The sequence below is a fragment of the Cupressus sempervirens genome, chromosome 1 (genome assembly GCF_028749045.1).
Source record: "Cupressus sempervirens isolate cs-2001-9-10 chromosome 1, ASM2874904v1, whole genome shotgun sequence".
NCBI lineage: Eukaryota > Viridiplantae > Streptophyta > Pinopsida > Cupressales > Cupressaceae > Cupressus > Cupressus sempervirens.
In genome coordinates this window covers 822,465,186-822,609,364 of record NC_143118.1, presented here as the reverse complement: position 1 = coordinate 822,609,364, position 144,179 = coordinate 822,465,186, and positions in this window count along the sequence as shown.

Below are 144,179 nucleotides of genomic sequence, written 5' to 3'. Positions count from 1 at the left end.
AGTCAAAGGGGATCATAGGGTGACTTATGACCCCCTTTGACCCATTAAATGATGACATATGTCTCTAGGGGTCCTATAACCCTTAGGGACATATTCAAATCGTTCATATGGGTCAAAGGGGGTCATAGGGTGACCTATGACACCCTTTGACCCATTAAACGATGACATATGTCCCTAGGGGTACTAGGACCCCTAGGGATATATTCGAATCGTTCATATATGTCAAATGGGGTCATAGGGTACCTATGACCCCCTTTGACCCATTAAACAATGACATATGTTGCTTGAGGTCCTCGGACCCCTAGGAACATATTCGAATGGGTCATATGGGTCAAAGGGGGTCATAGGGTGACCTATGACCCCTTTTGACCCATTAAACGATGACATATGTCTCTAGGGATCCTATAACCCCTAGGGACATATTCAAATTGTTCATATGGGTCAAAGGCGGTCATAGGGTGACTTCTGACCCCATTTGACCCATTAAACGATGACATATGTTCCTAGGGGTCCTATGACCCCTATGGATATATTTGAATTGTTCATATGGGTCAAAGGGGGTCATAGGGTGACTTATGACTTGCTTTGACCCATTAAACAATGACATGTGCCGCTAGAGGTCCTCGGACCCCTAAGAACATATTCGAATAGATCATATGGGTCAAAGGGGGTCATAGGGTGACCTATGACCCCTTTTGACCAATTAAACGACGACATATGTCGCTAGGGGTCCTATAAAACCTAGGGACATATTCAAATTGTTCATATGGGTCAAAGGGGATCATAGGGTGACCTATGACCCCCTTTGACCCATTAAATGATGACATATGTCTCTAGAGGTCCTATAACCCCTAAGGACATATTCAAATCATTCATATGGGTCAAACGGGGTCATAGGGTGACCTATAACACCCTTTGACCCATTAAATGATGACATATGTCCTTAGCGGTCCTAGCATACTTAGGGACATATTCGAATCGTTCATATCGGTGAAAGGGGGTCATAGAGTGACTTATGACACCCTTTGGCCCATTAAACGACAGCATGTCTCTAGGGGTTCTATTACTCCTTGAGACATATTCAAATTGTTCATATGAGTCAAAGGGGGTTATAGGGTGACCTATGACACCCTTTGACCCATTAAACGATGACATATGTCCTTAGCGGTCCTAGGTCCCCTAAGGACATATTCAAATTGTTCATATGGGTCAAAGGGGGTCATAGGATGCCCTATGATCTCTTTTGACCCATTAAACAATGACATATGTCCCTAAGGGTCGTAAGGACATATTCAAATGGGCCATATGGGTCAAAGGGGGTCATAGGGTGACATATGACCTCCTTTGATCCATTAAACAACGACATATGTCCCTAGGGGTCCTAAGACCCCTAAGGACATATTCAAATCGTTCATATGGGTCAAAGGGGGTGAAAAGGTTCCTTATGACACCCTTTGACCCATTAAATGATGACATATATCCCTAGGGGTCGTAGGACCCATAGGAACATATTTGAATCATTCATATAGGTCAAAAGGGGTCATAGGGTGACCTATGATCGCCTTTGACCGATTAAATGACAACATATGTCCGTAGGGGTTCTAAGACCCTTAGAGACATATTTCAATGGGTAATATGGGTCAAAGGGGGTCATAGGATGACCTATGACTCTCTTTGAGCTATTAAATGACAACATATGTCACTAGGGGTCCTAGAACGCCTAGGGACATATTTGAATGGGTAATATGGGTCAAAGGGACCTATGAACCTCTTTGATCCATTAAACGACAACATATATCGTTAGGGGTCCTCGGACCCTTAAGAACATATTTGAATAGGTTATATATGTGAAAGGGGGTCATAGGGTGACCCATGACTCCCTTTGACCCATTAAACGATGACATATGTCTCTAAAATTTTTAGAACTTATAAGGACATATTTGAATTGTTCATATAGGTCAAAGGGAGTCATAGAGTGACCTGTGACACTCAATGACTCAATAAACGATGACATATGTCGCTAGGGGTTCTTGCACCCATAAGAACATATTCTTATGGATCATATGGGTTAAAAGAGGTTAGAGGGTGACCTATGACCCCCTTTGAGCCATTAAACAATGACATATGTCTCTTAGGGTCCTAGAACCTCTAAGGACATATTCGAATTGTTCATATAGGTCAAAGGGGGTCATAGGGTGAGTTATGACACCCTTTGATCCATTAAACAATGACATATGTCACTAGGGGTCTTATAACCCTTAGAAACATATTCGAATCATTCATATGGGTCAAAGGGGGTCATAGGGTGACCTATGACAACCTTTGACCCATTAAAAGATGACATATGTCCTTAGGGGTTATAGGACCCCTATGGATATATTTGAATTATTCATATGGGTCAAAGGGGGTCATAGAGTGACCTATCACCTCCTTTGACCCATTAAACGACGACATATGACGCTAGAGGTCCTCGAACCCTTAGGAACATATTCGAATGGGTGATATGGGTCAAAGGGGGTCATAGGGTGACATATGACCCCCTTTGACCTATTAAAAGACAACATATCTCTCTAGGGGTCCTATAACCCCTAAGAACATATTCAAATTGTTCATATGAGTTAAAGGAGGTCATAGGGTGACGTATGACCCCCTTTGACCCATTAAATGATGACATATGTCTCTAGGGGTCCTAGGACCCCTAAGGATATATTCGAATCGTTCATTCACTCTATGACCCCCTTTGACCCATTAAATGACGACATATGTTGCTAGAGGTCTTCGAACCCCTAAAAACATATTCGATCGGGTCATATGGGTCAAAGGGGGCCATAGGGTGACGTATGACCCCCTTTGACCCATTAAATGATGATATATGTCTATAGGGGTCATAAGACTAGTAAGGATATATTCGAATCGTTCATATGGGTCAAAGGGGGTCATAGGTCACCCTATGACCCTTTTTGACCCATTAAATGATGACATATGTCGATAGAGGTCATTGGACCCCTAAGAACATATTCGAATGGGTAATATGGGTCAAACGGGGTCATAGGGTGACCTATGACCCCCTTTGACCCATTAAACAATGACATATGTCGCTAGGAGTCCTAGAACACCTAGGGACATATTTGAATTGTTCATATTGGTCAAAGGGAGTCAGAGGGTGACCTGTGACCATCTTTGACCTATTAAATGATGACATATGTCGCTAGGGGTCCTCAGACCACTAGGAACATATTCAAATGGGTAATATGGATCAAAAGGGGTCATAGGGTGACCTATGACTGCTTTTGACCCATTAAATGATGACATATGTCTCTAGGGGTCTTAAAACCTCTAGGGACATATTCAAAATTTTCATATGGGTGAAAGGGGGTCATAGGGTGACTTATGACCCCCTTTGACCCATTAAATGACAACATATGACGCTAGGGGTCCTATAACCCCTAGGGACATATTCGAATCGTTCATATGGGTCAAAGGGGGTCATAGGGTGACCTATGACACCCTTTGACCCATTTAAAGATGACATATGTCCCTAGGGGTCCTAGGACCCATAGGGATATATTCGAATCATTCATATGGGTCAAAGGGGGTCATAGGGTGACCTATGACCCCCTTTGACTCATTAAATGATGACAAATGTCACTAGAGGTCCTTGAACCCTTAGGAACATATTTGAATAGGTCAAAGGGGGTCATAGGGTGACCTATGACCCCTTTTGACCAATTAAACAATGACATATGTCTCTAGGGGTCCTATAACCCCTAGAGATATATTCAAATTGTTCATATGGGTCAAAGGGGGTCATAGGGTTACGTATGACCCCCTTTGAACCATTAAACAATGACATATGTCCTTAGGGATCTTAGGACCCATAAGGATATATTCAAATTAGTTATATGGGTCAAAGGGGGTCATAGGTCATAGGGTGACCTATGACCCCCTTTGAACTATTAAACGATGACATATGTCGCTAGAAGTTCTTGAACCTCTAGGAACGTATTCGAATGAGTCTTATGGGTCAAAAGGGGTCATAAGGTGACCTATGATCCCTTTTGACCCATTAAACGATGACATATATCTCCAAGGGTACTAGAACACCTAAGGACATATTCAAATTGTTCATATAGGTCAAAGGGGATTATAGGGTGATCTGTGACCCTCTTTGACCCATTAAATGATGACATAAGTCGCTAGGGGTCCTTCGACTACTAGGAACATATTCGAATGGATCATATGGATCAATGGGGGTTATAGGGTGACCTATGACCCCTTTTGACCCATTAAATGACGACATATGTCTCTAGGGGTCCTAGAACCTCTAGGGACATATTCAAATTGTTCATATGGGTAAAAGGGGGTCATAGGGTGACTTATGACCCCCTTTGACCTATTAAATGATAGCATATGTCACTAGGGGTCGTATAACTCCTAGGAATATATTTGAATCGTTCATATGGGTCAAAAGGAGTCATAAGGTGACCTATGACACCCTTTGACCCATTAAAATATGTCCTTACGAGTCTTTGGACCCATAGGGATATATTCAAATCGTTCATATGAGTCAAAAGGGGTCATAAGGTGACCTATGACCCTCTTTAACCCATTAAACGATGACATATTTTGCTAAAGGTATTCAGACCCTTGGGAACATATTCGAATGGGTCATATGGGTCAAATGGAGTCATAGGGTGACCTATAACCCCTTTTGATCCATTAAACAATAACATATGTCGCTAGGGGTCCTATAACCTCTAGGGACATATGCAAATCGTTCATATGGGTCAAAGGGGGTCATAAGGTCACCTATGACACCTTTTGATACATTAAAAAATGAAATATGTCCCTAGGGGTCCTAGGATCCCTAGGGATATATTTGAATCATTCATATGAGTCAAAGGGGGTCATAGGGTGACCTATGACCCTCTTTGACCCATTAAACAATGACATATGTCACTAGAGGTCCTCGGACCCCTAGGAACATATTCGAATGGGTCATATGAGTCAAAGGGGGTCATAGGGTGACCTATGACCCCCTTTGACCCATTAAATGACAACATATGTCTCTAGGGGTCCTATAACCCCTAATGACATTTTTGAATTGTTCATATGGGTCAAAAGGGGTCATAGGGTGACGTATGACCCCCTTTGACCTATTAAATGATGACATATGTCCCTAGAGGTCCTAGGACCCCTAGGGATATATTCAAATCATTCATATGGGTCAAAGGGGGTCATAGGGTGACCTATGACCCCTTTTGATCCATTAAACGATGACATATGTCTTTAGGGGTCCTAGAACCCCTAGGGACATATTCAAACTATTCATATGGGTGAAAAGAGGTCATAGGGTGACCTGTGACTCTCTTTGACCCATTAAACGATGACATATGTCGCTAGGGGTCCTCGGACGCCTAAGAACATATTCAAATGGGTCATATAGGTCAAAGGAGGTCATAGGGTCACCTATCACCCCCTTTGACCTATTAAATGACAACATATGTCTCTAGGGGTCCTAGAACGTCTAAGGACATATTCAAATTGTTCATATGGGTCAAAGGGGGTCATAGGGTGACTTATGACCGACTTTGACCCATTAAACAATGACATATGTCGCTAGGTGTCCTATAACCCCTAAGGACATATTCGAATCTTTCGTATGGGTCAAAGGGGGTCATAGGGTAACATATGACACCCTTTAACCCATTAAAAGATGACATATGTCCTTAGGGGTCCTAGGACCCCTAGGGATATATTCAAATCGTTCATATGGGTCAAAGGGGGTCATAGGTCACCCATTAAATGATGACATATGTCGCTAGAGGTCCTTGGACCCCTAGGAACATATTTGAATGGTTCATATGGGTCAAAGGGGGTCATAGGTTGACCTATGAACCTATGACCCCCTTTTGACCCATTAAACGATGACATATGTCTCTAGGGGTTCTATAACCCCTAGGGACATTTGAATTGTTCATATGTGTCAGAGAGGGTCATAGGGTGATGTATGACCCCCTTTGATGCATTAAATGATGACGTATGTCTCTAGGGGTCCTAAGACCCCTAGGGATATATTTGAATCGTTCATATGGGTCAACAAGGGTCATAGGGTGATCGATGACCCCCTTTGACCCATTAAATGATGAAAAATATCACTAGAGGTCCTCGGGCCCCTAAGAACATATTCGAATAGGTCATATGGTTCAAAGGTGGTCATAGGGTGACCTATGATGACCTTTGACTCATTAAATGACGACATATGTCTTTAGGGGTCCTAGAACCTATAGGGACATATTCGAATTGTTCATATGGGTCAAAGGGGGTCATAGGGTGACCTATGACCCCCTTTGACCCATTAGATGATGACGCATGTCGCTAGGGGTCATATAACCTCTAGAGACATATTCAAACTATTCATATGGGTCAAAGGGGGTCATAAAGTTACCTATGACACCGTTCGACCCATTAAACAATGACATATGTCCTTAGGGGTCCTAGGACCCTTAGGGACATATTCGAATCATTCATATGGGTCAAAAGGGGTCATAAGGTGACCTATGACCCCCTTTGACCCATTAAACGATGACATATGTCTCTAGGGGTCCTATAACCCTAAGGACATATTCAAATCATTCATATGGGTCAAAGAGGGTCATAGGGTGACCTTTGACACCCTTTGACCCATTAAACGATGACATATGTCTCTAGAGGTCTTCAGACCCCTAGGAACATAGTCGAATGGGTCATATGGGTCAAAGTGGGTCATAGGGTGACCTATGACCCCCTTTGACCTATTAAACGATGACATATGTCTCTAGGGGTCCTAGAACTCCTAGGGACATATTCGAATTGTTCATATGGGTCAAAGGGTGTCATAGGGTGACCTATGACCCCCTTTGACCCATTAAACGATGACATATGTCTCTAGGAGTCCTATAACCCTTAGGGACATATTCGAATCATTCATATGGGTCAAAGGGGGTCATAGGGTGACCTATGACACTGTTTGACCCATTAAATAATAACATATGTCCCTAGGGGTCCGAGGACCCCTAGGGACATATTCAAATTGTTCATATGGGTCAAAGGAGGTCATAGGGTGACCTATGACTCCTTTTGATCCATTAAACAACGACATATGTCTCTAGTGGTCCTATAACCCCTAGGGACATATTTGAATCGTTCATATGGGTCAAAGGGGTTCATAGGTTGACCTATGAAACCCTTTGACCCATTAAACGAGGACATATGTCCTTAGGGGTCCTAGGACTCCTAAGGACATATTCGAATCATTCATATGGGTCAAAGGGGGTCATACGGTGCCTTATGACCCCCTTTGACCCATTAAACAACGACATATGTCCTTAAGGGTCCTAGAGACATATTCGAATGGGCCATATGGGTCAAAGGGGGTCATAAGGTGACTTACAACCCTCTTTGAGCCATTAAATGATGACATATGTCCCTAGGGGTCCTAGGACCCCTATGGACATATTCAAATCATTCGTATGTATATGGGTTAAAAAATGAAAGGATATATATATAGTATTTATACTATTTTATGATAATAATAATAATAATATAAATAAACATTAAATATTAATATTATCATATTTATAGTAATAACAATAATACTATTATAGCTATAATAATAATATATATATTAATACTATATTGTAGCATAATAGTAATAATAATATAAATAAACACTAAATATTTACACTATTATATCTATAGTAATAATATTAATACTATTATGGGTATAATAATATTGATACTATAGCTATATTAATACTATATATTAATATTACTATATATTAATACTATTATATATTAATACTATTGATACTTTATATTAATACTATTATACTATTAATACTATTATATATTAATACTACTATAGTATTAGCTTAGTAATAAACCAAAGTCAGAAAATTATAGCAAGTTTTGATTTTGATAATATTAATATAATTATGAGAAAAGAGGGAAATTATAGCAAATTTTCCCTCCAAAAATTCACTTTGCAATATCGGATATCCGATTTAGGATCAGATATCTGATTTTACTAGCACCAATTCTCAATAATTCCCTGTCCTTATAGACCCGACAACATCACTTTTCCACTTTTTTTTTCACGAGTTTTGAAAAAAGTCACGTTTTGGGGCCCAATTAATCAAAAAAATTTCAAAAATATAACCTCAGGTGTTCGAATTTGTCATCTGAATGGGGAGCAGCAGTCATTGAAAGGATAAACGTAAAAGGAAGATATCCAATGAAGACATTGCGACATATAGAGAAAGGGACAAAATGGAACACCAAAGAAAAAGACAAGGTATGCTAAATATCAGTCAAGTTGACGATGAATTAATTGAAGGTGAAATCATAGAATCAGATAATGAACATGTACAGTTGGGGAATGAAAATGTACCTATTGAAAATGATAATGCCAAAATTGAAAATTTGGAGAATGAAAATTTTAAAGAAGAAATGCCACCAAGTCATAATCCAAATTGCATAATTGACCATGTCGAAGATGACAATGCACAGGAACCTAATGCACAAGAACCTTACATATCTCCTAATTATAATCGGAATGAAGGTTCTAAAACACCAAAATGGATAATTGAAATTGATGAAACGATTATTGATAATTTGGAAGGAAAAAAATCAGAAAGAACCATTCGGTTATGGGCTTCAAGACTATATCAAATGTTTTTCGGCAACAAGATAGTGGTAGAGCAATGCCAGCTTTTCATGCACTTATTAAAGATGCAAAATATGAGACCTATGCTTTCCAAATTGAAGATTCATGTCAATAAAAAGTTGGAAAGAAATGTCATTATTATGAAGAATCTTTTCAATGCTCTCAATAGCATTTTAAAAAATAGTAGAGAGAAGGATAATAAAGCTGCTTGAAGGGTCATTACAACCTCTTTGGTAAGTCATCATTTGAGAAAGGGTAGATATATGAGACAAACTTGTATTGATTTGAATCTAAATCATACTACTTTGAGAAGAGCACTTAGTTGACGAGAGAAAATTGATGATCCTCTTCAAAATGAAACATGGGCATTTGGTGGGAGACTTCCACGTTTTGATAAGAAGCTATTTGACGATGTGAAGGAAGAAATTACACAATTTTGGCACTCTAACTCATGAGTATCACCCAATGCTAAAGACGTCTTAAAGTTGAGAATTGGCATCAGAGATTGCACGCCACATCCTAAACACCATTTAGAAGTAAGTCAAACTATGTTGTTCAAACAATTTAGAGAGAGTCATCCAAGTCTTCATATATCACAAAGGGCTTTTGAATCTTTGAAGCCATTTTATTGTGTGCCGCTCAAAATTCGAAATACATGTTGTTACAAATATCATGTTGAGTTTTCTATGCACCATGAACTATTACACTCCATACATTCTACTTTCCATAGTAAAGAAATGTTGGAGGATTGTGGGGCTAGTGGGCTTCCAAAATCATCAAGAGACTTGCTAGATCAACTCTTATGTCATAGAGTTGATGGTTGTTCCTTTTATAGAAATGCTTACTTAAATGAGAAGTGTTCAAAATGTGGTGGCTTATCCAAGTTTGACACATGTTTCAATGAGGGGTGAGAACAAGATCTTGGAAAGACAATACTAAAAAAAAAGGTATATGAAACGGTGAAATACACATTGAACAGTGGGAGTGAGAGCTCTAGATGTGAATTGGTTGAAAAAGATATCAATGTGGCTAATTTTATTTCAAATTTCAAGGCAAATATTTTTTACAAGTATGCAAGACATAGTCACAGGTCTCAGTGGTTGGATCAACAATTTAGAATGTGTAAGGAGACTTTTCCCATTGGCACTATTATATCAGTTGTTGATTTTGCTGAGAACTACACATTGCAACCTCAAAATGAGACATAATCTCAGTATTACAACTCCATTCAGATTGCAATTTTTTTTCACATAACATATAGACATGCCCTTGATAGTGTGGAAGATAATCGAAAGATTATTAGAGAGTATCATTTTTATATAAGTGATGATAGATCTCACTCTCATGAGTTTGTGCAACACTATTTTGAGAATTTTTTTGATTTCTTACATGAGCATGCAATTGCTATGGATAGACATATCATTTGGTCAAATAACTGTATAGGTCAATTCAAGAATGCTCGCATGTTTTATTGGTTGTGCAGGATGCATGTAGAGAGAGGGGTGCCTCATATTTGGAGTTTTTTTTAGTCCGGTCATGGAAAAGGGGAACATGATGGAGTAGGGGCATGTGTGAAGAGGGCTCTAGTTAAGGAGCAACTGACAATTTCAACAACAGAGCTTCTTGATGCTCGTAGCATTGTTGATTGGTGTAGTTTAGCATTATCATAGAGGGGGACTCTTGATTCAGTGGTACACATGTTCTTTTGGTTGGTTGAGGAAGGGTCCATAGGTGATAGATCAGATTGTGCTACAGTGAGAGATAATAAAAAATGCATTCATTTCAAAACTCTAATTCTAGTACATGGACCATTTGGACATGACAATTAGCTTGTTTTTGTCGTACTTATTTTCAGTGTGATTGGGATCAGTGTGAGTCAAGTGAGTGGGTGGACACATGGGCTCCACATTATCTTACTCCATTTTCTATCATACCCTCTATCAAAAATGATGACATGGAAAGTTCACTTGAGCATAACCATCTATCAGATCTACTTTAGCCAGGACAAGTCTTTGCATTGGTTGCACCATAGGAGAATGATGAAAAATCCAATTATTGGTTAGCATGTTGTGTAAGAGGAAAACAAAAACTTGCACAACCGATCACAGATGATGATGGATTCACGTATCCTATGGGTTCAATGGTTGTTTCTGGAACATGGTTGCGGACATACATGCTTAGAAGGAATGAAATTCCTACATTCGAAGACTATCAGAAGCACAAAGTAATTCTCATATATTCGCATCTTATTATAGCAACAAATGTAAAGTTATTGAAGCATAAAGGAAGACCAAAAGTAAAAAAAACTTTTTACTATTGCTAGTGCTGATCATGAAGCCCTGTTGGAGACCCTAACACAAAGAGAGGACCCTATTGAAATACTTGACTAGGTATATATACTTTTTATGTTATTTTCTTCATAATGATTTAATGAATTGATGATTATCTTGTTTAATACAATAAGTTACTATTTTTTTTATGATATTCGAATGTAGGTACATCATGAAGAGTTGGAGGGGGGTGGTATTGGGGAGAATTTCTAAAATTTATGATGTATTATGATGTAAAATGCGTAGTTTTTTGTATATGGTTTTTGTATTTTGGTAGGTTCTTTGTAAGGAATTATAAGAGGAAGATATTGAACAAGTTCTTCCAAATTATATTTGCATGTGATACAAAGCTATAACGACAATTTTAAGAGCATGTATAACTATATGAAAGATAATTGCATGCAGATATCTTATTACAAATTTGGTTTTTTCCTTATTTGACATAAAACTGACATTATGATTATTAAAACTATTTTTATCAAACTAATCAAATAAGAAAAATCTAGAAAGTATCGATGAACAATTAGAATACTTGATTTGTTCCATTTTGCAACCAATCATAGCATTTGAAAGCATAAAGAGTCATAATATTGTATAATGTTTTGAAAGACTTTCATATTGAAAAGTTGTATGAAGCACATTTGGGATAAGCCATAAAATCCATGAAAGAAGATAGCATGTAGGATAATCAATTAAATCCAATAAGCAAGATAGCACATGCATAATGACATGATATGAAGTTGGATATGAAGGCTATGAGTGGATGAGAAAGTGAAATAGGGTACGCATGGTTAGCTTGATTTTTTTTTAGTTGTAGCCCTTGAGGGTACGCATGGTCTATATGGAAAGAATTAGGTTCTTTGTTTGGTGGAGGCATTTTTGAAAGCTTTGACACTTTAGGAGGTTCATTAGTATTATAAGAAGTGAAAGTGTCAAGGAAATCATCACTTGACATAGGTTCATCAGCATGATCTTGTGACACATGAGTCATTAGAGGTATCAACAATCCCATCATAAATGAGATCTTGGATTTTATGTTTCAACACTATGGAATCTTAAGTTTTATGAAATTTTCTTCCATGGAGATTAATTTAAGAATGCCCCATGTGTATGTAAAGGTCTTAAGGGAGATTAATTTAAGAATGCAATATTCTCCTCTAACCTTTTCTCAATTTTAGAATTGATTTCTATCATGTTATTAGAGAGATGAAGGTAACAAAGATTATTTGTCTCTTCTAGCTCTTTGTATTGAACATAAAGAAAGAGAGATGACAAGTGAACAAATTTAAGTGTAGTCAATAGATCAAGGAAACCATTTAGTGAAAGAAATTCTTAGTATGCATATCATAGACCATGAAGTTAGAAAATACCAATAGCTCTAATACCAAAGAGCCATTTTAAGCATGTTCAAGCACTAGAGACATAGAAAATTAAAGTCAATTTATGAAACTCCCCTTAGCAAAAAATGCAAGCAAATATTTGCATTTGACGTTTTGACTTGGTTGAAAAAGTTTGACAATAATTGATAATATTGCAAGCTTGATGTTCAAAAGCAATTTTTTTTCCAAGAAAGATAGTGACACATGGAGTAGTCTTCAAACAATCAAGCAAGGCAGAAAGCAACCTTTCATGATACAAGTCAAAGGGGTCAACCTTTCTTGACAACTTTTCAAAATCTAACTCGTAACGGCTACAAGTCAGTGCCATTAGCTCTAAGTGGGTGGGTGAACCATAGTGACACCCTTGTTCCTACCACATAGACCCTCTAACGTCTGTGGCCACCCTGTACCGAGGAGTCTCTAAGGAGCTCTAAGTGCATTTTGAGGTTGATCTTTCGAGGGTCATAACTCAAAGCTCGTGAGGGCTATCAATGAACTATCGAATGCTATAGGATGGTGATACTGAGGCCTAAAATAACCTATCTCATTTTTGAGAGATCACATTCCATTTGGATTCAGCACAGTGATCTCACTCGATGCCAAAACTCGCAGTGTGCCTCAGTTCATAGGTGCACCACAGCGTAACTTTGAAACTGCTGATCTTGGCATCGAATTGTCAGTGCCATTAGCTTTGAATGGGTGAGTGAACCCTAGTCACACCCTTGTTCTGGCCACGAAGACCATCCATCATTTGCGGCCACCCCGTACCGAGGAGTCTCCAAGGTGCTCTAAGTGCATTTTGAGGTCAATCTTTCGAGGGTCATAACTCAGAGCTCGTGAGGGCTATCAATGAACTATCAAATGCTATAGGATGGTGATACTGAGGCCTACAATAACCTATCTCATTTTTGAGAGATCACATTCCGTTTGGATTCAGCACAATGATCTCGCTTGATGCCAAAACTCGCATTGTACCTCAATTCATAGGTGCACCACAACGTAACTTTGAAATCGTTGATCTTGGCATCAAATCGTTAGTGCAATTAGCTCTAGATGGGCAGGTGAACCCTAGTCACACCCTTGTTCTAGCCATGAAGAACATCCATCATTTGCGGCCACCTCGTACCAAGGAGTCTCCAAGGTGCTCTAAGTGCATTTTGAGGTCGATCTTTTGAGGGTCATAACTCAGAGCTCATGAGGGCTATTGATGAATTGTCAAATGCTATAGGATGATGATACTAATGCCTAAAATAACCTATCTCATTTTTGAGAGATCACATTTCATTTGGATTCAGCATAGCGATCTTGCTTGATGCCAAAACTCGTAGTGTGCCTCAGTTCATAGGTGCACCACAGCGTACCTTTGAAATCGCTGATCTTGGCATCAAATCGTCAATGCCATTAGCTCCAGATGGGTGGGTGAACCCTAGTCACACCCTTTTTCTAGCCACGAAGACCATCCATCATTTGCGGCCACCCCGTACTGAGGAGTCTTCGAGGTGCTCTAAGTGCATTTTGAGGTCGATCCTTCGAGGGTCATAACTCAAAGCTTGTGAGGGCTATCAATGAACCATTAGAGGAGACAAGTTTGTAAGGATAGAGTGGCTTAGTGTTTTTGCTAAAATAAGTTAGTGGGAAGGCTTTATTAGAGGGTCTTGGCCAAACTAGTGGATGTTTGCCCACTCTCTAATTTTAGAGACAGGTAGGTTTTGGAGGGAGATTAGGGGAGCTCTATACAACTATCCTTACCCTAGCTTGGACCAAGGTTGGTATCTCAAACTTGCTTCTTTTCCATTGCTTTCTTTTAGCATGGTTAAGAAAATATGCATGTGTGGAGTTTATCAATGGAGTATGCAATGCATTGCATTGTGGAGTAGCATTCATGTGAGTGCTTGAATGGTGTTCATTCCATGTGGATTAGTGTGACACCATTGTGCATCTTGTTGTATTGTGTGGAGTATTGTGAGTATGAGGTTTGGATTTTGTCTATTTTCTTGTTGTATTATGGGTGTTGATATTGTGTTGTGAAAATGTAATGTGCTCTTGAAAATTTCTTGTTTTATTTCTACTTGGTTTTGTTTTCTTTTTTTGTGCTTGAGTATTGTTATGGGCATGGGACTTACACTCACCCTTGTGGGAAGGGAAGAGAAGTCCAAGGTGAAGGGCTTAAGTTGGGTTCGAAAAATGTATTGAGAACCTTGGAGTATGGGCTCCATTGTATGCCATAACATTTCATATCTTGTTGGGGGTGATAAGGAAAGTATGGTGTAGAAAGGAAGTTTGAGGAGTTACAGCTGATGGTAGTGGGTTTGGAGGAGGAAATGTGGAGGCCCCGAGAGGACATTAAATGGTTCATTTATGATAGCCCCGAGAGGGAATGAAATTTTCTGAATTATGATAGCCCTAAGAGGGCATGAAAATTGTTTATTGCAAATATGGTTTGGTATGGAAAGTCTCCATTTTAGAACACACCTTCACCCTATGTTTATGGTTCCATCTATGAAGCCATTGTGAAATAGTCTTGGGGGGAAATTGTTCAAGTTTGAAATGTAATGTTTATGCATTGAAAGATTGTATGTGTATCCTAGTTTGAGCCTTGTTCCCTAGTGCGGGGGTGGTCTCTTTGAGGCCTATCGTTGGGTGGAAAGCACCCATGGTCCTTGTTATTTTGTTGTGTTGCATATGTAGATTTGTGTCCAAGGGAGCAATGGAAATGGCTTGGAATGATCATCTTGTAGATTGATGTTGGATGAGAAAACTTGACATTGTGCCCTCATTTGTGAAGGAGGATTCACCAGCTTGTTCATGTTCTCAACGATCATGTTGGACAATGTTCATCCTACTCATTGTCCATATCTTTCAATGTCCATGTTCCTTATGATTTTGAAAAGTCCCTTATGTTGCCCCATTGTGATGGAAGGAGATTTTATCATTGTTACCTAATGTACGTGTAGAAGAAATAATTGATAAGGTTTAATATGCATGTTTCATTTGGAGTTTATATTGTTATGAAAGCATTGGTACGAGTCACAGATTTGCTTTGACATTATTGTTATCATTTGAAAATGTGAAAGAAAGTTTTCTCCTTGTGGTATTATAAATGACTAGTTGATAATAACAATCCATAGATGTTATGTGATACCATTGATTGTATAAATTTAAAACTTAGTAGATTGCTTACAATCTTGTTGTGCACTCAATAATTTTAAAGGAAAATTTTAAGTTCATATCACATGCATGGATAACATTGATTTTAATTACCAAGCTTAATGCAATTCTAAGCAAGGAAATCATCAAATTAATTTTATGATATAACAAAATGAAGTTTGTTGTAAGAGAAGACATAATAAAATCTATGAGATACATTTTTGTAGGCATGCATTTTCCTCTCTAGAAAATGTATGGTAAAAGCAAATAAATCCCTTCCTTAATACAAAGCAATAAAATATTAAAGAATATTCCCAAATTCTAGACTGCTATCCAATAAAAATAAAAATAATAATAGCATATAGAGACTAATGAGTGTCCTAGACTAATATATTTTCTAAGTGACAGAATGGTACACATTACAATCTTGTGACCTCTAAGTCACATCCAACACTCAAATAATAAATTAGTAATTAAATAAATAAAGGCATATTAGTGTGCATGTTAGAGAATATGACAAATTTAAATATTTAACTCAAAAATAAAATAAAAGCCAAGATTGATTGGATGTACATATAATAGGTTTAATATGAAGTAAGTTGTCGGGATGATGGGATTGGAGAATCAAGGATAAGGATGGATGGTGGATTAAAATAATAACTCAAATCTAGTTTTATCTAGTCAATAAAGCACATTGATACATTGATACATATATGTCAGAATGACAAGGTATATTATATACAAACCTTATTTATACGCTTGCACCTAATCCTTGCATAAACAATTCATCTAACAAATTTAAATTGACACACTCAATACGATGGTGTAGTAGGATGTGTTTAAATATAGATTGTGAATTATTATTGAGTTAAGTACTTTGAATTGGCCCTTAGACTTACTAAGAGTTCCTCATTTTATGTGCTTACTAATTCGTACTATGAAACTACTTTGAATCTTAACATGTTTTGATAATAATAATATTGATAGTGAGAAAGTGAGCTTATGGTGAATAGTTAGATGTAATAATGTAAAAAAATAAATGTAATAGTATACTAATTATAGTAATTAAAATCGTAAATGTAAAAGCATGACAATGTAGCTAGATTAGTTAGTAGTTGATGATCTAGATAGTTAGTAATTGTCTTTTGTTAGAGTGAGTTTAATTTATGTATTGAAATAGTAATTTTTGTGTTTAGAAAATTGTAGTGAGTGCTAGTTTGGTGAGGAAGCAATGTTGATAGAATGCATAAGGATGACTAAATAGAGTAAAGAGGGAGAAAATGACTCAGTATCGGTCCAATCTTTGAGAGGACTTGTAACTAGTAAAATATGGATGCAAGCACATGATACACATTTGGCACATAAAACAAATTGTTTATTCCATAAGTTGTGTCTAATGTGTTGAATGATGGATACTATCAATGCAAGTGGCCCCTTCTCCATCATGTAGACTTTGAAGCTACCTTTGGGGCATATCTTTTCTAATTTCCAATGGTTAGATCCAATATAGTGTGGTAGATAAGTGCACATTTTCTTATTTGACTAAGGGTGCTCATGTGATGAGTACTAAATCTAAATTCTCTAGATATGTGTGTTTAATCGATTAAGATATACTACACTTCCACACCATATAGTAATTTTCACATTAATATATATTGTAATGATTAATGAATGTGTGTACATTGGTAATGAGGATAATAAGTAATTTTGATCCCCTTCCCTTACATGCTAGAATCATGACCTAGTCCATATGATACAACTGATAGACCCTAATAGAATATTAGTATCAAAGGCTTGTTAGGATATGAATTACCTCACTAATTTATGAGTGTTGTATCTTGAACTTGCTCTTTTGACTCGTGACACTAACTTGAACTAGACTGTCATCCAATCTATTTGAAAACCACCTATGACTAAAATGTTAACACCTTCACACTATCCACGTGAGTCTTGAACTCCTATTCAATGATAACCTTGTTTTATAATATGTAATTTCTTATGCGACTTCATAAGCTACCAAAAAAAAAAAACTGTTGTGTTTTTACTAGTAAAATTTAGGGCATGACACATGATCCACGATAAATTGAACAATAATAGATACTAAATTAATATGTATATCATTGTGCACGTAAATGAAAAAAGTGTATATCAAAATACATGTATCCATAGCAAAGTAGTCAAATATATATATATATATATCAAAATACATAGATCCATATACAAAATGTGGCTGATCCTGCCATCATAATGCATATAATATCAATGTTTCTATATACAATGTGGCATATGCCATCTCAAAATGTCTCATGATGCATCCTATGAAAACTATACTATCCTAGGGTGCTGGTGGATGATCAAAATGCAACCTCTTCGCTGCACTAGGTGGATCGGATGCCTCCTACATAAATAAAAAAGGAAAACCCAAAGTTAGACTACTAAATTTATATGATTCTACGTATCTAACATTGAATTACTCAAATGCATAATGATCTTTTCCATAATGGAGATTAATACTATCAAAATTTAATAATAAATACCTCTCTCGTCAACCTCCTGTGCCGGTCAGGAGTCCTCTCGTATGCCCTCAACAATGCTGGTACCTCTGTGATTGTGGGCTGTATATGTTCAAATACCTTTGTCAGATGAATCTACAATTTAAAATATAACATTATAATTCATAGCATGCTAAATTTATAACATATTTAATCATGAATTCAAACTACAACTTACTATTATAGGCTCCTCCGCAGGAGTGAGTGGTCGCGTCATCAAATCTACATAATTGTCCCATCGAACCTCATGTGCACTAGGAGTCTCCTATGAGATACAAAATAGTAGTTTTTAATGTCATGAAAATTAGTTTTGAATTTATTTATGAAGATAAGTGATGCAGGAGCATCCCATGCTCATCAGGGGAACATTGAAGATCCAAGGCATTATAGAGGTCATGGAACATCTCTTGAAGTCAATTGGGCAATCCTTGCACCAATTATGGCTCATGGAAGCATACAAAGTTATAATGTTGGAATCATATGTGGAAAAAAGTTGTAATTGGGCATGAGATAGGATTTTAAGATTTCATATGGTAGATGAGTCATTTGATAGGTTCATGTAGGTTGTCATGATCATATCTTGTCATTAGACAAGTCAAAACATTCTAGAATTGAGTTTTGGGGTTTGAACAAGCAGGCCCTGATTTTTGAGCCATTTTAAGGAGGGTTTTGAATTTTTGGTGTTTAGGAGTGTGACCAAGACCTATAATCTTGAAAATCCTTAGTGTGTTGGTCCCTTTGTTGAAGCCTTGGCGTGTCTAATTCCTCCTTGTGTGTCCCAGAGTTGAAAGGTACATAAGTGGTGTCCAGAGATTTCTTGGTGAGGAAAGAAAGAGAATCAGTGAGTTGGCCCTTGGGAAGGAAGAAAACATGTTGTGAAAATGCCTCCTAAAAATCAAATGGCTAGAGAACTGGAAGAATTGAGAGAAGAGTTGGCAAAAGAGAAAGGAGAGAGGAGAAAACTTGAAGCATCTAGAGTGAGGGAAGAAAGATAGATGAGAAGAGAGAGGTTGAAGCTTATTGCAAGGATAGAATCCTTAGAAAAGGAAAGGCAAGAACCTAGAGGAGAAGAGGTTAGAGGAAGAAATCATGGAGAGAACCATGAAGAAGAAGAGGTTGGTAATGCAAGGCAAGAGCATGAGACAAAAGATGATCCTGAAGAAAGGAGATTTATGAGAATCATTAAGGTAGTACAAGGTAATGGTGGGAAGAACCATATTGATTTTCCAATATACCAGGGTAAAATGGATAGTGAAGAAGTGGTAGGGTGGATAGAGGCCCTTGAGAACTACTTTGATCTTGAAGACATAGAGGCAGATAAGAAGGTAAAAGTAGCAACAGCAAGACTGAGAGGAACATCACTCACTTGGTGGACTAGTGTTTAGAATGAGAGAGAGGAAAGGTGGTGCAGGGTACCTAACCTATGTGGTAGGGGGGAACAAGTATCTATGTTACTGGACACCTTGCCACTCCATGAAAGTGAGGATTCAAGTAGATTAGGAAGTTGGAATAAAGGTTTGGTCAATATTTTACAAGTTGGTCTATGTCTTGTAATAAAGGCAAATGTAAGGCCCACAAGCATTTTGGTGTGGTTATAAACCAAGTGACTCCATGGGATGAAAAGGCCTTAGAATAGGATATTTAGAGTCTAAACAGTATTAGCAAAAAGTGGTTGTTTGTTTTTTTTATGGTTAGGAATGCCTATATGGTTGTTCCACAGTCATGCTATTAAGGGATACTGGGAGAAAAGTGCAAAGAAGCTAATTGGAAGGCTACAAGGTTTGTACGCTTAGAAGTGCAAAGGTGTGTTGGGAGTTTTGTGGAACCAAACAAATTGATGAGTTTGGGTTGGAATAGTATGTCCATGATTGTCTCCATTTCTAGTGATAGCTGGTGAGGCTTTTGAAGTGGGATTGCCTTGTTTGGCTTGGAGGTTGAGTATACCCGGAGTGGGTAAGAGGACTTGTGAGAAGTCCTAGAATCCTAAGTTGGATTGTGACAGCCATTTATTGGCTTGTGGAAGGTAATTGCTGGAGACTCTACATCAAAAGGGGATTGGATAAGATTTCAAATTAGGAGAGAATGAAGACCATGGTGAGAAATCAATTCTTGCCATTTGATTTAGCAATCCAAATTTAAAGATAAGAAGGAACAATTTGAAATAGAGGGATATGGATGTCATGTCCTATACTGAGAAATTCCATACCCTGAGTATTAGGGGAGGACTGGAAGATGAAAATGAGAAGGTGGCTAGATACATTAATGGCCTCAAGTACAATATTCAAGATGAAATAGGATTGAATGTACTAAGGACACTTGGAGAATTTTTTCAGTTGGCAATCTAGGTAGAGGAGAAGTTGAAAAGAAAGAATGAGAGGCAAGAAAATCAAAGAGGAGGTGGAACAATGAGAGGAAGAGGTGTAAGAAGTCAATTTGACACTTCAAACAATCAAGACAAAGATAAAGGAAAAGAGATTACATCTGAGACAAGAGGAAGTTTCAGGGGAGGAAGATTTGAAAGTGGAAGAGGTAATAGTGTTTTCATAGGTAAATGCTTCACATGTGGAGGAGTAGGCAATCAATCCTACAAGTGCCCTGAGAAAGGTGTAGATTTCAGGAAGGAGGAGAGGATAGTCACCTTGACCCAAGGAGAAGAGGAAGAAAAGAAGTACGATAATGTAGACCCTAAACTTGAAGGAGAATATTTGATGGTGAGAAGAGGACCACAAATGCAGTAGCAAAAGGAGACCAGACCATCCATTTTTAGGACAAATTGCATGAGCCATGGTAGGATTTGTAAGATGATAATAGACTCTAGTTCCTTTGATGATTTAGTGTCTTATGAAATGGTAAATAAACTAGGATTGAAGAAGTATCCTATTGATGGACCATATAGGGTATTTTGGGTCAGTGATGCACAAAATATTGTTGTAAGGGAGCAAGCAATAGTGGATTTCTCTATAGGAGAATATAAAAGATCAAGCTATATGTGATCACATTCTAATGACATGTTGCCATGTAATCCTTGGAAGGCCTTGGAAAGCCTCAAGGAACACTATTCATTTTGGCTCATCAAATGTTTATATAATACACAAAGATGGTGTGAAGTTTAAGCTAAATCCTTTGACTGGTCATGATGAGAAAATAGTTATTTGTTTTGGCAAGAAAGAGTTTGTGGACTTTCAGGAGTAGAGGGAGAGTAAACATGATATGACAGATTTTCCATTGAAGCCATCTCTTTTGGTTATGAAGGATGAGATTGTTCAAGACAAAACTCAGAATTCTGCTTACAAGCAGACAGTGACAGCAAAAGGAGTGATGATAGGAATAGTATGGTGTCCTTTGGTGATGAGAGTGAACAAATAAGTGACCATATCCATGGAGGATAAGAGATAGGGTCAGCATGACCTCAGACAACAAGTTATTCAGCCTTTTTCAAGGATAAAACATGACTGTTCACAATCAGCAGGTAGTAAGGTTACCATGACTGGTAACAAGGATCCAATGCTTTTTGTTTCCAATGATTTGTATGTAGGTGTGCAGGGTAATACATTGTAGGTGCAAAGTTGCAAACATCCCTCTAGAAGGATGGGAGGAAAGAAGATAGTACCCCTTAACTCTTGGGACAAGAGTTGCTTTGAAGGTTGGGTGTTTGGTGCAAGGGCACCTATTAAATCATCGAAGAGAGCCTTGGTACTAGATGAAGATAGAGGATCAAAGACATCATTGATTGTTAATTGCGATATATTAAAACCAATAATAGAATTATGTAATAAAAAATGTACTTTGAAAGACAAAATTCATAAAAGTCCTAGTAAGGACCTAAGGGAAACATGATGTAAAATGGCCAAAAGAGCCATATGGTGTAGTCTTAGGATAGTTTCATACTTAGTTGCATTTAATAAATCCATATGACCAATTTTGAGTCAATGGAATAGTTTAGAAAGTTAGGGAATGCATTAAAACTCTAGTTTGAAATTTGAATTTCAAATTCAAATGGTCATATTAGTTTTGGAGGGAAAGTAGTAATTTGGTATTTGTTTGATTAAATAAACCTTTGTAACCAACTTGGTCAGTTGGACAGGTGCATATAAGCCTATTTAAGTTGTAATGAACATATGCAAGACATGGATCATTATTGGTATGGAAAAAATCATAGAAATTGTATAGAACAACAATCATACTTTCCTCTGCATCAATTAAAAAAATAAAAAATAAATGATACTTATACATACAATGGGGCTCTCTATGCGAACGAAAATCCCTGATGATCTAGGATGCCGAATCTGTACAGGCTCATCGCCAGTAGCCACACCCTATTTACAATAAATAATGTAATTAAATGAGATTACCACAAACATTTTACAAGAATGCATCAATATTTAATCAATTAGAAAACATCTAATTACCTTTCCTTTGTCAATGCATGCTGGCTCACCCCTCGCACTTTTTCGCCTTGGGGCAGGTGGTATCTGCAAGATAAAAGAAAGATTAGCAACCATATATGCTACAATATCAAATAGAAAAAAAAAATGCGAACACAACATAATGTACCGTAGATGTCTCAAGGCCAAATGAAATGGCCAAGAGTGTAGCATCATCTATCTGTCTGAGCTCCTCCTCAGTCATCAACTAAACATGAATGAAGATCACATACATGTAAAAGTCAGTATGGGTTAATAATTAAAATTAATCTATTATAAAAATTAACTTTAAATCACATATGTCATAACAAAAAAATGTATACACATACCGACATTGAACGAGTCCATGCCTTTGCATTCCCCTCCTCTCTCACATTAGGGTCTGTAGCCTCTGCACATGCGTCTAGTGTATCCTCGTCTAATACAAAATGATACTCAAGAAGATCACCTATGGGACCTAGGAAAATATTCTTGCATGTAATGCAAGTGTAAGGCACACAAACGTGTGATGAGCTAGCCGATGATGAACTGGCACCAACATCATCAACACGAGGAGGCAGGACTGACCTAGCTGAGATATCATTAGGCTACTCAGCCTATGAATGGCTCTGATGGTCTGAGAGCTAGCCTCTTCCATAATATCTGGATGCTGCACTCAAGGAGGGGGGGAGATATCAGGGGGGGGTACAAAAGTGCCAAGTTTCTTCTACTGGGAAGAGGGTCTATCCTGAGGAGCTCCTAGTCCTAAGCCCATGTTGGGCTTCATGCTCCAATAGTTCACTTTAAGTTTCAACACAAATTTTGCATATAATTTTCTAAGGAAATAAAATGGTATGTCTAAATTTCCATGTGGAGGGATATCAAAGACCATCCACCAACGGTCCCAAAAATTTGCACGTATGGCATCATTTGTGCACCATTTAATCGATAGTTTGGTTTTTTTTGAGTCAACTAGTATACCCATTTTTGGGTTGGCAAAAAGGCTAGCCAAATCATCTTTGGTTATGTTGAAGGCCGCGACCTCATCATAATCCAAACCATCATCAAACATTTGGCGCATTTCATCATGCCAACGAAGAGCGGCATTTTGTTGGTTTGTAAGAGTTTCAATGTTATCCACTATGGTGTTTAATGTGGATAACATAGGAGCCAGTGCAGGTACATTATTGTATGTTCTATGCAAACCTCTCAACTCAGTGAGATTTTCATTTATCGAATCCTCGATTCGAGGAGGGTTTTGAGGAGGTAGAGGATCATTTGGTGGAGGGTTTTGTGGGGATACTGAATCATTTGGTGGTGGGTTACGAGGAATATTATTCCTTGCCTCAGTGTCATCATTTTGATCAGCCATTCCTATTGAATTGCAAAACGTAATATATATTTAAAAAAAATCTAAATTTTAACCATTTTTGTCAAAAAAAACCCTAGATTCAACTAAAACAAACAAAATCATGTTAAAATCTATTAAATTTAGGTTAAAAATGAGTCGGGGGGGGAACATACCTGATATCTGATATCCGATCCACTATGGCAATACTGGCCCCAAATTCGCGTAAAATGAGGGCCCGCGGGTTTGTGATTTTATTTAATCCAATGTATAGGTATCGGATATCCAATACTATATCAGATATCTGATATTATATCAGATATCCGATATGGCACAATAACATAAAATGAGTACAATATATATATAATATAACATATAATATATAATATATATTGCATTTTATATATTTTTATATTATATTTTATATTTATTATATTAATTTACTATATATTATAATATAAAATATTATATTATATAATATTATTATTATATTATATTATTATAATATAATATGTTATTATAATATAATACATTATAATATTATTATTATAGTATAATATTATACGATTATAATATTATAATAATATTAAATAATAATAATATTATTATTATATAATAGTATGATATATTATTTAATATTAATATTATTATTATTTAATATGATATTATTATTATATCTTATTATTATTTAATAATAATATTATATTAAATAATAATAATATCATTAAGTAATATATAATAATAAGATATAATAATAATAATATCATTAATTAAATATTAATATTAAATAATAATAATATTATTAAATAATATATCATACTATTATATGATTATAATTATTAGTCAGATATTTGATTTAAAATCGGATATCGGATATCTGATGTCAAATCGGATATCTGATATCATATTGGATATTCAATAAGGCTTGGCTTAACCCTCCAGGTTTGGTTCCTAGATAGGTAAAAAAAAGTTAGAGTGGATTTTGAAGTGCTTTTAGGCGTCTTTACTCTCTTTTTTTCACATCGCCACTTTTTGGCACACCATGATCCTGCACATACCTGGGAGTTATAAGAAATAATTTTGGTAACCTATTCAGAAGATGGAAGTTGCTAATAGAGGGAGAGATTTCAATACAAGGAATTATTTTCCTTTTGGTATTGGTATTGTCTTACTATTGTAACCTAGTCAACTTCATTGAAAAAGGTGTTTACCATTTGGTTGATTTGGTTGATTAGTTTGGTTTGCCATCAATGCTAAGGAAATAAATTTTTGAAAATAGATTGAAGAAGCCAATCAATGAGGGAGATTGCAAAGGAAGACTTTTGAGAACATAGAAGTATGCTTCAGTCATTTTTTTGTCACTAATGGCAAACCTACTACTTGCTGATAAGACAACTACTTATGAGATATGAGTACTATCACTTATTTGATTGATGGAGATGATTTGATCAAAGATTTAACAAAAACACCTAGAGGAAAGGTTGATTTATGATTATATAATGAAAGACAATGATATTTTAAGATAGTGACGACTTGATGCATTTATAATCTACTTAAGGTTACAAAGGCTAGTTATACTAAGGAAGTTTAGAAGAATAAAGTATACAAAGTTTTTCTACCAAGCTTGATGAAGTGGATAGTAGGTGCTGAGCAATTTTAGTGTAATTTGAGCAAAAGGTTAGTTGGAGTGAAGTAAAAGTTCATTCTAGTGTATGCTAAGCAGAACAATGAATGTTGAGTACATTTTAGTTGATGTTGAGTACTAGTACACTTTAGTTGATGTCAAGTAATTTCACAATGGATGTGGAGAAACATAGTATGTGATGAGCATCAAAAGGTTGAAAATGTCAATCTACTGCATTATTTAAAAGATCATCGATTTGACTAAAATAAGTAGAAAAGTATGTTTACTTGGAATTTGTGAATTAGGTGGAAGATAAGGATGATGAGATGGTGGCACATAATTGAAGGTAAACCATTTTTAGGTGAATTTTAAGAGGATTCTAGAAGAGAGATGGAATGTAGGGTAGATACATTGTATCCTACTTAATCCATACATACCCTAAATTGGATGATAGAAAATGAGTGGCAAAGTATCTTAATTTACTATTTATAGGAATGGTTGTTCATGAAGCAAGAGAGTTGGATGTGAGAACCTAAGGAAGATAAGAAGTCAAGGACTCTGCTTTATCAAGTGACCTAAGAAGAGACTGCATTGGCATGCTAAGAAAGAAGCCTAAAGGATATGAATTCTTGAAGGGTGAACAAGCTATTAGAACCACAAAATATATGAAGGCCACATAGAATTGAGGACTAAAAAATGATTTGTCATCTACAAATGAAGTTGTAAGTTATATTAGATCAAGCCTTACTATTACTCTCTAACAATTGTATCAGTCTAGGGTAAATACTTTAACTGAGTGACTTACCAAGTGAATGGTCTGAAGTCCTCTAACAAGGCTCACTCCTAATAGGGTGATAAAAATCCTTTAACTAGGTCACATTTAATAGTGTGTATTGTAACCTTTAATAGGGTTGGCCTTTTACAAGGCATCACTTCAAAAGAGTGAAAAGAGTAGCATGTTACTAGTGGTTTTTCCCATATTGGGTTTCCATGTAAATCATTGTGTCAAATATGGTGATGAATCTATTATGTTTCATGTTTTACATTTTTGCAAGTTGATTAGACAATAACCTATAGGTTTTAAGTGATTGCATAATCTTATGGATGCATGCATTGTTAGAATTAAAGATAGAGTAACTAAGGGGGGGGGGGGGGGGGGGGTGAATTAGTTACTATCTAAAATTAATCCACAAATCCCTTAGCTATCTTAAAGATTCAGTAACTACATTCACTTGGTTAAACAACTATTGTAACTGGGTAAATTAAACTATTATAATCATGCATGTAAATAAAGTGAACACAAGAGACACCATATTTAACGTGGAAACCCAATATGGGAAAAACCACCAAGTAACTAGTCACCAATTTTTTACTCTTCTGAAGTGAGCCCTCTTAGGAGCCAACCCTATTAAAGGTTATAATACACAGTGTTAGGTGTGACCCTATTAGAGGATTTAATCACCCTATTAGGAGTGGCCTTGCTAGAGGTCTTTAGAACAATTCAACTAAACTGTCACCTTGTTAGAGGATTTACAAAATGGCTATTACACCAACTCTGTTAAGAGATTTGAAATCACTGCTACAATGGTTAGAAAGCAACAATGAATTGGCCTGAATAAGATGCAACTAAATTTGCTGGATACAGGTCTCTGTTCAGCATTATTAGATTCTCCTAGATCAAATATGGCTCTACTACTTCTCAATGAATTCTAATCATCCTTCGAATCAACTTCCAAAATAATTAGTCTTCACATAACATTTTCTTTTTCATTTTTCACTTACCACACTCTTTAAATTCCCAATTTGACTTCTTACTTATACTATTCAGATTATCAAGTTGGCCTATTTATATGTTTCATTTACCAATAAACCATTCATCAATTGGCTACAAATATTATTCTTAAAAAATAAACATTCTATGCTGGCCGACCCTGCTCGGTAAATACTGCTTCCAAAATTTCAAGAGTTAACCTTCTTGACTCAGTTAACATTACAATATCTTAAAATCCTTTGGCTGCCGAGTTTAATTAGTAAAATAACTACTTTTACCAAATTACCTTTGATGTTCGAGTGAACTCGGTAAAAACTAGATTTTTGTTATATTTCCTTTGATTACCGAGTGATCTCGGTAAGAACTACTTTGTCATGTTTTCTTCGATTATCAAGTGAGCTCGATAAGAGCTAAATTTCTTTGATTACCTTGAAGGCTCGGTAACCAGTTGTCTACTCAGTAGACACTGCAAGCTATCTTTACTAACCTTTTGGGCTCAATAGACATTGTCTATTGCCTTGCTGACCTTCTGAGCTTGGTAGACACTATCCTTTGCTTTTTTGAGTTTCTAAGTTCGGTAGGCACTATCTAATGACTGATATGACATTTGTGTGACATCAAAGATAACACACAATTGGAAAATTGTAACTAACAATCTCCCTCTTTGGAATTGATGGCAACACAACATGTCATAGCAGAATGAAATTTGAAAACAACTCTTTTAATGACAAAACTCCCTCTTAAACAAACCCTCCTTCTTACACAAACTCTTATTATTTGCAAATTTCAGAAAGATATGACAAAATATATTCTCCCTCTTTGACAACACATGCCAAAGATAACTCAAAACAACTGAATAGCATTGTACCTGATGTACTAATTCATATGCAATGTCTTCGTTGGTTTTTTGCATCAACAGATAGATTTCCAGCTCTGTTCATGTTGATGCATTACTAAAACTATATTTTAGTGAGCTTTAGATAGGAGAATGACCCTTAACTCACCTCTTAGATACAAAAATGCATCCTTAGGTAAAAGCTTTGTGAATATGTTAGCAATTTGTTCCTTTGTATGCACATATTCTAATCTTATTTGCTTTGTTTGCACCAATTCTCTAACAAAGTGATACTTTATGGCAATGTGCTTGGTTTTTGAATGCATCACTAGATTTTTAGAAATGTTAATTGCACTTGTGTTATCACAAAACATAACAACAAGTTCTTTGATTTCTTGCTTCATACCTTCTAATAATTGTTTAAACCATACAATGTTTGAGAAATTTACTTCTGCTGCAACATACTCAGTCTCTGTTGTGGATTGAGATGTACAATTCTGCTTTTTGCTTGTCCAAGAAACCAACCTTTTTCCAAGAAAGAAAGCTCCTACACTTGTACTTTTTTTGTCATCAATATTTCCTGCCCAATCTACATCATTAAACACCTTTAAATCCAATTTTCCTCCAAGTTTATACCATAATCCATATTCTTCAGTTCCTTTTAAGTATCTCATGATCCTTTTGATTGCCATCATGTGATTTTCTTTTGGTTTTTCTGAGAATCTTGCTACAATTCCTACTGCAAGCGCAATGTCTAGTCTTGTGTGCACTACATATTGCAACTTTCTAATCATAGATCTATACAGTGTCTGATCCACTTCCTTTGATTCATCATCCTTGGTGAGTTTTAATCCAGTGCTCATAGGAGTCCCAACTAGTTTCAGTCTTCCATACCAAAATTTTTTAGTATCTCCTTGATTTATTTAGATTGAGTGATGTAAATGCCATTCTTGTTCTACCGAATTTGAAGACCAACAAAGAATTTTATCTCACCAAAGATTAACATTTCAAATTCCTTGTTCATCTGTTCTAAATTTTTTTTGCAAAGATCATCATTTCCTGTGAACAAAGTATCATCTACAAATATTTCTACTAGAACAATTTTATTATCTGGCCCTTCCTTCATGTACAAACTGCTATTGTCATTAGTTCTTTGAAAACCAATCTGAATAAGATAGTTATGTAGTCTTTCATACCATGCTCTAGGGGCTTGTTTTAGACCATATAATGCTTTATGCAACTTACAAACCATGTCCTTCTTGTCTGGATAAATAAAACCTTTAGGCTCCTCAATTTAAACCTATTCCTCCAATATGCCATTGAGAAATGCTGACTTGACATCCATCTGATAAACTTTGTATCTTTTGAATTTAGCATATGCAAGTAAAGTTCTGACACCTTCCAATCTTGCAATAGTAGCAAAAGTTTCTCCATAGTCTACACCTTCTTCTTGTGAATATCCTTTGCATACTAGTCTAGCTTTGTTCTTTGATACCTTACCATCTTCATTTAGTTTGTTTTTGAATACCCACTTTGTTCCAATCACATTCTTTTTTTGGGTCTAGGTATAAGAGTCCATGTTTTTTTTTTCTCTATCTATTATATCTCTTCATTCATAGCTTCAATGCAAATTCCATTGTGTAGTGCATCTTTGACTTTCTAGGTTCAAAATCAACAAGTAAACAAGTGCCTTTCAACTTACTTCTTGTCATTGTTCCTTCTGATTTATCACCAATGATCTGATCTGGTGCATAATGCTTTCTGGCATATTTAGCTAATACGATCTCCTTTCCTTTTGAATGACTTGCATTGTTGTCCTTCTATCTTTCAACTTATGGTTCTGATTCAGGTTGCTTGGGCTCGGTAGATGCTAACTTGGTAGCTTTTCTTTGTAACTTGGGTTCTTGCAGCTCGGTAGATGTTGACTCGGTTTGAACTTCTTGTGACTTAGTTAATGAAGACTCTAGAGTTGAGGATTCCTGATTGATAGGTATACTTGGTATTGTGTCAGGTTCAATGTAAATAAATCTTTTGTAGTCTTTAGGTTCCTTTTTTCTTTCTTCTTCTGTTCTTTCTACAAAGTCATCAACTTTCACATGTGCACTTTCTATAACTTTGTGAGTAGATAAGTTCAAACATCTCTATGGTTTGCTTTTGCGAGAGTATCCCAAAAATATTCCTTCATCATTTTTTACATCAAATTTACCTTTCCTAGATACTTTCAAAATGTAACATTTGCTTCCACATACCTTTAGATAACTTACATTGGGTTTGTAGCCATACCATAATTCATAAGGTGTTTTGAATGAGTCCTTCTTCAGTTGTACTCGATTTAATGTATGAATTGCAGTGCTAATGGCTTCCTTCCAATATTTGATAGCAATGCCTTTCTCAAACATTAGGGTTCTAGCACAATCCATGACAGATCTATTCCTTCTTTCTGCTATACCATTTTGTTCAGGAGTTCTAGGTGCTAAAACCTATCTTTTGATTCCTCTTGTAATACAAAAGTTATTGAATTCATGTGAAATGAATTCACCGCCTCTGTTAGACCTTAAGCATTTTAGTCTTTTGCCTGTTTCCTTTTCTACTATGGCCAAATACCATTTAAACTTTTCAAATGCTTCTGATTTCTCTCTAAGGTACATGATAGTCATCATTGTTAAATAATCATCAACAAATAGAATGAAGAATTTTTCACTAGTATAACTTTCAATGCCCATAGGTCGACACAAATCAATATGCACAAGTTCTAGAACTTCTTTAGTCTGATAGTTCTTTCTTTTAAAACTAGTCTTTCCCATTTTACCAATTTGACAATTCTTGCATAGACCAACCTCAGGTTTCTTTATGTTAGGAATACCTCTTACTTTCTTGAATTTACTGATCTTTATTAAGTTGTCAAAGTTTACATGACACAACCTCCTATGCCATAACCAACTTTCTTCAATTTGAGCAATAAAACATAAACATTCACCTAGTTCAAGATAAAATAAGTTGCCTTTTGTTTGAGTGCCAGATCCAATCAGTTTTTCTTTACCATCTAGTAATCTTGCTTTTCCATGCATGAATTCTACCTTGAATCCATTATTGAGTAGCTGTGCCACACTCAAAAAATTGTGCTTTAGTCCTTCTACCCAATATGCATTATCACACATAAGTTCTTTGGTTAGATAGATTCTTCCTATTCGTTTTATACAAAAAGGTTCATTCTTACCAAATCTTACACTACCACCATCATAGTCTTCAAAATTTTCAAACTTAGTTTTATCACTAGTCATGTGATGAGAACAACCACTATCTATTGTCCATGTATCATTTTTGCTCATATGAGAAATTAGTGCCATCTCCTCATCATTATTAGATTCATCTTTTACAGTAATGTAGACAATTTCATCTTCTTCTTCATCATCAAAATCATTGAAATCTTTTTCCATAAAACATGTTATCTTACATTTATCCTTGAAAGGTTTGAAGTCTTTCTTGCCATTGTACTTGTGACATTTTTTTTTCATTTTTGCTTTGCTTATTTGGGCACCTAGCAATAATATGTTCAATTTCTTCACAAGAGAAATAGATTAAAGGAGCTTTACCTTTGTATTTTCCCTTGCCTTTTGAATATTTTCTTGCTAGTAGGGCTTCAACCACTTCAAGATCACTATCTAAACTTTGTTCTGATTCTTCATCACTTTCTGATTGTGGTTCCTTCATCTTGTTCCCTTTTTCTTTGAGTGAAAGCTTAGCTTCAAATGTTGACTCAACATTCTTGGTAGTTGGAACATAGTTGTCATAGTTGTCTAGTTCAAATGCAGTCAATCTTCCAACTATGACTTCTAAATTTATTTTATGATTTGCTTCACATTTCCTTTCTTGAATTGTAGAAACTCTGATTGCATAAATGGGAAGTAGAGTTCTAAGAACTTTACTTATAACTGTCTCCTCACTGATATCTCCTCCAAATTCTTTGATTGCACTAACACATGCTTTAACTCTCTCAACATACTTTGCAATGTTTTCATCCTCTCTCATCCTCATTTGATCAAATTGTCCTCTCAAACTTTCTACTTTGGCTCTTCTCACATTATCATCTCCTCCATAGATTTCTTTTAGCTTGTTCCACATTTCAAAAGTAGTTTTACAATCCTTGATGTCATCAAATTCTTCATAACTCAAAGAAGATGCTATATCTATCATCATGTTGTTGTGAGTCTTCTTTTCAGTAATATCATTGACAGATAATGTACCAGAAGGTTCTGCATATTTTTGATCAAGGTACTTCAGTTCAGTATCTCCAATGGAAGCTAGATGAAGTCTCATCAATTCTTGCCATGTTGAGAAGTTGTCCTTGTTAAGTCTTGGAATTTCCCTTTTGTAAGACTTCCTGATCTTTTGCTTAGATCCTTGAAATCTTTTCCTATAAGCACCAAAAGCTTTGATACCAATTGTTGGAATTAAAGATAGAGTAACTGAAAGCGGGGGGGGGGGGAGGGTTGAATCAGTTACTATCTAAAATTAATCCACAAATCCCTTAGATTTCTTAAAGATTTAGTAACTAAATTTACTTGGTTAAACAACTGCTATAACTAGATAAATTAAACTATTATAATCATGCATGTAAATAAAGTGAACACAAGATACACTAGATTTAACATGGAAACCCAATATGGAGAAAACCACCAAGTAACTAGTCACCAATTTTTCACTCTTCTAAAGTGATCCCTATTAGGAGCCAACCTTGTTAAAGGTTATAATACACACTGTTAGGTGTGACCCTGTTATAGGATTTAATCACCTTGTTAGGAGTGGCCTTACTATAGGTCTTTAGAAAAATTCAACTGAACTGTCACCTTGTTAGAGGATTTACAAAATGGCTATTAAACCAAATCTATTAAGAGATTTGAAATCACTACTACAATGGTTAGAAAGCATCAATGAATTGACCTGAACAAGATGCAACTGAATTTGTTGGATATAGGTCTCTATTCAGCATTATTAGATTCTCCTTGATCAAATATGGCTCTATTGCTTCTCAATGAATTCTAATCATCCTTCGAATCAGCTTCCAAAATAATCAATCTTCACATCACATTTTCTTTGTCATTTTTCACTTACCACACTCTTTAAATTCACAACTTGACTTCTTACTTATACCATTTAGATTATCAAGTTGGCCTATTTACATGTTTCATTTACCAATGAACCATTCATCAGTTGGCTATACATATTATTCTTAAACAAATAAATGTTCTATGCTGGCCGACCCTGCTCAGTAAATATTGCTTCCAAAATTTCCAGAGTTAACCTTCTTGACTCGGTTAACATTACAATATCTTAAAATCCTTTGGCTACTAAGTTTACTTGGTAAAAAAATTTCTTTTACCAAATTACCTTTGATGATTGAGTGAACTCAGTAAGAACTAGATTTCTATTATATTTCCTTTGATTACTGAGTGATCTTGGTAAGAATTGCTTTGTCATGTTTTCTTCGATTACCGAGTGATCTCAGTGAGAGCTAAATTTCTTTGATTACCTTGAAGGCTCAATAACTAGCTATCTACTCGATAGGCACTGCAAGCTATTTTTACTAACCTTTTGGGCTTGGTAGATACTGTCTATTGCCTTGCTAACCTTTTAAGCTCGATAGACACTGTCATTTTCTTTTCTGACTTTATAAGTTCGATAGGACTATCTAATGACTGATATGACATTTGTGTGACATCAAAGACAACACACAATTGGACAATTGTAACCAACATGCATGAGTATGAATTTTTTATGGATTCAGTAAGAAGAGAAAAGTTTTATTTATAAATCTAGACCTTGGATATCTGATTCACCGCTGCTCTCAGTTATTTGAAAGTATTCTAATAGGAAACCTCAATTTCTATGAGAGATCTCAATGCAAATTTTAGTAAACCTTTCAAAATAATTCTTGCTGCAAGTGCACCTATGGCTGATAATAAGAAAACTTTCTACATTAGCTCCATGGAACTTGATCTAGGATACCAGATTAGAAGAGAAAATGTAGCCAAATTTCAAGCTTCTCAAACACTAGCTATGGAGATGGAGGATGACATGATAGCCTCTGGTAAGTGGAAAAGAGAGTTTCAATCTGGAACTATGATTAATACAGCTAGTACTTCCAATACTACAAAAGCCATGCTTCAAAAGTTATCTAATGAGCTCATTTTATTAACATAAAAAATCAATAAACTTTCTTATCAAACTCATTAGGAAGGTTACATAAATACAAATGGAGGTAAATCATTGCAAATAAGACATATTTAATAGAGACTAGCAATTGAACCTACTTTGAAAATGCAAAATATATGTGCTTTTCACCTAAGAGTGGTTCATGATGGAGATACATGTGTTGATATGTGTTGGAAATATTATGAAAGGCTAAGTTACTAAGAGGGGAGGGGTGAATCGGTAACTTTAGAAATTGTATCTTCAATTACCCAATAAATCCTTTGCATATATATTGATTTAATTACATGCATACAATTTTTAAAACATGAAAGCATACACAACACTTTGACATGTAGATTTGGTGACCCAGAAACCTTTCAAATAGAAAGTAAAACTAGGGTGGGGTGATACCCACAAACTTTAGTACTACAAGATAAAGTTGGCCTGTTAAGGCTTATATTGATCACTTTTGATGATCTTCCCTGTTAGGAGCAATAAATACTACTAGGTCCACCTTGTTAAAGGATTTACAAACATACAATGAAGTATGCATTTGGTAAAGAGATTTGCAATAAGACTAGTAGGTATACCTTGTTAAAGGATTTGACTGATCCACCTATTAGTATGAAGCAATTGCTAATCTTTGATCTATAGGTTGGTTTTCTGAATGAGATTTCTTTGTATGTATAAATCATCTTGTTGAGATAGATATATCTTTTCTGCTCCTTATATTATTGTAGCCTTTGTAGTTCACTCTTTTTACTCTTCTCTGATTATATTCGATTACATTGCATTCATCTCACACACTTGGATATGATACAATTCATTACATATATATCAATCCAATTATACAATTACAAAGTCAACCACAATACAAGTTTATACAAATATTAAAAATTCATTTCAAATGTGGACACTAAGGTTTTGAAGATTGACTCGGTGAGGTTCTGATACTCTACATCATCATGCACTTGGTAGAAATAGAAGCTTGTTCCATATTGATCACTTCGAAGTAGTCTTGAACTCAGTCTACATTGGTGACTCAGTGAATATTGTGAAACTCAGCATACAAATTGAATCAATTGATTCACACTATATAACTCAGTCAATGCTTCCACTATGAGCTTGGTATAAACTAAATCACTTGGTTAACACTGAGAAACTAGGTTCACATTGGATTCACTTAATATCAACTATGAACTTGATAAGCACTATATAGCTTGGTTTACACTGGTAAACCCAACATACAATGAGATGGTCAGTTTACATTGTTGATCTTCACAATAGCTGTAACGACTCGGCACACACTGAAAATTTTCTAAAGGAGCTGATAGAAACTGCAGAAACTAGTAACAACTGAAATGCTTGGTTAAAATTATGAACTATACAATAAGCTTGGTAGATGCTTTCAATCTGAATAAGTGTATTTCACTAATAATAAACTTGACTGATATGTCAACACTCCCTCCTTTGGCATTAGCAACAAAAACACTTATCAGCCAAAAATGAGTCCAAAAAGTTCCTAAATACCTTTATCCATCATTTTGTGATTCTAACTCAATAGAGTATACTATTTTTGAGATTTTCAAAATTGGTTTTGTAAGATATATTTTTGTGCAAGATACTATACAACTCCTTGCTATATGCAATATATGTTTACTATACTTTTTGTAAATTCTTCTTTCAATCTCACATCTTTTCCCCCATTTTCTTTACAAATTTACAATACATTTTCTCCCCCGTAAATTTTTACATCTTTCTCCATCTATCTCCCCCTTTTTGACATTATTGTCAAAGATTTATTCTATATATTTACATGGTAATCGGCAAAATGAGATAGGAAGTCTGAATGTACCTTTGATATAAGTGCCAAAATTTTGTCCCAATTGTCCTGCAAGACCTTACATCTATGTAGTGCAATCTACACTTTTGCTAACAACTCAATCATGTGGTTTGAAATGGAGAAATTATTGTCATGGATGAGGGTGTTTGCATGAGCAATGTGATTTTGTAGTGAATCCATGTTAGGGAGAATCATATTGTGTATATCTACCAATGTAGATCTGACTCTAGCTTCTTCTCTAAGTAATTCTACTTGCATATCTATCAAAAGTCTAATCTTATTGAAATAAGCATAACTTGAACTTGGGTCAAGCTACAACTGCTAAGTACTTTCTTTGGGATCTTCATCAATCTTGGACAATTTTTCCTTTATTTCTTTAGTAAAATCTGAAACATCACATAACTTACCAAAAAGTGATGATACATTAGTACAATAGGTTTCCAGAGAGCTCAAAATGGTAGAGAGTTCTATTTGGTAAATGGTAATCTATTGAGCAATGTGCTCTAACACTTTGTTTTCAAACTTCTTCTTTTCTTTCTAAAATAACTTATCCTATCATCTATATGTTCATTATACTTCTAGACTACTTCTACCAATTGATACAAAATTAGTTGAGAGCAATCAAACTTTATACCCATAGCCTTTGCCAACATATTCTTGGCATCCTCAATGATTTTAAATTATTTGTCTCTTAGCTCTCTTAGCCTTTATTACTTGGCTTTCTTTCGGAGAAGTTCACCAAATGTCTACATTTGATCTGGATTGAGCTTGGAAATGTCCCAAGGTCTATTTACTCCTCCTTATCTTTTCCTTTGCCCAAAAATTTTGTGCTCAGTTGAGCCTTGGTCTCAACTATCCTCACACTTATTTCTTGCTTTCTAGGAAAGGAAAAAATAGTAGAAATAGTGGAACTAGCTACAACAACTGATATTGCACTTATTGTAGAAATTCTAGTAGAAATATCTACAATATCTAAAATTGTTTTGTCAAAAATTGTTGAAGAGGGAAGAATCTACAGCTCAATAGATGAAGTACTTGATACTTTAGTGCATGATGTGCTGAGTTGAATTGGTGCAAAGATTAATTAGATGCTTATATCTTGAGTGGTAGTCACAATCAATCTTGCTGAGCCTATCTACATGCTTCATGTTGTCACTAATTTTCTTGGAGAGTGAGGAGCTAAGGCAATAACTATTGTAGCAATATCAACTGGGTTAGTATCCTCATCATCCTATGTTCCTTCCTTAGTAGCCTCTTCCCCTTGTTCCTCTTCATTATCAATAATATCAAAATGTGTTGTTTCTTCATCATTTCCTTCTTCATCCTTTTCTTGATTATCTTCATCATCTTTGTCACTTATGCTAACTGGGAAATCACTCAATTTATGAAGAAGATAAAAAAAATTCTATGTGTTTTTTGCATTCTTCACAACATGCTCAATATCTTTCATCAGTATCGAAAAAGTGTTAATTTTAGGGTTAGCTTTTCTTCATTTTTCTTTAGAGATTTCTTTACCTATGTATCTATTAAGCTCGGTACAAGTCACCTCATGGTTTGCACATAGTCATCTTTTACAGTTTTCATGGAAAATTCCCATCTTGGCTTAATCTTATCCATCAAAATGTTGGGAATCTGAGAGATAAGCTAGTTAGGTGAGTGTTTCCACAGACCCATTTTGTCCATCACCAAATCTTCAATCTGCTTCTATTATTCATCAATCCTAGTTTCATATTTTAATGCTTTAAAATTTCTTATATTGGCCCCTACCTCTAGTTCTTTCAATTTGTCTTGGAAGGTGGGTGGAGGTTTTCTAAATAGTATATCTCCTCCTTCCTTTTCAACTTTCTTCCTTGAGGATCTCCTAGTAAATGCTATAGTGGATGGCTTAGCTAGTTTGGTAATGATTACCTTGCCCTTTATCATCAGTGGTTCATCTTCCTATAATAATTCTTCATCCTTTGCTTCTTCATCTTCACCTTTTCCCTTGGTCAACAAAAGAGTAGAACTAGTTTTCAACTTGGAAATTCTTTTCTTACCTTTGTGTATCGCCTAAGGGAGCTTGATTTCTAGTTCTATCCTTTCTTTAGCTTTATCATAAGTACCAAAATATGTAGCCTTAGGATCAATTGGTACATTTATCAGTGCCTCAATAATATCTTTTGTTTCATCAATATTAACCTCATATCCTGGAGGTTTCACCCATCTAATTCTAGGCTTGACTACTTGAATGTATACCTTATCACTATCTACCATAGAACATACATCATCCTTGTAATCCTCAACTAGTTTCCTTGGAATCCTTAATCTATTATTCATTTTCTCCTTAACTGCATCAAAATAGTTATCTATAAGACTTGTGTAATTTTACCCCATCTTAGCAATGTACTCATTAATTTGATAAAGTATTGGCACATCTTTTCTCCATAGAATAGTGCCTTTTGAAGGAAAGAACTTCTGAACATAAAATAATAAACATGTCAACAAAGAGCCAAACTTACATGGGTTATTCTTTGATGTTTTGATGCTCTCCATGTTCTTGTTGAATTGAATCAACAGTAGCTTGACAAGGTCAAGAGAAAGATTGTTCTTGACTATCTTATATGCAAGGCCAACTACTTCACACAACATACTATTTAACCTACTTGAACTATAGATCTTGTGTACAATGATATGAATGTCAAACTTTAATTCCATGTCAGTGACACTACTTATCTTCATGCCTCTACCATCCCATTCTGCTAGGGTTTTCTTCTCTAGTTTAGCTTGACCTAGGGTTTTGGTCATTTTTAGCTTTGGCCAACATTGTGAGACTAGTGATTCTATGAATCATCTTCTTTATGATCAAAATTGGTTGTTTTGACCATTACTATCCATTTTTCACCTAATTGAGAATGAAACTAATCCATTTCACTTAAAATTCATAAGGCATCTGAGGAATATGGGTTAATCCTTTAGCTTTGAGATGTTGATGCTCAGGTTTTCAAAACACCATTCATGCACAACTTTTCTAGGGCTTCATCCATTTCCAAAGTACCAATATCTTGAATTGTGCATTTAAAATGAGAATGAATGTCATTAATCAATAGTACCTTTGGAGGGATTTGTGACTACGCTCCATTCAGATCTAGGGTTTTAGTGATTGCAAAAGTGAGCTTGAAGTCTAGTGCTTTCCATTCTACACCACAAAGCAATATGTCTGATCATTGTTTCACCTTGCTACTACTAGATACTATCTTCACTCAATCGGGTTTGAGAGAATTAGAAATCTGTTGGTAACAATTTTCTCAAATCGCTTGAATGCACTTGAAGATCACATTGCATAATACTTCTTGAAATTTCATGGTAAAAATAACTTTGATTTCATTCCTATTGTTGCACTAAAAATTGCATTCTCATTTTGAGCGTTCATTTGAAGTTTTGAGTCAAATCAAGCCCCATAAATGCATATGTACCTAGTTGTACCTGACTATACCTTTGAGGTCCCTAAGGTGTTTAATGTTTTTAACACCTTGAATTTAGCCTGTCTAAGCATTCCATGAAGAAACATTGAGATTTCGAGCCATTTTGTGAAGTCTCATTTTGAGCTAGTTTCAAATCTACATTTTTGCCCTAAGTGTCAAACAACAATGGGAGGCCATGTTTGCGATCAAATATCTCACACCCATAAATGTTTTAGGACTCACTACTTTGGGAATGTCTAGTGCCCATACCTCAAAACCTATATTTCAGATTTTGAGTCAATTTGACTAGGTTTCAAACCCCTCAAAGTTGGTCAATTATTATTTTCATGCTTTTGCAAATTGCACATAATTTTTGGAAATCCTGTTTGACCTATAATAACTTTTGACCAATTGATTGAAATGCTAAAATTCTTTCTACATTATATTATAGAGGTCAGAGAATTGTTGTGTTTCAAGTTTTAGCTTATGAAGAATCCGTTTGATCAGTTTTCAAATGCGATTCCAAATGCAATTTCTATCTTTTTACTAGTGTCAACATTTCCAAATTTGTCAGGACCCTTGTTCATGATGCTATAACTTGAGATCTGTGATTGGTAAGATTGAATGGACTGTACCCCTATGTTTTCCTCTAAAAATACTTTAAGTGTGTCAATTTTTAGGTTATGATGAATGCACATGCACACTTTTCCAAGTTAATTCCATTTGCAAAAATTGCCTTTCAGTCGTTGTTCCAGTTTGCAAAATCCAAGTAGCCCACTTTGAGTGCTTGCCAAATGTGTCATGTTATTCATCATGAGCCCAAATCGCATACTCATACTATTCTCATGACAGAGAATCAACGTCCCAATTTTTTTCTTCCCAAGTGCTCATTTTCCCAATTTTCAAAGCTAATTCCAAACCCAATTTGTTGTTTTCTGACATGTTTTCTTGCAGGTAAATCTGAGAAGGAAAATTTGACATTGAATATCTTTTGACTGCAAATTTTTCATGAGATGAGATTTGACCAGGTGCAAGAGTGTGAAATAGAGAATCAGTGTGTTCAATCTTAGGGCCTGGTCAGAGGTTTGGATTAGTTTTTAAGGTCAAGTAATAGACCTTCTAGCACAAAACTAACATGTTGCAAAAAGGATAAAACTAGTTTTTAATGATAGATTATTGATTAAATTTGAATCTAATGACTTCAAAATGATCACTAGATCAATTACAAATGTTCAGTTGTTTGAAAACGAAAATGTTTTTAGCCAAGCCACTTTGGGGCCTGAGTAACTACATCAGACTGATAAAGTGATGATGCAAGTGATGGGTTAGGGTATGGAGACTTGTACACTAAGAAGAACGTGGCCATAAGCAGCATTCCCATACATTTTGGCCCTAGAGGCTATCTGCAATATGTAGCATATATAGTTACATCTCTTGGTCTTATTCAAAAATCATTTGATGTTATTGTAGATGGTACTAAGAATAATATTGTAGAGGCACATGAGAACTTACAATTTGGGTTAGTATTCTCAAATAAATGTAAGATCTTTATGCAGTGACCTTGTCAACTTGGAAAGGGGACTAGATTTTATGTGGCTCCAAATATATAATGATTCTCCTCAAAAGGCTGAAATCTCCAAATAAAGGAAATGTCTGTACCACATCTCAGGAGGATGATCTTGAATGCTCTAAAGACATATTAGTTAGCATTGAGAGAAGCTCAACCTTACAATGTAAAACAATTGGACAAGGAAAACATTGAGCTTCCAAGTGTTTCATCAAATGAGACGACTGATGTTTCAAAGTCAATTGCATTAAATGATAGTGTAGAAGGATCTATAGATCCCAATGTTATAGAGCAACCAGTGGTCAAAGGTTGAAGGAAAGCTACTCTTGAAACCAAGTAGCGCACACCTTGTGAAGGGAGCTTAAATGTTGTGAATAAAGCATTATGGCTTTTTTTAGTGCGATTAAAAAAAATAACACTTCATGAGAGGAAGCCAATTTTCAAAAAGAAATGGAGGTTCAACATGTTGATGAGAAAGGCATCCAGAGAGATTTTAAGATCGACGCACAGATTAATGCAAATATCTCAGATCCTTTGGTATAGTCTGAAGCAAAAGGAAAAGGAGTTCATTCAAAGTTCAAGAATGATTACAAGAAGAAAAGATTCATTTTTTCTCTTCGAAGTTCAGGAAGATGAACAATCTAGCCAGAATTTCCAACATGCAAGAAGGAATTATTGCTTGCGGATGGTCTTTTTGCATGGCTTCCACCTCAATCAGTCATATTTTCTCTAGTTAGAAGGGTGGGGATGAATCAAGGGGTCCTTCCATGGTTGATCATATGGAAGGAAATGCTACAAATGCTACAAATAATAAATTAGAAAAAAACAAAATTTATGTTTGGAAAGAAATGTCTCTAATAAAAGCTTTGGTTGATTCTGCAAAGCAACTGTAGGCACACAAAATGCTACACTCAGGAGTATTTGATAGATTATCCATGAAAAAAAGAGGAGATTGAAGCCAACAACAACAAGGAAGATAACCCTTCAAAATATTTCACATAAGAATTTAAGCACCCATGCCTGATGAGAAGTGTTTAGCACATGAAAGAAGCTTAAAGAAGCCAAATTCAACGTTAGCCGTAGGTGTTGAAAGAAGCTCCATGCTATCTACTTCAATGCCAAGGAAAACAAAAGGAGATCCTCACACCTAGCACATTAGTTAAGATGAAACCATTTACACCATAATCGAACCCATAGCAATAAAGATAGGCAGCCCACGTGAAAGAGACTACCCATGCCACAACAACAGAGGAAATGAAAGGACCCACATTTTGAAGCCTACAGATCCATGCCATGAAGCCGCCAAGATTTGGAAGTGCAACTTGTGAATATGGAGGAGCCTATGTATTTTTAAAAGAGGGGATAATTTGTAGACCAATGCATGGTTAAAAGACCAATCAGCAGTCAAAGTTAAAAGAAAATGTAGCAGGGGAATTCTATAAAAGGCAGCATTTGAAAAGAAGCAATGCTAAGAGGAAAAAGAAAAAGTAGTCAATGTTCAATTAAATCTCCATACCATTTTTAAGGAGAGTTCGAACAAAAAAAAAGCTGGAGTAGCATTAAAAATCAAAGAACCCTGCCCACGTCCACCAAATAGAAGCAACCACATACAATCAGGATGTAACTGTTGCACACAAGGCTATAAGTCATGTTTTATGAGATCTTTCAATGCACAACAGAGCCCATGTGAAGAGATAAGGGTAAGTAAGTCATATAGTGATGGTGGTTGAAAAGAGTTTTACTGATAATAATCCCACATTGCTCGCTTGAAGTGGTTTTCCTTTGTTTAAATACAAGAACACATATTTTTTGAAGTGTCTTAAAGACACTGTGTCTTTTGTGGATGTGAAGAGTTGTGTGCAAACGCTGGAAATTTTGAACAAAGTTCCATCTGCCCTAACATGGATCGATTTGAGGAGATTGCGACACGTGGAAAATCCAATGATAGTCACAATCTCACTATGGGAAAGTTGCATGAGAATTACCATAGTGAGATAGCGATGTTGATGTGGTGTGAATAATGTGGTGCTGACATGGATGAGGTGGCAGTGATGTGTCTAGTGTAGATGATCAGAAAAGGTCGTCAGAATTTGGTGGTCGCCAAGTTGCCATAAAAAAAGTTGAGAAATTCTAGCAAGTGACTTGGCAACTTGCCAAAAATTTGAAAAAGTTGGCAAGTGTATGTGGGTCCTGCCTAGTTGCAGATGGCCAGTTAGACTGTGACAAGTGGCATTGTTGAGCAGATCAAAGCCAATGTAAATGTGTCAAGTGTCACTGTCCAATTGAATAAGGGGATGAGGATATTTTGAAAAAATAAAACAATAAATATCTTTTCACGTTCAATTATAAAATTAAAAATTTGATTTAAAATGTTGGATTTCCATAGTTGAAACTATAGAATATGTTAAATTTTATAATTTCATTCTTTTGTAATGCAAAGCTATGAATGGAGACATGATCTTTAGACGGCCATATTTGGTGTGATTTTTGTCAAAAATGGGCACTTCAATATACCACTGAAACTAGAACAAGACAAACTTTCTGAATTTAAAGTCAATTTTTGCATAGGTGCTCACTGGTTTAGTTTATAGGTCAATTTGTGTTTCTCAGGGTATTGGCGATAGAATGAGAAGATTTGAATATTGGTCATTAGAATTGGTTAGAGGGTAGTTATGAAGACTATTTGAAGCCAGAATGTGGTAAAAATGACCTTGAGAAGATTGTAATGCATTTTGGAGGCCTTTTAACTAATTTTTGGCTTAACCATGATTCAAAATCTAGCATCAAAAGTGGTTATGATGATGAACCAAATATCTTAGATATTTCTACCTCTTAGAGACAAAATGATGAGATTTGATTTTCAGTTATAGAGAGAAGGTAGAGAGAGGTTTTTTCTGCTTCTTGAGGGAGAATTTTGAAGGGACACATGTCAGGCACATATCAAATCTGAGAATTCACCTTTGTCTATATCTTTCTTTCTTTTTATCATTTTGTTCCAATCTTTGGAGAAAGACCAGTCACTACTGAGATACTAGGTTTTGGATCTAGTTTCTTGATCTATTCCCATGACTGTGACACCATATTTTTTAGCATAATTATCTCATGTGAATAGCACTAAGAAGGATAATACAAATAGTTCAGATCTGTTAGGTGTTTTTCATGCTTTCATTTCATGCATATGGTTGTATTGTTTCAAGGAAATTAATACAAAGAATAGCATAATTTCATAGTTTCATCTTGAATTTTCTCTCCTTTATTAGTGAGCTTCAATGTTTTATGGTCTTTGAACAAAGAGCCTAGATTGTAGTTGTAGTCCATTAAGGCTGTATGTTATTTCATTTTTGCTTATAACTCAAGTAGTTATGTAAATGCTTCAGGGAAATCAATAGGGTTGTAAGTTTACTGATGGGGATATCATGTAAGAATGAGGTTCAGATTGAGCATTGATGTCTATTTACAAGTTGAATAGATAGATCATATATCTGAAGATGCAAATGTGTCTTAGATATCCATATGTGTGTTTTTTATTCATAGATTTGCCCAATGGTTAAGGCACTGATAATCTTACAGGATCATTACATCTTACTACTACATATCTGAGGTTTTGTTGAATTCAACATTATTAATCAAATTTTCTCTTCCTTTCATGTTGAAGGATCTATAATTGTTTAACCCTCACTCAGCTTATGAGATTCATAGATTTTCATATTGCTACTATAGATTTGTGTCATTTCATGAGTTATTAGGATATATAAGGGGTTTTCATCTGCATTAAATAGATTTAGGGATTTTTTTGCATTGGTACAGTATCAATTGAATCTGAGGTCTACTCACCTAGGTCTTGTAGAGCCTAAAGAACAAGAAAGGTTTAGCCTTATAGTTGGCCCTGTGTCTAAAATGATATGTTGAGAATGAGAATTAGTTGCCCCTAGATGTGTCATATTCTCATGGGGATAATTGAAAACCCTCCAGTGTTTTCAAACACCAAAAAAATGGTGACTTTGCTAGGGAGTCTATGAAGGAATTCAATGATAAGGAGTTGGAAATCTTTGATACATTGTGCATATTTAGTTTTGTATGCAAGGTTTCATGCACCCCAATAAGTTTTATCCCTCTATGGTAGTATGTTATGAGACTTGGATTTTAATTTTTTTTTATGAATGCCATAATTTTTTATTCAATCAGCTCAATCTCTATGAGTGCTATTATAAAGCTTCAGAGTCAAAGGATTGATCACTATCTTGTTCTCTTTTCAAAGTGTTTGAGGATCTACAAGTTTATTTCATGCTAAAAGTCTGGTTCAAAATTAGATCAGTAATAATCTATTTTTCAAAATCTTTTCTCACAATTTTGAGTGGTGACTCTATCTCTGCAACCAGTGGCTTTTAATTGTCTGTGTGGTGAGGGCTTTTAGCACTTTGTTGGGCAAATCTGGATTTGTCGTTAAATTTTGGTTTGAGAAGAGAAGTGTAGTTTGGATTTGATAATGTGAAAGAGTTATGTTTCAGCTTCGTTTAGAGATTTCAAATTTGAGATAAATCTAAAGATGTTTCTTCTACCTGTTGTTGTTTCAAATTAGTTTGGAGTTCTATTCAAATCTAATGCAATTCATGTCTCACTTAATGTGAATGGCGAATCAAATTTAATCTCTATACCAGTGCAGTTCTATGCATGAATTATGGTTAGTTGTTGTAGGAGAAGAAAAAATTTGAAGAGGTTGAAACATCTTTATTGGTTGCAAGATTTGTGGTGTGTTGATTCAAAAGGTTCAGTAAGGATTTGATAAAACTTTGGGTCTACTATTGTAAAAGGTGGACAGAGAACTTTCAACCATCTAGATCATGAGGTATTCTCATTTTCATGTATTTTCTTTTCATGAAAATTGATTGTGAAAAGTGTATTCTCCATCAAGTGAAATTTAGCACAAAGAGGAGGAGAATGATTTGATAAGTTTTATACATTTCACTAGATCAGTTTCAACTTGTTATGATAGGTTTTTGAAGTGTATAGTTTGAAGTGATTCATTGGTAGAATGGTGTAGATTTGCTGCAAATTAAAAATTATTATATGGGTGAATGAGGTTCAGATCTTTTAGAGGATGTCAAGATTCATTTCACCTAAGATGCAGCCTATTAGTGAAGTTTCTAGATCTATTTCTACCAAGTGATATATGCCATTATGTTTTGGTGGTATTCATGGTTTCCCGAATGTCATTCCTAATGATATTAAAATTTGATTTCCTAAGTTTAGAGGAGACCATCTTGTTTCAACCAGTCATCATGTTGAATTGTTCAATGATTTGATGGGTGACTATGCGATTGCTCATGAAGATGTTCACATGAAATTATGTCCAAACCTTAGAAAGAGATGCTAGGGACTAGTTTTCTTTTCTACCAGTGTGTTCTATTTCATCTTGGAGTGAGTTGCATTCTACATTCATGGAGCAATTTGGAGAACGGGTAAGCATATATGATTCTTATGATAAGTTCTTGAAGATTCACATTGAAGATGATGAATTGGTTCCTTAATTTAATATTAGATTTGCAAAGGTTCTAAATGAAATCCCTAAGAGTTATAGACCCAATGATCAAATGTGTTTAGTAGTGTATTTTGATGCATTTGACAATAAAATGAATTATCTACTAAGAGATAAAGAACCACAGATGTTATATCAGGCTTTTATGACTGCTAGGGATATTGAAAATAATATGAAGTATGGATTGACTAGAGTTCATTTTGTTATGAATGATTACTGGTATAATGTGTTTGAAAGAAAGGATGAGTGTGGTGTAGATGTTTTAGTCTCAAATCAGAATGTCAACACCCCTGTTATAGGTTTTAATCAAATTGAGAATTTAAATCAAATAATATGTATAAGGCAAGTTAGTCCAGTTGCAAATAGAAACACACATGTTCATGATGCTACAATAGTGAATAGTATTTCAAACTTTGATAGGGTTCAACATTGTGTTGATTTCACAAATCAAGGTTTAGTTACAACAATAAGTTCTTCTCAAGATGATTATATGTATGATGATGTAAGTAACACTTCAAAGTTTGAGGTTGCTGCACCTATATCTTAGTTTTTTGCAAATGAGGAGGCTAAGAGTTATCTCTATGATCATGAGTTTAATGTTTCTGACCTAACATGTCATGGAGGGATAACACAAGATGGAGAATATGAATCACATTTATCTTAGTCACAGTCAAAAGAACTAAGCTCATATGTTGATAATGTTTTAGCAGTAGAGATGGATTTTCTTGATCAATAGGATAGGCAAGAAATGAATTATCTTATTGAGAGATTGCATCATGTTGAGAATGTTATTAAATCTAAATTTGAAAGATAGTCATCTCTATGTGAGTATGAAGAAGTTGAAAGTTAGGTTTCAAATGATGATAATAAAGTTATTGATTTGATGTATTATCAAGAGGTGTCATATGAAGCTAATGATGAGAGTTTTTACTCGAGTCAAGAAGAGGACATTGTTATCATATATTTGTCTTCACATGAATTTGATGCTAGTTGGGAAGAAGAAAGAAATGATGGTAGTGAGTATTCTTATGTTAGTAAAGGTATGAGTTCTACTTCTAAATCTGAAAGTGAAGTTCTAGTTCAAAGTTATACAAGTCAGCTAGATGTTGAAAGTTGTGAAGAGTTGTCTACACAATACGAGGATAAAGAAATTGTTTATAATGACAGATTACCTAATTGTGTAGATGAATGTCTTGAGAATGAGTGCAGTGATAATAAAAAATATGCAAATGATTCTAAGATTAATGCATTAGCACCTATTGATAAGATAAATAATGATTTGCTTGCAAGACATTTGAATCACCTACATGAAGACAATGAAAATAACTTTGATTTATATTCTACATGCTTTGTTGACGGAGTGGATGTTGAGTCTTCATATGATTTTGATTTTTCTTCACATGCTAAAAGTCTCCATGAAGATGAAATGGGTAATGGTTTTAAAGTATACACTAACACTTTATATGATGAAAATCCTAATGATGATCAGCTCATGTTTTTTCAAGATGTTCAACAAGGGTCACTACATGGAGTTATCAATCCTTTATTTGAAGAGCACATGGAACTTTCAGATTTGATTGAGAATGATCTTAATGATGATATGTTTTCCTACTACTCTAAGAGATCATACTATTCTTTTTCTAAATATGACAGTGAATATGATCATGATGTTGCATTTGATTATGATAACAAGGTGTTTGAGGAGACGGTTATTGAAAATCTGCCTGCACCTTGCAATGATTTTTATGATGAATATTTTAATGTAAAAACTAATCCATTTGCTAATTGTGAAGAACCATTTGAAGATTGTGGATTAGCTTCAGATTTTGATGTTGATGACATGTGTGAGTACAAGTTAGAATGTTCATTTGAGTATCATCTGGTTATACATAAGGATATACAATTTGAAGCTATGTATGATCCTTTTTCTCAAGTTGAATATGAAGCCTTCATATTTAAGAATGATAGGATGCATGATTCATTAAATGAAGAGAATTTCCAGTTTCAATCTGATATGTTTAAGCATGTTGATCAGAACTTTCATGATGAGAAAGTGGTTGAAAATGGAGTAAGTTTTTATATGCATTGTGAAAGTCATGACGTAGATTTTGTTTTGCCAAGTGAGTTGATTCAGAATGTTGATCTGATTGGTGAAATTGATAGGATAAGTAATTTTAGTTTACCTCATGTAAGTTCAAATGAGAATTAGGTTTATGACAGAGGTAAAAATTTTTGTTGAAGTTCAGTGGCCCGAGGCCATTGTTTGTACATAGTAGTTTTAGTTGTTTCCCTGCTTTCAATAAAGTTGTTTGAGAGAGTTTTTGAAGTTTAGGTGTGTGGTATACTTCTCCTAGAGATCTAAAATCTTGCCATGCCCACAAGGGGCGTGCATCCCCAGACAGAGCCACTATTGGCGCTCAAAATTGCATTCTCATTTTGAGTGTTCATTTGAAGTTTTGAGTCAAATCAAGCCCCATAAATGCATATGTACCTGGTTGTACCTGACTATACCTTTGAGGTGTTCGAATATTCAAATAGGAATAATGCTTCTATGAGGGGGGGGGGGTGGTGAATCAAAAGTATTGTACTTTGACCATTAAAACAATTTAACTGAAAATAGATTGCATGCATATCAACATATCAAACAATCATAAAAAATAAATATGCATCACCACATAACACTTGAGATTTTGATAACCTAGAAACCCTCTAGGAATAAGAAGGTAAAACTGGGGTGGGAATGATACCCACAAAATTAATCCAGCAATAATGTTTGACCACTTCTAATGGTTTGCCCTGTTAAAGGCTATAACACATTGTTAAATGTGACCTGGTTAGAGGATTTACAAACACTTTACATGAAGTGTTACCTTGTTAAAGGATTTAATCACCTATTTAAAGGATCTACAAAATAACTGTTAAGCTAACCTATCAACATAGGATTTCCTTTCTAATACAATTGCTAGAGAGTATTAGACATAGTAAACCTGATAGCTTACAATCCTTTGATTGCTGAATACAGGCACTTGATTTTATTTCTTTGATCTTGATCCTTTGAGATCTGATTCTTGTTTCTATCCCTTGCTTTGTTCTTGATCGACTAAATATTTCACTTCTGCTCTGTTCCTCTAAGTCTTTTTACTTTTCACTCTGAACTCCAGTATATCTTCTTCTTACACTCCTTCTCACTCACTTGATTTAATGAGATTTCATGTTCCTTATAAAGACATTTGAAGACTTAGGGCTAGATATGGATCTATGATCCATATTGAATCTTTGTTTCCCACTTATTCCTTGCACTTTTCTTATTGGTTGCATGTAGATTGCATAGAAAATATAAAAGATTCGATCTTATCATTTTAATCTTTCGAGATTCATCATATGTTGGCCATAAAAATAGTTTACATCTTAATTAGTGAAGTTACAGACTTATATGTGCATTCTGTGTTACTCGACACTTACTGATTCCTAATGCTCGATACATATAATAAACTAGCTTACTCGGTACTTACTGCATTTCCATTTTGCTCGACATCATCTATAACTTGGCACATAAATATCACTCAACTCTTGTATCATGCTCAGTACCTGAAGTCACTCGGCACTTGTTCTTTACTCAGCACTTGATCTTCACTTGGCACCTGAAGTCTACTTGACACCTGAAGATCACTCGACATCTATTCAATTTCCTAACTCGACATACATAGTGTGCTCAGCTCCAATGTAAAAAGTGATTAAGTGTGTTGGCACTCAAATGTCAAAACCATTCTGAGACTAACATGAGGCCCCTAAGGTGTTTAATGTTTCTAACACCCTACATTTAGCTTGTCTAAGTGTTCCATGAACAAAAATTGAGATTTTGAGCCATTTTGTGAAGTCTCGTTTTGAGCTAGTTTCAAATCTGCATTTTTGCCCCGAGTGTCAAAAAATGATGGGAGGCCATGTTTGTGATCGAATATCTCACACCCAAAATTTTTTTAGGACTCACTACTTGGGAATGTCTAGTTCCCATTCCTAAGAACCTAGGTTTCAGATTTTGAGTCATTTCAAGTCCATTTCACTAGGTCTCAAACCCCTCAAAGTTGGTCAGTTACTATTTTCATGCTTTCGCAAATTGCACATAATTTTGGGAATCCCTGTTTGACCTATAATAACTTTTGACTAGTTGATCAAAATGGTAAAAGTCCTTCTATGTTATATTGTAGAGGTCAGAGACTTGTTGTGTTTCAAGTTTCAGCTTATGATGAATCCGTTTGATCAATTTTCAAATGCGATTCCAAATGCAATTTCTATCTTTTTACTAGTGTCAGCATTTGCAGATTTTTCAGGACTCCTGTTCATGATGCTATAACATGAGATCCATGATTGCTAAGATCAAATGGATTGTACCCCAATGTTAGCCTCTAAAAATACTTTAATTGTGTCATTTTTAAAGTTATGATGAATCCATATGCACACTTTTCCAAGTCAATTCCATTTGCAAAAATTGCCTTTCAGTCATTGTTCTAGTTTGCAAAATCCAAGTAGCCCACTTTGAGTGCTTGCCAAATGTGTCTTTTTATTCATCATGAGCCCAAATCACATATTCATGCTATTCTCATGACAGAGAATCAACATCCCAATTTTTATTTTCCCATGTGCTCATTTGCCCAGTTTTCAAAGCCAATTCCAATCCCAATTTGTTGTTTTTTGATATGTTTTTCTTGCAGGTAAATCTGAGAAGACAACTTTGACATTGAATATCTTTTGACTATGAATTCATCATCAGACAAGATTTGACAAGGTCAAAGAATGCAAAACAAAGAATTAGTGTGTTCACTCTCAGGGCTCGGTCAGAGGTTTGGATTAGTTTTTAAGGTCAGGCAATGGACCTCCTAACAGAAAACTAATAGGTTGAAAAAAGGATAAAATGAGTTTTTAATGACAGATTATTGATTGAATTTGACTCTAATCAATTCAAAATGATCACTAGATCAACTACAAATGTTCAGTTGTTTGAAAATGAAATTGTTTTAAGCCAGGCCACTTTGGGTCCTGACTAACTACATCAGACTGATAAAGTGATGATGGAAGTGATGGGTTAGGGTATGGAGACTTGTACACTAAGAAGAACATGGCCACAAGTGGCATTTCCATACATTCTGGCCCTAGAGGCTATCTGCAATATGTTGTATATATAGTTACATCTCTTGGTCTTATTCGACAATCATTTGATGTTATTATGGATGGTACTGAGAATAATATTGTAGAGGCACAATCTAGGTTAGTATTCTCAAATAAATGCAAGATCTTTATGCGGGGACCTTGTCAACTTAGAAAGGGGACTAGATTTTATGTGGCTCCAAATATAATACAATTCTCCTCAAAAGGATAAAATCTCCAAATAAAGGCAATGTTTGTACCACATCTCAGGAGGATGATCTTGAATGCTCTAAAGACATATTAGTCAACATTGAGAGAAGCTCAACCTTACAATGTAAAACAACTATACAAGGAAAACATTGAGCTTCTGAGTGTTTCATCAAATGAGATGACTGATGTTTCAAAGTTAGTTGCATTAAATGATAGTGTAGAACAATCCTCAGATCCTAGTGTTATAGAGCAACCAGTGGTCAAAGGTTAAAGGCAAGCTACTATTGAAACCAAGTAGCCCACACCTTGTGAAGGGAGCTTAAATGTTTTGAATAAAGCATTATGGTTTGTTTCAGTGTGATTAAAAAAAAAAACACTTCAAGAGAGGAAGCCAATTTTCAAAAAGAAATGGAGGTTCAACATGTTGATGAGAAAGGCATCCAGAGAGATTTTAAGATTGAAGCAGAGATTAATGCAAATTTCTTAAATCCTTTGGTATAGTCTAAAGCAAAAGGAAAAGGAGTTCATTCAAAGTTCAAGAATGGTTAGAAGAAGAAATTTATTTTTTTTCTCTTTGAAGTTCAGGAAGATGAACAATTTGGCTAGAATTTCCAACATGTGGGAAGGAATTATTGCTTAGAGATGGTCTTTTTGCATGGTTTCCACCTCAGTCAGTCATATTTCCTCTTGTCAGAAGGGTGGGGATGAATCCATGGGTCCTTCCATGGTTGATCATATAGAAGGAAATGCTACAAATAATAAATTAGAAACAAAAAATTTCTATGTTTGGAAAGAAATGTTTATAATAAAAGCTTTGGTTGATTCTACAAAGCGGCTGTACATACACAAAATGCTCCACTCAAGAGTATTTGATGGATCGTCCATGAAATAAAGAGGAGATTGAAGCCAACAACAACAGGGCAAATAACCCTTCCAAACATGTCACAGAAGAATTTAAGCACCCATGCCTGATGAGAAGTGTTTAGCGCATGAATGAAGCTTAAAGAAGCCAAAGTCAACGTTAGCCGTAGGTGTTGAAAGAAGCTCCATGCTATCTACTTCAATGCCAAGGAAAACAAAAGGAGATCCTCATGCCTAGCACATTAGTTAAGATGAAACCATTTACACCATAATCAAACCCATAGCAATAAAGATAGGCAGCCCACACAAAAGAGACTACCCACGCCACAACAATAGGGGAAATGAAAGGACCCACATTTTAAAGCCTCCAGATCCATGCCATGAAGCTGCAAATATTTATAAGTGCAACTTGTGAATATGGAGGAGCCTACATCTTTTAAAAAGAGGAGATAATTTGTAGTCCAATGCATGGTTAAAAGACCAGCTAGCAGTCAAAGTTGAAAGAAAATGTAGTAGGCGAATTCTTCAAAAGGTGGCATTTGAAAAGAAGCAGTGCCAAGAGGAAAAAGAAAAAGTAGTCAATGTTAAATTAAATCTCCACACCATTTTTAAGGAGAGTTCCAACAAAAAAAAGCTGGAGCAACATTAAAAATCAAAGAACACTGCCCATGTCCACCAAATAGAAGCAACCACATGCAATCAGGATGTAACCATTGCACACAAGGCTGGAAGTCAAGTTTTATGAGATCTTTCAATGTGCAATAGAGCCCATGTGAAGAGATAAGGGTAAGTCATAGAGTGATGGTGGTTGAAAAGAGTTTTAATGATAATAATCCCACATTGGTCGCTTGAAGTGTTTTCTCTTTGTTTAAATACAAGAACACACATTGTTTGAAGTGTCTTAAACACACAATGTCTTTTGTGGATGTGAAGAGTTGTGTGTGGACCCCATGCACTAGTGGAAGATAGCTGGCACACAAACAAAGGAAATTTTGAACAAAGTTCCATCTGCATTGACATGGATCTATTTGAAGAGATCTAGACACGTGGAGAATCCTATGATAGTCAGTATCTCGCTATGGGAAAGATGCACAAGAATTACCATAGCAAGATAGTGATGCTGACGTTGTGCAAATAACATGGCGATAACATGGATGAGGTGGCCATGATGTGTCCAGTGTAGATGATCAAAAAAAGTTTCCGAAATCCAGTGGTTGCCAAGTCACCACCAGAAAAGTTGAGAAATTTTGGCAAGCGACTTGGCAACTTGCCAAAATTTTGAAAAAGCTGGCAAGTGTATGTGGGTCCCACCTAGTTCTAGATGGCTAGTCAGACTATGACAAGTAGCATTGTTGAGTGGGTCAGAGCTAGTGTAAATGTGCCAAGTGTCACTGTTCGATTGAATAAGGGGATGAGGAGATTTTGAAAAAATAAAACAATAAATATCTCTGCACGTTCAGTTATAAAATTGAAAATTTGATTTAAAATGTTGTTTTTCCATAGTTGAAAATATAGAATATGTTAAAAATTTTAATTTCATTCTTTTGTTATGCAAAGCTATGAATTGAGACCTGATCTTCAGAGGGCCATATCTAGGGCAATTTTTGTCAAAAATGGGCACTTCAATATACCACTAGAACCAGAACGAGATGAAATTTCTGAATTTAAATTTAGTTTTTCATAGGTTCTCACTAGTTTAGTCTGTAGGTCAATTTGTGTTTCTTAGGGCATTGGCAACATAATGAGCAGATTTCAATAGTGGTCATTAGAATTGGTTAGAGGGCAGTTATGAAGACTATTTGAAGCCAGAATGTGGTAAAAATAACCTTGACAATATTGTATTGCATTTTGAAGGCCTTTTAATTGATTTTTGGCTTAACCATGATTCAAAATTTGGCATCAAAAGTGGTTATGATGATGAACCAAATATATCAGATATTTCTACCTTGTAGAGACAAAATAATGAGATTTGATTTTTAGTTATAGAGAGAAGGTAGAGAGGTTTTTTTTTGCTTCTTGAGGGAGAATTCTAAACGTACACATGTCAAGCACATATCAAATTTGGGAATTCACCTTTGTCTATATCTTTCTTTCTTTTTGTCATTTGAGAGGTTCCAGTCTTTGGAGAAAGACCAGTCACTACTGAGATACCAAGTTTTGGATCCAGTTTTTTGATGTGTTCCCATGACTGTGACACCATATTTTTTAGCATAATTCTCTCATGTGAATAGCACTAAGAAGGATAATATAGATAGTGTGTGCTAGAAAATGTGACCTGCAAGAAACATGGGTTAACAAGAAAACACTAGTTTAAAACCATGAAATTGCATTAAAGATTTATCAAGGAAGAAAAGAACAAAATACCAACTAATGCTTGCTTGGGTTTTGCAACCCTAAGCAACCAACAAGTCCAACCTTCCAGCCACCTCTACAGCTTCACAAGGACACCCATGAGAGGCCTTTTTGGTGTGTTAAGAAGGGGGAGGGGGGGGGGGGGGGGGGTTGTGTTTGATGTGCTCTCCCAAACACAACAATAAGTGAATCTCTTGAGTGAGTGAGTGCAAGTGTGTATGTAAGTAAAGTATGAATCTAGACTAAATGAGATGAAGATCACCTCAAGAAATGGCTATGGAGAGAGCCATTCTTGAAGGCATTCAAAGATGGAGATGATATGTAATGAAAGAACCAACTTAAATATGAAAACTATGATAAAAATGTAAACTAAAATGAAGCTACAAAGGCATGTAGAAACTAGATTAACCATGCACAATGTAAACTAGATCAACTATCAAATGGTTAGTATGAATCTACAAAGTCACTATGAGACTCTACTAATGCAAACTCAAACTACCATGAGAGCTCAAACTATGAATGCAAACTCAAATCTCAAACCGACATGATAACAATGCAAACTAAATGAGAGATGCCAATGCTTGAGACAAGCCTTCTATTTATAGGCTTGAGGGAGGGATTGGTGAGGTGGCACCCATGTGGCTTCCATATGGGTGCCACAAGGGAGACACATGGGCTAAAGGACAAGCCATGCAAGAGTCAAAAGGAGTCTTAAGATTGAGAGGCTCAAGGTGTGCTCACACATGTGTGAGACACCTTGACTCCCATGCAAGAGGACAAGTGTGAGACACCTTGCCTCTCATGCAAGAGGACAAGTGTGCAAGAGACATGAAAGATATGAGGCATGAGGAAAGTGTGAACATCTCTCACACATGTGTGAGGATTCCTCACACATGTGTGAGAACACACTTAGGATTAAGAGGTGATTAGCTAGGATGATTAGGAAAAGAAAGCATGATTAGGGAAGTGGGTAGGTTTAGCATGATGGGTTAGGTAGGCTAGTGAGGTTAGGTGAGGGTTAAATGTAGGAGCCATGTGCTCAAATACGATTAAATGCAATATGTAATTCCTAGTGGGATTAGGAGTGAATTAATTAAGTAAATGACATACTTAATTAAAGTGAAAGGGGTTAGATTTAAATAAACCTTAGCTTATTTAAATCAAGGAAAGGCAAAGGATTTTAGATAAACCTTAGTTTACCTAAATTAGGGTAAGGAAAATGTAATTAAATAAATGCAAATTTATTTAATTAAGATAGGGGAATTAAATAAATAATCAATATTTATTTAATTGGTCACGAAATGGGTTTTGGACAAATTTTGGTGTTTACATTTTGCCCCTCTTTGATATAGCATTAGTAATGTTATATCAAAAAAGAATAAAATATAGTGGCTGAAAGGATAAGACTAGTAGCATGATGCCCCAGTCATGAAAGGATGAGGAAGGATGAAAGGGTATGGAAGGGTATGCCCCCTCATGAAAATTGCGCAAAAATAAATTTTGGGCAATTTTCGCAAAAAAAGATCTTAAGAAACAAGAAAAAGAAAAGAAAAGGGGAATAAATGACATTTGCATGGCTTGCGGGTAAAAAAAGGGAAGGCATGGGTGCAAACGAGGTCTGCAGGGGTCGTATATAAGCCTCAGAGGGGCCCAAAGAAGGTCATTGTCACACTGCGAGCAAAGCATCCAAAGTGAAGATGGACCCCATTAATCGATTGCAGCTTGGTGAGCACATGCGAGAGTACCAGCGAGCAGCCGAGAGGGGCCCATCGGTAAGTCATCTAATCCTCTTTGTGTTTTGGTAGACTTAGGCTAGATGAGGCACATTTATTAGGCCATAAATGCGCTAAAAATGAGGTCCGAGCGAAGATGACAGTATCTGCACTATCGTCTACACAGACGAAAATTGGGCGAAGTTGGTGTCCACGTAGATGATAGGATATATCATGTCATCTGTGCAGACACCAAAAGGGCAGGTTAGCCCACAAAGACAACAGGGTTGTACCTATCGTCTACACGGACGACAAAAGTTGGCGGAGATGATGAAGGATGCTAAGTCATCTACGAAGATGACAGAATGTGCAGTATTGGCGGCTTCGCTGATCGGCATCTGCGCAAACCAGCATCTCCTTTGATAAGCGTCTCCACTTATCAGCGTCTGCGCAAAGCGGCATCTTCACAGAAATGCGACCACACCAAATAAGGTAAACTAGGGGGAGGCAATGGGAGATGCCCCAATGTAGGGACATCACGGGCTAGCAAAACTGACGCTCTGCATGTCTATGCTACAGGAGGATATGGTGGTGTTTAGGTCGAGGGAGCCCTATCCTCCAACCATGACTATGGAGTAGAGGCTAATAGACGTGGATTGGGGAGACGTGCGGCTATGTAGGCTAGAGTACATTCACGAGTGGCCAGATATGAGGGCCCATTCTGCACAGTTATCGGCGCTCATAGAGCGGTGGCACATGCCGACGGGGAGTTTCCAGCAATCGATAGGGGAGACTATATTCACACTCCTAGATGTGTGGTAGATTCTACGAGTACCGATTAGAGGTGCCTACCTAGAGTACGTACTAGAGGGTTCAGATCCATTCTTGCAAGAGTGTTTTGGCCAGCGGTGACAGAGATTACCCATCCAGCGATCATGGTTGTCATGGAGGGGTGCACTAGAGCAGAGGTTACCAAGGCTGGCAGTGTACCTAGCCTTATTGATATGGCAGATGCTGCCAAATCATTTAGGACATGGGTGGCCGATCGGGTGGGCGCGATTGCTGAGCACGCTGCTATAGGAGGATGGAGCAGTCTACTGCTGGGGACAGACTATCTTGGCTGAGTTGTATCATGATTTGCATATGTGTGCATATCAAACTCAGCGCATGGTAGGGCCAGGACTGACACTACTGATGGTCTGGTCATGAGAGCATATCGGAGTCACATGGTCGATCACGCGGTGAGAGACCAAGCAGCCGGGGGAGCCATATGCCTATAGATACTGACCTCCTATCCAGTATACATTGACAAAGTCGATGGGGTTCTAGTGTCAATGTATAGATGAGATCATTATGTTCGAGTGGACTTTGTAAGATGGAGCAGAGTAGTGGGGGCAGATACTGGCAGCGGGTGGTGAGGATGACACGGAGGATCAGATGTACCTCCCGTATACACAGACTGACTACTGGATCATTGGTCAATCCATGCATGTGATCATGCATTACGTGCCCTCGCAAGTGCGACGACAGTTTGGTAGGGTACAAGATACAGTGCTAGATAGATTTGTATATCCTGTAGTGTCCCGTGAGTATGGCTGGATATGGGGACACGGGACCATAGTGCGATTGGCTCGAGCTTCTTGGATGGGGATGGCAGTAGTGCCATGGGTGCATGGCCAAGACAGGGGAGACTCAGGTATGACACCGACGTACACACAGTGGTGGGTAGCCCATCAGCGGGTCAGGTTGACAGTGGCAGGGGCACCGCCGCCAGCAAAGCAGGCACAAGGAGAGGAGGATGGAGCGAGGGATGGTGGGCAGGCAGCCATGATGCCAACACCAACTCAAGGGGCACAGGTGGGACCACATGGGCGTAGAGTCTGAGCATGGAGAGGGCTAGGGCCGGTACTAGCACAGGGGCCACCACAGATAGCACCCTAGGTAGAGGCACAGGCATAGGGACAAGCGCATGCACCACCACAGGCACCACCATAGGCACTATCGCAGGGACAAGGGAAGGACCTAGACATGGTCAGGGCTGAGAGGGACAACCTGCAGATAGAGGTGGCTCATCTACAGGGGGTAGCACAGGTGCAGTAGGCATGAGTGGACAGCCTAGAGCAGGCCATGGGGGCCATACAGGTAGAGCTACAGGTGCAGAGGGTCAGGGGGGACAGTGCACAAGAGGCCTTAGTAGCCTTACAGGCATGGGTGGATGTGGGGGAGTTTGCAAGGATGGGCACCCAGATAGGGGTGGAGAATTGGGTAGAGGTAGAGAGGCTCCGAGTGGAGGTAGTCGCCTTACGGGCCGAGCGGGCCACCCATCAGGTGCAGCTGGATAGATACTGTAGGCAACGGGACATAGCCATGCAGATGGTATAGCCAAGGGTAGCCGTCACAGTGTTGCAGGAGGCGCTCACAGCTAGCCAAGTAGAGACGTGGGCCATACGAGAGGCAGCCTATTATAGGGCGCTTTACAGGGAGGCTGTGCCTGCTGACCAGTAGCAGCCAAATTTTGAGAGGGGAGCCAGCTCATGGGTCTCAGGGGGTAGAGCTAGATCAGAGCAGTCCGTACGATAGCAAAGACCTCCTCAAGTGGAGGATATAGGGGGGGCAGGGCCCTCACGGCCGGCTATGTGATTTCATGTAGTGATCAGTGTTTTGATAGATATGTGCAGATGCAACGATTTTTGATGATGCATTTGTATTATATGATTTGAGATGATTTGTATATGGAGTTGTACAAACATTATTGTTTGAGATATATACATGACAGGATTTGATGATTCTATGTGTATGGATGTATGATGTGGATACTAACGCTTGTGATGCAGGATGTGATGCTATGTGATATTCCCTATGATGTATGTATATGTACATGATGCCTAACATGTGTGTGATGCAAATTAGTGGGCGATTATGAGATGTATGCATTGTTTTATGGATGTATGATATATATATGTCAGATGTGATTACCATGTATATGCCCCTAGGTGTGATCACTTAAATGAATGTATGAACTAATGCAATTTAATGAACTAACTAAAAAAAACATCTAATGAACATAAAATAAAATGGATCCAGTGAGTACTAATGTAATGAATGAAGGTAAAAGTGAGAAACTAATGCAACCTAACGAAAATGAGTATCTGTCATAACTGTCACTCATAGAAACCCAATAGTGTAGCATAGGAGGGGGGAAAATAAATAGGATCTTGTCTCAAGCATGACTCGAATGAAACCCTAGACTACATGCATCCTAACTACATGAGATCAAGAGATTCTACTGTGTTCATATGGAGAGCACACCGTAAGTTGATTTTGCAAATGAGTTGATGCATTGTATGCTATAGAAGCATAAATGTCATGGCTCTTTTGCATGGACTAGACATACAAAAGCATAGAGACTTTAGGACCTAGTTTGCATGGTCATGATGGATCAAATGTCATATACACAATAGAGAGGTCTAGGCACACCCAAAGTTGTTTAGGGATCTTTGGTGGGATGTGTGCTAACCCGTTGCCCCCATTATGCAACGCATTAACATAACCTAAAACTAACACACATGAAGTAAAGTCTCAAAAATAGATCATACCACAAAAACATATGTAGTTAATGATAGCTATTCTAGTACAACTAGAATATGGAAGATCAAGGTGCACCATAAAAGGCTATCACTAACACACAAATAAAATCAACCAAAAAGAAACCTCATGACCAAGTAGTCATTTAGTCCATAGTTCCTACCATGAACCTTAGGTCTAGAAGTGAATGTCACAATGTCACCTATAGGAAGGAGGCATCCTATGAAAGTGTGTCAAGGTGAAATGTCAAATGATCATAAAATTGTTTGTTTTCGGCAAGGGCTGTGAAGCAAACAAGTTTCTTGAAGCATTAAGTCTCAAATGGTGATTTTGTGTAAGTCCTAGTGTGGTCACTGTTGTGAAAAAGCTCAATATAATGGGATGATAATCACTCGACAGAAAATGCCTCGCGAACTAGAGGTCTTTCAAAAGATGGAAGTGAAATGGAGCCTCGCAGACAAGAGGTCTTTTATTAGATGCATAAAACAAAAAAGGCTAGATAAGACTTTGCACAAGGGAAATGGAATGGTGGGATGGAATGAAGCAAAACGAGCCGTATAGAAATGGAAGGTCTTTTTTTTTTTTTTTTTTTTGAATTTTTTCATTTTCTAATTTTTTTGGATCTTTTTGCGAGACTATAAACACTGTACAAAAACTACAAAAGCTCAAGCATAGAACCGCTTGAGATGTTGGATATTTACAGGCTCAGGGAGTGGATCTCCCTCTGGAGTAGCAATCTGATATGCCCCAGAACCATATTTGGCTGTAATTATAAATGGACCTAGCCAATTTGCCTCAAATTTTCCTTTCTTTTCATGGTTCTAGAGGTTCTTCATATTATGTTGCAAAACTAAGTCACCCACTTCAAATTCTCGCGGCTTGACTTTCTTATGATACTGAAGCTGAAGGTGATTTTGATACACGCAAAGGTGGTTGAGGGAATTGAGTTGTCTCTCATCAAGGACTGCTAGCTTTTGCAAGCAAGCAACTCGGTATTCTTCGTCAGATATGAGGTTCTTGAGGGAGATTCTGAGAGAAGGGAGCTCAATTTTGATGGGCAAGACGACTTCAAAACCATAAACAAGGGAAAATGGGGTGGCTCCTATGGGGGTGCGGATAGAGGTATGGTAGGCCCAAAGGGTGGGAGAAATTTGGATGTGCCAATCACGACCAGCTGCATCAACGATTTTCTTTAGGATTTTCAAAATGGTTTTATTGGTAGCTTCAGCTTGGCCATTACCTTGGGGGTAGTATCTGGTGAAAAAATGCTGGGTGATTCCGAAATTCCTACATAGGGTGGCAACCTCTTGATTTTTAAAAGGGGTTCCATTATCACTCATGATATCTTGAGGTATACCAAAATGACAAATAATGTAATTCAGGATAAACTTTGAAATCTATTTTCCAGTGATGTAGGTTAATGGAATAGCCTCGACCCACTTTGTGAAGTACTCAGTGGCGAGAATAATGTACTTGTGGCCATTTGAGGAATTCGGGTGTACTTGACCAACAAGATCGAATCCCCAGCAAGAAAAGGGCCATGGAGTGATGGTGGGTTGAAGGTCTTGGGTGGGAGCATGTATCAAATCACCATGTTGCTGACATGGAACACATCTTTTCACAAACTGATATGCATCTGCTTCCATAGTGGGCCAATAGTAACCTATCCTAAGAAGCTTTTTTGCTAATGTAAGGCCGCTAGAGTGGGTTCCACAAATCCCTTGGTGAACCTCTTCTAACGTTGTTCGAGCTTCATCTAAACTGAGACATCAAAGGAGGGTTCCATCAAAGTGTTTTTTGAAAAGGTATCACCTAAGATGGTATAACGGGCGGTTTGGTGGATGAAGGTTTTGCTTTGATTTGGGGTGAGGGCTATGGGAATGGTTTTGTGATGTAAATAGGCAAAGATGTCAGTGTACCATGAAGACTTAGGACCAACAATCTCACACACCAACTTTGAATCAGTTTTCTCATAAGCAGGAGTAAAAAGATTCTCAACAAGAAACTCACATTTAGGACTATATTCTGGCATGGCAATCATAGAGGCAATAGTAGCCATGGCATCTACTACTTTATTATTAGCCCTTGGAATTTGCTGAAAAATAATCTCTATAAAATGCTGCTTAAGATCCTCAACTATTCTACGGTAGGGCAACAATTTCTCATCCTTGGTGTGGTATGCATCTGTGACTTGTTTAATGACCAATTGTGAGTCTCCAAAGACAAGAAGGTTTTTGATATTCCATCTGATAGCTTGACGTAGTCTTGTGACCAAACCTTCATACTCAGCTATATTTTTTGTGCAAGGGAATGAGATTTTATAAGACTTTGGAATGAGATCCCCTTGTGGTGTCACAAACAAAATTCCTATCCCCGATCCCTTTTGTGTAAAGGATCCATCAAAAAACAATTTCCATGGCATAGTAGGGACTAGGGTCATAATTGTGTCATCTAGAAAATTGGCTACAATGGGATGGTCACCTTGAAGGGGAGCTTCAGCAAGCTGGTCTGCAATTACTTGTCCTTTAATGGCCTTACGATCCTTATAAACAATGTCGAACTCACTTAAAATTAAGACCCATTTTTCTGCTCGACTAGTGAGGGCGGCTTTTGATAGCAAATACTTGAGTGGATCTATCTTGGCAATGAGATATGTAGTATGATTAAGCATATAATGATGTAGTTTTTGCATACAAAAGACTACGGCCAAACATGCTCTCTCAATAACAGTGTAGATTAACTCATAGCCAACTAGTGTTTGACTAAGGTAATATATGGCTTGCTCATTCCCCTTATCATCTAATTGTGCCAAAAGTGCTCCTAAGGCAACTGAAGTAGCTGAAATGTATAGAATCAATGGACGTCCTACAACTGAAGGTGCTAAAACTGGAGGATTGGCCAAATATGTCTTAATTTGTTCAAATGCTTTTTGGCATAGGTAATCCCATTGAAACTTGTTTCCCTTACGAAGCAAATGCTGAAGTGGATGGACCTTATCTACTAGTTGTGGCACAAATCTCCTGATAGATTGTAACTTTCCTTGAAAACTGTAGAGTTGTTTCAATGTGGTAGGTGGAGGCATATCCATGATGGCCTTCACTTTTGCTGGATCTACCTCAATACCTCTTCTCGACACAATGTAGCCTAACAATTTACCTAATTTGACCCCAAATACACACTTCTTAGGATTAAGACGCACTTTGTATTTTTCCAATCTATCAAAAATAGTGGTGAGGACATCAATGTGGGATTCTCTTGTCTTGAATTTTCCTAGGATATCATCAACATAGTCTTCCATTATGACATGTAGAAGATCATGGAATATGGTAGTTATTGCACGTTGATAAGTGACACTGGTATTTTTCAAGCCCAAAGGCATGACTTGATAACAAAAGGTTCCCCATGGGGTTGTAAATGCCATTTTATGTTGATCCTCTTCTGCAATTCTGATTTGGTTATAACCAAAAAATCCATCCATCAAAGACAACATCTCATGTCCAACAGTCAAATCCACTATGATGTCTATGTTAGGAAGTGGAAAATCATCCTTAGGACATGTGAGATTTAAATCTCAAAAATTAGAACAAACACGGATGCCCCCAGATGCTTTTCCTATAGGAACAATGTTGGAGACCCACTCAGGATAGTAAATAGGATGAATGAACTTTGCCTCTAACATTTTCTGTAACTCTTCTTTGACTAGGAGTGTGACCTTAGGGTGCATTTTGTGCAACTTTTTCTTTACTGGCTTAATCTTGGGATCAATTGTCAAACAATGCACAACCAAATCTATATCTAGGCTAGGCATGTCTTTGTATGTCCATGCAAAATTAATCTTTCCTTTTTTCAAGAATTCAGTCATGGCTTTTTGTTCCTCAAGACTTAAGGTAGCAGCAATGTAGGTGATTTGTGGGCTATCCTTTGTTCCCAAGTTGACTGGAATTGTGTCTTCATTCAAAATAGGTGACTTTTTTGGTGGCAAGGATCTAAATGGCAAGTCAAACTCTCCCTCTTTTGGTGCCTTTGAGAGGTTTTCACCAGAAGATGCATCCTTTATTTTATCTTTTTCTTCATCCAAAAGTGCCCTAGAAGAGTTTTCACTAAAGGATGTTTCTTTTATTTTTCCATTTTTATTTTCTTTTTCACTTTTGTGACTAAGAGAGTTGACTTGGCTACCAAAGTAGGCTTTTTCATTGTACTGGATCTCATGTTCATAATCTCGAAGATTCTTAAGGCCAAAAAGTGCCATCACTGCTTCATCAGACTTACAGATATCGATAGCTGGTGGTGTATCTTGAAGGTCCCAGTCTATCATGTCAGGGTTGGTGAGAGGTAGGTTAATGGATGAAAGGTCATTGACGGTAATGGTGTGGACATAATTATCTAGATCATCTTCAATGTATTGGAAAGGTACTTCAAAGAATTCCTCCTCTTCAGTTTTAGATTCAGGTTCAACCGTACAATAATTGTCAGCAAAGGATACCTTAGGTTTAATGGAGCCCAATCCACGTCCTTTAGGATAGCTATTAGCTTCTAAGGTTGTCTAATTTCATCTTATTTTGGTCCAAGGCCGGTACCATGATATCCCATGTTTTCAATAATGGGAGGTGCCTTGACATATTTATCTTTAGGAAACTCTACAGGTTAATCTTTTCCATCATAATATAGCCAATCTAGGGTATTATCTTCCATGTGCTCATCACTAAGTGAACCCCAATGCTCAAATGTTGTCTTGCTAACTTGCACGGTTTCCTTATTAGTAGAAGGTGACAATTGAGAAGGTTTTCCAAAGGAACGAGGGGAGAGTGGTAGTTGTCCCACACACAAGGCATTTTCAAACTTATACTCTCCCATTCCTAAATCAGCAAAAGTGACCTTCTTTCCTGTTGTTTTAGTATTTCCAACCTTCTCTTTTCCTTTGTGGGAGCTTGAATCCTCATTAGCTAATTCTGGTACTGTTGTGGAAGATGGCTCTGTTATGGTGAGATTTTTAGGTACAATTTTGGCAAACTCACTTATTGGACAAAAATTCATTGGTGCACCTTCCAATCTTTTACAAAATTCAAAAGAAATGGGATCCCCTGGGATTGTGATCTCTCTTCCTTGGTGGGGAAATTTCAAGCATTGATGATAAGTGGATGGGACTGCCTTTAGTTTATGTATCCACAGTCTACCAAGCAAGATGTTATATGGCAAATCCAAGTCTAAGACATGGCACTCAGTATTTATGATGGCTGGTCCAACTTTTAGAGGCAACATGATAACTCCTTTTGATTCTCTTTCCCTCTCATCATATGCTTTTACTATGATCCTTTTATTAGCATCTAAGAGATCCTCTGGTAGTCCCAAGAAATGAATCATTTTCAATGTACAAAGGTTCAAACCGGATCCATTGTCTATAAGGACTCTTTTAATCTTATGTCACTATATAAGGACTTCAATGTGGAGTGACAAATTATGGCGGGGATTAGGACCTTGAAAATCTTTATCTGTGAAAACAAGGTGTTTTTGAGCGGAAAGGTTTCCAATTATGGCAATAAATTGGGAAGCATTAATGTTCTTGGGAACACGAGACTCTAAAAGAGCCTTCTCCAAGATCTCTTTGTGGATGGGTGATGTGGTAAGAAGCTTAAGAAAGGAGATTTGTGCAGGGGTCTACCTAGCTGGGACAACACATCATAGCGAGAAGTGGGGCTTTGTGAGGTGGATGGCGCTATGGGCGCATGTGGCATTTGGGGGTTAGTGTTATTGGGAGTGGCAGCTTGCAAAGTAAGTCTTCCTCGTCGAGTGGTGGCATCACAATCGGCCGCTTGTAAAACAAGGGTATTCACATGAGTGTCTACTTCTTCAATGTGACCACACAAGGAGTCAACCCTGATATGTGGTTAGTGGAATAATCATAAGGTAATGCATTTGATGTGGAGGCTTGATTTGCATTATTGGTATTGTTGTTATCGTTGCTGTGATCAGGAAATGGTTTTTGAAATATCTTCAATTTAGCATTTTTAGAGGTTGGACCTCCTTCCACCTCAATTTCCCCATCATCAACGAGATTTTGGATAAAAACTTTGAGCTTGATACATTTTTTGGTGTCGTGTCCCTTGATATGGTGGTATTTACAGTATTCGTTTTCCCTATACCAGTTTGACTTTGGTTGATTTTCATCAAAAGGACGTGTGTTAGGAAATACCATCAACTTGTGATCCACTAATTTTTGAAAGATGGTATCCAAAGGTTCACAAAAGTTAGTGAACTTTCTATTTCGATCATAGTCACGATTGTAGTTGTTGTTGCGTGGAAAGAATTGTGTTTGATTTCTAGATTGTTGATTGATTTGGTTGTCATGATTTGAATTATTGTTGTTTCGATTGCGGTAGTTGTTGTTGTTCCCTCCTTGAAGGTTTTTGACATCAGTAACACTATCATGTGTAACACCCTTATTTTTGGACCAAAATTTGGGTTTGCTATTGTTGTTTGACTCATTATTGGAGGAAGATGAGTTATGATGCTTGATAGTACCTTTTTCCAAAAGTCCATTCTCAATATTCTTACCCTTTTTGACTAAAGTGGAAAAGTCTTCGGGGCTAGCCATTTTCATGTGGAAGGACATTTCGGGTATCAAGTTCTTGATAAATATATCCACAACATGGGAATCTTCTATTTAATATGGCATGCAATTAGCAAGATGTCTCCACCTTTGTAGGAAGTTGGCAAAAGTTTCTCCATTTCGTTTTTTTGTGTTGCACAAGTCACTCAATGAGGCATGATGTTCAATATTGTAAGAGTATTGTGCTATAAACTTGCTTGTCAAATCATTGAATGAAGTAAAGGAGCCTTTAGGTAAATTCATTAACCACTCAAGTGTGGGGCCTCCAAGACTTTGTGCAAAGAGCCTCTTAAGATAGTCATCACTGTAGGCTACCTCTTGGCACAAAATGAAAAATTCTTTGAGATGGGTGACAGGGCATGTCTCCCCTGTATACTTGTCAAATTTAGGTATTTCAAAACCGGTTGGGAATGGCACCATATTAATGGATTTTTCAAATGGAAAAGGAAAAATTTCCTCAAAGGAGACATCTTTCACCCCTTTGTTTTTCATGTTAAGGACAAAATTTTTCAATTCTTGTAATTGTTGAGCCAAATCTTGATTAGGTTACACTTGTGATTGCTGTGTGTTCCCAAATCCACCTCCTAAATTGTGGGGAATTCCAAATGTAGTGGGAGGTGGTGGAGGCACTCCACTTTGGCCAATGTATTGATATGCAGTTGTTGGAATTGGCACAGATGTCTTTACCATAGTGGTTGGCACTTGTAAATAAGAAGAGTGCATTGGTTGTGTCAGAATTGCCATTGGTTGAGTAGGCACTTGTCCAATGCCTAAGCATCCCATGGTTGAAGTTGTCAAGGTAGATTGTGGAATACTAGCATGTGTGGTAATATTAGGCATGGCACTAATGATTTGTTGAATATGTTCTGCACTCAATTGAAATATAGGTTGTGTTGAAGTGCTAGATGTAGGCATAGCACTAGTTATCATCATGGTTTCTTTCCCTTTGCTAGAAGTTGGAGCTGCACTTGAAGTGGGAAACACGGGTGCACCACCTTTTGTAATTTGTCTAAACAAAGTGTTCTCATCAAAACTTGGAGGAACATTAACACCATCCTTGACCAAATTTAGGAATATCTCAGTCTTGTTTTCCCTAATGGATTTTTCCATCATTTCCACATTGTAGGGGTCTGCAAGGAATGTCTTGACATCATTAGGTACATCGTTAGGGTCAATAGGATCTTCATCTTGGTATATTTCTTCATCACTATCCCCCAAAGTTATGTTACGGAAGGGATCTTCTGGTTCTCGTGTGGATATTGAGTTAGGTCTACCAAGGTTTGAACTAGAGGGGATTGTGTTTCCTAATGAAGTCGTGAGTGGAGGAAAAGGATTCTCCATCTCTGGTTGCCTCAAGGATTCCCACAAATGTGACATGGGATTAAACGTAAACCTTCATACTCGTGTGTGCACCATACAAGAGTAACCAAACCAAAGGATGGAAGATTGTAGAAGAAAATGAGGATGAGCACTATTAACCTTTTGTGATTAAAGGGTCAACTACCCAAGTGTGAACAAAAGACCTTAGTTTAACAAACAAAGTGTGATTAGAGTATAGTAGTATCTTTCTCCTACCAAAGATAGCCAAGTGATCTTATAGGCAAGATAGGACACCAAATTGATTACTCACTATTTGGGATGGACTTGTGATCCCAAATAAGTAAGTGTGATTAGGATAAATGTTTCCTTATAGATGAAAGATCTAATGTTGAAATGTCAAAAGATGTTTTAAGGTTTAAGCTCCCTAGAAGAAAATTTGAAAGTGGAAGACTAGAAGTTTGGAAAGATGAAGGAAGATATAGAAGATGAAAGTGTTGTAGTTACTTATGTAGTTAACTCAATCTTCATTCATTGGAAATAAAAACCTTGGGTTCACTCTTGGAAAAGCAGACCAATTTCAAAGTTTTCCATTGTATTCAATTCTATCATAACGGTCTTGTGTAGCTTCTTCCTTTTGAATGTCTTTGATAACATATCGGAATTGTTTGTCACCATAAGCTAGGTTCTTCCTTTCCTTGTAGACAGGTGGTTTGGACAACTTCACTTTCTTATGTTTGGCTTGGTTGACTTTATCGGTCATGGTAGGAGTAAAGCAAGACTCAAATTTCAAGTACCCAAGAATTTTACAAGAAAGATGTGACTAGACTCAACCAGTTTCAAAATACAAATGACCAAAAGTAACCATGAGTCAAGGAGACCTCACTTAACCTATCTTACTCAATGAAAGGTTACCTCACAATTTCAATTGTTTTAGGACTCGTTTGATGTTTTTGTCTTTTGGGTTTTTTGAATGTTTGAACAAGCACATTGAACACGCCAACAACCCTAATAAGGCTATCTCTAGGATGAACAAGGGTCATCTAGAGGGAGTCCTCGATATACACAAGGTACGTGAGGCCCAAATTTGTAGATGAAAGGAAATACTGCCACACAGCCAAGAGAAGATGGTAACCCAGATCTCCTCCTTCACTTCTCAAAGGTATAAAGTTCTTTGGGGCTTAGCCAAGAGTGACAATATTCCACTTCCAAGAGAGGTGTCTTTTGATTCACCTCTCAATTTTTATACTCTGCCAGAACGTTGGAGTTGAGGTCGTCCCAAGGGGGGATGAAATCTCCAAGCAGGCCTCCTAAAAAAAAAAAAAAAAACAAAAACACTTATTTCTTGTGCACCCAAGATCGCCCAAAGGCGTGAGGGAGAGAATACGTAAGTGGTATTGGGGTTTAAAAGACACTTGTTCTTTCCCAATGAAGCTTTAAATTTTCTATCTACTTGAACACACTCGTGATTAAAACATGCAAGGTTCTTTCCAACTTGAAATAGCGCCAACGTAAATGAAAATGCAAGTTCGTCAACAAGAAAGTAAAGCGAGTACGTAAAAAATAAAATGCTGAAAAGGAAAATAAAGTCAATTTACCTTAGGGCATTCAAGAGTGTATGACTTCATTTTAAGCACCAAACCCAAATGTGATCTAGCCTAGGCATACATGTCCATTATCCTTTAAAGCATTCAAGATGGTATGAATTCTTTTTAAGCACCAAATCCAAAGGTGTCTTCTAACCTATACATTCATGTCCTTTTTAAGCACCAAAGTCCAAATGTTTGCTACCCTACGCATTCATGTCAATTTTAAGCACCAAAGTCCAAATGTTTGCTAATCTAGACATTCATGCATTCAGATGAAAGTGTTTAGCCCATTCAAGTTCATTAGCTTTTAAGGTTTAAGTGAAAAAAATCACTACAAATCTCCTTTAGTGATAAAAATCACTATTGGATTTGCTTTTTAAGTTCTTAAGGTTATTTCTTTGCATGAAAATTGTTAGTTAAAACCTGCAAGCCAATTAGTTAGCTAAAATTATTGTTTGAAAATTAGACAATTCTATCAAAATGCAGAGACGGCAGAATATAGGCATAGACGCCAAAACATGAAGACGATGAAACTCACAGATGCCAAAACACGTAGACGACTAGATATGCAAACGCTGAAGCTCGTAGCCGACAAACGATAAAATGGTTACAACCCCAACGCAGATGATAGATTTATTTCACAGACAATAGTATAAGTTCACAAATGATAGAACTTAGGACGCAGATGACAGAACTAAGGACGAAGATGATAGAACTAGGGACGCAGACGATAGAGCAAAAGTCAGAGACGACAGACTATAAACACAAACGACAGGATAGAATTTTAGATGATAGAATGGTTAGGCGAGAAAGAAGAATGATTTGAATCACTGCGAAGACACTAGAGGATGTAGACGTGGGTCTGCGGAGACACTAGAGAACGTAGACGATAATCAGAGACGATGCTGCAACCTTCAGAGATGACAATGCGATGTTTTGTGACAGAAATAGGATTGTTTGTGGATTTTTGAAATGAACTAGGGATGTGGGTCCCACTGGGCATGCCAAAATGTGTGCTAGAAAATGTGACCTACAAGAAACATGGGTTAACAAGAAAACACTAGTTTAAAACCATGAAATTGCATTAAATATTTATCAAAGAAGAAAAGAACAAAATACCAACTAATGCTTGCTTGGGTTTTGCAACCCTAAGCAACCGACAAGTCCAACCATCTAGCCACCTCTACAGCTCAACAAGGACACCCATGAGAGGCCTTGTTGGTGTGTTAAGATGGGGGCGGTGTTTTATGTGCTCTCCCAAATACAATAATAAGTGAATCTCTTGAGTGAGTGAGTGCAAGTGTGTATGTAAGTAAAGTATGAATCTAGACTAAATGAGATGAAGATCACCTCAAGAAACGGCTATGGAGAGAGCCATTCTTGAAGGCATTCAAAGATGTAGATGATATGTAATGAGAGAACCAACTTAAATATGCAAACTATGATAAAAATGTAAACTAAAATGAAGCTACAAAGGCATGTAGAAACTAGATTAACCATGCATAATGTAAACTAGATCAACTATCAAATGGCTAGTATGAATCTACAAAGTCACTATGAGACTCTACTAATGAAAACTCAAACTACCATGAGAGCTCAAACTATGAATGCAAACTCAAATCTCAAACCAACATGATAACAATGCAAACTAAATGAGAGATGCCAATGCTTGAGACAAGCCCTCTATTTATAGGCTTGAGGGAGGGCTTGGTGAGGTGGCACCCATGTGGCATCCATATGGGTGCCACAAGGGAGACACATGGGCTAAAGGAAAAGCCATGCAAGAGTCAAAAAGAGTCTTTAAAGATTGAGAGGCTCAAGGTGTGCTCACACATGTGTGAGACACCTTGACTCTCATGCAAGAGGACAAGTGTGAGACACCTTGGCTCTCATGCAAGAGGACAAGTGTGAGACACCTTGCCTCTCATGCAAGAGGACAAGTGTGAAAGAGACATGCAAGATATGAGGCATGAGGAAAGTGTGAACATCTCTCACACATGTGTGAGGATTCCTCACAGATGTGTGAGAACACACTTAGGATTAAGAGATGATTAGCTTGGATGATTAGGAAAAGAAAGCATGATTAGGGAAGTGGGTAGGTTTAGCATGATGGGTTCTATAGGTTAGTGAGGTTAGGCGAGGGTTAAATGTAGGAGCCATGTGCTCAAATAGGATTAAATGCAATATTTAATTCCTAGTGGGATTAGGAGTGAATTAAAAAAGTAAATGACATACTTAATTAAAGTGAAAGGGGTTAGATTTAAATAAACCTTAGCTTATTTAAATCAAGGAAAGGCAAAGGATTTTAAATAAACCTTAGTTTACCTAAATTAGGGTAAGGAAAATGTAATTAAATAAATGCAAATTTATTTAATTAAGATAGGGGAATTAAATAAATAATCAATATTTATTTAATTGGTCACGAAATGGGTTTTGGACAAATTTTGGTGTCTACAGATAGTTCAGATCTATTAGGTGTTTTTCATGCTTTCATTTCATGCATATGGGTGTATTGTTTAAAGGAAATTAATACAAATAATAGCAAACTTTCATGAGTTTCATCTTGAATCTTGTCTCCTTTATCAATGAGCTTCAATGTTTTATGGTCTTTGAACAAAGAGCCTAGATCATAGTTGTAGTCCCTTAAGGGTGTATGTTATTTCATTATTTCATATAACTCAAGTAGTTATGTAAATGCTTTAGGGAAATCAATAGGGGTATAAGTTTACTGATGGGGATATCATGTAAGAATGAGGTTCAAACTAAGCATTGATGTCTATTTACAAGTTGAATAGATAGATTGTATATCTAAAGATGCAAATATGTCTCAGATATCCATATGTGTGTTTTTTATTCATAGATTTGCCCAATGGTTAAGGCATTGATCAACTTATAGGATCATTACATCTTATTGTTGCATATCTGAGATTTTTTTGAATTCAACATTATTAATCAAACGTTCTTTCCCTTTCATGTTGAAAGAGCTATAATTGTTTAACCCTCACTCGGCTTATGAGACTCATAGCTTTGCATTGAGGTACTATAGATTTGTGTCATTTCATGATTTATTAGGAGATATAAGGGGTTTTTATCTACATTAAATAGATTTAGGGATATGTTTTTCACTGGTACGGTATCAATTGAATCTAAGGTCTACCTGCCTAGGTCTTGCAGAGCCTGAAGAAGAAGTTGGGTTTAGCCTTATAGTTGGCCCTGTGTCTAAAATGATATGTTGAGAATGGGAGTTAGTTGCCCCTAGATATGCCATATTCTCATGGGGATAATTGAAAACCCTCCAGTGTTTTCAAACACCAACACCTATTATCAATTTTTCCATAAATTCTTTGTACTAATGGTAGATCAATTTGATAGACTGCCATCCACTTTTCTTACGTTGATTTCTTAGTAGACTCTTCCATCATTTGGTAACCACGTGAAATTCAATTACTCTCAAACTCACTCGGTAAAGTCTATGACCTAACCTCACTTGGTAAGGAAATTAACTCAATAGTAATTAGTGCCCTTTTACTTAGTGATCCCTTTGTATCTTGAATACTGATTTGGATCTTTTTGTCCTTTCAACTAGAATTGATTTGGATGTCTTCTTTTTGTAACCTAGTTCTAATTCTCCTTTGAGAAATCAAGTGGAAATAGTGGAGTCACCCAATTCTTGAGTGACTTGTTCATCATTGTTTGAACTTACATTCTTGAGAGACTTTGGAACCCATTGTTATCTTATCTATCTTCTAATGTTATCAACTTTTGCCTTCTTTTCATCTTCTATTCTTCTAGTATTCATATAGTTCTTGACAACATGACCAAATTCTATACAAATGAAATATATTTTGGTAGTATTTGTTTCTCTCATATGATGTTTTACAGAATTCATTCCAATGTGTCTAAATTCTCCACAGTAATGACATCAAAACTAGGTGCTATAGTCCCAACCAAATATAGCTTTTACAATTTTTTCTACTAGACTGAATATCTTGGTTTTGGATTTTGATGACTTGTGTCCATGTTTCTTACATTTGTGACATTTGCCTTCAAATTTTGGTTTCTCTTTGCATTCATTAGCCTTACACCATGTTGATTGCAATTGTAGTACTTTCCATTGAACTTTCCTTTTCCATTGCTCCAACATTTGTTTGATGTATGACCTATCTTACCATAGTGATTGCAAGTAGGTCATTGATTCTTTTGAGGTCCTTTTTCAGAAGATTCATAGTGATTGCAAGTAGGTCATTGATTCTTTTGAGCTCCTTGTTCAGAAGATTCACCTTCTTCTTTGTATCCAATTCCTACTTTTCCATTTTGTCTATAGAGATTTTGCTCATTCAACTGATTTATGTCTGCTTGGAATTTCGTCATTCTTTCATTGATTTTCCTTTTAGATTTTAGGTCATTTTTCAATCTTTCATTCTTAAATCTCAAGTTCATGATTTCTTCATTTGCATTGGTCAGCTAATTAATGAAGTCAGTCTACTGAAGGGATAGATGTTGAATCTCATTATCTTATCCTTCTATTTCTTCTTTTATCTTTTATTTATCTTCCATGACTTCACATAGCCTTACTAACTAAATTTCTTGCTCTCTTCTTAGTTTTCTCACTTCTTCCTGTAGTGAACCATTATTTTCCAAGAGTTCTTTAATTGCTTCATTTACTTCATCTAAGTTGTTTGCTAGTTAAAGTTCTTCAATTCTTTCTTTAATGTAGAGATGATTATTCATTTGAATTGAGAGATCTTTTCTTCTTTTTAGGGATTGAAAGAGTTTCTCCTTTTCTTTCATGAGTTGTGTAATAGCCATTTCCAAATCTAGCTTCTCATTGTCAATAGCCTTGTCAAGTCTAAATATCTCCATGGTTTTTGATCTTTGCTCAAGTTGTTAAACATTCTCTAAGAACCAAAAAACTCTGATACCAATTTTTTGAAATATTATGAAAGGCTAAGTTACTAAGAGGGGAGGGGTGAATCAATAACTTTTAAAACTTCTATCTTCAATTACCCAATTAATCCTTTTCATATGCACTGATCTAATTGCATGCATAAGAAACTAAAAACATGAAAGCATACATAACACTTTGACACATAGATTTGGTGACCCAAAAATCTTCCAAATAGAAAATAAAAATGGGCTACGAGTGTTACCCACAACCTTTAGTACTACAACATAAAGTTGGCTTGTTTAGGCTTACATTGATCACTTTTGATGATCTACCTTGTTAGGAGCAATAAGGATTGCTAGGTCCACCTTGTTAAAGAATTTATAAACATACAATGAATTTTTCACTCAGTAAAAAGATTTGCATAAGACTATTAGGTCTACCTTGTTAAAGGATTTTACTAATCCATGTGTTAGGATGAAGCAATAGTAGATCCCTAATTTGCAACTTGGTTTGCTGAATGAGATTCCTTTGTATGTATAAATCACCTTGGTGTGATAGATATATCTTTGTTGCTCCTTATACTATTGTAGCCTTTGTAATTTTCTCATTTTTCTCTTCTCTAATTACATTCAGTTACATTGAATTCATCTCACACACTTGGATATGACACAATTCATTACATATATATCAATCCAATTATACAATCAGAAAGTCAGCAATAATACAAGTTTACACAAATATTACAAAGTCAGCTCAAATGTAGACACTTAGGTTCCAAAGATTGACTTGGTGAGATTTTGATACTCGGCATCCACTATCAATGCTCAACATCATTATGCATTTGGTAGATTTAGACACTCAGTCTATACTAATCGCTTCCAAGTAGTCTTGAACTCAGTCAACATTGGTGGCTTGGTGAATACTGTCAAACTCAACATATAAATTGAATAACTTGATTCACACTATATAACTTGGTCAATGCTTCCACTACAATCTTGGTATAAATTGAATCACTTGGTTAATATTGAGTAGCTCAGTTAACACTAGATTCAAATCATATCAATTGCAAACTTGGTAAGCACTATAGAACTTAGTTTACACTAGTAAACTTGACATACACCGAGATGCTTAGTTTACACTACTGATCTTCCCTGTAATTGCTCGACACACATTGAAATTTTTCCAAATGACTCGGTAGCAACTATAGAACTTGGTAACAACTAAAATTCTTGGTTAACATTGTTAACTATACAAAAAGTTTGGTAGATACTTACAATTTGAACAAGTATATGTCACTAATAAAAAACTTAGGTATAGATAGATTGTAGATAACAAAGAAAAAACAATTGAATATCCTAAAAGTGAGCATGATCATGCTCCTTGTGGTGACTCTAAAAATTATTTCTTGGAGTATGAGTTAGATTTAGAAGTAGGAGGAGATTTTTTTGCTACTCTAGAAGGACTTTAGTTAATAGTAATGACCAAAGGTTAAAGGAATAGAATTTAGAACCATAATTCAGTCCTTGTCAAGAACAATGCACCATCAAATCAGTATGATAAAAATAGTGGCATAGTAACTTCATCTTCACAAAAGGAGTACAAAGGTAAGTCTACTAATTCATTTGACATAGTATAATATTGTGAAGAAATAAGAATTTAGATATCTCCATTGAATTATTTGAAATCTAATCCTAATCAATTGAAAAGATTAGTTGAGCATTGCAATAGTAAAGAGATAGATCATGCTAATATTAATGCTAATTTTGAACATCATAATAAGGCTACCACTAGTGGAGTCTCTTTTGATAATGAAGATTTTTTGATGGCTAACTATTTCAAGAAGAAAAATCTATTGTTTTAGCTACCTGCCCAAATCAAAAGCCAAATCCTCTTTATATTTATTTGTTCATCAATAGAAATAGATTGAGTAATTGCATCATAGATTCAAGAGCCTCTGATAATGTGATGCTTGCTTCTGTTGCAAAATCTTTAGGAGTCCCATTAACTAAAAATTTTGGTAGATGCTACTCAATGGATTCCAAACAAGAACCATTTCTGGGACAAATTAAAGATGATCAAAGTTTCCCTTGCTACTCACCCCTCTAAGAGATTAAAACTTAGTATTCTAGTAGTAGATATTCATACAAGCTACAAAATTCTCTTGAGTAAAATATTTTGCAAAGATATGGGGGACAAATAAAATAAAATTGGTCTAGTGCCACTATATAAGTCAAAGACAAAAAGGTGAAGCTATAACTAGAAGGGAAAGCAAAACCCACTATTTTAAAATTAGATAACCCTAAATCTCAAATCTTGTATCATGAAATGTAGTTTGGAAATGATATGTTGTTCTTTGGTACCCTTGGGGTCTTAGAAGAATCAAAACCAAATAAAGGTGATTAATTGTGGACCCTGGAATTTGATAACAGTTGTGCAAATTTTGGATTATGTGCAAGTGTTATGTTGATATCACCTGATGGAGAAATGAATTGTTTTACATATAAGTTGGATTTCAAAAACACTAATAATACTACATAATATGAAAATTATCTTCTTGGTATAATGGAAAAAAAAGGGAGTCGAGATGCTTAAAGCATAAAGAAGATGCAAATTTGGTAGTAAGACAACATAGGAATCAATATGCAGTGAAGAATTCCAAATTGAGAAAATATTGTAGGATGGTGTGGGATGAAATTTGGGGTTTTGATGCCTTATCAATTACATTAGCACTTAGAGAATTCAATTCAAGAGATGATTCTTTTGCAGTCTTTGCATCACTGCTCTTACCACACCCTAATTTCAAAAATCAAACCTATATAATAGAAGTTCTATTTAGGCCCAATGTCCCTAATAATGAGGAGTCATGGTAGGTATTTGAAAATGATAAACAAATACTCAAATTCATTGAAGGGGAAGATCCTTTTGAGTGTTTATATTTTGAAGGAAGAACTAGTGTAAAAGGTGGTGATTTAATGGTAGGAGATGAAAATTAGACAAGATCTAATGTGTTTCAATTGAAAGGTAATAAGACTCCACCTCATTTAATCTCTTTAGAAAAAATCTTTGATAGGAATGATGCATATATAAAGAAAGAAATATATAAGAAGGGAAAGAGGTGTGGTGAATATGATGGAATCAACATAGGGATAGAAGTCAATGCCAAGATGATAAACATAGGCAAGTGTTGCACATGAGAAGAGAGAGTAGAAATCAAGAATTTGCTCATTGAATTTCAAGATGTATTTTCTTTGAGTTATTAAGACCTAAAAAATTTAATGGGTGGAAAATTCAAACATGAAATCCCTCTTAAACAAGATGCAACACCATTCAGGCATAAGCAAAGAAATTATAATCCTATAGTTGAAGGGGCAATTTCAAGGCAATTGACAAAATGTTGTAGAATAGGATTATATACCATATTCATCATTCCACTTGGGTGGCTAATATTGTACTAGTGAGAAAAAATGAAGAAGATCAGTTCAAGACTACATTTACAACACCATGGGGTGCATTTGCATACAATAGAATGCCTTTTGGTTTAATCAATGTAGGAGCAACTTTTCAGCATGGAACAAATTTGGCTTTTGAAGGTTTGAAAGATAGAATTATTGTCATATATCTTGATGATTTGACAATATTTTCCCATAAAAAAAAAGATCATATTAGGGATCTAGGAAAGGTGTTACAAAAAAGTAAAGAGCATTGTATCTCTATAAACCCAAAGAAATCACTATTTTGTGTTACAGAAGGCAAGTTGCTTGGTCATATTGTATCTCAAGAAGGAGTGACGATTGATCCAAACTAGGTTAAAGCTATTCAACAATTAAGTCTACCATTGAGTGAAACTGGAGTGAATTCCTTTTTTGGCCAGGTAAATTTCTTGAGAATATTTGTAGATATCAAGGATAACATTGCCAAAGCCCTTGTGCCCGCTCATCCTAACTAAATCAAAGAGTTCATCATCTACTGTTATGCTTCCTAACATACCATGTCAGCTATATTTATGCAAGAAAAGAAAGAGAGAATACAAGCCCCAATAGCTTTCATGAGTATATCATTGAAAAATCAAGAACTGAGATATTCTCAAATGGAAAAACATGCATTTGCAATGGTAAGAGCCCTCAAGAATTTTAGATTTAATGTGTTACATTTTAATTCAATAATATATGTGCCAAATCCTATAGTGAAAAGTATTTTGACACACTAAGATGTTGGTTACAACAATAGAGGAGTGTGGATAGCCAAAGTTCAAGAATATGATATAGAAATAAAACCAACCAAACTTGTAAGAGGAAATGCACTCTATAAAGCTTTAGATCAATAATTGAAAGAAGAAGATACACCAAAATTTATTATGGTAAGTCTTTAGGATTATTGGTTCTCAAACATTGCTTACTTTATGACTTATGGTGAATGCCCTAATAAATTGACTACTAAGAAAAGGAGAAATCTAAAAACTAAATATTGAAATATGTAATTCATGATGATTCTTGTATAACAGAGCTATTGATGGAACATTTCTAAGATGTGTGGATAAGGAACATCAGGTGATGTTGTTAAGATCTTTTCATGATGAAGCATGTGGAGGACATTTTTCTAGCACTGTCACTACATTCAAAATTTTGAGACAATGTTATTATTGGCTTGGTATGTTTAAAGATGCATATATGTGGGTGCCTAATTATGAAAAATGCAAGATGTTTACCTATAAACCTCAGTTGGATGCCTTACTTCTTAGGACACTAATAATTGAATCTCCTTTCCATTAATGGGGTCTAGATTTTATAGGCCTAATTAATCCTCCCTCTAGTCAAGGACATTCATACATACTCACTTCCATTGATTATTTTAGAAAATGGGTAGCGGCAAAGACAATGAGAAACACTTCCTCAGAAGTTTATGTAGGAGCATCCTAGATGCAAGACCAATCTTGCATCACCCAAAAATATTTTCTTTTTAGTCTTTTCTATTTTGATAAGGACTAGTAGATAGGGTGGTTACTATTTATGTGAACTTGCTATTTTTACTAATTTTTCACATGAGCTTGAAATGTTCTCATTTTCAATAGGAAGGTTCATATTAGAGTTATAAACCTACCATAAAAATCTCATTACTCTAGCTTAAGTATCAGAGAAGTTATTACAAATTTTTCTGTGGAAATTTTTGCAAAAAAATCTTTAGGCTCACTGTTAGAAGCCTTAAAGTGCCTAGATGAGGTCCAAAAACTTTCTATAATGGAACTTGTGTAGTTTTAAGCCTATAGATTAGGAGCTAGCCTTTCCAAAAAGTGGTTATAATAGGAATCAGAGGAACAGTTTGAGAGTTATGGCCTTTCGAAGTTGGACTACCCTAAATATCTAAAATAATTGTCAAAGATATATTTGGCCAACTCTATATGTATTGTTATGGTCTGTTGACCCTAGGTATTAATTTTCATTATCTAGAACCTGCCCAAGTGGCATAAAATTGCCTATTTAAGAAAAGCCCTAACATTGTCTAGGATACCTTTGGGTGATAATTCATAGCTTGTCTTATAGATTATTGTGATAAAGGTGCCCATGTGGATTAGCATATTGTACTTATGAATTTTGTAATTCTGCATTTTTGGCACAAATAAGAAGTCTATATTTTGATCTAACATTTTCTATTGTTTTTTTTTTTTTCTATTATTATTTATGGTATTAAGGGGAGTACCCTTCATCAAGTAGTATCAAAGCTAGAGTTATTGAGTGTGTGGACATATTGCCAACTGTGAGGCAATTTGCACTAGGACCATTGTTTGGGATGAGCATGTAAAGAGATATCTAATTGTGAGGTAGTTTGCATTATAAATTTAGTGGAAGCATGAAAATGCCTCTAGGAAGAGAGAATGGTGCAAGATGTGCAAGTGTTACACCTGAGGATTTCTATGCCCTCCAAAGAAAAATACAAGAATAAGAAGAACAAATGCCTAGAGGAATGAATCTTCTCATAAGAGATGAAAGTGAGGATAAAGAGAAAGTAGAAGAAAATGACAAAGTAGAGATAGTTCTAAACCCAGAGGAAGAAAGGCTTTTTAGGGCCATCTCCAAGATTGGAAAAAGACCTAAGTTTGAAGTTTCCACATTTTTTGAGAAATCTTAACCCAAAGGAGCTGATCAATTGGATCAATGAACTAGAAGACTACTTTGAGTATGAACATATTGATGATATTGATAGGGTCAAGTTTGTGAAGGTGAAACTGAAGGGATATGCAAATATCTAGTGGCAAGAGGTTTAGTTGGAGTGAAATAGAAAGAGAAACTTGATAAAATCACTAGATGTGAAGAAAAGATAGATAAAGTGAAGTAACAATTCATTCTAGTGGATTATGAGCTTGATCTATTGAAGCAAATGCAAGGGTTGAAACAAGAAAGAAAATTATTCAGGAGTATAATCAAGAGTTCTACCAAGTTCTCATTAGAACCAACTATGTAGAAGCTGATAAGGAGAAAGTCACCTATTATCTTAATAGGTTAAGGCCAAGCATTTAGGGTGAGATGAGTTTGGTTCAAATAAACACTATTGAGGAAGCATACCAATTTTCCCTAAGAGTTGAGGATAAGCTAAGCAAGAAGTTTGACAACAAGAATAGTGGAAGAGGTCATGGTGGAAGATTTGGAAGATGATATAATATGGTTATAATGATGATCAAAAGAACAAGGATAAGGTTGGAAGTAGCAGTCAGAGCTAGAGGGGAAATAATTCTAATCGCTTCCATGATTAGAATAGTAGAGATTAGAGAGGAATACATATAGGACAAGGATCTAGAAGAGGAGGCTTCTATGGGAAATTCTTTCACTATATAGAAGTAGGGCATAAAGAATTTGAATGTACCTACCACCAAGGAAGGATAGATCAAAGAATAGAAGGCTAGGCTAGAGTTGTACATTTTGATGAAGATGCTATATCATCAAATTATGAAGATGGTGAAAGAGGAGAAGTCCTAGTTAATAGAAGAATCATGTTGAGTGGTAAGAATGAACCTGATTAAAGAAATAGCTTATTTTACACAAGGTGTAGATGTAAAGAAAAGTGTTGTGATGTGATCATTGATGGTCGAAGCACTGATAATCTAATGTTAGAAATGATGGTCACCAAGTTTAATTTGAAGATATAGAAACACCCACATCCATACTACATTACTTGGGTGCAAGATGATCACAAGGTCATGGTCAATGAGTAATGTTCCATGAAGTTCAAGATTGGAAGATACCAAGATGAGGTACTATGTGATATCATACCTATGGACATATGTCATATGTTGTTGGGTAGGCCATAGTAGTTTGATAGGCATGCTAAACACAATGGGCTAGCAAATACCTATACTCTAACTAGGGATGGAGTGAAACATAAGTTGAAGCCATTGAAGGAGAAAGAAGAAAAGGTATGTAGTGCACTACTAGAATATATTTTGTTGATGGAAAAGAGTTTTTCAAAGGTATGAAGCATGACCATGTGTGTTTTTCTATAATTCCAAAAGATAGTAAAGTAGTACAGAGGAGGTACCTATAGAAGTTATAGATATTTTGGGAGAATTTTTTGATATTGTATCAAATAATGTACTTTATGGATTTCTCTTAATGAGGAAGATTAGTCACCAAATGGATTTGGTTTCAGGAGGCAATTTTCTAAACAAGGTAGCACATAGAATGACAATAGCCAAAAGTGAAGAGTTGAATAGGAAAGTTCATGAGTTGTTGTAGAAGGGGTTAATTTGAGAAAGTCTGAGTCCATGTACTATACTATTTGTATTAGCACCAAAGAAGAATGGAGAATGGAGGATGTGCACATATTCTCATGCTGTCAACAAGATCACAATCAAGTATAGATTTCCATTACCAAGGATGGATGATATTATGGATTGTTTGAGTATAGCTGAGTATTTCACAAAGATAGATTTGAAGAGTAGGTACCATTATATTTGTATTAGAGAATGTGATTAGTGGAAGATTTCTTTCAAGACAAGAGAAGGATTGTGCGAGTGGTTAGTCATGCTTTTTGGGGTAACCAATGCACCAAGAACTTTCACTAGGCTTGTGAATGAGATACTTAAGGAGTTTTTGGGTAATTTTTTCATTGTTTACCTAGATGATATAGTGATCTTTAGTAAGACATTGGAGAGGAATTTGATTCATATTTTCAAGCTATTTGATAAGTTGAGGGAAGAAAAGTTGTTGATAAACTTGAAGAAGTGTAGTTTTGTAAATGAGTTGGTGTACCTGGGATTTGTAATCTTAGTGGAAGGTCTAAAATGGACCAAGAGAAAGTGAAGGCTATCCTTGAATGACTGACTCCAACAAGTGCAACAAAATTAAGATATTTTCATGGACTAGCTAGTTTTTACAAAAAGTTCATAATAGGTTTTAGTAATATTTGTGGACCCTTGATTGAAACAATGAGAGAGGATAGGAAAAAGTTTGAGTAGACTATAGGAGTAGATAAGAGTTTTAATCTGTTGAAATAGAAAGTTACTGAGCAACCTATTTTAGCACTTACATATTTTAACAAGGTGTTTCAAGTATAATGTGATGTTAGTCGTATTGCAATAGGAGCTCTTTTGAGCCAAGAAGGAAGACCTATTACTTATTTTAGTGAGAAGTTGAATGATGCAAAAATAAAATACTTTGTTTATGATCAAAAAATTTATACTATAGTTCAAGCATTAAATAAGTGGAGACACTATTTTCTTTCTAATGAGTTTGTTTTCTATATTGATCATCAAGCTTTGCAATATTTGAATAGTTAAGGAAAATTGGACCAAAGGCATTTGAAGTGGGTTGAGTTTTTGCAAAGTTATACATTTATTTTGAAACATAGAATTAAGAAGTGTAATAGAGTTGCAAATGCTCTTAGTACAAGAAAATTTCTACTACTAGAAACATAGATAGAGGTGGTTGGGTTTATGGAATTTAGTACTTTGTATCCAGATGATCTCAATTTTGGTGAAGCATGGAAGGCTTTTATAGAATCTGTTATACTTGATAAAAAAAAGTGGTTGGATTTTATGATCCAAGATAGTATCTTGTTTAAAGTTAGCCAATTGTATATTCCAAGAAGTTCAATGAAAGATAATCTCATCAAGAAGAATCATAGTGGAGGATTGGCTGGACATTTTGGCAAAGATAAAACCATAGATTTGGTTGCTAAGAATTATTACTAGCCATAGTTGCAGCAAGAGTTGAAGAAGTTTGTACAAAGTTGTAGAGTATGTTAGATGGAGAAAGGAGTAAAGTAGAATACAGGGTTATATCAGCCATTGCCTATACCAAAGAAGTATTGGAAGGATGTTAGCATGGATTTTGTTCTAAGATTATTGAGGACATAATACATGCATGATTCTATTTTTGTGGTGGTTGACTAGTTTTTAAAGATGCCACATTTTATTCCTTGCAAGAAGACTAGTGATGTTTTTCATGTGGAAGATTTTTTTTTCAGAGAAGTGGTGAGACTACATCACTGACCAAAGAGTATAGTTCTAGATCAAGATACCAAATTTTTTGGGAATTTCTGCCATACATTGTAGAAGAAATTGAAGATAGATTTGAAGTTCAATTTATCACATCATCCATAGATTGATGGACAGAAAGAAGTTGTGAATCACAGTTTGGGAAACTTGCTAAGATGGTTGGTTGGAGACAAACCAAAAGGATGGGATATTATTTTACCATAGGTAGAATTTGTATATAATGATTTTATCAATAGGAGTACTATTAAATCACTATTCTAGATTGTATATAGGAGTAGTCCTAAAAATGCTTTTGAATTGCCTCAATTGGATAAAGGAGAGATAAGTAGTGCTAAAGAAAAAGAATTTGTTGAACATTTAAATAACATCCAATAAGAGGTGAGGAAACACATCATAAAGATGAATACATAGTACAAGGTTAAGGCAGATGTAAAATGGAGGTATAAGGAATCTTAGGTTGGAGATGAAGTCATGGTTCATTTGAGAAAGGAGTGTTTTCTAGTGGGTACATATAATAAGTTGAAGATGAAGAAGTTTGGACCATGCAAGATAGTGAGTAAGTATGATTATAGAAATTCTTATGAAGTGCAGTTGCCTACTAAATTGAATATTTCACTAGTATTTAACATTTTGGATTTGACAAAGTATTATGAAGGAGGCAATGAAGATGAAGTTGTAGAAGAAAAGTAGAGTATTCCATCAAGTAGTTTGGCTACAAAGGAGATTGAGGAGATAATAGGCAATGGTATTGCCAAGAGTACAAAAAATAGAGCTAATGAGGAATTCTTGATCAAATGGAAATGGAGGCTAGTTGAGGATTCATCATGGCTAGCAAATGAATAGGTTAACCATCTTGTTTTTCCTCTAAACATCTGAGACGTGATGGGGTCACTTCTCAAATTACCATGGATGTCTAATGTAGGAGAATCCTAGCTATAAGAGCTATCTTGCAAGATCCAAAATTATTTTTATTTTAGTCTTTTCTATTTTAATAAGGACTAGTAGAAAGGGTGGTTATTATTTATGGGAACTTTCTATTTATGGGAACTTGCTACTTTTAGTGCGTTATCATATAAGCTCATAATATTCTCATTTTCTATAGAAAGGTTCATTTTAGAGTTATAAGCCTACCATAAAAATTTCATTGCTCCATCTTAAGTACCAAAGAAGTTATTGTAGATTATCGGTGGAAAAAATTGTAGAAAAATCTTTAGGCTCACCATTGGAGGCCTTAGAGAGCCCGAATGAGGTCAAAAAACTTGATGGAAGGGCTCTTGTGTAGTTCTAATCCTATAGATCACAAGTTGGCATTTCTAAAAAGTGTCTATAATAGCCAACCAGAGTAATGGTTTGAGATTTATGGCCTTTTAAAGTTGGGCTACCTAAAATATCTAAAATAATTGTCAATGATGTATTTGGCCAACTCTATATGTATTGTTTGGATATGTTAGCCCTAGGTATTAAGTTTTACTATCTAGAACATTCTCGAGTAGCATAAAATTACCTATTCAAGAAAGGCCCGAATATTGTCTACAACAACTCTTGGTGATAGTCTACAGCTTGTCTTGTAGATTATTGTAATGAAGGTGCCCAAGTGGATTAGTATATCGTACTTATGAATTCTATACTTTTGCATTTAAGGCATAGATAAGAAGTTCATATTTTAATGTCACATTTGTTATTGTTTCTTTGTTTCCTATTATGGTTTATGGTATTAAGGGGAGTAACCTTCATCAGAAGTGGTATGTGAGTTTTTCAAGGAACACATTCTGGTAAAGTTTGGAGTTCCTATGAAGTTAGTAATGGATAATGCATCTTATTTTTCCTGTTTAAAGATCATTGAGTTTTGCTATGATAATGGTATTCAAGTTGGACATTCCTCTAATTATTTCCCTCAAGGAAATGGGTACAATGAGTCTAATAATAAAAATCTAATTAATCAGATAATCAGAAAGGTTGGCATAAGAAAATTCATGATGCTTAATGGGATGATAAGACCACACCTAAAAGGGCTATTGGGATCTCTTCTTTTGAATTGGTGTATGGAGTGGAAGCTAATTTGTCTTTGTCATTAGAACTAGTTGCTTGTAAATTAAAAAATGAAATTGAAGATGATGTCTTACAAGATGGGTTTGAGAAGAGGATCCTATATCTTACTAAACTACAAGAAGAGAGAGAAGAGATGGTAGACAAGATTACTAAACATTAGGGAAGGATAAAGAAATTGTTTGATAGAAGAGAAAGGTCTAGAAAATTATGGAAGGTGACTTGGTGTTGTAATGGGATAAGAGACATGAGCCAAGAGGCATGCATTCCAAGTTTCAATCTTTTTGGAAAGGATCTTTTTAGGTCATACAAGAAAATCAAAAAAAATATTTCAAATTACCATATCCAAATAGAGAAACCCTACCATGTTTTTATAATGAGCAAGATCTAAAGTTATATGAAATGAAAAATTGAAAATAGTTAACCCCTGTATAGTGGATAGCTAGGTAGGTTTCAATTTTCATGCATTTTGCTTAGTTTAGTTCCTTATTTTCCTTATGTAGTTCCTTGTTTCTTTCTTAGTTTTAGCCTATTCTTTTTGTTTCCAAGTTGTCACCCTTGTGTAGAACAAGATATTTCCTAGATTCTTTCAAGAATTATCACACTTAAATCCCTAGATAAAGCTAGTTGTTGCCCAAGTTTCAATCTATATCTTTGCTTTAGGTTTTTGAGTCAAGTCAAAAGTTAATGTCCTGAGTCTAAGTCTAGGTTTCCCTTAGAATGGTCTTTCTTCTCATCTCCCTTTGAGTTAACCTAATGTGGGAAATCATATGGGAAATTCATTATTTCTTGGGTAGGTGATTAGGCTTTGGTTTGGGGGGGGGGGGGGGGGGGGGGGGGGGTGTTGTTATGTATTTTCACAATGAGAAGAAGGTTCGAATATTGTTGAAATTATTTAGAATAATTTTAAATTTATTTATTTATTTTTTTTTTTTTTTTGGGGGGGTGGGGGGGGGGGGGGTGGTTTGGGGTGAATTAGTTAACCAAGGTCTAGGCGTATAAATAAAACTTTTCATAGCTTAATGGATCTATAAATCATTTATCCTTATGCATGCATCCACAGGATTATGCAATCACTTAAAACTTGTAGATCACTATCAAATCAATTTGCACAAATATAAACATGAAACTTAATAGATTCAACAACACACTTGATTAATGATTTACTTAGAAATCCAATTTGAGAAAAACCACCAGTAACATACTACTATTTTTCACTCTTCTAAAGTGATGTCTTATGAAAGGCTATCCCTATTAAAGTTCACAATACATGCTATAAAAGGTGACCTTGTTAAAGGATTTCAATCACCCTGTTAGGAGTGAGCCTTTTTAGAGAACATTAGATCATTCACTTGGAATGTCACCTGGTTAAAGGATTTTAAAAATGACTGTTAGGTCAATCTTAATCCAAAAGATTTATTCTAGGCTGATACAATTATTAGAGTGTAATAGTAAGGCTTGATCTGATAAAACCTTACAACTCCATTTGTAGATTATAGATCTTCTTTTTAGTCCTCCATTCTACTTGGCTTTCACGCATTTTAGTTCTAATAGCTTGTTCAACCTTCAAGCATTCATACCCTTAAGTCTTCTTTCTTTATATGTTAATGTACACTCTTCACTTAGGTCACTTAATGAAGCAATGCCCCTTGACTCCTTGTCTTCCTTAGGTTATCGCACATGACAACACCTACATCTGACTAGCATCCCTTTAAATAGAAAATTAACATCTTTTGCTATTCATTTTCCATTGTCGAATATAGGGTTAGAACTAATTAGGTAGGATGTAGTGAATTTACCCCTAATTCCATATCATTTCTAGAAACTTCTTCTTCAATCCTCTTTGAATTCAAATCAAAATGATTTATCATGAATTCTATGCCACTAGATCATCAATCTTATCTTCCACCTAGTTCACATAATCCAGAAAAACAAACTTGTTGGCTCATATCCTCAAATTTATGATCTTTCTAATAATGATGACACTTGGCATTAAATTTCTTTTAATGCTTGGCACATACTACATTTCTCGACATCCACTAAAAAATCACTCGACATGAACTTAAGTTTGTTGATGCTTGGCATCAAACTAAACTTTACTTGGCATCCACTATTTTTCCTGGCTTGCACTAAAATGAATTTTTACTTGGCTCCAACTTATGTTCTTCTTGGCTTACACTGACTTTTCTTAGTACCTACTATCCATTTCATAAAATTTGGAAGAAAAATTTTGTTGAACTTGTCCTTCTAAACTTGCTTAGTGTAGCCACCCTTTACAACCTTAAGTAGATTATCAATGCACTATGATATTACTATATTAGTTGATTCTTGTACTCCTTTGTATATCATAACTCAACCTTTCCTCTAGGTTCTTTTGTTACATCTTGTTGATCAAATCCTCTTCATCAATCAAACAAGTGATAGTGCTTAAATCATATAAGTAGTTATCTTACAAACAAAAAGAAAGTTTGACATCAGTTATGAAACAATTATTGAAACACATTTATCATACTTGTCTCAATCTATTTTAAACAATCTCCCTCTTTGGCATTGATGGAAAATCAAACTAATTAACCAAAGGAACTAGGTTAAAAGAGTAAGACCAACAAAATACCAAAAAATAAAATAATTATTTGTTTTGAAATCTCACCCTCTATCAGATACTTTCATCTTCTAAATAGGTTACACAATTCTTTTTGTGCCATCCTTATAACTCCCTCTGAATTACTTCTTATATCACTCTTGTATAGTAGCTTCCTCTTACTATGTGTTAGGATTTCTTCCTCTTTGATCAATCTCCAATCTCATGTATTTATCCTTATCAATAACTATCTCCTTCTTCCTTGTATTTCCCTCGATCAATAAATATATCCCTCTTTGACAACAATGCCAAAGACTTGTCATCTTAACATGCATATATGAACTTCTTTTGTTTCTTTTGTGTCATCTTGCTTGTGACTAATTTGCAATTTCAATTCTTTGATTACTTTAGGAAAATCCTAAAGTAAGATCCCTCTACACCAATTTGTAACATGTGATAGTTATCGTATTTGATGTAGGGCACTCCTTTTGCTAATTAGATAGCATTTTATAGGGGTATCATCCTTATTTTACCTCTTAGATACTATGAGCATCCTTAGGTAATGATTTTGTGAAGATACCGAAAATTTTCTCTTTTGTGTTAACATATTCCATCTTCACTTCTTTTTCTTGAACTAATTCTCTCAAGTAATGAAACTTCATTGCAATATGCTTAGTCTTTCTGTGCATCACAAGATTCTTTGATATTTTTATAGCACTTGTATTGTCATAATAAAGTATCACTAGTTTTGTGGTCTCTTCCTTCATGCCTTTGAGTAGTTGTTTGATCCATACAATATTTGTACAATTTACAATAGTAGCAACATATTTAGCTTCAGCAGTAGATTACAAAGTAAAGTTTTGTTTCTTGCTAGTCCATGTAACCAACCTCTTGCCTAAGAAAGATGCTCCTCCACTGGTGCTTTTTCTTACATTAATGTTTTGAACCCAATCAACATCAGTATAGGCTCTTAAAATAGATTTTTTATTTTTCTTATAGTATAGACTATATTCCTCTATTCCCTTCAGATATCTCATTATTCTCCTTATAGCCATCAAATAATTCTTCATAGGATTAGTAGAGAATCTTGCAACTATCCCTATAGATAATGCAAGGGTAGGTCTATTGCGTACTATATATTATAATTTTCCAATCGTAGATCTATACAATGTTTGATTCACCTCAATTAAATCATTATTCTTTGACAATTTAAGTCTTATCACCATAGGTGTACTTACTAGTTTAGAATCTTCCAATCCAAAAGTTTTTAGTATCTCCTTGACATAATTTGACTGAGTGATGTATATACCATATTTCATTTGATATACTTGCAAACCCACAAAAAATTTGATCTCCCCAAACATAACCATTTCAAATTCTTGCTTTATTTTGTTTACAAAAGCCTTAAATAAAGCATCTTAACCACCAAATATGAAATCATTAACAAAAATTTTAGATAATAAAATACCTTCGCCTTTTTTGTCTTCATGTAATAATTTATGTTATCATTATTCCTTTCAAATCCAATCTTCACAGGATACTTATGAAGTCTCTCATACCATGCTCTTGGTGCTTGTTTCAAACCATATAGAGCTTTTTGTAATCTACATACCATATTCCTATTGTTGACATCAATAAATCCTTTTGGATGCTCTATACAAACTTCTTTCTCTATAATTTTATTCAGAAATGTAGATTTAACATCCATTTGATAAACTTTGAAACCTTTGTATGCAGAATAAGAATGAAGAGTTCTTACTCCTTCTAATCTAGCAATAGGAACAAAAGTTTCTCCATAGTCATTTCCTTCTTCTTGTACATAACCTTTGTAGACTAATCTTTCCTTGTTCCTTGTGTCTTCACCATTTTCATCTAGCTTGTTTTTGAGTACCCACTTGGTCCCAATCACATTTTTTTTCTTTTGGTCTAGGAACTAGAGTCCATGTTTTATTTTTCTCAATTTGTTCAATCTCTTCTTCCATGCATTTACTCCATTCCACATCTTCTAAGGAATCTTTAACTATTTTAGGTTCTTTCACTCTCAAAAAATATGTATCATTTCTCAACTTGTTTCTTTTCATTAGTCTAGCATTTTATCTCCAATAATTTTTGTACCAAGATGATGTCTCTTGACATATTTAGACAATCTTTGTTAAGCTCTAGTTTCTTCATTTGGTCTTTCAACTCAAGAGTCACTATGTACATCTCTATTAGGTAGTTCAAAATCTCTTTCATGTACACTAATCTTAGAATCATAATGTACCTCAACTTCAATCTATAACCAAACATCTAAATGTGGCTTGATTCTTGAATGTAACTTGGCATTCATAGCATGTGACTCGATAGTCACTGAAACTTGTTGTTGGTTTACAACATCTTTTTTAGTAGGGATACCATCATAAAAGTATACAAATGATTTGTATTCTTCTGGTTCTTTCATAAGTTTAACCTCACAAAATTTTGTATACTCATCAAAGTTTACATTTTCACATTCCACAACTTTATTAGTATGAGTATTTAAACACTTGTAAGATTTACTTCTTGTAGAATAACCTAGGAATATACCTTCTTCACTTTTTGCATCTAGTTTACCATTCTTGAAGTCTTTGATCATATAGAATTTGCTTCCAAATATCTTAAAATATTTTATAGTGGGTGAGTATCCAAACCATATTTCAAAAGGTTTTTAATGAGTACCTTTCTTGACTTATACATAGTTCAAGGTATATACAAGTGTACTTACAGCTTTTCTCCAATATTTCAAAGCAATATTTTTCTCCATCATGAGTGTCCTAACATAGTCCATTATAGACATGTTCCTCCTTTCACCAATTCTATTTTGTGGAAGGGTTCTAGGATCATATGTCTATCTTTTGATACATCTATTATTATAGGACATTGCAAACTCATTTGATATAAATTCTCCTCCTCTGTCTGATCTCATACATTTCATACTTTTACCTATTCCTTATCACCTCTTACTAAGTACCACTTAAACATTTGGAAAGAATCAAATTTCTATTTCAAAAACATAATTTTCATCATTCTAGAATAATCATCAATAAACAACATAATGTACTTATCTCTTTTGTATTTTTGTACTTCAATTGGTCTACACAACTCAGTTTGAAAGGTCTTGATTATTTCTTTATAGGTATGAGATTTAATCTTAAAACTTGATTTTGTCATTTTTCCTAACTAACATTATTTGCACATTATATTATCATTTTTCTTCAAATTAGGAGAACCTCTAACTTTTCTCATGTTACTAATACTAACCAAGTTATCAAAATTATCATGACATAATCTTTTATGCCATAGGAACACATCATCAAATTTTACCACTAGACAAGTAGCATCCTCTATGTCAAGTTAGAATAGATTACTCTTAGTTTGATCACCCTTTCTAATTATTTTTCCATTTGTATCATATATTTAGAAATCTTGTTTTCAAACTCAACCTTACATCTCGAATTATTCAATTGTGAAACACTCAATAGATTATAGGTAATCCCTTCAACATCGTATGCATTGTCACATAAAATTTGATCTTTGAGTTTGATAGAACCTTTTTCCTTTTATTAAGAATGATGCATCATTACCAAATCTTACACTATTTCCATCATAACAATTCAAGGTAATGAACTTACTTTTGTGTGCAGTCATGTGATGTGAACACCCACCGTCAATGATCCACCTATCATTCTTGTTCACACAAGTCAAAAGTGCATTTACCTCATCTTCATCAGATTCATCCTTCATTGCAACATACAAAACTTCATCATCATGTTCATTAGATCCATCTCTTGTTTTCTCTTTAGCAATGTAGCCAAAATTCTTGTGTTTGTCTTTGTACTCCTTGATGTCTTTATCTCTTCTACTTTTGTACTTGTCACCACGTCTAGTGTTCTTCTTCTCTAAACATCTAGCAGCAATATGACCAACTCCATTTCAATTGAAACAAATGGTAGTTAATTTACCTTTGAACTTGCCTTTACCTCTATGGAATCTTCTAGCTAGTAGTGCTTCAAGTTGATCTACATACTCCTTGTCTGTAGCACTATCATTAGACACATACTTTATCTTCTTCTTCTTCTTGTTCTTCTTCTTCTTATCAAGTTCCTTCAATGACAACATAACTTTTAAAGAAGGTTCAATATTTTGAAGTTTGTAATTATCAAAGTTAGATAGTTCAAAAGAAGTGATCCTACCACCAAACCTTCAAGAGATATATTATTCCTTGGGATACATCATACTTCTTGTATTGCAAAAAATCTAATTACATATATAGGCAATAGTATTTGTAAAAAAATTCTTACTATAGTATCATCATCTATTTTACCATTATCTCCTCTTATTTCATTAACAACATCTTTTATCCTTAAGCAATATTGAGCAATATTTTTACCTTCTTGAATTCTCATATCATCAAACTTACCTCTAAGACTTTCAGTTTTGGCTATTAGAACATTCATGTCTCCTCCATAGATAGTTGTTAAGGCATCCCACATTTTCTTTGCACTATCAAGATTTTTGATATCATCAAATTCAACACAGCTTGGGGTAGAGGCAATCTCCAACATTGACTAGTTGTGGTTTTCTTCTTTTTTGTATCCTCAACAATTAGGGCTCTAGCAGGATCAACATGCTTAGTAGTGATGGTGCATTGTGCATGATCTCTAAGTCCTCCAAGGTGTAGCTTCATCAAACATTTTCATGCAAAAAGTTATCTCTATTAAGCTTGGGTAGTTCTCTCTTTGACATCTTGATCTTTGTGCTTCTAGTACCTTCAAACTAGTCATCTTAAGTAGATGGCTCTGATACCAATTGTTTGAATTCTTTTGAATAACTAAGAGGGGGGGTATTAGTTATCCATGGTCCATATGTATAAATAAAACTTTTTACAACTTAGCGAACCCATAAAGGATTTCTCATTATTTATGCATCCACAAGATTATGCAATCAACTAAAACTTGTAGGTTACTATTAAATCAATTTGTAGAAATGTAAACATGAAACATAATAGATTCAACAACATACTTGACACAATAATTTACATGGAAACCCAATTTGGGAAAAACCACCAGTAACATGCTACTCTTTTTTACTCTTCCAAAGTGATGCCCTATGAAAGGCCAACACTATTAAAGGTTACAATACACACTTTTAAATGTGACCTTGTTAAATTATTTCAATCACCCTATTAGGAGTAAGCCTTATTAGAGGACTTTAGACCATTCGCTTCAAATGTCACTTGGTTAAAGGATTTTACAAATGATTGTTAGGTCAACCTTCATCCAAAGGATTTACCCTAGAATTGTACAATTATTAGAGCGTAATAGTAAGGCTTGATTTGATAACAACTTAAAACTCCATTCATAGATTATAGATCTATAATTCTATCCTTTGTTCTACTTGGCTTTCACACATTTCAGTTCTAATAGTTTGTTCACCCATCAAGAATTCATACCCTTAAGCCTTCTTACTTTACATGCCAATGCAAACTCTTTACTTAGGTCACTTAATGAAGCAATGTCCCTTGACTCCTTGTCTTCCTTGGGTTCTCACACATGACAACCCTTGCTTCTGACTAGCTATCCCTTTAAATAGAGAATTAAGATATTTTTTCATTTATTTTTCATTTTCAAATTTAGGATTAGGATAGATTAGGTAGGATGCAATGAATCTAACCCTAATTCCATAATATTTAAAGAAACTTGTTCTTCAATCCTCTTTTAATTTAAGTCAAAATGGTTTATCATGAATTCTATGCCACTAGCTCATAAATCTTATCTTCCACCTTGTTCACATTATCCACGAAAACAACCTTTTTGGCTCAGATACATCAAATTCACAATCTTTCTAATAATGATGGCACTCAACATTAACTTGCTTCTAATGCTTGGTACATACTACATTGCTTGATGTCCACTAAAAAATCACTTAGAAAAAACTAATTTTTATTGATGCTCAACATCAACTACACTTTACTCTAAATCCACTATTTTGCTTGGCTTGCACTAAAATGAACATGTAATCAGCTCCAACTAATTTTCTACTCAGTTTGCACTAAATTTTCTTGGCACTTACTATCCATTTGGTCAACCTTGGTAGAAGAACTTTGTCTAACTTGTTCTTCTAGACTTTCTTAGTGTAGCCAACCTTTGCAACCTTATGTAGATTATCAATGCACTATGATATCATTGTCTTAGATGATTCTTGTACTCCATTGTATATCATAACTCAATGTTTCCTCTATGTGATTTTGTTACATCTTGTTGATCAAATCCTCTTCATCAATCAAAAAAGTGATAATACTTAAATCATATAAGCATTTGTCTCACAAGAAAAATTAGGTTTGACATTAGTGACAAAACAATGATTGAAACACATTTATCATACTTGAATCAATCTATTTTCAATAAAAAAACTCTAATAATTCATATTCTTTATTCTTAATCATGTTAATATAAAATTTATGTTGAGGAGTACTTTTTTATGGAAGAATTTCTTCATCTCTGAAAGTCTCTAATTCCATGGTCAAGGACCTATATCTAGACAAGGATACATTTTTAGAAATATATATAGAGAAAATGCAGAAGAGAATAATGAAGACTAAAGTTGAAGATTGATATACAAATCATGAGAATAGTTCATAATCAAGTTCAATTGAATTCAATACAGAAAAAATGCTTTAAAATGTAGAAATGGTGAAATAAACAAGTCAAAGGTGATGAAGACCAATGGTAAAAAGTCAATTAAATGAAAGAATGCATGCTACTAGCTAGTTGAAGAGTTTGAATACTTACCTATCAGATCAGGTCCCATTTAAATATTAAACAGAAGTTGGATGCCTTCATCTATTAGATCAAAGAAGATCTATGGAGGTCATAATGTTGCTATTTAAAGATACCTCTTTGATAATTTATGCAATAAAGTGATGTGAAGGCACGTGTCTGATGGGCCATCATATTTCATGAAGTTTTGCTAGAATCTAGTCACTAAGTTCCATGAAGTAAAGAAAGTTAATGTCAAATCCTCCAAGCAATGGAAAGGTGCCAACTATTTGCCACTATGTGCCTAGTTTCAAAGAGGGACCCACACTATGAAATAAAGAGACCTAACATTATTTTTTTATCACTGTCAAATCAGAAAGAGATCCACATATGTCTCTATCTCACTATGTGAAGTTTCTCAGACATTATTATGTGCAAAAAATAGACAAGAAGACATGTCTATATGGAGGGACCCATAGAGTAAGTTAGAAAGGAAGTCATAACATTTAATCTCGACTGTCAATTTGAGATCAATGATGGGAGTTTGAAAATGAATTGATTGTTGAAATATAAAATACATGGGTTTGGCATGAATTAATAGAAGATGAAGAATAAACCATTTTCTTCAAGATTTTTTGAGATCACATGAAGAAGAAGAATCATCAGGCATTTTCAAGAATATCATGGATTTCAACTTTTTAGTAGAAGAGATACCATGTGCTCACATCGTGATGCAGATTGGATAATTTTCTTTTTTTAATCTTTTTATTTATATGACTATTTCTCTACCAAAATTAAGAAATGATAATAAACTATAAATGTAACCTTATTTAATAATGAAATGGTTGAAAAATTGAGAGGGAATAGTTTTGCAATTCCATTTATAGTATTTTCTTTCCATGTTTTGTAGTCCATCTATTAGATAGCTTTGTACTTAGATTTGAAAGAAAATTGTGTATGATCTTGTAAGTAATCAGATGGATTCCACTTTGTTTTGATATTTGTAGTATAATAATTCCATTTGATTCTTGATATATGGTTTTTTTTCTTCTCTTGATAATTTCATACATTTAGGTGTTTCATTGTGAATTAAAGGATAAGGTATGTGAATCTATTGGATACATGTTGAATTCAATTTTAGTCAAGGCTAATATCTAGAGAAATTTGTCTTGCCATCATATATATAATCATTTCTTTACTAATTTTGCATTTAAATGAGTAATTTGTATTTATAATAGAATTAGTAGTTAGAAAATATCAAGATAATCTACTCCAATCATTCCATTGAGTGTGATAGGTTATTCATATATATCTTTTCTAAGTTGTTTATGCCTACAAGAAACTTGGTTATCCTTTACTTCTCTTAGGTTAAGAGCTTATAATATCAAGAATGTCTAATCACATAAAGAAATATTCATTGCATATTATTGTAATAATCATAAGGACTTGTACCTTATAAATTCAGAGTGTAGTGATAGGATACATACACTGACCTAGTTGCTGATAAATATCATTTTGTTTCTCCCAACATTGGGTATCAAAGAGTCAAGATTATCAAATCTAATAGGAGGATAAAATTTTAATCAAAAGTAGCCAGAATTGATGCTTCTTCCTCTTTGAAGAATGTAGGAAAAATAAGCTCTTCATTAGCTAGTGGGGCACTAGAATTGAGGTTGGTCATTACTAATGGTAGAACTGGCATTAGGTTGATTTTTGGCATTAGCATCACTTTTACAATAATCTATTAGAATCTGTAATTCATTCACATAAGCTTGGAGATTCTTAACGGGGACACCTAGATATGAGCTTCCTTACAATATTGTATAATATCAAATGAGGAAGGATACTTACTTGTTGGTTCAAACTTTGATTTCTCTTTCCTTCAGGATGAGGGAGTAGATGTTCAAGCTATAGCTAGTGAAGGTCTAGTAGTTGTATTTTGAGAAGGAAAAGAGTTCACTAAATTCTTCTCTTTCTGACTTGTTGTAGCCATAGTCATCTAAATTTCATCTAAGGTGGTGAAGAAATTGCCTCCAACCTTTGAATCTAATTCATACTCCAAGAAAAATGCTCCAAATTTTTCATCTAGAGTAGAATTATCTTCACTTTCAATACACTAAATGGTGATCTCATTAGAGGTAGAAAAATTCTTATATCTATTCATTTTTAGGCAAGGATCACCCTCATGATCAGCTCGTAGATGAAAAATGCACATTTTTTACTTCTTGGGGGTTCTATGGAGTAGATGATAATTGAAATGGCCTACCTTCATGTTTCCTTCAAGGCATGTCTTGGTATGCTTTCTGGAGTGAAGGGTCAGGTTTTCCCATTTGTCTCTTCATGGAAATCATTTCATTGGAGAACTTCTAAAGAATTTCTTTAGTATTTTTAGTTATGCCAAGAATGGAGCTTGAAAATGCTCCACTATGAATCTCTCTTTTCCATTTTCTAGCTACTATCAGATCATCTTCCAACTTAGTTTCTAGGGTCAAGGTAGCCAACAAATTAGCCACATGCACACATCCAATCTAGATGCTTATGTTAGGGGGAATGGAGCTAGTGAAGAATATCTTCTAGTTATCAGTTATAGGCTTGCTTGCAGTAGGGATCCTATTGAGAAGTTTATTAAATTTAGCAATGAAGTCTCTTATTTGAACACTTGGATTCTTCTTGATCTAGGTAAGTTGGGTCGAGAGCATATGATCATCCTTTGTACTTTTATAGCATTCTTCAAATTAGGTCAGCATGTCATCCCAATTTGTGATACACCCTACTAGAAGTTGTTGGAACCAATTAGCTACATTTTCAATCAAGGTCTCCATAAACATTGTTAGTGCTACATCCTCATGCTAGGGACAGATGATACTACATGTGGTGAAAATAGATGCAATGTGCTCATAATTAGAGATCTTCCCATCACCATTAAATTTTGGGAAATTCTTTCTAGAAGTTATAGGGAGGTTATTATTACTAGCAAGGCACATAGGACCAATGACATTACCCCAAGGAACAACCATTTAGTTAGGTAGAATTACAAGTATAGGCTAAAAAGTGACAACAATAGGGATAACTACTCTGTAAAGAGTGAGGACACATCACAAAATGATGGAATTTAAGTGCAAAATATAGGAGGTTAAGATAAGTGGCTACATATTTAGACACTAGGGCATGGAGGTGGAAAAAGAGCACCATAGATACCTTGATATATTATATCCCAAGAATGCATTCTTCCTCTTCCTATAGGATCTTCCAATATAGGGAAATCATCTTTCTACAATTCTTCCAACACATTGTTGTTTGCCTTTATCACAAGCATTGCATGTGTACATAGAATCTAGGGTGAACTTTCTTAGCTTGCAATAGTCTCACTTCTCTCAATCTTCATTCCCACAAAACTCCCTCCCAATATTTAACATTCTTTCCCTCTCTTTCAATGGAAAAGATTACTCTGCTATACTGGTCTAGGGACTTTTGTCTTTTCTAGGTAAAGTTGTTCAACTAATTTATTATATCTTCTTGTTTGTCTTGGAAGCCAAGATTAGGTTGCACTACATAGATTTGTATAATGTGAGAAAATGCCATTTCTTATTATAATTTGCAATAAATTACTCAAATATTTGAGTTCCATAAAGATAATTCCTAACTTTCTCAATAAAGCCACTAATAGACTTACTTAAAAGAACTTAGGTCATATGAGTAAATCCCCAATAGATTTACCAAAATCTATTGGTTAATAGTTTATCTTCCTTGATACTTTGGTGTTTACCTTGACTCTTTACTTTCCCAAAGGATTATGGAAAACAAAGAAATAAATAAAAGAATGGGTCAATGTAATAGTCTATCAAAGACCCCCAAATTGAAAGTTAGAAATCCCTTATGAGTGAAAGATATGTAATGAATTTGTCTTTCATTTTTTGGGGGTATGTATGTTCTTAACCAGAGAGTAGAAGAGACAAAAATGAAGTTGCTCAACACTTTAAACAACCTAGGAAAAGAAGGGGATTATCTCACAAGATGCAATCTGTTACAACCTAGATGCAAGAAATGGAAACATGCATAACTAACTACAACAAGACGAAGAAAGGAAGAGATGGTAAAAATGATGATTCCTAAATCACATAGATTAGCTAATATTTTGACAATACTCAGATTATCAATTCCTTACCTACCCAACAAATGAGTTTCTAGCTTCCTTATGTAATGAACTAAACTAAACACATAGACCATGGTGAATAGAAGGGAAAATAGAAGATGTGCTTTATGCTAAAGTGAGTAAGACATAGAATCTATTGAATGAAGGAAATAAAGCCAAGTTCATTCACGTTCATTCAACTATCAACATTAACACATTCATCTCATAAACTTCACTTCTAAACTAGATGAACAATAAAACTTAAAATGAACTCAGACTCACACATAGTAGTCCTAACTATAGGGGTTTTCCCAATGTAAATTTTGTTGATCTTATTTACATCTCAAAAGATTACATTTATAGGCCATCTCAAAATGGTCGATTACATTGGACAATTGCTCAGTAGATTATCTTTGAACAAAATAATCTAAAAATAGGACAAGCTTGAGTCATTTTCTATTACAAAAACTAACAAAATTCTATGAATGGCTATAAAAAGAAAGAGAAGGCAAGAATGATAGATGTCTAGAAAAGCATAAGAATTGTCATGACTTCTTAGAAGTAATATCGGAAATGATTGAAAAGATCATTGATAGAAGAATGATGGAATTGGTAAAGAATGTTTTCAATCATTTTTTTTTCATTGATGTCAAACTTGCTAAATTGCAGGAATGAAAATTTATTAAATGATTCAAGTACTATCACTTAGTTGATTGACAAGGAGGAGTTAATCAATAAGATGTAACTAGAGCACCTAGAGAAAAGGTTGAAGTTATGATGTTGTAATGAAGTATAATGATCAGCTAAGACATTGATGAAATAGTGTATTGATGACATACTCCAAGACACAGAGGATGGACATTGTTGAGTGATCTTTAGGTGCCGAGAAAAAATCTTCAAGTGTCGTGTGAGAAAGTCTTCAAGTGTAGAGCATTAGAAAAATGTAGTGGGTGCCAAGGAAAATTGTTTAGGTGCTAAGCATTAGTAAAAGCACAATTGATACCAAGTAACACAGTATGTGTTGAGCATCAATATTTCAATGGTGTTGAGTTGTTGCATTATTTGAAAAGTCAAAAATTTGCTAGATTAGAAATGATAAGTTTGTAACATTAAATTTTATGAACTAGTTGGATGATAAGGATGATGATTTGGTGTCACAGAGTTTTATGCTAACCAATTTTAGGTGAATACTAATGAATTTATCATGATGTTTCTAGAAGAAAAAATTTGGAGGGAAATCAATATCATTTCTCTTTAAGATAATTCAAGTTAATATTGAGAAAAATTGAGTAGGAAATGTAGAACAAAACATCTTTATAAGGAATTATAGGTCAAGGATCAAATAATGGCCATGAGTGGTTGTGTAGAAGCCAAGAGAATGCTAGTGTGAAGTGTCAAGGAAATGACATAGTAAGGAAGAATAGACTAGAGACTCTATTTTGATCAAGTGACCACATGGAAATGAATGCATTGGAATAATGAGAAAAGGACTCAAGGAGATAGATCTTGAAGGGTGAACAAGCTATCAGTATTGCAAGAAAGGAAAGCCAAGCAAAATAGAAGAGCTAAAGTGTGATGTGAGATCTAAAATTTTTGAGTTGCATGTAGTATTAGGTCAAAGCTTTCTAATAATTTCTTACCATTTTATTAGATATTAAAATCTTATATTAATAGGTTAGCTTAACAGCTAAGTGGTGAAACTTTTGAGAAGGTGATTGAAAGTCCCATGGAGATGGGTGGGCCTAATAGCCTTTTGTAAATCCTTTAATAGGGTGACATTCAAATTTGAATGTCCTTAAGTCCTCTAGCAAGGCACACTCCTAACAGGGTGAAGAAATCCTTTGACAGGGTCACATTTAACAATGTGGTGTAGCCTTTAACAGGGTAGGCCTTTAACAAGGCATCACTTTAGAAGGGTGAGAAAAGAAGGTAGCATGTTACTAGTGGTTTTCCCAAATTGGGTTTCCATGTCAATCTTTGTGTTATGTGTTGATTTTGTGTGTTTCATTATTGCAAATGGATTTATAGTAATTTGCTAGGATCAATGTTTAAAACTTGGAAGAATAGTAGAATATATGGGCCTACTATAGTTTAGTTAAAAGTTTGAATTGGAAATATTAGACCTTGAATAACTAATTCACCCCCCCTCTCAATTATTCTAAAAAATTCTAACAATTGGTATCAGAGCCCACTGTTGATTTGTTTCACGGTACTAGTAGTAGGAAGGTTAGGATGTCCAAAAGAGAAGTTCCCAAGCTCAATAGAGACAACCTTGCTACATGGAAAAGTTTAATGAAATTGCACGTTGGATCAATAGGTGACTCTACATAGAACTCAATCATAGTTGATCATACAAACCCTACAAGACCCCTTAGTACAAAAGATCTAAGCAAAAAGAAGGAGCACAATCAAGCAATGTTGGAGATTGCTTCAGCACTTAGCTATGCTAAATATGATGAAATTAAGGGATGTGATACTGCACACAAAATGTGGACAGCCCTATCAACTATCTATGGGGGAGATGATAATGTAAAGAGAGCCAAAAGAGAAAGCCTAAGAGGAAATTTTGATGACATGAAGATGGAAGAAGGAGAAAATACTACTCAATATGGTGCAAGAATGAAAGAAGTGGTAAGTGCAATAAGAAGTTTGGATGGTAAACTACAAGAAGAAACAAAAAGTAGCAAATACTTGAGAACTTTTCTCCCTATTTATGCTATAAGAGTTTCAGCCATTCAAGAGCTAGGATGTGTACTAGGAAACACATTGACCTTTGAAGGAATAATTGGAAGACTCGCTACTTTTGAACTATCCAAAATTGACAACTACAAGCTAGACAACTTTGAATCTAATTTCAAGGCTAAGATTATAGTAAAAGATATTGAGGAGGTGCAAAAAAAGAAGAAGAATGAAAAAGGAAAACATGTATCCAGTTATAGTAACACTAATGAAGATGATGTAGACCAATTAGAGGCACTACTAGCTAGAAGATTTCATAGAGGAAAGGGAAAATTCAAAGGTAAGTTGCCTATCATTTGTTTCAATTGTAATGAAGTTGGTCATATTGTAGAAAGGTGTACACAAAAGAAGAATTACAAAGAAGGAAGAAAGTACAAGAATGAAAGAGCAGATAGTAACAAAGATTATAAAGAAAAAGGCAAGAGATGCTACATATTTGAAGATGATTTAGATGAGAATGATGATGAAGTAGTCTATGTAGCTATGAAAGATGAATCAGATGAAAATGAAGCAATAGCCCTAGTAACCTACATGAATAAAAATGACAAGTGGATCATAGAAAGTGGATGCTCTCATCACATGACTGTAGACAGAAGTAAGTTCATTACCTTCACTCAATATGATGGTAATAGTGTTAGATTTGGTAATAATACACCATGTCTAATCAAAGGAAAAGGCAACATTAAGCTTACTAAGAAGATATCATGTGATAATGCATACTATATAGAAGGCCTAAATTATAATTTGCTAAATGTATCATAGCTAGGCAACATAGGATGCAAGGTAGAATTTGAAAATAGAATTGCCAAGATCTATGATTATCATGGAAATTTAATGGGAAAGGGTGACCAGACTAGGATTAATCTATTTTATCTAGATATGGAAGATGCTTCTTGTCTTATTGTATAGACTAATGGTGTATGGTTATGGTATAAGAGGAAATGCCATGTAAACTTTGACAATCTAACCAGCATCAGAAAAATGAAGAATGTCAAGGAATTGCCAAAATTAAAGAAGCCTAATAACACAATGTGCAAACAATGTCAACTAGGGAAGATGACAAAGTCCAGTTTCAAAAGCAAGACCTATACTTCCAATTAAGTATTAGAGTTAGTCCATGTTAACTTATGTGGTCCTATTGAAGTGCAAGGCTACAAATCAGATAGATACATTATGCTATTTGTAGATGGCTACTCAAGAATGATGTCAGTCATGTTCCTGAAACAAAAATTGGATGCATTCCAAATGTTCAAATGGTACTTGGCTAGAGTTGAAAGGAGACAAGAAAAAGCCTGAAATGTCTAAGATCTAATAGAGGAGATGAATTCACATCAAAAGAATTTGAAGAATTTTGCAATGATAGAGGAATCAAAAGGTACACATCAACACCAAGGACTCCACCATAGAATGGTCTATCAAAAAGAAGAAATAGATTAGTAATTGACTATGCCAAAACTTTGGTGATGGAAAACAATGGTACACTCAAGTATTGGAGAGAAGCTATAAGTATTGTAGTCTACACACTTAATAGAGTTCAAATCAAGAAAGGTACTCATGCAACACCTTTTGAGCTATGATATGGTCATTCACCAAATGTCAAACATTTCAAAATATTTGGATGTAAATGCTATATACTTAAAGAGTCTAGGAATGGAAAGTTTGATGCAAAGAGTGAGGAAGGCATATTTCTTGGTTATTCCACTAGAAGCAAAGCTTATAAGTGCTTAAATGTCAATACTAAAAAAGTAGTGGAAAGTACAAATGTAAAATTTGATGAACTTGTAGAAGTTCAAAATAATGAATGCCCTAAGAAAATAGAAGAATACAAGTCCTTTGTATACTTCTACGAAGGTATGCCTAATGAAGGAGTTGAAAATCAAAATAAAAATCAGCAACAAACTTTAGTATCTATTGAGTCACAGATAGTGAATGCCAAGTTGCAGATGCATTTAGATGCCAAAGTGCAGAATACAAGAAATGCACATTCAAATTATGAGAATAGCACACATAAAAGAAGTGAAGAATTACCTGATGAAAATATGCATGGTGATTCAAATGTTTAAAGGACTAACATGGAAATAATGAAAGAACCATTATTGGAAAAATATGTGAGAAGACACCATCCTACAAATCATATTATTGGAAACAAAGAGGCCAGACCAATGAAAAGGAATAAAATTAGAAGTGAGACATGTCTGCTTAGCAAAATGGAACCCATAATAGTAATCAAAGCTCTACAAGATGATGATTAGTACAAAGATATGAAAGAAGAGATAGAGTAAATTAAGAAGAAAAAGACATGGACCTTAGTCCCAAAACCAATAGATAAGAATTTGATTGAAACCAAGTGGGTTTTTAGAAACAAGCTAGATGAAAATGGTGAGATCATAAGGAACAAAGCAAGATTAGTTTGCAAAGGATATGCACAAGAAGAAGTACTAGATTATGGAGAAACTTTTTCCCCAGTTGATAGAATGGAAGGAGTAAGGACCTTACTTTCATATGTAGCTTATAAAGGTTTCAAAGTCCACCAAATGGATGTCAAGTCTACATTTCTAAATTGTATACTAGGAGAAGTCTACATAGAGCAACTAGAAGGGTTTATTGATGAAAAAAAGGACAAAGTCTGTAAACCACCTAATGCTCTATATGGGTTGAAGCAATCTCCTAGAACTTGGTATGAGAGACTTCATAAGTATCTAGTGCAAATAGGGTTTGAAAGAACTGATGAAAATAGCAATATGTACATCAAATCAAAAGAAGGTGAGGACATCCTTATATCAAAAATATTTGTGGGAGACATAATATTTGGAGGAAAGGAAGTGCTTAGCAAAGATTTTGCTAACAAGATGAAACATGAATTTTAGATGTCAATGTTTGGAGAAATAAAGTTCTATTGGATTGCAAGTGCATCAATTGAAACATGGTATATTTTTAACCCAATCAAAGTATATCAATAAGATACTTAAGACATTTGGTCTAGAGAGGATTCCAAACCTGTTAGCACACCAATGGCAACTGGACATAAGCTATCCAAGAATTATGAATCTATAGAAGTCAACCAAACAATGTACAGATCCATGATTGGAAAGTTACAATATGTTGTACACAGCTAACCAGACATAGCATTAGTAGCTAGAATAGTGGCAAGATTCTTTGCTAATCCTAGAGAAAATCATCTCATGGAAATAAAAAGGATAGATATCTTAAAGGGACAAATGATTTTGGTTTATACTACAAGAGGAGTGATAAGTTTGAGTTAAATGCCTACACTGATATAGATTGGGGAGGTAACATTGATGACAAGAAAAGAACAAGTGGAGGAGCACTCTTCTTAGGAAAGAGACTAGTTACTTGGACTAGTAAGAAGAAAACATGCACATCATAGTCCACTGTAGAAGTAGAATATGTAGCACCAACAATCAATTGTACAAACATTTATGGATTAAACATCTATTAGAGGGAATGAAGGAAGAGATAACCAAGCCAGTGATACTATATTATGATAACATAAGTGCTATAGACATATACAAGAATCCAATAATGCATGAAAAAATCAAGCATATTGCAATCAAGTATCACTATGTCAAAGAATTGGTAGAAGAGAAGCAAGTATAGATGAGGTATATTCACACAAAAGACTAAATTGCAGATATCTTCACTAAACTATTACCTAAGGATGCATATGAGTATCTTAGAGGTAAGTTAGGGGTAAAGCCCCTAACCCAAGTAGTCTAAAGCAATAAAGAAGTTGCCCTACATCAAAAGGAGCTAATCATTAAAATATTAAAAGTTGATGCAGAGGGTGATAACAGGTACAAAAAATATAGATCAGTCACAAGCATGGTGATAGAGGGAGAAAAACTAGAGATGCAAAGCTTACATCAAGCATGTTCAAGATGCTACATCTTTGACATTAATGTGAAAGAGGGAGATATGAGAAACTGATCAATGATAGATAAGAGGGAGATTTATGAGAATTCAGATGGAGAGATAAGAAACTAATTAGCACATAGGTATAAAGGATTAGAGGAAGAAAGTAGCAGAAGAAAGGTACAGTAGAAAAGAGGGAGAAGCAAAACAAAGGATTTAGTTTCTATGAGAAAAAGAGGAAGATATATTGCAAAGTAGGAGATGTGGAATGAATATGTAATGACAAAAATTTTTTTTTTTGGCACATAAGTTTGGTGGAAACTAAGTTGATTACCTTAACCAATTGATCAATTTAGTTTGCCATCAATGCCAAAGAGGGAGATTGTAGGCAATGATTGAAAAGATCATTGATAAAAGAATGCTGGCATTGGTAAAGAATATTTTCAATCATTGTTTTGTCATTGATGTCAAACTTGCTAAATTGAAGGAATGATAATTTCTTAAATGATTCAAGTACTATCACTTAGTTGATTGACAAAGAGGAGTTAATCAATAAGATGTAACTAGAGCACCTAGAGAAAAGGTTGAAGTTATGATGTTGTAATAAAAGTATAAGGATCAGCTAACACACTAATGAAATAGTGTATTGATGATATACTCCAAGACATAGAGGATGGATACACTTACATATATTAGAAGAGTAAGGTTTAACTAAGTCAATTTTCCAAGCTTAACTAAGTTCATCTCTGAGTGCTGAGCAAGCTAGTTGGAGCCAAGAAAATTCTTAGTTTGAGTCGAGCAAGTTCAGAATTTAGTGTGTGCTGAGTGATCTTTAGGTGCTAAGAAAAAGTCTTTAGGTGCTGAGTGAAAAAGTCTTCAAGTATCCAGCATCAGAAAAATGTAGTGGATGCTGAGAAAAATTGTTCAAGTCTTGAGCATTAGTAAAAACATAGTTGATGCTGAGTAACATAGTATGTCCCAAGCATTAGTGTTTCAATGGTGTTGAGTTGCTACATTATTTGAAAAGTCAAAGATTTGCTAGATCAAAAATGATAAGTTTGTTACATTGAATTTTGTGAACCAATTAGATTATAAGGATGATGAGTTGGTGTCATAGAGTTTTATGCTAACCAATTTTAGGTGAATACTAATGGATTTATCATGATGTTTCTAGAAGAAATAATTTGGAGTGAAAGAAATATCATTTCTCTTCAAGCCAATTCAAGTTAAGAGTTGGAAGAATTGAGCAAGAAATGTAGAACATAACTTCTTTATAAGGAGTTATAGGTCAGAGATCAAATAATTGTCACAAATGGTTGCGTAGAAGCCAAGAGAAGGCTAGTGTGAAGTGTCAAGGAAAGGACACAGTTAGGAAGAATAGACTAGAGACTCTATTTTGATCAAGTGACCACATGGAAATGAATGAATTAGCATAATGAGAAAAGGAGTCAAGGAGATAGATCTTGAAGGGTGAACAAGCTATCATTACTGCAAGGAAGGAAAGCCAAGCAAGTCAGAAGAGCTGAAGTGTGATCTAAGATTTGCAAGGTTTGAGTTGCAAGTAGTATCAGGTCAAAGCTTTCTAATACTTTCTTACCATTGTATTATATATTGAAATCCTATATTGATAGGTTAGCTTAACAGCTAGGTGGTGAAACCTTTGAGAAGGTGACTAAAAGTCCCATGGAGTTGGGTGTGCCTAATAACCTTTTGTAAATCCTTTAATAGGGTGACATTCCAAGTTGAATGTTCTTAAGTCCTTTAATAAGGCACACTCCTAACAAGGTGTAGAAATCCTTTGATAGGGTCACATTTAACAATCTGTTGTAGCTTTTAATAGGGAAGACCTTTAACAAGGCGTCACTTTAGAAGGGTGAGAAAAGAAGGTAGCATGTTATTGGTGGTTTTCCCAAATTGGGTTTCCACATAAATCTTTTTGTTATGTGTTGATTCTATGTGTTTCATTATTGCATATTGATTTACAGTAACTTGATAAGATCAAGGTTTAAAGCTTGGATGAATAGTAGAATGTATGGGCCTACTATAGTTTTGTTAAAAGTTTGAATTGGACATATTGGACCTTGAATAATTGATTCACCCCCCCTCTCAGTTATTCTAAAGAACTCTAATAGTAACTGATTTAGCCATATATCCTTTCATGGCTTTGATTACTTTATATAGCTCTCCAATACCTAAAATGAGGCTATTTCTAGCTTGGAGCATTCAACAGTCATGCATCTCTATAAGTTCATTTATTCTTTGGAAAAGAATAAAAGTTGTCATGACTTCTTAGAAGTAACTGATTTAGCCATATATCCTTTCATGGCTTCAATTACTTCATCTAGCTCTCTGACACCTAAAATGGGGCTATTGCTAGCTTGAAGCATTCAATAGTCATGCATCTCTATAAGTTCATTTATTCTGCCCAACCTTGATTGGAAATTCTTTAATTCTCTCGTTATGACTATGTCCACTATTGACAATTCCTAGATCTTGGACACTTGGAAGTTGAGTAGGTCAATGAATTCGTCAAAAAATGCCAAGAACTTGGATTTCAATCTTTCAATGTCCACCAGATTTCCATTAGTAGACATGAAGGACTCTATGTGCAAGATCTTCAAATATTGAAAAAACTTGTCAATGATCATTTGTACTAGGTCATTGCTTCTAGTGGAAAAGTGACTCTTTCCCAGTCTTTAGAATCTTACGAGTAATGGCCGCATTGGTCTTCTTTTCTATCACTTATTGTAGAAGGCCCAATTGCTCTAGCAACTTATTTGATGCCTTTTGTATGGTTATTTGATGACTTGAGGTTGCATCTCTGATCTTGTGAGCATCCTATTGGTTGCTGAATTAATAGTTTTTGAATAACCTAGTGATAAGAACACATACACTTAGGTATAGAGCCTAGGTAAAAGTATGAAACTATGTCACCTTTAAGGATGACTTATCAAATGTCATGTCCCCTTTTCAAATAATTAAAAAATAATAATCTTTGGTAAGGCAGGCAGGCCCAAGAAAGTGAAGTTTAAGAAAAAGAGGGTTAATCTTTGGAAACCGTTGGACTAATAAATGAAAATTATTATTAAAATATGTTTCATTAACCTCTCTTGGATGTGAGTTACAATTATGCCCTCTTTTAAGGGGTTTGGAGGCATTTTGGGCAGATTCCAGAACTTGATTTTTGCTAATTTTTTTGTTGTTCTTCAGAGGCTGCCAAACCTGTGGAGAAGGAGACCCAAGAATAGGAGTTTTTAGGTTTCTAGGAAGGCTAAGGATGGTATTTTGAAGCCATTCTATGTGCATGCTCATACAGAGTTTGCCTTTGTGCTGAATAGTGCAGATTTGTGGGTTTTGGGGTGTTTTTTTGTATGAGTTTGGTGTTTTCAATTGAGTATTTCATATCAGTTTGGGTTGCTGCTGTATTTTAGAATTTAAGATATTAAAATAGAGCTGAATATATTTATTAGGTCGTGATTAAACTTTTTAGATAGTTTATGAGTGTTTTTGTGGTGTTTTTGGGCATTGTGTGTTAATTTCGGGAGCCTGATTGAGCATAGTTTTGTCCTACATTTGTGAGCTGTTGTGTAAAGGCTATAAAAATCTGGAAATGCAATTTTGTAGGATATTATGCTGCTGAAATTTCTGTAAAAATTTCCATTCTAAGATTTATTAATAATTTTTGAAGTTGTGAAGTTTTTTGGCACTAATTTGGACATACCCGATTTGGGTTTTATTGGGAAATTGGCAGATCTTTGTAATATTGGTTGTTTGATTTTAAAAATCAGATTTGAGGCTAGAAATACCATGAAAAATCAGTAAAGGGACATTTCAGTGGTATCAAAGCCATGATCTTGCCAGCCTGAGGGTTTGTAGAAGCTTGCATGTCAGTTTTGACAACTACCCAGATCTTGCATTTCAGCTTTGAGAACTACCCAAATCTTGCATGTCATAATTTATGGTTGCATGTTGCTTATAATCAGCTGCATGTCAAAATTTATGGTTGCATGCTACTTCTAATCATTTGCATGTTAGTTCTTGGTGAATTTGGTAGTTGTAGAAGTTTGCATGTCAATTTTGACAACTACCCAGATCTTGCATATCAGTTTTGACAACTACCCAGATCTTGCATGTCATAATTTGGTGGTTGCATGTTGCTTCTAATCAGTTGCATGTCAAAATCTATGGTTGCATGTTACTTCTAATCATTTGCATGTTAGTTCTTGGTGAATTTGGTAGTTGTAGAAGTTTGCATGTTAGTTTTGACAACTACCTAGATCTTGCATGTCATAATTGGGTGGTTGCATGTTGCTTCTAATTAGTTGCATGTCAAAATCTATGGTTGCATGCTACTTCTAATCATTTGCATGTTAGCTCTTGGTGTTTGAAGAAGTTATATCCTATTAGGGTTACACTCTACTTTATCCAGAATGGACAAGTATAGTACAGAGTCTCAGAGGACACGATCTTGGACAATTGATATCCAGAGTCAAAACAGTAGAAAGGATGGTTATTTAGACATTCGAGATAAACTTATGAAAATAAGCCATGACATGTTTGAACAGTTGGTTGAGCACCACCGTATAATGAATGACATGTTGTCTGACCCAGCTAAGGTGGATAAGTTGACTAGATTTCTATTTGGCAAATTTTCTCACAAGACAGATGACACAGTTCCCAAGAACTTGCATTAGGAGTTTGAGAAACTAGCTGATAGCCAAGTAGAGGTCTCAGATTCTACTCTACCACAGGAGGTGGTGGGAAAGGATATTACACAGATTGATAGTAACAGTCAACTTGATACTCAAATTGAGACAATTGTTTATAGGTTGTCAAAGGGTGATGCCACAGGTATTCAGGATGGTATAGTTACAACAGGCAGTGACTACAGTGTAGTGGGTTCAGATGATGATTATGAGGATGTTGTTGTGTAGGATGGTGAGATACCTGGTAGAGATGAGCAGACATTGAGCATTCATGAATTTACTAAGAAAGAGCACCAGGCACAGTTAGATGCTTCATCACATGAGGTTGAGGCTGGTAGTACTTCACATGATTTGTCTAGCCAGCTGAAGGTAAACAAAGATAGTATTGTGACTTCATTATCTCATCATGATAGGTATGTGGAGTTAGTTGGTATTGGTCATATTACTCAGGTGAGGAGTTTTCTTGAGTTACCAATTGATTCTAGTTTACGGATATGGACTCAAGATTGTTATATTAGCGTTTGGGATTTAGTTGACTAGAGATCTTTAACACTTTTTGGTAGCAGTGTTTGTTTGGGTGCTATCATGGATTTGATTAGTAGATTACACAGTGTTGTCTTTTCTTGTGCTAGTATCTTGTCTAATGTTGGTATTAGTTTTTATACACCAATGTTGGGCTTTTTTCATATATCCAGTCGACCATACTTGCTGGAATGTGTTGATGATATTTCATATTTGGCAGTGTGTATAGATGAGTCCCAAGATCATATTGGCATTGATAAAATCCAGGAGGATGTAGTGGGCAATTTTGAAGACTTAGTTTCCTTGGGTACAAAGGAGCTAGACAGTAGTGCTAATGTTTTTGATAATCCATATGTTGATATGAGATTTAGATTTGATTCACAGGATATGGATGGTAATACTCTAGAGATGAGTAACTTTGAGGATACTCCTTTAGACAGTGCATTAGAGGAGGTTTGTAGGAGACAGTCAAGCCAGTGCCATAATGTGTCTAATCAGTTGAGAGTTAGTGACCGAGACATTGCTATCACTTGCCAGCATTTCGATGCTGCACGTCAATTGTTAGTAGTTTATGGATGGGGTTCTCCTACTAGTGATGACCAGAAAGGCAGTTATCTTTCCTTGATAGAGATCCACTCTTTATGGGAGGCTATTCAGATTCTGAGACAAAATTATATGTAGTTGGTAGCTGACAGAGATTATCTTATGGAGTGGGGCAGTATAGCATATGATGCATTGTTGGCCAAGGAAGATAAGGTGAGTGAGCTTACTGAGTAGCTTGAGGTGACTTCTGAGATTCTTGAGAGTACATAGTTGGCTTTCAAGGAGTCACAGTTTCATTTGGCTAAGATGACCATAGATCTAGAGTGACTATAGTCTTTACTTGATTCTATACAGTCACAAGCTATGGTGTTTGGTGATCCGAGGACATCCATGCCCGAGATTGTCAGAGACAGTGGAGATGGGGATGCATCCATCCTTGATACTAACATTGGCATATCAGGTTCCTTCCCACTAGAGTTAGGTTCAATTGAGTTGGGTGTTGTAGTAGATTGTTGTATGTCTGACATGGTGGTGGCCTCTAGTATTGATGGCATGGAGACTAGAGATGTATCAAAGATCATGTGTGATGTTGGTGAGTCGGCAGTTGGCATGGTTCCTGCTAGTAATACTACTCCCTTGGTGATATCTTCGGAGGTAGTAGTCAGTTCCAACATGGTTAATGATCAATTGCAGTTAGTTTCATCTAGATTATAGTCTGAGCCACTGACTAAGATTGGCAAATTCTATCGGCATTACACTATGAGGTACGCTCATCAATTTACCTTTGATGACCATGTTGATGAGATGATGATACAGAGATGTACTTTGGTTCCTAGTGCTTATCATCAGTTATGGGATAGTTTGATGCCTCAAGATGAGAGTTGTGATGGGCATGACATGGTGATAGGTTCTGCAGTTGACAGCTTGATAATATGTGACTTAGAGCAGGAGTTTGGGAATGATGCTTCAGTGGGTGTTGTTATTGATTCTACTCCTTTGGCTATGACATCTCCTGACTTAGCTAGTGATCAGTCATAGTGGGTTGTATCACTTGTTCATGGTGACCTGTTGACTAAAGTTGGTTTTTTTAATCAACATTATATTGCAGGGTATGTACATCAGTTAGCATATTATCCTTGTTTTGAGGAGTTGATGGCAGGCAAATTTGGTTTGGATTCCATTTCTTACTCTTTATCTTGTAATGTCTTTTCACCATCAGCAGTGCATGGGAGTTATGGTTATTAGATAGTGGCCGGTGATTTGCAGAGTTGTGTTGATTGTAGGAGTTATACAGTGTGTGGATTCTCCATACTTGGTACAGTTTCATTCGAGAGCGTTCACCATTGTTGCAGAGTTGGATTGTACATTCCGTATAGGCCAGTGGGATGCGTTGATGATATTTACTATGTTGGTAGTTTGATTTGTCCACTTTACTTGGGTTTTGATGTTCTAAGAGTTTGTGTCTCATGGGTTTTTGACTGTGGTAGTGGTGATTTTGGAGTTTGGTTGAGCTATAATTGTCAGTTTGATTATGGATTCCTCTTGGTCATATTGCAGAGGATATTGCAGGAGCCTCTGTTAATTGGTAGTAGTATAGTTCATGACTACATTTGGGATCTAGGTGGATTGATTGGTTTATTGTTTAGCCATTTCTTGAGGACAAGCAATGTTTGGGAGGGGAGGACTTGTCATGTCCCCTTTTCAAATAATTAAAAAATAATAATCTTTGGTAAGGCAGGCAGGCCCAAGAAAGTGAAGTTTCGGAAAAAGGGGGTTAATATTTGGAAAATGTTGGACTAATAAATGAAAATTATTATTAAAATATGTTTCATTAACCTCTCTTGGACATGAGTTACAATTATGCCCTCTTTTAAGGGGTTTGGAGGCATTTTGGGCAGATTCTAGAACTTGATTTTTGCTAATTTTCTTGTTGTTCTTCAGAGGTTGCCAAACCTGTGGAGAAGGAGACCCAAGAATGGGAGTTTTTAGGTTTTTAGGAAGGCTAAGGATGGGATTTTGAAGCCATTCCATGTGCATTCTCATACAAAGTTTGCCTTTGTGCTGAACAGTGCAGATTTGTGGGTTTTGGGGTGTTTTTTTGTATGAGTTTGGTGTTTTCAATTGAGTATTTCATATCAGTTTGGGTTGCTGCTGTATTTTAGAATTTAAGATGTTAAAATATAGCTGAATATATTTATTGGGTCATGATTAAACTTCTGAGATAGTTTATGAGTGTTTTTGTGGTGTTTCCGGGCATTGTGTGTTAATTTCGGGAGCCCGATTGAGCATAGTTTTGTCCTACATTTGTGAGCTGTTGTGTAAAGGCTATAAAAATATGGAAATTTCATTTTTTAGGCTATTATGCTGCTAAAATTTCTGTAAAAATGTCCATTCTCAGATTTATTAATAATTTGTGAAGTTGTGAAGTTTTTTGGCACTAATTTGGACATACCCGATTTGGGTTTTATTGGGAAATTGGCATATCTTTGTAATATTGGTTGTTTGATTTTAAAAATCAGATTTGAGGCTGGAAATACCATGCAAAATCAGTAAAGGGACATTTCATCAAAACAGTATAATTTGAGTATCTCTATAAAAAGGTCACTTTTGTTCAAACATATGATTTATGGAAAAATTATTTTAGCTAAGTTATATATGGTCTCACACTTTTCCAATTGGAAATGTCTATTAAATGAATGTTTCATATTAGATTGTATCCAGTTACTAAAGAAATTTAATTATTTTAGAAAATTGAAATTTCAATAACTAAATTACTATTTTTGATGATAAAAACTATTTTATAAAGCTCAAAGTCAAGAATATTCTCATATATAGTTTATAGTTTTTTAATTAGATATAGTATATTGTAATTAAAAAATTCTACAAGCACGAAATTTTAAAATCGGAAAAAATGTCAATTTTGAGAAAGAAAACAATATTAAATAATATCAAAATAAAATAAAAATATACGACGTTCTACAGGCGAGAGTCCTCTTCTAGAATGCATAATTTTTCTTCTGGTCAAAATAGATTTGTTTTGAAAAATGTGGTGGGAGATGAAAACTATCAATTTCCTGTGAGTTGAAATTTGAGTCATTATAAAAGAGAAAAAATAGGTCTAAAGTCAATTATTATTTTTGATTCTTCTACATGTATATCTTATCTATGACATAGTGTAAGTCCAATGGAAATAAGTTTATTTCCATATAGTTTCGTAGTAGGAACTAAACCCCTAACTTTAAACATTTTTCAACAACTAAAAAATTATCTATAAAAAATAGGAATATATATCAATTCTTATTCAAAATAATTATTAAAAATTATAATCCTAAACTTCATCCATTTCTACACATTTCATTAGTTTACTTCATTTTCAAATTCTAAATAATAATACTATTTTTATGTAATTGAAGCTAAACAAATGCACTTTTGTTAGCTTTTTCCTTTACAAAAGGGTGACACAGATTTCTGCTTTTACCCACCAGCAATTGTTCCCCTACTAGTGTGTGATGTTTTCCTTTTGTGTTATGTTGCTTAGTTACTCTCAAAGTGTTTGGGTCCTTTTTGGCTTATTACATTGGACTGATAGTAGGGTCAATGATAATCTAATCGCAAGTTTTTTGTATATTGTTAAGACTTTACTACTTATGATAGTATTTACTTTACTGCTATGTTTATGGGAGGGTTTTTTAAATTTTGAAAGGAGGTGGGGTAATCTTGTGGTAGTAATTGCCTACTGGTCTTTAAACAGTTGTTCTTTTTTGTTATGAACGAACCCCCATTTTTCTTGCTTCTTAATTTCAAAAAAAGAGACAATCATCCATAAATTAATAGTTAGAATATCTAAAATTATGAAGTTCTAAAGCTATAGATTAATATTTGACAAAAAATCAAGAACTATTGATTTTTGCAATAAGATTTATATTTAAAATAATGACGAGTCAAGAAACTTGCAAAATGGGTTAGTATAAAAATTAGTGAGTAGAAAGAAAAATAAAAATAGAGATTATGAACCAAAGAAATATTAGAAGAATATATATATATATATATATATATATATATATATATATATATATATATATATATATATAGAGAGAGAGAGAGAGAGAGAGAGAGAGAGAGAGAGAGAGAATTGTTACAAGCAATAAATAACCTTAGGTTTGACACAACAAATGTTCCATGAAGACAAAATAAAAATGAAAAAAAATGATTAAAGTAGAACATTGTACTTTACAACCTCTATCTAGAAATATAATTTGTTTAAACAAAACAAAAAAAAATTCTAAATATTTTTTTTTAAAAAGGTAAAAGGAAAAAGAGAAAGAAACTCTAAATATTAAAAAAACTATGAATAAATAAATAACTCTATATATTTGAAAAAACTTAAAAAAATTCAAAATCTTGTTGAAGAATTGTACCTAGATAAACAATCCCTCTTTAATTGTGAAGGATGTCTCTAAGGTAGGGGTCAACCTATGAGAGGGGCTAGAACTCTATTTTTTAGGCACAATAGGTTTGATGAGAAATTTTTTTAGGGGTCGCAAGATCATTTAGAATCTATTCCATGAAAATAGGAACCCCTAATTTTTAGGCCTCTAAAATTGAACCAATGAAAATGGGATAGGGTTGGGTTTAGCTCTAACAGCTTAGGAGAAACATTTTCCACCTGTCAAAAATCTATAAAATTATTCCCACCAATACCAAAAATTTAGAAAGAAAATCAAATTCTTTCTTTTTTTAAATATCTCAGCAATTACACTATCCTTGAATTTAGGAGCTGAAACTTTTAAGAGGAAATACAAAGTAAAATTCATGGGATTACTGCCATTAAAACATTCTTAAAATTTATTAGCAGAAACAACTCTATGTTTATGGAAGCCCCCTTCCATGGGACCCTAGCCTAATAGTGAGTGTTGAAATAAAATGATAACCTTTCAATATGTTAGCTATATTATGAGTCACCATAATTTGAACTTTTCCTAGGTTGCCTATCTAGTCATCGAAGCTTCTCATTGTCATTTCATGTTCCCTCGATTATCAAAAACATTGCACAAAGTCACCCAAAGCTTCATGTCTTTCCTTGTCCTTGTCCAAACCACTTTGAACCACTTTGAACCTTAGTTCAAAGTAGTTCAACCGAAGGTTTTTATGCTAACTTTTTTTTCCTATAGGTAATTCACACAAGACTCTAGAATGTTCATTTGAACCACTTTGAACCCCTTTGAAGCTTGGCTCAAAGTAGTTCAAAGAAATTCTATAATGAAGGCCTTTCGACAAAATCAGTTGTGGGTTAGTGAAATTGTCAGGTTCACGTGGCATGAATTATCATGTTAGGAGGTAATCATTTAAATGGGGTGCCTTAATTTCAAGCATGGGAAAATGCCATCATGACTTAAAGTGAAAAATCATTTCACCAAAGGAAAGATCAGGTGTCAAATAAAGCTAATCATTATTAGGATAGCTGAAAAAAGGAGCTATTTAATAAAAAAGCCACGTTGAAATATTTAAAACATGTGAACTTAGCCACAATTTATATATGATGAATGCCTCATTATGAGGTTTTACTTTTTCATGTGTGTTCTCTTTTCCTTAAAAAGACCATAGTCTTTCTTTTTGTTTACCATGCAAAAAGGAAATTCAGAGAAGGAGCTGCTAAGAGATAGGAAAAGAGGTTATTTTCTTAGTGGGTTGTAGGTGAGAACACAAAAAAGGATTCCTTTGTTATACCATTTATATGCATTTCAAAAATAAAATCAGTTTGAGCCTTGTTTTCCTTGTTTAAGATGAAATCTATATTGCATTTCTTTGGCAATGTGTCAAGTCTAGAGTGCAAAAGACCCATTATTTGTGATACAAATTTAGAAGGTGTTAGGCTAGAGAAATTACAGTCAAATTTCCTTGAGCGGACTGATGAATTAAATGGTTGTATGGAAATTTTGACTAGCAACCTAATTGAAGCCACAACCTTCCCTCCTTCCTTGTTAAGCCCTAAATTACTCCAGCTTTGTATCGACCATTATGATGTAAGGAGTAAGAGTATCTTGAATAAGGATGGAGGACCTATTCTATCAATATCTAGAGAAACCATTGCCTTGGTGTTGTTCCTACCTAAAAGTACATTTGCTGCATTTTCTCCCATCCAATCCCTAGCTAAATACCAATAAACCCCAAAAGAATATCATAACATTCTAGCTAGAAAGTGGACAACAACTAATTATGGTGGAGGTTCAAGACTACCTACGATAGTAAAAAAGGATCACCTAAAGCCCCATATTCATGATCTTGTAGTGATGTTTCATAGAGTTAAGGGTTTGGCTAATGTGCTCCTTTTTGAGGAATGGATGTTCCATTATGTTGAAATTATTTTAAAGGGAGAACAATGGATGGATTGGGTAGAAATAATTTCTAGCTCTTTAAGGACACAACTTAGACATGCTAATGAAACCAAGGAGAATTTCTACATGGCTTCTTATCTTACATATTGCATAGCTTATGTCAATAATCTCACTTCCCTCCCCCATGAGATTTGGAGTAAAGAGATAACAATTTATCAATATTGTCCCCTGTTACAAAAGGATAAAGTGTTGGAAAATTTTAGGAAGGTGCATGATGTATTCATAGAAAGTGTACATTTATCTCTGAAAAATTCACCCATGCCCATGCTATCCCTAGTGGTGTAAAAAATAATTCAAAATTATGGAAGCTATTACATACAGTTCCCAAAGTTCACCTATTTGAGAATAGGTGGATTCGAAGATGAGCCCACAAGGTTACCAAATTATGAACTTGATTGTTTTGTTTTAGCCAAGGTCTATAGGTAGTTGTTCTTTATTATTAAAGATAATCTCCTTCAAGAAAATTGAGAGTTGATGTTTCCTATCAAGCTTGGCCCTTTGACTTGTAGCAATATGATCAATGCTTCAGTCATAGGAAGAAATTTTCTTGGCTTTGGTTTTAGATCTTATCAGGGGAGAAGGGATTTTGATAGTAAAGGATTTGCAGCTCAAGTTCTTGGTCTAAAGGGTCAGTCATCTAGAATTTCACACCTAGAGGATTTATGGCAAGATTTTGTTGGAAATATTCAATACTTGCTAAGTTACTAAGAGGGTAGGGGTGAATTAGTAACTTCAAAACTTTTCATTAATTAAGCATGTAACCATGTAAAACAATCACCATAGATTCATCTATAATACTACATGCATAAGTACTGAAAGATAAAACATTCATCACACAATGAACACAAAGTTTTGGTGATCCAAAAACCTTCCAAATAGAAAGTAAAACTAGGGTGGGGATGATACCCACAAAACTTCACTACTGTAGCATAAATTTGGCCTATTAAGGCTTACATTGACCACTTCCGGTGATCTACCTAGTTAGGAGCACAAAGGATTGCTAGGTCCACCTTGTTAGAGGATCTACAAACATACAATGAAGTATGCACTTGGTTAAGAGATTTATATAAAGATTGTTAAGTCTAACTTGTTAAAGGATTTAGAACTGATTCACCTATTAGGGTGAAGTAGTGGATCTACTTACAACCGATTGTTGATAAGATCCTTAAGCATTGATCACCTAATGTGATAGATAAGATTTTTTTGCTCCTTTGATGACATTGCTGAATACCTTAAGCTACTGCTAATACACTTTCATAAAAACTTTTTCACAATGCTTCATTCATAATACAATACAATGATATCTTAAAATAAATCTTACATATATACCTTTACAATTTACAAAATTGCAAGGTCAACCAATACACAAGTGAATCAACACATTATAGAGTTGGCCTAATAGTAAATAACTCAGGTTCATTGAACTGACTTGTTGACCTTCTGATACAGAGCATCCACTTTATTACTCAGCATTGTCATGCACTCAGTAGAAGTGAAGGCCTAGTCCATACTAATCACTCAAAGTAGTTTTGAACTTAGTGACCACTGGTGACTCAGTAGATCTAATGTCACTTGGTAGATACTACACACTGAGTTTACCTCACTTTACTCAATAAACACTACTACATCCAACACTCGGTTAACACTAAATTTCCATCACATAGTTTGATTGTTCAATAGACATTGTGAATCTTGGTAGACACTACTAAACTTCACATAGCTTTTATTCACTTGTAACCATTGTTTTGTTTGGTGTAAACTACTATAACTTGGTTAACACTGGAATGCTCGGTAAGTGTATGAAACTAAGTACTAAACTTGGTAGCATTACTTATATGGATAAGTGTTGTCACTAATGGTAGTCAAAACTTAATGCTAATAGACTATAAGAATGAATAAAAATTATTAAAAAGGAAACATTCAAGATTAATGCTTCAATAGATTAGCTCCCTCAAATTGAAATTTGAACTTGAAGGAGTAATTGTTGATTGTTTAGGTATTATTGAACCTGGAGGGGAGGAAGCCAATGAGTTAAGACAATTGGAAGTGGATTGGAATCAAGGAGAGGAAGATGATATAAATTTGAGAAATGGATCCATTCTCACTCATATAGACAGCTAGATAAGGAGGCATAGCATGAAACTAATCAATGAACTATCTCCAAAAATGGTTTCTTTTTCTGAACCATTGACCTGTGACATCTAAGTTTCATCTCATGTTGTAGATGTGTCAATTCTCAGCAAGTAGAGAAAGATGTTAGCACTCACATAGAAAATGGCTCCTCAAACCAGATCTAAAACTAAGTCCAAAGCCCTCATGCAGCAAGAATTTCAGAAGGAAAGGATGCTGACTCAAGGATAGGATTTAGGTGATGGTTTCATTTTCTCAGACAATCCTAATGGTTACATGTAGTTTATTGAAGCTCCTAGGGTAGACCATCCTAAATTCATGACTCCTACCTAGGATACCCAAGTAATCTCCATCAACCCCATTGCCCCTTCTTGCTTGTCAAGTTCAGTTGGTAAGAAAAGAAGTTTGCAGCCAATATGCATGCTTGTGAAAGACATTATAACAAAATATGTAGCACGTGGTTCCAAAGTTAAAAAGATGAAAATTGATGCCCATTTAATCAAAGACCCAACAACTGGGAAAATCATAGCAGAGCTGGCTACATATAAGCAGAAGTCTAAAACTGGAGAGATTAACAGCGAAGGCTTCAAAGTTACTTCGGTTGAAGTTGGAACCATCAATAGAAATATAGGCAATCATTTCATTAAATTTTTGGCTGATCATATGTTAACCTAATCTGAAAAGGATAGTATGGAGAAAAAGGAACTCAAGGCCTTAGTGGTGACTATGGCTACTTATGTTGATTCTTTGATGAGTTTTAGAGCCTTATTGGTTGTTCAACCTTCTCAATCCTTTGACCCCAACTCTGTAGACAACCAACAATTGGTAAAATAGATACAAAAGGGGAAGCTGCTCTCAAATGCAATACAAGATTGGGTGAATGCTAGTATCAAAGAAGGTAACAAGTTTATCCTAGAAATTACCACTATGTATGCTGAAGGAGAAATGCTCTTAGGAGAGATTCAAACTTTGATTCCAGGATGGGAAACCAAATGGAGCCTATGCTAGGTAGTTGTATTTTAGGTGAGTGAAGTTGAAAGATTTGAAGTGCTTAAATTTCTATGTGAGAATTCAATGAAAAATGTGGTTGTATGTTGTTTATTATGAAAAATAACATGGGCTATATAGAATTAATTTATAATGAAGCAATTAAAGAGACATAATCCATTGAAAGCTAGATTGTTAGGATGCATAAGGAGCTTCTTAAGGACATGAACATAGTAAACCTTATGGGAATTCTACAATTTGATGATGGGAACATGGATTCTGAAGCATTAACAAAGAGCTTCAATGATGCTATTGAAAAGATCAAAGATAATGAATTGCCTATTGCTAGTGATTTCACCACACTAGCAAATATCAAATGTATGTTATGCCTGAATAGGAATCTCATGCCACATTAGAGCTTGAAAATCAAGGAATTTAAATGGAAAAAGGACATGTGTAGGGCTAAGCTATTGAGTTTAAAGAACCCCCATTCCCATGTGATGCAAAAATTCATGAACACCTTTAAGAGCTAGAAATTGGTGAGGCAAAACATGGGCAAAGAAGAAAAGATTGGTGATGAAGTTTGATCCAGATAGTTACTTCGAGTCATATTTTGGCAACTATTTTAAATAAGGGTATGTGCAGGATCATGGTGTGCCAAAAAGTGGTGATGTGAAAAAAAGAGAGTTTGAAGACGCCTAAAAGCACTTCAAAATTCGCTCTGACTTTTTTTTACCTATCCAAGAACCAAACCTGGAAGGTTAAGCCGAGCCTTATTGGATATCCGATAATATCGGATATCCGATTTTAAATCAAATATCCGACTAATAATAATAATCATATAATAGTATGATATATTATTTAATATTATTATTATTTAATATTAATATTTACTTAATGATACAAGCATTAGTTTGAAGATTCCTAAAAGCGCTTCAAAATCCGCTCTAACTTTTTTTTACCTATCCAGGAACCAAACCTGGAAGGTTAAGCCGAGCCTTATCGGATATCCGATTTGACATCGGATATCCGATAATATTGGATATCCAATTTTAAATCAAATATCCGACTAATAATTATAATCATATAATAGTATGATATATTATTTAATATTATTATTATTATTATTATATTAAATAATAATAATATTATTAGTATATTAAATAATATATAATATTAAATAATAATATTATTAAATAATATATCATACTATTATATTATAGTAATAATATTATTATTTAATATAATATTATTATTATTTAATATTATTATTATTATATTATAATGGTATAATATTATACTATAATAATAATATTATAATGTATTATATTATAATAACATATTATATTATAATAATATAATATAATAATATTATTATTATATAATATAATATTTTATATTATAATATATAGTAAATTAATATAATAAATATAAAATATAATATAAAAATATATAAAATGTAATATATATTATATATTATATGTTATATTATATATATTGTACTCATTTTATGTTATTGTGCCATATCGGATATCCGATACCTGTACATTGGATTAAATAAAATCACAGACCCATGGGCCCTAATTTTACGTGAATTTGGGGCCAATATTGCCATAGCGGATCGGATATCAAATATTAGGTGTGTTCCCCCCCCCCCCCCCCGACTCATTTTTAACCTAAATTTAATAGATTTTTACATGATTTTGTTTGTTTTAATTGAATCTAGGGTTTTTTTGACAAAAATGGTTAAAATTTAGATTTTTTTTAAATATATATTACGTTTTGCAATTCAATAGGATTGGCTGATCAAAATGATGACACTAAGGCAGGGAATAATATTCCTCGTAACTCACCATCAAACGATCTAGTATCCCCACAAAACCCTCCACCAAATGATCCTCTACCTCCTCAAAACCCTCCTCGAATTGAGGATTTGATAAATGAAAATCTCACTGAGTTGAGAGGTTTGCATAGAACATACAATAATGTACCTGCACTAGCTCCTATGTTATCCACGTTAAACACCATAGTGGATAACATTGAAACTTTTACAAACCAACAAAATGCCGCTCTTCGTTGGCATGATGAAATGCACCAGATGTTTGATGATGGTTTGGATTATGATGAGGTCACGGTCCTCAACATAACCAAAGACGATTTGGCTAGCTGTTTTTCTAACCCAAAAACGGGTATACCAGTTGACCCAAAAAAAACCAAACTATTGATTAAATGGTGCACAAATGATGCCATACGTGAAAATTTTTGGGACCATTGGTGGATGGTCTTTGATATCCCTCCACATGGTAGTTTAGACATACCATTTTATTTCCTTAGAAAATTATATGCAGAATTTGTGTTGAAACTTAAAGTGAACTATTGGAGCATGAAGCCCAACATGGGCTTAGGACTAGGAGCTCCTCAGGATAGACCTTCTTCCCAGTGGAAGAAACTTGGCACTTTTCTCCCCCCCGATATCTCCCCTCCTCCTTGAGTTCAGCATCTAGATATTATGGCAAAGGCTAGCTCTCAGACCATTAGAGCCATTCATAGGTTGAGTACCCTAATGATATCTCAGGCTAGGTCAGTCCTGCCTCCTCGTGTTGATGATGTTGGTGCTAGTTCATCATCGGCTAGCTCATCACATGTTTACGTGCCTCACACTTGCATTACATGCAAGAATATTTTGCTGGGTCCCATACATGATCTTCCTGAGTATCATTTTGTATTAGACAAGGATACACCAGACGCACGTGCAGAGGCTACAGACCCTGATGCGAGAGAGGAGGGGAATGCAGAGGCATGGACTCCTTCGGTGTCGGTACGTGTATACATTTTTTTTTTATGACATATGTGATTTAAAGTTAATTTTTATAATAGAGTAATTTTAATTTTTAAGCCATATTGACTTTTACATGTATGTGATCTTCATTCATGTTTAGTTGATGACCGAGGAGGAGCTCAGACAGATAGATGATGCTACACTCTCAACCATTTCATTTGGCCTTGAGACATCTACGGTACATTATGTTGTGTTCACATTTTTTTTTTCTATTTGATATTGTAGCATATATGGTTGCTAATCTTTCTTTTATCTTGCAGATACCACCTACCCCGGGGGGACAAACTGCAGGGGGTGAGCAAGCATGCATTGACAAAGGAAAGGTAATTAGATGTTTTCTAATTGATTAAATATTGATGCATTCTTGTAAAATGTTTGTGGTAATCTCATTTAATTACAATCTTTATTGTATATAGGGTGTGGCTACTAGCGATGAGCCTGTACAGATTTGGCATCCTAGATCATCAGGGATTTTCATTCACACAGAGAGCTCCAATGTATGTATAAGTATCATTTATTTTTTATTTTTTTTATTGATGCAGAGGAAAGTATGATTGTTGTTCTATACAATTTCTATGATTTTTTCCATACCAATAATGATTCATGTCTTGCATATGTTCATTACAACTTAAATAGGCTTATATGCACCTGTCCAACCAACCAAGTTGGTTACAAAGGTTTATTTAATCAAACAAACACCAAATTACTACTTTCCCTCCAAAACTAATATGACCGTTTGAATTTGAAATTCAAATTTCAAACTATATTTTTTATGCATTCCGTAACTTTCTAAACTATTCCATTGACTCAAAATTGGTCATATGGATTTATTAAATGCAACTAAGTATGAAACTATCCTAAAACTACCCCATATGGCTCTTTTGGCCATTTTACATCATGTCGCCCTTAGGTCCTTACTAGGACTTTTATGACTTTTATCTTTAAAAGTATATTGTTTATTACATAATTCTATTATTGGTTTTAATATATCCCAATTAACAATCAATGATGTCTTTGATCCTCTATCTTCATCTAGTACCAAGGCTCTCTTGGATGATTTAATAGGTGCCCCTGCACCAAACACCACACCTTCAAAGCAACTCTTGTCCCAAGAGTTAAGGGGTACTATCTTCTTTCCTCCCATCCTTCTAGAGGGACCCCCTTTGACCCATATGAACAATTCAAATATGTTCCTAGGGGTTCTAGGACCCCTAGAGACATATGTCATCGTTTAATGGGTCAAAGGGGGTCATAGGTCACCCTATGACCCCCTTTGACTCATATGATCCATTCGAATATGTTCCTAGGGGTCCGAGGACCTCTAGCAACATATGTCATCATTTAATGGGTTTGACCTATGACCCCCTTTGACCTATATGAATGATTCTAATATATCCCTAGGTGTCCTAGGACCCCTAAGGACATATGTCATCGTTTAATGGGTCAAAAGGTTTCATAGGTCACCCTATGACCCCCTTTGACCCATATCAATGATTTGAATATGTCCCTAGGGATTATAGGACCCCTAGAGACATATGTCATCGTTTAATGGGTCAAAGGGGGTCATAAGTCACCCTATGACCCCCATTGACCCATATGAACGATTCGAATATGTCCCTAGGGGTTCTAGGACCCCTAGAGACATATGTCATTGTTTAATAGGTCAAAGGGGGTCATAAGTCACCCTATGACCCCCTTTGACCCATATAAACGATTCGAATATGTCCTTAGGGGTTTTAGGACCCCTAGAGACATATGTCATTGTTTAATGGGTCAAAGGACCTATGACCCCCTTTGACCCATATGACCCATTCGAATACGTTCCTAAGGGTCCAAGGACCCCTAGCAACATATGTCATCGTTTAATGGGTCAAAGAGAGTCATAGATCACCTTATGACCCCCTTTGACCCATATTACCCATTGAATATGTCCCTAAGGGTTCTAAGACCCCTAGCGACATATGTTGTCATTTAATGGGTCAAAGAGAGTCATAGGTCACCCTATGACCCCCTTTGACCCATATTACTAATTCGAATATGTCCCTAGGGGTCCTAGAACCTCTAGGGACATATGTCATCGGTTAATGGATCAAAGAGAGTCGGTTAATGGATCAAAGAGAGTCATAGGTCACCCTATGACCCCCTTTGACCCATATGAATGATTCGAATATGTCCCTAGGGTTCATAGAACCCCTAGGGACATATGTCATCATTTAATGGGTCAAAGGGGGTCATAGGTTACCCTATGACCACATTTGACTCATATTAAGAATTCGAATATGTCCCTAGGGGTTTTAAGACCTCTAGAGACATATGTTGTCATTTGATGGGTCAAAGGGGGTCATAGGGTGACCTATGACCCCCTTTGACCCATATGACCCATTCGAATATGTTCCTAAGGGTTCGAGGACCGCTAGCGACATATGTCATCGTTTAGTGGGTCAAAGAGGGTCACCCTATGACCCCCTTTGACCCATATGACCCATTCGAATATGTTCCTAGGGGTCTGAGGACCCCTGGCGACATAGGTCTTTGTTTAATGGGTTAAAGGGTGTCATAAGGCACCTTATGACTCTCTTTGACTCATATGAATGATTCGAATATGTCGCTAGGGGTTATAGGACCCCTAGAGACATATGTCATCGTTTAATGGGTCAAAGGGGGTCATAGATCACCTTATGACCCCCTTTGACCCATATGAACAATTTGAATATGTCCCTAGGGGTTTTAAGACCCCTAGAGACATATGTCATCATTTAATGGGTCAAACATACCTATGACCCCCTTTGACCCATATGACCCATTCGAATATGTTCTTAGGTGTCTGAGGACCCCTAGCGACATATGTTGTTGTTTAATGGGTCAAAGCGGGTCATAGGTCACCTTATGACCCCCTTTGACCCATATTACCCATTCCAATATGTCCCTAGGGGTTTTAGAACCTCTAGCAACATATGTTGTCGTTTAATAGGTCAAAGAGAGTCATAGGTCACCGTATGACCCCCTTTGACCCATATTACCCATTCAAATATGTCCTTAGGGGTCTTGGAACCCCTAAGGACATATGTCATCGTTTAATGGGTCAAAGTGACCTATGACCCCCTTTGACCCATATGAACTATTCAAATATGTCCCTACGGGTCCTAGGACCCTTAGGGACATATGTCATATTTTAATGGGTCAAAGGGTGTCATAAGGCACCCTATGACCCCCTTTGACCCATATGAATGATTTGAATATGTCCCTAGGGGTCTTAGGACCCCTAGAGACATATGTTGTCATTAAATGGGTCAAAAAGGGTCATAGGGTGACCTATGACCCCCTTTGACCCATATGGCCCATTTGAATATGTCCCTAGGACCCTTAAGGACATATGTCATCATTTAATGGGTTAAAGGCGGTCATAGGGCACCCTATGACTCTTTTTGACCCATATGAACAATTCGAATATGTTCTTAATGGGTCAAAGGGTGTCATAGGTCACCTTATGACCCCCTTTGACACATATGAACGATTCGAATATGTCCCTAGGGGTTATAAGACCCCTAAAAACATATGTCATTGTTTAATGGGTCAAAGGGGGTCATAGGTCACCCTATGACCCCCTTTGACCTATATGAACCATTCGAATATGTCCCTAGGGTTCCTAGGACCATTAAGGACATATGTCGTCGTTTAATGAGTCAAAGGGTGTCATAGGTCGCCCTATGACCCCGTTTGACTCATATGAACGATTCGAATATGTCCCTAGGGGTTATAGGACCCCTAGAGACATATGTCATCGTTTAATGGGTCAAAGCGGGTCATAGGTTACCCTATGACCCCCTTTGACCCATATGAACAATTCGAATATGTCCCTAGGGGTTCTTGGACCCCTAGAGACATATTTCATCGTTTAATGGGTCAAAGGGGGTTATAGTTCACCCTATGACCCCCTTTGACCTATATGACCCATTCGAATATGTTTTTAGGGGTCTGAAGACCTCCAGTGACATATGTCATCGTTTAATGGGTCAAAAGGGGTCATAGGTCACCCTATTACCCCCTTTGACCCATATGAACGATTCAAATATATCCCTAGAGGTCCTAGGACTCCTAGGGATATATGTCATCATTTAATGGGTCAAAGGGGGCCATAGGTCACCTTATTACCCCCTTTGACCCATATGAACAATTCAAATATGTCCCTAGGGGTTATAGGACCCCTAAAGACATATATTATTGTTTAATGTGTCAAAGGGGGTCATAGATTACCCTATGACTCTGTTTGACTCATATGACCCATTCGAATATGTTCTTAGGGGTCCGAGGACCTCTAGCGACATATGTCATCATTTAATGGGTAAAAGGGGGTCATAGGTCACCCTATGACCCCCTTTGACCCATATGAACAATTCAAATATATCCCTAGGGGTCCTAGGACCCCTAGGGACATATGTCATTATTTAATGGGTCAAAAGGTGTCATAGGTCACCCTATGACCCCCTTTGACCCATATGAACGATTCGAATATATCCCTAGGGGTTATAGGACCCCTAGAGACATATGTTGTCATTTAATGGGTCAAAGAGGGTCAGCAGTCACCCTATGAACCCCTTTGACCCATATGAACAATTCGAATATGTCTCTGAAGGTTCTAAGACCCCTAGAGACATATGTCATCGTTTAATAGGTCAAAAGGTTCATAGGTCACCTTCTTACCCCCTTTGACCTATATGAGCGATTCAAATATGTTCTTAGGGGTCCGAGGACCCCTAGCGACATATGTCATCGTTTAATGGGTCAAAGAGTGTCATAGGTCACCTTATGACCCCCTTTGACCCAAATTACCCATTGAATATGTTCTTAGGGGTTCTAGGACCTCTAAAGACATATGTTGTCATTTAATGGGTCAAAGAGAGTCATAAGTCACCCTATGACCCCCTTTGACCCATATTACACATTCGAATATGTCCGTAGACATCCTAGAACCCTTAGGGACATATGTCATCGTTTAATGGATCAAAGAAAGTCATAGGTCACCCTATGACCCCCTTTGACCCATATGAACAATTCAAATATGTCCATAGGGGTTCTAGGACCCCTAGAGACATATGTCGTCATTTAATGGGTCAAAGCGGGTCATAGGTCAACCTATGACCCCCCTTGACCCATATGACCCATTCAAATATGTTCCTAGGAGTTCAATGACCCCTAGCGACATATGTTGTCATTTCATGGGTCAAAGAGAGTCATAGGTCACCTTATGACCCCCTTTGACCCATATTACCCATTTGAATATGTCCCTAGGGGTTTTAGGACCCCTAGAGACATATGTCGTCGTTTAATGGGTCAAAAAGAGTCATAGGTCACCTTATGACCCCCTTTGACCCATATTACCCATTCGAATATGTCCTTAAGGGTCCTAAGACCCCTAGGGACATATGTCATCATTTAATGGGTGAAAGGGGGTCATAGATCACCTTATGACCCCCTTTAACCCATATGAACGATTCAAATATGTCCTTATGGGTCCTAGGACCCCTAGGGACATATGTCATCGTTTAATGGATCAAAAGGTGTTATGTGGCACCCTATGACCCCCTTTGACCCATATGAACAATTCAAATATGTCCCTATGGGTCTTAGGACCCCTAGGGACATATGTCATCATTTAATGGGTCAAAGGGGGTTCATAGGTCACCTTTTCACCCATATGGCCCATTCGAATATGTCCCTAGGACCCTTAGGGACATATGTCATCGTTTAGTGGGTCAAAGGGAGTCATAGGGCTCCTTATGACCCCCTTTGACTCATATGAATGATTCAAATATGTCCTTAGGGGTCCTGGGACCCCTAAGGACATATGTCCTTGTTTAATGGGTCAAAAGGCATCATAGGTCACGCTATGACCCCCTTTGACCCATATGAACGATTCGAATATTTCTCCAGGGATCTTAGGACCCCTAGGGACATATTCGAATCGTTCATATTGGTCAAAGGAGTATGTCATTGTTTAATGGGTCAAAGGAGGTCATAGGTTACCCTATGACCCCTTTTGACCCGTATGAATGATTCAAATATGTCCCTAGGGGTCTTAGGACCCCTAGGGACATATGTCATCATTTAATGGGTCAAAGGGTGTCATAGGTCACCTTATGACCCCCTTTGACCTATATGAATGATTTGAATATGTTCCTAGGGGTTATAGGACCCCTAGAGACATATGTCATCGTTTAATGGGTCAAAAGACCCCCTTTGACCCATATGAACAATTCGAATATGTCCTTAGCAGTGCTAGGACCCTTAGAGACATATGTTGTCATTTAATGGGTCAAAGGGGGTCATAGGTCACCTATGATCCCCCTGACCCATATGAATGATTCGAATATGTCCCTAGGGGTCCTAGGACCCCTAGCGACATATTTGAATCATTCATATGGGTCAAAAACTCTTTTGACCCATATGACCCATTCGAATATGTTCCTAGGGGTCCAAGGACCCCTACCGACATATGTTGTCGTTTAATGGGTCAAAAAGGGTCATAGGGTGACCTATGACCCCCTTTGACCCATATTACCCATTCAAATATGTCCCTAGGGGTTCTAGGACCCCTAGAGGCATATGTTATCGTTTAATTGGTCAAATCGAGTCATAGGTCACCGTATGACCCCCTTTGACCCATATTACCCATTCGAATATGTCTTTAGGGGTCGTAGAACCCCTAGGGACATATGTCATCATTTAATGGGTCAAAGGGACCTATGACCCTCTTTGACCCATATTACCCATTCGAATATGTCCCTAGGGGTCCTAGGACCCCTAGAGACATATGTCATCATTTAATTGGTCAAAGGGGATCATAGGGTGACCTATGACCCCCTTTGACCCATATTAACCATTGTAATATGTCCCTAGGTCTCTTAGGATCCCTAAAGACATATCTCCTCATTTAATGCGTCAAAGGGGGTCAATGGTTGACCTATGACCCCCTTTGACTCATATATATTAATAATATACATATCTATTAATAACATACATATTATATATATATATATATATATATATATATATATATATATATATATATATATATATATATATATATATATATATATATTACATTATTATATTTAATAAAAATATTACATTATTATATATAGATTAATAACATATATATATATATATATATATATATATATATATATATATATATATATATGTATTACTTTATTATATTTAATGAAAATATTATGTTATTATTTATATATATATTAATAACATACATATTAATATAATAATATATATAATACATATTATATATTTATGTTTAATATATTACGTTATTATATTTAGTAAAAATAATAATAATATAAATTATATTTATAGATTGTAATAAGATTAACATTATATATTAGTATATATTGTTAGATTATGTCTTATATCTTTACATTACGTTATTATATATATATATATATATTAAAATACATCTTTACATAGTAATATAAGTGAAATAATTTAGAAATAATAAGTTGTGACATTTAAACCCAATTTTTCCTCCAAAATGGGTTGATATTTTAAATTTGCCCACCTCAACATATCGGATATCTGATTTCAAATCGGATATACGATTTATAATCAAATATCCAATTTTAAATCGAATATCCGATTTGCAATCGGATATCTGATTAGGCTTGGTAAATACCAAGCCTACCTGGTCAACCCAAAAGACATGTTTGAAGAGGTTTTAGTGATACTCAGACTTCGGGTAGCCGTCTGACAATGTTATTTTGATTGAAATTGAATAAAACGAAAAGACTTTTTTAATATCGATCTCTACATTCCATAAATATAATTTCTATAAAATTCTGAGTTCGATAAATATTTATTAGTTAATTATCAATGAAGATAATTGTAAAGTGTTGATTGACATTCTAATTGAAAAATAGCTATAACTTTCAAATGGTATAACATTTTTTAAATCTAAAAGTTACATCACATTCTATACTTCGGCTAGTATAAGAAAAAAATAAAAATAAAAATTTGATAAAATTTTCTATTAGTTAGGGTGGTCAAACACAGGACTTTTTTTTTCTAAAAAAGTTTTGGTAGAAAATTCATAGTTAGTTATTTATTTGGAATAAATATTTTGAAAAATATGCGTCACATCCAGGCATGAGTCTACTTTTCATATCTATAATTATATTAAAAAAATATTATGATTTGATTTTGACTAAGGTGGTCAGACATACACCTACTTTTTATTTTTGCCTTGAAATTTTCTTAGTACTGCATTAAAATTGAAATTTTTGACCAATTAATTATTTTTTTCTCCTGATAAGGCCTGGTAGTTTAGAAACTATATTCAATTTTTTACAGATTATTTTCTTAGAACTTTTTGATATAAAGTCTATAACCACTTCAAAATTATGTGTCAAGTTGACATAAACTTGATTTGGTGATTTTTCACTGCCACTTAAGGCCATAGTTTGGTACACCATGATCCTGCACATACCCATAACTATTTTTTATTCATATCTTAACTATCTGAACCGAAATGGATGGGCTTTAATGGAGGGCTTTCGAAATTGTATTGATACTATAAATGTTAGGGCATTGAACTAATTAGGAGTTAGAAGAGATAGCTAGAAAATATTTTGATAAGTAGGTACTTTAACAAAAATCAATAGATAGCATATATATGTTTTCTTTTTTAATGACTGTGTGCATGAAGAAAGTTATATTTATATATATATATATATATCATCTTGGATCCAACTTTGAAACTTGGTGTTTGAAGTGTTTAAATCATTATTACTTTTATTGATTGGAGACGTCTCTTGCTATTTATGTCATGTTTTATTTCACTTGAATTTTCTAAATGATTATTATTAAGTTGTCATGTAATTCCTTTCTTTGAATAAGTGTTTTCAGAGAAAGTTTGTGAATTATTTTTCCTTTATTGCATGAATGAATGGTTACCTCACTACCCAACAGTATGTGAGAGTCCTTATGCACTTTCAAGAAAAAGTGCAAAATTAATTTGAATTCATTGATAAATCTTTTGAAGAGAGTTGTACTTATAAATATAGAGAGAAAAAAAATGATATGAAGTTTTCTCAACTATTGTGAACATTTTTATACTTTCAAAATCTTGGGCATAGAGTAAATTATCATCATATAAATAGAAAGACAATCTATTCATGAACAGATTTTTGGTGACTCTACTGAGTAGAGTCCTTATGTAATAGAACCAAAAAAAATAAAAATGAATCATAATGGTTCTTCCACATGATAATGTGTTACCTATGTTACAACCTAATCTTATATTTGAAGATACATAGGAGGACATAGTCTCAAATTTGACTGCAACTACCTAGACATTGTGTCGAAATAACCAACAATTTCAGCAAGTGTTAAGGGTCCTAGAAAGAGAAGAAGAACAAGCTAAATTGTTAAGAGGTGTGACTAAATTTCAAGAAGAGGTAGTGGTCAATAGGCTTGCTCAAGCACCTGCAAGACCTTAAATAAAAAGTGAGAAATAGAGCTAGTTGCCAGGAGATATACAAGAGGAGAGAGAGAAGGGGATTCTAGACGAGAACTTTGAACCTCTAAAGAATTTTACTTTTTTGCTTGATTTTAACAATCCCAAAAAGAAGAAAAGTAAGTCTAGTAGTAGACCTAGTTTGCCACCAAAATAGTCCCCTTTCTCACCTTTAGTACAATCCCTACTTCCATTGACAACTCTTGTCCCTTCTCATTTCAATATCCAAACTTTACAAGTCATATTACTAAACATGGCTATCAATCAACCATGGGGATAGAATATAGGTCCATTGAACCTTGGTGTTAATCCTATAGCATTGGCTAAAGGTTCCACCGAATTCCTACCTAGATTTAGCAGGGATTGTAAAATTTCAACAAATGATCACCTGAGCACTTTTCATATAGCATGTGGCATTATAAACATCCCTACCCAAGAAATTTTTGTTAGACTATTTGTTTGAATGCTAACTGATGATGCTTGTATTGCCTACCCTAGTTAACTCTTTTAGGCCAATTTTATGTTTGATGACTAGTAGTATTGTTTTGAGATTATCAGATATTGTTTTACATTCAGTTTATTTTATGATGAGATTACTTGATACTCCTTACTTCATGTATGTATGGGGATTATTACAATCTTTTTAGTTATTGATGATGATTAGTCAGATGGTTTATCATATGTGTTTTCTTATGGATGCTTACCCCATACTGCATGTGTATGGTGTGCGTGTTTGTTTTTGTTATGTATGTCATTTTTGATGTGGTTAAGGAAGGGAGTCATAGTCACCTACTAGTCATGATCTACATGATGCACAACTTCCTACCATTGCCTATTTAGCTTAGAATATTGTGTCTATACATGCTTGGATTTTATGCAAATTGCAGGTATAGGGCATCGACTTCCTTGAATTGCAAGGATGAGAATACCTTATCACATTATCTTAATGGTAAGAGAGGGGAGATAAATTCTTGAGTCCAAATCCTAACCCTTTAAGCCATTTGTCCTAATTGAAAATTAGTATAAGTATCTGAGTCGAGTACCCTTTGAATGCGTCGGATGATGTTAATTTGTGATTATAACCCTTTTATTTGATTTTATATGTGTTTTTCAATGATGGACTTTTGTATGTCATTTTATGAGTCCTCAGAGTATTTTTCTATTAATTAAGTTTAATTAAAAGATTAATTAATGATTTAATTAATGAAAAATTATTATGACATTTTGATATTTAGTTATATTTAATTAATTAAGAAATTAATTAAATATTAAAGAATTAAATTTTGAAGATAAAAGTTAAATTTTAAATTTAGAATGTGATAATATTAATTTAATATAATAATAATATATTTAGAGTTTATTTTTAAAATAAATGCTAAATATTATTGTTATTTAAGTTAATAAATATTCTATCAATTAAGTTTCTAAAATAAATTAAAAAGTGAAAAGATATTAAATTATTAAAAAGATTATAGATTGCATGATGCATTCATGAGTTGAAAATAGAAGAAAATTAATTAAAAGATAAAATAAGAATAATAATGTTATTTTCATTTCATAAAGTGTGCATGGGAATAAAACTAATAAATAAATTAAAAATAGAAGTCAAGTGGAAAATTAAATAAAGTAATTTAATAATTCACTTAACGTGCATGAAAAGATAAAAGAAAGATTAATAAAAGATAATTTTAGAGTTAACTATGGTGAACAAGGGGTCCTCTTGGGTGAATGCACAATTCATGCTTCAATTCGAGGAGAGAACTCCTCATTATCACTGGAGGGTTTATTTTCAATTCACCATGAATTTTGGAAGACAAATTTTAGAAGGAGAATTCTAGCAAAGATTTTTAGAGAAAAGTTCTTGAAGAGCGAATTCTCTCACAGGCTTTTCTGGATTGCGTATTAACATCAGGATCAAGTAGGGTCTTGTGTCTTGATCACTGATTAACTATGCAATTAATTGTTGTCTTCTTCATGTCTATGGATTGTAAATCCAAAATTCTCTGTGATGGAAGTTTAAACATTTCAATATTATGAATTATTAGATGCCTGTCAATTAACTTCTGTATACATAGGGATTAGAAAGAAAATCAGATAACCCTTGTTTTCTAAATCAAAGAACATAGGATTTAATTGGGAAGGCTATGAATTAAACATGAAACTCCAAATTAAAAATTTGGGTGGTTGAAAGTCTATCAAATAAAGAGGAACACAATTTCAAAAAAAAAAAATATATATATATATATATATATATATATATATATATATATATACATAAAAGGAATTAAAAATTTGTTTAATAAACTTTATATATTTAGAAACTTTATAAAATAAATAAATTTTATTTTAAAAAGAAATTATTTAACATTATTATCAAATAACAAAGTTTTTATAAAAGAAAAATATTTATAAAAATAAAAATAAAATAAAATTATATATATATATATATATATATATATATATATATATATATATATAATAAAATATATTGGGGAGAGGCTTTTACATACCCTCCCTCTCCACCCCCCCCCCCCCCCCCCCCCCCCCACCCCCCCCACTTACCTATCGGCAACATCAAGTGTTGCGCTAACCATAGTACAGCCTACGGCAACAACAGTAGTATGTAGTACTATTGCAATAGTCACAGTTGGCTTGCAGTCAGCAATACCTTTTATAGCCACACGGGCTTTAAATGCAGGTAAAGTTAAAGTTTTGATTTTTGATTTTTTATGTGTACATATGTTATTAAATTAGGTTATATGATATAAAATTAGTTTATATAAAGTTTATCTGTTAATTAATATAAATTTCATTAAAGTTAGTTAATATATATTAAATATAATTTAATATATATAAATATTAACAATTTTTTAAAGTTAATAAATTATTATTAGATATCCTTTTTATTAATAAACTAATATGAATTTAATATGAATTACTATTATTGTTAGTAATTAAGGGTTCTAATAATATTTATTTATTATAGTTAATTAAGTTATTATTAAAAATAAATTAAAGTTGCAAATTATGTATTAATATGGATATTTTGTATAATTATTAATTAATTTATTTAAATAAGGATTAATTAAGAATAATTAATAAAGAAAGACATTCAATTAAGTTCTAAGATTATTTAATTTTATTGATTTTAATAAAATTACAATTTTTTTATTCTTAGATCAATAATAATTATTTTAATAATTTCAATAAATAAATTATCCATGGAGTATTTTAGATAATTGTCTTAAATCAAATTGGGTAAATGGGACTTTACATTTGAGTATAAGAATGGGGTAAATTATAAGGGTAATACTAAGAATCCTATACACATGAAACATATATTGAAATGCAAACTGAAACTATACTATTTTGTTTGTATTATCTATGCTTTGGGAATTTTGGGATTGACCTAGTTTGACTAGTCATAGGATGTTACCAGAGGCTTGGGGGTTTGTGAATGTGATGTAATGATGTTTTGGTCTCGATCTTTTTAACCCAACCATGGTAATGTAATTAATTATGCTCTATGACATGATTGTATTTAATGTTTGTTATTGCTTTCCAGTTTTTCTTATGCTTAGGTGTATGCATATGAGATAACTGTCTTAACTATTTTTGGGTCATTGATCAGTTACATTTGATAACCATTTGGAGTCTTTGATTAGTATTGTGATTTTTTTTGGGGATATTTTCTGGTTGCTCATTGAGAACCAATGGATATTGTGGGATACTTTCTGGTTGCTCATTGTAGAACCATTGGATATTGTGATTTATCATTGATGTCTTCAGTTGTTGAAAGAGAATTGTTGTGATCATTATGATTATTATTTGATGCTTACCAATTGCTCATGGAGAACTAATGTGATTATTGTTGATTGTATGACATTCCTTCCGCTACTATGTGATTGAAGTGAATGATTTATCTTTCATGTTTTTAAAGGAAAAAAAAAATGTTTAGCAAACTTAGTGAAACTTTGGGTTAATTCTTTTGGATCCCTTGGCGGGGCATTACATTTGGTATCAGAGCCTGAGTTTCTACTTTAGGAGCTCTGGATATATTGGAATGCCACTAGTGTTAACTAGTTGAACAAAAATGAAAACTTTAAACTATTATCTGTATCCTTTTCAAACTGAAACTTGAAACTTAAACTTTTAGTTGTATAATTTTTTCATACTTCAACACTTAGACTTCAAAACTGAAATTGAAAACTTATTCTGTTCTCAAAACATGTGTTTTTTTAATCTATACCTTAAGGTAGTATACATTTGATTACCTTTGGGAACATTATGTTATCCTTGTTTAGGATGTTTTAGGAGATCTATTTTAGTAGTTGTTAAAGGAATGAATGTTGGATCAATATGGTTTTTGGTTTACTATTAAACTAGAATCATATTGCTCTAAGTGTGTTGTAGTGTTCTTAGTAGAGTCATATCCTCCAAAAAGGGGGAAAGGATTTAATGGGACCCACATAGCGAGTCCCTTAGTTTTATCATTCTTGTAGGCTTCTAGGAGTAAGCCTAAGTCTAGCGGGGGTGGATGTAGTGCCTTCCCTAATTTTCATTTATGTTATCATTACCAAACTCTTTTAGGTAAGTTTTATGTTTGATGACTAGTAGTATATTGTTTTGAGATTATCAAATTTTGTTTTACATTTAGTTTATTTTATAATGAGATTACTTGATACTCCTTACTTCATGTATGTATGAGTATTATTACAGTGTTCTCACATATTGATGATGATTAGTCAGATGGTTTATCATATGTGTTTTCTTATGGATACTTACCCCATACTGCATGTGTATGGTGTGTGTGTATTTCTTTTGTATATGTATGGCGTTTCTAATGTGGTTAAGGAAATGAGTCCTAGTCACCTACTAGTCAGGATCTACATGATGAACCACTTCCTACCATTGCCTGTTTAGCTTAGAATATTGTGTCTGTACATGCGTGGATTTTATGTAGGTTGTAAGTACTGAGTATCAACTTCCCTGAATTGCCAGGATGAGCATACCCTATCACATTATCTCAGTAGTAAGAGAGGGGAGATAAATTCTTGAGTCCAAATCCTAACCCTTTAATCCATTTGTCCTAATTGAATATTAGTATAAGTATCTGAGTCAAGTACCCTCTAAATGCATTGGATGATGTTAACTTTTGATTATAACCCTTTTGTTTGATTTTGTATGTGTTTTTCAATGATGAGTTTTCGTATGTTGTTTTATGAGCCCTTGGAGTATTTTTCTATTAATTAAATTTAATTAAAAGATTAATTAATGATTTAATTAATGAAAAATTATTAAGACATTTTAATATTTAATTATATTTAATTAATTAAATATAAAAGAATTAAATTTTTGAAGATAAAAGTTAAACTTTAAATTTAGAATGTGATAATATTTATTTAATTTAATAATAATATTTTTAAAGTTTATTTTTCAAATAAATGCTAAATATTATTGTTATTTAAGTTAATAAATATTCTATCAATTAAGTTTCTAAAATAATTTAAAAAGTGAAAAGATATTAAATTATTAAAAAGATTCTAGATTGCATGATGCGTGCATGAGTTGAAAATAGAAGAAAATTAATTAAAAGATAAAATAGGAATAATAATGTTATTTTAATTTCATAAAGTGTGCATGGGAATAAAAATAATAAATGATTAAAAATAGAAGTCAAGAAGAAAATTAAATAAAGTAATTTAATAATTCACTTAACATGCATGAAAAGATACAAGAAAGATTAATAAAAGATAAATTTAGAGTTAACTCTGGTGAACAAGGTGTCCTCTGAGTTGAATGCACAATTCGTGACCCAATTTGAGGAGAGAACTCCTTATTATCATGGAGGGTTCATTTTTAATTCACTGCAAATTTTGGGAGACAAATTTTAGAAGCGAATTTCGGGAGTAGAATTCTAAGAAAGATTTTCAGAGAAAAGTTCTTGAAGAGCGAATTCTCTCACAATTTTTTTTGGATTGCATATTAACATCAGGATCAGGTAGCGTGTTGTGTTTTAATCACTGATTAACTATGCAATTAATTGCTTCCTTCTTTGTGTCTGTGGATTGTAAATTTGAAATTCTCTGGGATGGAAGTTTAAACATTTCAATATAATGAATTATTAGATGCTTGTCAATTAACTTCTGTATACGTAGGGATTAGAAAGAAAATCAGATAAACCTTTTTTTCTAAATCAAAGAACATATGATTTAATCAGGAAGGGGTTGAATTAAAGATGAAACTCTAAATTAAAAATGTGGGTGTTTGAAATTATTTTCTCTATTAGAATAAAGAGAAAAAAATTTCAAAAACATATATATATATATATATATATATATAATTAATTAATTAAAAATTGTTTAATAAACTTTATAAAATAAATAAATTTTATTTTAAAAAGAAAATATTTAACATTATTATCAAATAACAAAGTTTTTAAAAAATATATAATAAAGTATATTGGGGAGGGGGTTTTACCTACCCCCTCTCCCCCCCACCCCAACTTACCTGTTGGCAGCATCAAGTTATGATGTTCTGGTCTCGATCTTTTTAACCCAACCATGGTGATGTGATTCATTATGCTCTATGACATGATTGCATTTTCTGTTTGTTATTGCTTTCTAGTTTTTGTTATTCTGAGGTGTATGTATATGAGATAATTGTCTTAACAATTTTTGGGTCATTGATCAGTCATATTTGATAACCATTTTGAGTCTTTGATCAGCATTGTGATTTGTTTTGGGATTTTTTTGGTTGCTCATTGAGAACCAATTGTTAGAGTAAATAATTAATTAATTATTAATTATTTATTCTATTACTTAAGCTTACTTAGGTTAATGCATTTATTTAATATTTTGTCTTTAATGCATGTAGTGGTTTGTTGTTGACAACACAGGAGTTTGTTCCCTTCTAGCATGTTCCAGCGTTTGTGGATATGTGCTGAGTTGTCATCCTTATGTGCTGAGTTGTCTGCCACATGGCACTTTACCACGTGGTCCTTGCCATGTCAGCCGCCCACTACGTGGCATCCACGTGGCCTCTTTTTTGCAATGATGACCACGTGGCTGTCAATTTTAAACCAGTGACTCACTGACATCAATATGATGTCAGCACTGCATCAGACCTTGCTTGCACTCTCCTAGGGTCATTTTGGACCTACTTGTGGTTTTTTGGCCAGAACTTATGCATACAGAGGTATTTTTATGATCCAAAAGAAGCGCCAAAAAGTTGGTTCCAAGACAGAGATTTTGGTGTAGGTATTTTTAGGTTTTGATGCCTTTTTATTGCCCATTTTTTAGTCAAAGTTCGAAGTTCTATTTTTGACTTCAACAAGGATATCTTTTGCGTCCCATGCCCATTTTTTCAAAACTTTATATTTTTGGAAAGCTGGTTCTATCACCTTTTCAAAAATGTGGTCCTTTTTCTTAATTTTTGGCCCATGTTATTTCTATCATAGTTTTGGCATTTTTGCTATATGGTGGATATTTTGAGTGTTTTAGTCCTAAGAATCATTTTCCTGGCATGTTTTCCTTTGTTTTAGGCTATACTTTATTTTGTTGTAGCTTGTTTTCAATTTTGATCATTGTAGCTATCTTTGTGAAGCACTTTTATGTATTGCACTGAGATAAAGTGCCACTTTTGCATTCTGAGGATCATGACCGTTGTTTTGAGTTAGTTGTACATGCACTATTTTTCATAAAGCACCATGGGGGGGATATTTGTTTTATATTTTAGGAATTCTCCCTTTGTCAAGTGAGTGTCCCTTCCATGACATTAGCCTCATGCAGTGTCAGTTTTATCGTGTCTTTATAGGTGTCTGTACCTCTTTCCCTCTTTATAGGTGTCGGCCCATCTTCTTAGTTGCCTGTCATCACACCCCGTCTACAATAAGGGGGGGTAATGCTATTGTTCTAATTTTATTGTTCTAATGCATCCTTGGTTTGATGGTTCGATAGTGTGAACTATGTATTCAGTGGTTGATCCTATATACAAGGCAATTGCAGTGGCTGGCTACCTATGCATTTCGGTGAGATGGATCATCTACCATATAGACATGCTCGGTCTGTGCCTTCTTCTTCCATGGAGGTTCTTCAGATCAGTAGTTCGATAGATTTGTAGCTTCTTCATGCTTCAGTGATGCTCTTTCATGATCACTCCTTGTTCCTGTTTTAGGGGACATTTCCCTAGTTGGAGGCTTCTTTAGTTCTTCACTAGGTTACCTCTTTTTTGGGGAGAGTTTTTCCCATGTGGCTTTCTCTCTTTCCCCATTTACAGAGGTTGCATTTTCTTTGCATTGTACTTGGGTACCTAAAATGGCCTCGTTGCCGAAACCCATCCTGTATTTCATCTTAGTTTTGTTAGCTTAAGGCATTTCCCTAAGTTACACTTAAGGGGGGGTGTTAGAGTAAATAATTAATTAATTATTAATTATTTATTCTATTACTTAAGCTTACTTAGGTTAATGCATTTATTTAATATTTTGTTTTTAATGCATGTAGTGGTTAGTTGTTGACAACATGAGAGTTTGTTCCCTTCTAGGATGTTCCACCATTTGTGGATATGTGTTGAGTTGTCATTCTTATCTTCTACCACCTTCTAGCTTGTTCTACAAGCTTCCATGAGCTCTTTATATAGGGGCTCTCTCATTGTATTTTCATAACATAAGACATTCTTATATTGTAAATATATTTTTCTCTTGTGTTTGCATTCTTGTGGTCTCTCATGTCCGTTTAGGGTTTTTCCCTTGCTCCATGGTCTTCCTCTTCTTGGCTTCTCTTTGACAGATTTTCGAATGCAGGTGATCTTGGGCATCTTCGGAGTTGGCTTTCATCAACTCCAAGACCAATGGATATTGTGAGATACTTTTTGGTTGCTTGTTGTAGAACCATTGGATATTGTGATTTATTGTTGATGCCTTCAGTTGCTGATAGAGAACTATTGTGATCATTATGATTATTATTTAATGCTGATCAGTTGCTCATGGAGAACTAATGTGATTTTTGTGGATTATACTTATGATGCTTTGTAGTCACTTGTACAGGACTAAGGTGATTTTACTATGATTCCTAATTTGTGATTTCATGAGCTTAGGGTAGGTTATCTTTGTGTAGTTTCAGGAAGTGGCTTGCAATGGGGGTTGAGGCCCTAAGTAGTTGCCAGGGTAACTCGTTGTAAGTTGGTTTTAATAAGTGATAACATTTACCCTAAAAGAGAGTTGATTGTATGTTATTGCTTTCGCTACTATGTGATTGAACTGAATGATTTATCTTTCATGTTTTTAAAGGAAAAAAAATGTTTAGCAAACTTAGTGAAACTTTGGGTTAATTCTTTTGGATCCCTTGGCATGGTATTACACTATTGTTGATTGGTTCAATCACTTGCCCCAACATTATATTACCGGTTGGAATGATATGAAAAATGCATTCAAAAATAGATTCAAAGCCCTTGAAAATGAATGCTCCTTATTTTTTCAACTTAGTCAAATGGAAAAGGAGATACATGAACCTATGAGAGAATTTGTGACAAAATTTAATAGGTTAATCCAAAGAATTCATGTTGTGTCTAGGCCTAATGTAGAAAACCAAAAGATATTCTTTGCCAATGTTGTCCCTCCTGATATAAGTTTTCACCTCATTAAGGATGCAGTTGCTGACTTACTTGCTATCCAAAGGCAAGCTATTCAATTGGAGGACACACTTATTAATGCTGGTAAATGGAGAAGAGAGATTCAATATTCTTTTCTTGTAAAATAAAACTAAACCTTCTTTTCTTGTGAATGTAGCCAATTGATTAGTGAAACCTATTAAATTTGTTGTTGATATATTTCTCTTTTTAATTTTTAATAGGATAAGAGAGGTTTGTATTGCCCACATGGAGTGAATGGAGAAGATATGTTAATCATCTATTTTCTAATCACTCATATTCTTTATGAATTTTTTTTCACTCATCTTGATTTTAGTC